This window comes from Myxocyprinus asiaticus, chromosome 11, assembly GCF_019703515.2.
Source record: "Myxocyprinus asiaticus isolate MX2 ecotype Aquarium Trade chromosome 11, UBuf_Myxa_2, whole genome shotgun sequence".
Lineage (NCBI taxonomy): Eukaryota > Metazoa > Chordata > Actinopteri > Cypriniformes > Catostomidae > Myxocyprinus > Myxocyprinus asiaticus.
The window spans coordinates 16,081,146-16,192,386 of NC_059354.1; the positions used below are offsets into that span (position 1 = coordinate 16,081,146).

General features: G+C 39.1%; 5 protein-coding genes across 11 annotated transcripts; 2 read left to right on the forward strand and 3 right to left on the reverse strand.

Annotated features, from left to right (window-relative positions):
- Positions 1–17,578: 17,578 nt before the first annotated feature.
- On the forward strand, positions 17,579–28,137 carry LOC127448465 (indian hedgehog B protein-like). Its single transcript, XM_051711000.1, has 3 exons — positions 17,579–18,423; positions 20,249–20,510; positions 24,735–28,137. Exons 1-3 carry the CDS (start codon positions 18,124–18,126, stop codon positions 25,412–25,414), a joined length of 1,242 nt encoding a protein of 413 aa, XP_051566960.1. The 5' UTR covers positions 17,579–18,123; the 3' UTR covers positions 25,415–28,137.
- A 142-nt stretch (positions 28,138–28,279) lies between these two features.
- On the reverse strand, positions 28,280–35,171 carry LOC127448457 (solute carrier family 23 member 3-like). The gene is made up of 12 exons (XM_051710985.1): positions 34,705–35,171; positions 34,330–34,466; positions 34,166–34,236; positions 33,396–33,469; positions 32,942–33,123; positions 32,130–32,214; positions 31,282–31,465; positions 30,734–30,984; positions 30,472–30,577; positions 28,909–29,076; positions 28,702–28,797; positions 28,280–28,621 (listed from the first exon to the last, which is right to left on the reverse strand). The coding sequence occupies exons 1-12, from the start codon at positions 34,840–34,842 to the stop codon at positions 28,362–28,364; spliced, it is 1,752 nt and encodes a 583-aa protein (XP_051566945.1). The 5' UTR covers positions 34,843–35,171; the 3' UTR covers positions 28,280–28,361.
- A 1,398-nt stretch (positions 35,172–36,569) lies between these two features.
- On the reverse strand, positions 36,570–71,329 carry LOC127448458 (myc box-dependent-interacting protein 1-like). Of its 6 annotated transcripts, none has more exons than XM_051710988.1 (20): positions 70,663–71,329; positions 50,709–50,789; positions 50,538–50,592; positions 49,578–49,672; positions 48,669–48,764; positions 48,474–48,581; positions 48,215–48,307; positions 47,961–48,046; positions 44,229–44,304; positions 43,997–44,052; positions 43,746–43,790; positions 43,144–43,216; positions 42,241–42,363; positions 40,742–40,816; positions 40,539–40,556; positions 39,750–39,983; positions 39,406–39,459; positions 38,612–38,674; positions 38,394–38,495; positions 36,570–37,823 (listed from the first exon to the last, which is right to left on the reverse strand). In XM_051710988.1, exons 1-20 carry the CDS (start codon positions 70,747–70,749, stop codon positions 37,722–37,724), a joined length of 1,722 nt encoding a protein of 573 aa, XP_051566948.1. In that variant the 5' UTR covers positions 70,750–71,329; the 3' UTR covers positions 36,570–37,721. The 6 variants fall into 6 exon arrangements, with proteins under 6 accessions (XP_051566948.1, XP_051566947.1, XP_051566950.1 ...); XM_051710987.1 differs by lacking the exon at positions 70,663–71,329 and adding an exon at positions 55,990–56,274; XM_051710990.1 differs by lacking the exons at positions 43,746–43,790; positions 70,663–71,329 and adding an exon at positions 55,990–56,274.
- Positions 63,597–93,373, forward strand: LOC127448466 (transmembrane protein 198-B-like). Of its 2 annotated transcripts, XM_051711001.1 has the most exons (6): positions 63,597–63,893; positions 80,895–81,179; positions 82,720–83,295; positions 90,807–90,836; positions 91,057–91,301; positions 91,520–93,373. In XM_051711001.1, the coding sequence occupies exons 2-6, from the start codon at positions 81,011–81,013 to the stop codon at positions 91,670–91,672; spliced, it is 1,173 nt and encodes a 390-aa protein (XP_051566961.1). In that variant the 5' UTR covers positions 63,597–63,893; positions 80,895–81,010; the 3' UTR covers positions 91,673–93,373. The 2 variants fall into 2 exon arrangements, with proteins under 2 accessions (XP_051566961.1, XP_051566962.1); XM_051711002.1 differs by lacking the exons at positions 63,597–63,893; positions 90,807–90,836 and adding an exon at positions 76,529–80,165.
- A 272-nt stretch (positions 93,374–93,645) lies between these two features.
- Positions 93,646–102,318, reverse strand: LOC127448462 (desmin-like). Its single transcript, XM_051710996.1, has 9 exons — positions 101,696–102,318; positions 99,725–99,785; positions 99,366–99,461; positions 98,489–98,650; positions 98,212–98,337; positions 97,638–97,858; positions 97,469–97,512; positions 97,167–97,267; positions 93,646–95,302 (listed from the first exon to the last, which is right to left on the reverse strand). The coding sequence occupies exons 1-9, from the start codon at positions 102,247–102,249 to the stop codon at positions 95,261–95,263; spliced, it is 1,407 nt and encodes a 468-aa protein (XP_051566956.1). The 5' UTR covers positions 102,250–102,318; the 3' UTR covers positions 93,646–95,260.
- Between the last annotated feature and the right edge of the window lie 8,923 nt (positions 102,319–111,241).

A 111,241-nucleotide genomic window follows, 5' to 3' on the forward strand; every position in this document is an offset into this window, starting at 1 on the left:
ATTAATTCACTATGTATGTAATGTTTATTTAAATATTTATAGTACGTTTTATATTTATTTACGTTTATAGTCATTTAGTCATTTAGCAGATGCTTTTTTCCAAAGCATCTTACAAATGAGAAACACAAGCAATTTGTCATAAAAAAGTCTGAAGTATTAAAGATGCTAGAGCAGAAGAGACAGACATGGATTTTATTTTTTTAATTGTTAAATAGTAAGCAGCTACTGGCAGCCAGTCGCGTGAAATCAAGAGTGGTGTGATGTGAGCCCTCTTTTGCTGATTGAAGACCAGCGTTCTGGACAATCTGCAATTGCTTTATCGTACTAGAGACTGGCAAATAGGGCATTACAGTAGTCCAGTCTTGAAATGACCAGGGCTTGGATCAGGAGCTGTGTAGCATATTCAGACAGGAAAGGTCAGATTTTCTTGATGTTGTAAAATGCAAACCTGCAAGAACGGGCAGTTGATGAGGTGTTGGCAGTGAAATTAAGCTGGTCATCCACCAGGGCTCGAGTAATTTGGCTATCCCTAGGCCCTATTCTTTATATATGACAGTATATCGCTGTCTTTTTATATTTTTTGGAAGGGGGTCTGTCGCAAGGTCATCATATTCATCATATTTGGGGGTGTTTGGCATAAAAAACCAGACCACATCCCTGTCTACACTTTTAAAAAAAAGGAAAGGGGCCGAGAGCAATACAGTCATCACAGAATTCCTTGCTACGGCCCTAGGTGGGCAGTAACATCTACTGTTCTAACAGTTTGCTACCAGGAATGGGCCGTTGGCTGTACCCAGAGAGAGGGAGAGACTACTGTGGGATACATGAGAGTAGGATGCTATCCCTCCCTTCATCCATGTCAGCTTGCTGCTACTGAAGCTTAGTGTGTGCACTTGCACACACTTTCCGCTAGCTTGTCCCCGGCTCTAAGCAAGAACCCTCTAATTAGGGCTGCGGGCAGGCCTGCAGTCTTTGAAGCTTGCAGCAGCACCACAGCAGCTCACCACAGCCAGGGTGACAGTGGCATCCCACAGAAGATCACGAGACAAACCTGTACAACATGGACACGCAGGATCCCTTTCATTGTAATTGTGCAATCCTCTCCCTTCCACACCTTTCATTTCCCCTGTCATTGCACTAGCTCAGTCTATCTTTCACTCCTCTATGCTCTTCCTCTGTTCTCCCTCCCTCACCTTCCTCCTTTCTTTTTTCTTCTAATGTCCCTCTTGTATTTTCAAACACTCTTGGAATGGTAGCTCCACATTTCAAAACAAAGTAAAAGATGAGTCTTGTATGTATTTTCAACTAATTCGAAAGTTATAATCTTTCCTCTAATTGACATAAACAAGGTATGTGGCTCTCAAATATAAATCCTGACCAATCCTGCTGAAAAGAGCAGCCTAGACCAGCATGAATTTCTAGCGCAGTCCAGGCAGGTTTATACTGGTTATTGCTGGTCTCACTTATAGCCATGCTGTTCACCAACATAACGACTAGTTGACCAGCATGGTCTTTCTGGTGAAGCTGGTTGACCAAGCTGGCCTCACTGGCTGGGCTTGTTAAGAGACTTTGTGGGTGCACCAGGACACTAGTATCCTATATTGGGGACTGTGACGAGGAGGAGGGTGAGGCCAGCCCATGATGACACACGGCAGGCTCTGAATCGGGCTAATCAGCCAGGAGGGGGATAAAGACTAGCCGGAGGCACCAGTTCAAGAGAGAGAGACGCACGCGGCCGAGCTGCATGTGTGTCTGTGTTTGTTTATGTTTGTTTTATAATGAGTTTTATCATTAAACTTTATGTTTGCTGTTCAGCCAGTTCCCACCTCCTCCTTGCCCACCTTACTTCGTTACAGTTGTGCCGAAACCCAGGAGGGAGTCTCGGAGTCCTCGCCACTGCCATCTGCCAGGGGAGCATCCGTGGCCATCTTCCTGGATACGGAGGGGTCGCTGCTGGCCGCCGAGAGCCAGAGGAACCACGGCCGTCTGCCAAGAAGGGAAGGAGCAGTTTCGTCCGCCAGGGGCTGGAAGACTCGCTGCCATCCGCCAGGTGAGGAGCGAGCTGCCGTCCGCCAGAGGGCGGAGGAGCGGTTGAGAACTGGGCGACAGCGCGTCAGGGAGCTGGCGAGCAAGTTCTTCTCTCTCTCTCCTCTCTCTCTGTGTGTCTCCGCTTGCCCTTTCCCTCTCCCCACGCCTCCCCCATCTCTCCCCCAGGTTCGCAGGAAGCGGGGTGGACCACCGACTGACAGAACAGCTGGAGGGGCAGCGTCTCCTCTCCAGAGATGGGGGGCGGGGGAGGACTGTGACAATGAGGAAGGCGTGGCCAGGCCGTGATGGAGCACGGCCGGCGCTGAATCAGCTGATCAGCGGGAGAGCGAGAAAAAGGGCAGTCGGAGACACCGGTTCGAGAGAGAGTGAGAGAGAGAGATGCATGCGGCCGCACTGCATGTTTATTTATGTTGGTTTTAAGTTGAGTTTGACAATTAAAACTTTATCAGACAGAGCCTCCTCCTTGCCCATCCTTATACTGTTACAGGGACCAGCATCCAAAACATAATATCTCACCCACTCCTTTGTACTCTTTCTGCTCCCCTGTCTTGCCTCTCAGCAAGAATTCAGGCCCAAAAATGCAGCATTGTTTGCTTGTGGGCCTTATGTCAATACTGAGGCAATGCATGTTGATGTTTACCTTAGTTTTAGCTGTTTAATCATATTGTCACAGCCTATTTAAGGGAAACAGGCTGTTAGCCAGTACGCAGCTGGCAGGGGCAGCAGCGGTATAGTAAAATATAAATATAATAAGATCGTTTTTGAGCTGGTGAATCCATTCTGAGCAGTGAAACATCACCACAGTGACCACAGCTGTGGCATGCATGCAGGAAAAAAGCAGCCCAGGCCTGTGAAGCCTGAGAGAAGAACCCAGTAGGACCAATAAACAGGCAGAAATGTGCAGCATGTGCCCTACTTCATCTTAAATGCTGCCATTAGCATGAATCTCTCAACAGCCAACACTAGACAAACAACGCTGAACACCTTCATCATCGTAATTGTCATCATCCTTATAATTAGCATTATCCCCATGAACATAAAACAGCTTTGACGTCTTTTAAGTTCTTTAAATATGGGCCACAATGTGTGACATCTTCACTCGAATTCAACTGGTGTATGAGCAAGCCATGAAGAAAATATTGTTTTCTTCTAATCCCCCAATGTCTTACTTTCTTAAGTGGAACACAAGAGGAGATTTTTTTTTCCATACAGTGAAAGTGAATGGTGACTGAAGCTGCCAGTCCATGACATTCTGCCTAACATCTCCTTTTGTGTTCCACGGAACAAAGAAAGAACATGAGGGTGAGTAAATGATGGCTGACATTTCATTTTTGGGTGAACTAACCCTAGCGAAAAAAAAAAAATATTCTAGAGCTAACGCTAGAAGCAGAAACACTGAGATCCACCTTTCATCTCACCTCAGAACTGTTACAATACTGTATATTTAGCTGAAAGTAAAGGTCAACTCAGCCAGTGGAGGTGAGTGAGGTTTAAGGTTGTCAGAGGGAAAAAAGGTGGTTGGTTATAGGTAAAACGAGAAACATAGAGGGGGGAGGTCCCACAGGCTGCTATTGATGCATTGAGTTATTCAGGGCTCTTGACTTTAGGCCTCAATTACAGCCATTTGGCAGGAGCACTAACGTATGGAGACGTAGCTGTGGCAAGTCCGATCCACACTGCCCGACCCTGAGCTTGTCCCCTGGGCAGTACTTTGTTTTTTTAGCAGGCGGCTAGCTCATGCTGCTTTTAGCCTCTGCTTTTATACATCTCTGGTATTATTTTTTCCCTGCTCGCTCCAACTGTGACTGCCCCAACCACTCCTCGTGCTCAGCTGCATGTGAACGAACGGAGCAATCATTTATCGACACTGTGCAGCAACTCCTTGCATGCATGAATGAATTCAATGACATCTCTTGTCTCTGGTCCAATCAAAACAGGGAAACTCTGTGGCCTCTAGAGACTTCAGAATGGCTCTAAACTTCTGGGAGTGAGTGGTAACGAGGTTGGGATTTAGGTGCCCTGCAAGAAAAGAACCCTGTTGAAAAGACCAGCTTACAATGTCATGATGGTCTAAGCTTGTTTATGCTGGTTTGGTGCTGGTCTAGCTGGTGGACTAGAATAGCTATTGTTCATAAAGTGCTAAATAACCAGCATGGCCAAAGGAGTCTAGATGGCTAGGCTAGTTAAAAAGCCTGATTGGGGCACCAACAAACCACCATGGTGACCAGCAATGTTGGTCTTTTCAAAAAAGAAGTAGGAAAGTGTAAGAGCTTTTAGATCTTAGTGCTGCCTTCGACACCATAGATCACAACATTCTCTTGGATAGGCTTTGAGAATTATGTTGGAATTATGTTGGAATTTGTGGACAGGCATTAGCTTGGTTTAGGTCTTATTTATCCGACTGCAACCACTTTGTTGGTGTAAACAGGGAATTGTCATTTGAAGCTAAAGTTAAGTCCAGTTAAGGCACTCCATATGGATCAGTTTTAGGGCCTCTGCTTTTCTCCGTGTATATGCTTCCCCCGGGAGACATTATCAAGAAATGTGGAATTTGTTTTCAATGTTACGCCAATTATACCAAACTTTATATTTCTTTGAAACCCAATGAAATTACCCAATTCTCCAAGTTAGCAGAGTGTATCAATGTCAAAGATTATATCAAAGATTGGATGGCTAGAAATTTTCTTCTACTCATTTCTGACAAAACAGAGTACTAATTGTTGGACCAAAAACCAAAAAAATATAAGCTGCTAAAATATGATTAGACTCTCGATGGATGTACTGTTACATTGTCTTCTACAGCAAAGAACTTGGGAGTTATATTTGATAGCAATCTGTCCTTTGAAAAACACATTTTGAATGTTTGTAGAACAGCATCCACAGTATTTTGCCTAAGTGACCTTCTATTTGGCTATAATCCATCACGTTCACTATGATCCCAAAATAATACGGCCTGTTAATAATACCTAAAATATCAAAATCCACACAAGGAAGTAGATCCTTTACTTATTTGGCTCCTAAACTACGGAATAGTCTTCCTGGCATTGTTCGGGACACATACACACTCTCTCACTTTAAGTCTAAACTAAAGACTAATCTTTTCAGCTTGGCATACACCTAATTTATCCCTATACTCATAGTTTTGCTACATTAGTCAGGTCTGCTGGAACCGGAAACACTTCTCATATTCTATAACTCTGCATTAAAGTGAGTAGCAACTATGCTAATATTATTCTATTTGTTCCCCTGTATCAACCTCTGGATACATATCCTGAGGTTACCAGAGCCTGCTAGATCAAGCCCCAGTCCTGCTGGATGTCCTACTCCCACTACTACGTGTCGCTGAGTGATGACTACATACTGCAATGCCAGTCAGACATCACTTCTGTCTACTATGATGGACTTCACAGAGGCTGAACTACTGCCAACTCCAACTGTAAAACATGGGATACTTCACTGGCCACTGCCTGAACCTTGGACTTAGGATGGACTTCACTGAAAATTAACTGCCATAAGCTTCCAGCTGGACTGTGATGCCCCTCGCCGAGTTCTGCCTGCATCAACTGTCAAAGGATGGACTACACTCTCCTAAAATGGAATACATATACAATAAATTGCCAACTAAAGCCTTCATATATATGTACAGTTGAAGTCAGAAGTTTACGTATACTTACAGTATGTTGGGCCTCATGTACACATATAGGAGACAAAGGCAGGCCTACACACAGTCATAAAGCCTGACTGCGGCCTGTAGGAACACTAGAAGCCTCACAGCCACAACAATGGTGCCAAAATCAAACAATGGGAGTCCAAAACAGACTACAGATCCCATGAAACCTTGCTCACTTTACACCTATTTGTGAAATTCTGAAGGATCTAACTATCAACTCCTATTGGATGAAACGCACAACAGAACACGTCCCCCAACCATGACATCATTGAGACTATAAAACCCGGAAATTCCTTCAAAGCTTTGCTTCCAGCGACAATATGTGCCTCATATAGTTGCAGCCCTGCTGCTACCAGGTGTAGCCTCATTGCCCAAGGAAGTAATGTATGTACCTGAACTTTGGCCATACAATCTCATCTCGCTGGACGAGCCGAGATTTCTCCGTGTTCCACCGAGCATATTAACGGATCCGAAGGAGACCACTGAGCAATCAGCATCTTGCCCATTTGCATGTAGAAGTGAAGAAAGAAGATTTCTCTTCCCTCTTCAACTGAGTCGACTTTACTGTTTTCTCCACCGACCTGCTGAGAATCAGCCACCGTACCACCCGCCGACAGAGCGAGGAAACGGCTTCCTTTCATCACCTGAGCTTCGATGAACTGAGTCAGAGTCAAATGGACGAACACACATTCTACCCGCATCCTTACATGACTCAAGTAAGAGGTTTACGTCTGGGCAGAGATTATTATATTGTGTTATTCTTGTGTATCAAGGCTATTGCTTGTGCAGTTTACGGACCGCCGAGTCTGCTCATTGCTGCTAATAATACTCAAAGGTATTACTGTAACTTTTTGTTACCACAAATGAGATTTGCTGTGTTGTCGTCCAACCACGTTGGACTTTTTGTGTATTTCCGCCATCGCGGGTGAGACCGACACACTGAGTTTTTCCATTAAAGAACGAACGACCGTGGTGGACGGATTACGAGCCGCTCACTGCATCTCTGAGTGATAAAACTAACGGTTGCCTTCTCTCCCACGATCGCTATAACTGGCTTCGGTGCCGTCACTCTGTCCTCTCTCTCTCTCATACTAACCGCACACACACACACACACACACACACACACACACACACACAAAACCCCTCACAAACATACCCACACATACATTTGGTGAACAGATAACTTGGCGACAGAGCCCAGCTTTGTCTCTAAGTTATTGTACCAGCGGAGCGTTAAACGGGCAGATGCCATAAACCAGTCTCTCTGCCCGCATTCTTGGCCACATTCTCTGGCCAGAAACCTCGCATGATGTACTCTCTATGAGAGCCACGTCCATCATTTTGTGCACTCCACTCCTTACACACACACACACACACACACACACACACACACACATACCTTCCTCTCATGTATTATAGGCTTATTTATTACCATATCATGTTACTGTTTAGTTTGTATTTGGAAGTCGGAAGTTTATTGACTGCATTGTACTGATTATTAATTGATATTACTGCATTAATAAACTTTGTTATACTTTAAAGAGAATTGTTTTGGTATTGTTCTGCATGCACCTGTGTCATGGGCTGGCAGGGGATGTCAGTGCTCGGATTCAAGCCTTCATTGTTTTCCTTTGAATGTCGATGTTATCTGGAAGTTGACTTTCCTAAGAGAACAATCCTATAGTGAGACTGCTATACTGTCTGGTTATTAGTCCCTGATTCCAGGGTGGTGCCCCAGCAATATTAATCCTTATTAATATTCTATTGATTTTGATAATTGGTAATTATCTTTGATGATTGTTGATTTGCAGGATCAATAAGCTAATGTTAATTTTAATCAATGTTCTATTGATTTTAATAATTAATAATTATATTTGATAATTAATATTCTATTGAATTTGATAATTGATGGTTATCTTTGATGATTGTTGATTTGAAGGATTAAAGAGCTATTGTTGATTCTAATCGATGTCCTATTGATTTTAATAATTATCTTTCATAATTATTAATTATTGCTAATAACCAAACCCACTCCTGAACTAAGCGCCCAACTCTTAGGTTGAAATTATTAAAACTCATTTTTTTAACCACTCCACAGATTTAATATTAGCATACTATAGTTTTGGCAAGTCCTTTAGGACATCTAAAATGACAAGTAATTTTTCCAACAACTGTTTACAGATTGTTTCACTTTTAATTGACTATGTCACAAATCCAGTGGTTCAGCAGTTTACATATACTAAGTTAACTGTGCCTTTAAGCAGCTTGGAAAATTCCAGAAAACGATGTCAAGCCTTTAGACAATTAGCTTCTGATAGGAGATGTACTGAATTGGAGGTGTACCTGTGGATGTATTTTAAGGCCTACCTTCAAACTCAGTGCCTCTTTGCTTGACATCATGGGAAAATCAAAAGAAATCAGCCAAGACCTCAGAAAAAAAAATTGTGGACCTCCACAAGTCTGGTTCATCCTTGGGAGCAATTTCCAAATGCCTGAAGGTACCACGCTCATCTGTACAAAAAATAGTATGCAAGTATAAACACCATGGGACCACGCAGCCATCATACCACTCAGGAAGGAGATGCATTCTGCCTCCTAGAGATGAACGTAGTTTGGTGCGAAAAGTGCAAATCAATCCCAGAACAACAGCAAAGGACTTTGTGAAGATGCTGGAGGAAACAGGTAGACAAGTATCTATATCTACAGTAAAATGAGTCCTATATCTACATAGCCTGAAAGGCTGCTCAGCAAGGAAGAATCCAATGCTCCAAAACTGCCATAAAAAAAGCCAGACTACAGTTTGCAAGTGCACATCTTACTTTTTGGAGAAATTTCCTCTGGTCTGATGAAACGAAAATTGAACTTTTTGGCCATAATGACAATCATTATGTTTGGAGGAAAAAGGGTAAGGCTTGAAAGCCAAAGAACATCATCCCAACTGTGAAGCATGGGAGTGGCAGCATCATGTTGTGGGGGTGCTTTGCTGCAGGAGGACTGGTGCACTTCACAAAATAGATGGCATCATGAGGAAGGAAAATTATGTGGATATATTGAAGCAACATCTCAAGACATCAGCCATGAAGTTAAAGCTCAGTCGCAAATGGGCCTTCCAAATGGACAATGACCCCAAGCATACCTCCAAAGTTGTGGCAAAATGGCTTAAGGGCGACAAAGTCAAGGTACTGGAGTGGCCATCACAAAGCCCAGACCTCAATATGATAGAAAATTTGTGGGCAGAACTGAAAAAGTGTGTGCGAACAAGGAGGCCTACAAACCTGACTCAGTTACACCAGTTCTGTCTGGAGGAATGGGCCAAACTTCCAGCAACTTATTGTGAGAAGCTTATGGAAGGCTACCCAAAATGTTTGACCCAAGTTAAACAATAAAAAGGCAATGCTAGCAAATACTAACAAATTGTATGTAAACTTATGACACACTGGGAATGTGATGAAAGAAATAAACGCTGAAATACATCATTCTCTCTTCTATTATTCTGACATTTCACATTCTTAAAATAAAGTAGTGATCCTAACTGACCTAAGACAGGGAATGTTTTCTACGATTAAATGTCAGGAATTGTGAAAAACCGAGTTTAAAGAGCACATATTATGGCTTTTCAAATATTACCTTTCATGTAGTGTGTTATATAGCTGTTTGTGAATGTAAAAAATTCTGCAAAGTTTCAAAAATCAAAGTGCACAACAAATGGAGTTGACTCCCAAAAGAAAGAACTGATTCTGAACACCTGAAACGAGTCGTTAGTAATTCCAGACTTACTTCCTGTACTAACCTACGTAATTTGGTAACAAAAAACCCACCTCTGGTCTTCATTGGCTGCTTGCAAACAGCTTTGACCTGCCTTCAAACACTACACTAAGTGGTAGACCAATCACAACAGACTGGGACATCTGACCAATTAGAGCAGAGCAGGCTCTCTGAAAGGAGGAGTTTAGAATGAATCCTTTAGAACGGATAATTGAACGAGTCATTTTTTGACACTGGGAGTAAAAGGTAATACTGCAATTTAAATTATGAGCGAATTTAAGTGTTTTTTGACCATGGATGCATGTAAATTTATTGTATGAGACCTTTAAAACAAAATTAGGCACGTTTAAAAACCATAATAGGTGCTCTTTAAATGTATTTGGCTAAGGTGTATGTAAACTTCTGACTTCAACTGTATACATATATTTGAAGGCATAATCTACAATCACGTTTTCATTACACAATGATGACTCCGAGACACTACAGACATTACAGCTTCATTTTCTGTTATAGCATAATTTTTTGTAAAGATGCTTTGAAATGATGTGTGTTGTCAAAAGCACTATATAAATAAAAATTACTTGACCTTAGAGAGAAAGAAACTTTAATATGGGCTTCCACGGAAAGGGGAATGAGTGGAGAATGGAGGCCGTTTAGGCCCTTTGAGGTTTATAATGCATTTTGAGGGCGCTGCCCCTATTTCCCCTGAGTCTGTTAGGGACAGCAGGAAGTGGCGAGGGGAAAAAGCTGCTATTACCTTGAAGGGAGTCAATGAGTGGCACACAGAACACGCATCTCACCGCAATCCACAAGAACAGCATTCCAAAGAATGAAAACAACTAAAAACAGAGTTGTTTACCAGTTAATAGTGAAGAAAAAACATTTTGCCCATGTTCTTTCTCTCTCTCCTCCTCCTCCCTGTCTGTGCTCTGTCTCCCTCTGCCCTCCTGCACACCCTTTGTTGGTTAGTTCCGTGGGTAGCCCTTGTGCCCATGTGAGAACCCAATAGACCCAGTCGCTCACCCCACTGACAGCAGATGAAAGGCTCCCTGGTTGGCATTATTTGAAAGGCACCCATCTCCCTCTGTTTTGGGCCTGGTGTCCTCTTATTTCACAGGGCAAATTAATAACTCTGCTACATCAATGGACTCATGCTAAAAGGGCCTGGGCTGGCGTCTGAACCACTGCCATCGCCTGGTTGACGGGGAACAGCCGCTGCTGAGCTGCCTTTAAGGACGTGGGCTCTTTTCTTGAAGGCATAAGGGATTTCTGAGCAGATCTGACCACTTCTGAAGCATTGTCAACAGCCAATTTCAATAGGCAGGCCTGCTAGGAGCCATGTCTTTATTTACATCCATCAAAGGGAAGAGGACACACTCCGTGGGATCCACAAACTCTGTAATTGTGTCTCTGTGATCTTCAGAGTCAAGATGCAAAAACTTCAAAACAAGATCATACTAACATTCCAATCACGCATGCTGATGTTGCTTTTGAGTACCTGATTCCTAGAGGGCTCATGAACCTCAAGAGAAATCCATCCCTTCTCTGTGTGTGATATGGGGAAAGTGAGCAAGTGCAAGTATGTCAGCTGTCAAATAAGTTTAGAGAAGTGTTTGGGATTTTAATAGGCATCAAATTTGTGGAAGACTCAAATTACTGTTTCTTATGATTGACTTTTTTCATATGAATATCAATATACAGTTTATTTAGATTAAATAAAAAATAACTAAATAAAAAATAATGCAAAATACAGTTGCATGGTCGATACATTTTCTCAAAGCATCATTGGCAAAAAGTTAATTTTGGACCCTGTAAGTAACAATTTAAAAGTTGAAAGGCCTTTAATATATAGGGTGACCAGATCCTGCTTGTGGAAAACGGGACAGCCCCCTCCCAGCAAAAATGAAATTGACGTATCCTTGGCTAGGCGCAGATCAATGCGAAGTAGAGGGTGCTTCCGCATCTGTGACTGTTGTCACCTTATACTTTTCATTGACAGCTATTTTTCTCAGTGTGCGCTTGTCTTTCAAGAGTTTGTCATAAAATGCAGAGCAGTCCAGTCCAAAATTAAGACGTACAAAAAGCATTGCCTTCATGACTGTTACACTGAGTCGAGATTTATCTGGTGTCCATGCTGCATTCATTAATGAGAACACACTCCACAGATGCAAATGTCCCAGGCAGGCATAAAACAAACTCCACAACCTTGGCTAAGACTCCGAAGTTGATGGTCTTGCACTTGTGCATATCACTCTGAACTTCTTCATCTGACAAAGGAGCAAGTACATTGCATATGACAGCTTCAGATTTGGGGCAGGCAGAAGAAAATTTCGGATCATACAATCTCTTGATCAATTTTGCAGTGCAGCCGACTGAAAACTATGGCTGTGCACAACTGAATGATAAGCAAAAAGTCCTTCACTTGTGTGCACCTTGTCTGATTCTGAACTTTGCTTCACACAAAAAAAAAACAAAAAAAACAATGCTAACACTTGGTGTGGCACAATTACTTTTAGCAGCATCCACATGCTTTTTTGTATGAACATGCTGCACTATGTCGGTGCAGCCTCCATGGGCGATGGCAAAGCGAGCTCCACAAATCTCACACCTCACTTTACTAGGCTCTGTCTGTGACTCCTTTTTAAGAATCCTCATTAAATGTACATGCACGCTTCCTTGACATTTTTCCAGCTGCAATTTCATCTGTGTGCTCTTTCAAACTGACTCTTCAATCAGTTCACTGACTGGACATCTATTGATAGGGGATTGTGATTGGATAGTTTAATCCAATCATGTACTTCAAATAACAGTGTGATTTTACTGGTTTTACAAGCCGTATCCTTGGCTACCTTTGATTAGAATACTCACGTGTCTGAGAAAGCCACATAGGCGATAGAGAAATTTTAGGAGAGGGGAAATACGGGTCAAAACACAATCTTTTCAGAATAAGTCGGGACACTAGAAAAAGTGCTTAAATATGGGACTGTCCTGGGAAAATCAGGACATCTGGCCACCCTATTAATATATGCACCAGGTTAACAGAGACAACCACCAGGGAAGGAATGAAAAAGGCAAAGATGATTTATGGAACAGATTAGAGATACAGATAGAGCATTGTGAGCCATGAGTGAGTGAACAAAGGATGGATAAGACAGGCATACCTTTTCAAATCAACCTGTAGGACAGGATAAGGGACCGTACTGAAAAGTTGTCAAGGTGAGAGAGAGTGAAAGTGAGAGCAAAAGAGTGACAGTAGTGTTTTGCTCACTCGCTCAATTACAATCTTTAACTACCTGTTCCAAATGAGGACCCCCGTCCCCTGAACTAAAATACTTTGATATTTACAGATGTAAATAATAAAAAAGTAAATCAACACCAAACCCCATGTCTGTTAAATTTGTTTTTGAAATGGGCACAAAACCACTAGCCTCTTTCCGGCAAATATTTGCATAGCTAATTTGGAAGATTTGGGTCTGTTTCCTTTACCTCATTTAAAGAGAAAGTGAACAGAGTTTGAGTGTCATGGATTTAACAGTTCTTAAGGTCCTCACCACTGGCTACATACACACAGTCTTCACTTGTGTAAGTGGAGCGTCTTCTCTCAGTGCGGCAGAATAGAGCTGCTCCTGTGTAACCTTCTTTCAAGCTATATGCTCCCCTCTTCACTGTTCTAAATGCAGATGAAGCTGGTAAACAGGGCCCTCTTTACTGGCTTCATCTGCAATTAGAACAGTGAACCCCTCATGCAGGTCCCACCACTGCCCATCACCTCAGCACCGGCTAGTATACACTGAAGCTTTCTTAATATCTGATAAAAATGAGAGCTCTTGAGCAACTGATATGCAGATACTGATACTATATATAGATACTGTAATCTCTCAAATACCAAGCAAATACTTATGCATTAAAATAAAAGGTTGTCATGGGCAGTATTTTATGTTTTCACAAGTCTTTTGTGTTTGTTTTCAGTTCCACTACATTTTAAAAACAATTGTTTTGGCCATATTTTATAAGGTATTATACAACAGTTAGTTCTCATCTTCAAAGCTGATTGGACGAGCGGTGTTCCAAGAGTGCTGACAAACTGTACAGTCCGACAGCACTGAGAAGCTTCACTACTTGTATCACTCTGTTCCTCCATGTAAATGGAGCTCTGCTGCGACCGCTCACTCCTATGAAGCACTATGAATGACGCAGATGAGTTGGTGTCCCTACATTCTCAAACTACTTATGAATTTGTACATGTATGAATATTTTGCAATAAACTTTAAATATATTGTTTCTATCCTTATAATAAACAACTTAAAAGGTGCACTCAGTAACTTTTTGCTTGTGTCATCTTGGACAGTGACACCTAGTGGTGTGGATGCAGCATCATTCAAAATCATTCAATAGTTTTTAGTTACAGATGCTTGTAGAAATTCACCATTCACAATCAGGCATGATTAATTTAATCCAAGAGCGAAACTGTCCAATAACAAGACGGTTTCTAAGATTAAGCAAGTAGTATTCAGCTGGTCATGTGATGCTAATAGGGCTGCCCCCATGAGGGTGCTCCTGCCCCATGTAGAATAAAACAGCTTAAGGTTACTGATATGACTACAGTCGTCATCTCATGTGAGTGGTCATGATTTTATACATATGTTTCAAAATTACAGCTAAATTTCTTTAGAAGTAAAACTTTTTTAATGGGCAAAAAAAATACTGAGTGCACCTTTAAGGCAATGTTTTACTCATTAAAAAAGTTATTTTTAAACGTGTGAAATAATGAGCTCTTTAAAGGAAGAAGACTCCAGTCAAATAAGTTACCTTATAAAAGCTGTTGTATTCTACATGGGGGAGGGGCACCTTCATGGGGGCATCCATGTTAGCATCACATGACCAGCTGAATACTACTAGCTTAACTCTCAGTAATCACCCTGTTTTTGGACACTTTCACACATGAATTAAATTAGTCATGGCTAACTGTAAATAGTGAATTTCTCCAATGGCATCTGTACCTGAAAACTGTTGTGTTTAAATGATGCTACATCCATGTCCCTAGGTTTCAGTGAAAGTCCACGACAACATATTCAAAAAATTACAAAGCGCACCGAAATCATTTTCTATATTTTTAGTTCGACCACTATGCCATTCGCAATGCATCATCAAATCAAATCAAAATGTATTTGTAGAGCACTTTACCAAAGTGCTGTACGATTACAATAAAACAATACAATGATATAAAAAGACTTAAAAATTAAATTGAATTAAATTAAAATGAAGAAAAATAACAAGAACCTTCAATGTTCCAAATGCTTCACTAAACAAATACGTCTTGAGACAGGTTTTAAACATATTGACAGATGTTGAGGCTCTGACAGACAAAGGTAAACCATTCCACAACTTTGGTGCGGCAACAGAGAATGCACGATCTCCTTTACCCTTGAACCGTGATCGGGGAACATCAAGAAGCAGCTGGTTATTCGATCGAAGAAATCTATGGGAGTTACGAATGACAATAAGTTCAGAGATATAATCAGGAGCCAGATTGTGTAAGGCATTAAAAACATACAACAACACCTTATATTGCACTTTAAATTGGACAGCTAGCCAGTGCAGCGATGCCAGAATAGGGGATATATGATCCCTCTTTCTTGTGTTTGTCAGCAGTCTTGCTGCAGCGTTCTGTACCCTTTGAAGTCTTGATAATGATTGTTGATTAATACCCAGATATAGTGCATTACAATAATCGAGACATGATGAAATAAAAGCATGAACCACTTTCTCCAAATCATTAAATAATAAGACAGATTTAAGTTTGGCAATATTTCTCAATTGAAAGAAGCTTTTCTTTACCACAGAATTTATCTGCTTATCAAATTTGAACTCCGAGTCAAAAATTAAACCCAGATTTTTGACATAGGCACACAGATTAGATGACAATGGGCCTAGACCTTCTGTATAATTATTCACACAGCTACTAGTGCCAAAAATATATAAATTTAAATATCTTATTATCATTTAATTGGAGGAAGTTGTTATCCATCAATCTTTTTACATCTTTCATACATTCACAGAGAGTTTTAACAGATACATCATCACCTGGCTTCAAAGGGAAGAACATTTGCGTGTTGTCCGCATAAAAATTATACGAAATACCATATTTCTTAAAAATAGCAACAAGAGGAAGCATATATAATGAGAATAAAACTGGTCCTAAAATAGATCCTTGTGGAACCCCACAGGTTATCGGAGCTGATGATGACACAAAATTGCCCATTTTTACAGAAAAAGACCTAATATTCAAGTATGAGGGAAACCAGCTTAAAGCATTACCCTGTATTCCAACATGCAACCTTAACCATTCAATAAAGATGTTATGATCTATTGCTGCACTGAGAACCAACAGCACTAAAACAACACAGCTACTAGTATCCAACTTCAATAAAATGTAATTTGTTACCCTAAGAAGAGCTGATTCAGTGCTATGTCCAGACACAAAACCTCATTTTCTATTAAGTAAGAGGAAAGCTGTGTATAAATAATCTTTTCTAATAATTTGGATATAAACGGCAACTTGGAGATAGGCCGAACATTTTTTGGATCTGAAGGATCTAGATTTGTTTTCTTGATAAGTGGCTGGACAACCACATGTTTAAGGCTGGATGGAATAAAACCACTGGTTAAACTGCTATTTATAATTGAGAGAATGCTAGGACCAAATATGTCAAGAAGCTGAACAAATAATTTAGGAGGGACAACATCACAGGGTGAGGAGGTTCATTTTAAGTGTGAAGCAATGTCCTTAATATGTGAAAGTGAAACTGCCTCAAACTGACCGAACTTACTAGTGCAAGGGATTATATCAAATAAACCAGATGGATCAGGTGTAATAGAAGTTCTTATATTCTCAATCTTTTCAATAAAAAAAACTTGAAAAACATTTCACAGGTATTTGTTGATAGATCGGAGTAAAAATTGTCTTCTGGTTTTAAAATGGTATTTATAGTCTTGAATAATACTTGAGGGCTATGAACATTCTGTGCAATTATATCATCATGAGATTGTAGTTTATTCCCTCAATAAAGACGTTAGATACACTAAAAGTCTCATACCTTCATCTTTGTGTCCAATTTTCAAGTACAATTTATTTATTTATTTTTTTTCAAAATCAAAACTTGTAATTTTCTGATGCACCTACAGTAGGAACTCATTGTTTGGTACTGTATATGGCTTAGAAAGACTTCTGTGAGATCCCTATGGAAATAATGAATGGGAAAACACTTCAAGAACCAAGATGGCTGAAAAAGTGGGCTCTGTTGCACTCTATAATATTGTTGATTTTCTTTCAGAATTTATTTTAAGAGATTTTTCACCATTGGTCTGACTGGTTCTGAGCACGTTGAGTAACCGTTCGATTACAAACCGTAAACCAGAGTTAGCAAATCATGCTTAGGACAGAGAACGGTGCTGGTGGAACGCCTGTTGTGACGTGGAGACTCATGATTGGCCATGAGAGGTCCGAGTCCCGAGAACCCTTTGCAAGATGGTTGAAAAGCGGCTAATAACTTTCATAAATTCTTTCAGTAGCCATTTCTGGAGATTACATATATATATATATATATATATATATATATATATATATATATATATATATACACACACACACATATAAAAACACTTTTTTAAAATAGAAGATTCATAAACGTTACTAGTTCAAAACTCACAACTTCACTAGTAGGCCTGCATAACAACAGCACTTTGAATATGTGATACTGCTTAATTCACATATGCGATATGGTTACACCTGTTACTGATCCTGAACAAAGGGGTGTCTGCTGATCAATATAATTCAATCATTCCAATGAGTGCGCCCAGGTTCTAGACCAGTATGCTTCCTTAGTGTATTCATGTTATGAACAGGTAGGCGGGGAGGGCAATATTCACTCACGTTTGTTTGAGGAGCAGCTAGGCTCGTTCTCTTGCGCTCTATTTGTGGATCTATGAATGGGAGCGTCTGAGTCCACAGTTCGTCCCTGGGACTTGTGTTTGCCCAGTCATGCGCTGTGAGGCGTTAAAGAGAGCCGGTGGGTATACGACGCACACGATGTAACCCGTGGGGAGGAGTGGCAGGCAGGGAAAGAGAGGGGCCAAAAACTGCCAGGGTGCGGTCTTAGTGCGCCGGTGGCAACTCAGATCACTTTAATTCCCGATTCAAGTGGAAGACGTGCGCCAAAGGAGCTCGTTCAAAGACAGCAGCAGCCCCTCTGACAATCCTGGTCTGCGACGGAGTTACACCGTATCACTCTCTCGCCTAGAGTCTGTTAGATAAATAAATGGACTTGCCTGCTCATTCTCATTTCTGTGTTTTTCTCGAGAGACCAACGTTGCGCATTCTATGGGCACTGAACACTTGGTATCACTGGATCTTTTCTCCAGCGTCTCTCCATGACAGCCTCTGCGTAAACCGACTTAACTTTTACGCACTGACGATGACGAGGATAAGGGTGATCAAGAAGTAGAGATTTTGTCCTCCACCCCCCATCTTTTACCCCGTGGGGGGTAATAAGGATCTGCTGGGGGGGTAGTGTCTAATTCAGCGGCAAGCTGTGCCACCGTACCGATCGTGTTGGAGTGCCCGGCGGGTTGGGGTGGAATGCGTCTCCCTGTGGTGTTTGGGCTCCTCGTCGGCTGCGCCCTGATTTTCGCACCTGTTAACGAGGGCTGTGGGCCGGGGAGGGGATATGGAAAAAGGCGGCCTCCGAAGAAACTGACACCCCTTAATTACAAACAGTTCAGTCCAAATGTAGCCGAAAAGACACTGGGAGCTAGCGGGAGACACGAAGGCAAGATAACCAGGATCTCTGAGCGCTTTAAAGAGCTGACGCCGAACTACAACCCAGATATCATCTTCAAAGATGAGGAGAACACAGGTGCGGATCGACTCATGACGCAGGTGAGCAACACTTGGATAATGCAACGGGAATGAATGCAATTATCTGCCCATTAGAAAGACACTCAGTGGCTTTGATTCGATTGCAAGCACATTAAACCTGTTGCTCACCAGTGTGCCCTTTGCTCAGTCCCACCGACGCGCTCTTATCGATCCTCGCAGCTTTCAGAGGAATTGATTGCTGACAGCGGTTTGTGTTGTGAGTTATAATTGGGCGCCATTCAAACGGGCTAACATTTTCACAAGTTGTCATAGTCCAAAGACAAATCTAGAACCTGTCAAATGTTTACCCATGTGCTCGTCTTTGTCAAAGTTTTCCTTTTACGCATTGGCTCTAAATATCGATGGTTAGTGCGCACGCAAAACAATACAGAAAGAACTTGAAATCTTCCATTTTATCATCATCATTTTAATCATCGAGAGAACTTTTATCTTTGCTAATTAGGAACCATTCGTATATTCTTCAAATGATCGTGTGGGAAGGGGAGCAGGTGTTTCCAAGACAGGTGTGGAAGGTAATATACAAACTGGGACAAAATCAAGTTTTTTTAATGTAACCCATTCTAAACTTAACATTAAACATAATATTTGTTCTCTTATTAGACAGCCTTGAGAATAAAAAGATGGTCTCAAATAAGAGGCAGAAATTAATAGAAGTATAATCAATTTCCATTCAGTGTGTGCTTTACATTAACATTGTATAAATAAATCATAAATGAGTCATGGATTTGAACTTATTTACTACTATTTTGTTTCCAAATCATGGAACAGATTTTGTCTTGAAATAGTAGTTATGTACTGTATGTACTGTTCTTTGGCAATGTGCTCTTGTTTCCATGCTAAAAATATGAATTTGCTTTTAAAAGCAAAAAATTTTGTCCTGTGTTTAAAGGCTGGTGACTGTGGTTAGGCTAAATGAGTAAAAGTGAATCACTCTCAGAACTGTGGGCATGTTTGTACCTTGGTCATTGAGAAATACCTGTGGGAAGATAAAAATAACTTGGTCTGTATTTGTGGGTTGTAGCATCAGACAGTTCTTCTCATGATTCAATAATTTGTTGGATGATGTAATGTTTTACGTGGGCGCTCTTGAAAACAAACTCTTTGTGGATTAAACACTAGAGTAGTGGTAACACAATCACAATGGCATTTGGTATAAAACATTAAAGTAAAAAGGAGGAATACAGTAAAACCTCAGTTAGTTAATATAGGTATATCAAAACTCATTTATTTTGGAAAGGAAATTTATTAACCTAACTTGTGTTATTCAGTTTACAGTGCAAGGACTGGGAACACAAAACAGGGTAAATGTAGGGGAATATCTAAACATGTAACATGTATGATCCACCTTATTCATCTTTTACATAATTAAAATGTAGATATAAACCTGTTTAAGAAAACATTTATTTGGCACAATGTCTGCATTACTATTGTCATACACGTTAACCCACATTAGAGGTGATCCTTGGCATTTCGAGTATTATTTGTTTGCACAGCTCCAGATAATGTGCTATATCGAATATAAAAATAACATAATTTACTGTCATTTGTATCAGTTTTATCACTCTATTTCCTTGTTCCATAATAAGTGTTTTTTTTTTTTTGTTTTTTTTAACTTTGTACTTTCTGACATTCACCATAGTGTTCTTTACTTTTAATAGCTGTATAGTTAAATCCTGGCCTCACATTGTCAGCAAGAAACCTATAGCTCTTTAGGGTTCTAAGTGAAAATATTTTGTTTGGCTATTCCTTTTAAAACTATATAATAAAGGCAAACCATCATCTTCCACATGTGTAACCCAAGTCTCTTTCCGTGTTGCATTCACAGCGCTGTAAAGATAAGCTGAACTCTCTGGCTATCTCAGTGAGGAACATGTGGCCCGGGCTGAAGCTCCGGGTGACTGAGGGCTGGGATGAAGACGGCCATCATTTTGAAGATTCACTGCACTATGAGGGCAGAGCTGTTGATATCACCACCTCTGATCGCGACCGCAATAAATATGGCATGTTGGCACGTCTAGCAGTGGAGGCCGGTTTTGATTGGGTCTACTATGAGTCCAAAGCTCACGTCCACTGCAGTGTGAAGTCAGGTAGGGCTAAGACTTAATAAATGACTCTCATTCTATTTACAATATTGCTCTATACCACACAACTCTATTTAGATGGGTACATACACATCATTAAATACTTTTGGGGAAGTTGACATGACCTGTGGTGTGACATGCTATACTCCTTATAAAACTATTTTAAACAGCATTTGTAAATTCTTTTATAATTATTATGCATGCAGCTTTTATGGCCTAATTAATCGAGATACTAAATGTATATTTGCACTTTTAATAATTCATTTGTCACACCGTAGAACCATTTACAACGAATTAAGGCAAAGCATGGTTACAAATGACGACAAACTTTCCCTTATACATTATATGTACACTTATCATTAATATTGCAAAATTATCCAATATTCAGCCATGGACTTCATTGATTTAATTGAGCATTATTACACTAATGCTTCCCAACCATCAAAACTGTGATCTAATGTTATAAACAAACTGGAATAAACTATCTGGCTCTCTAGACATTTTGTTTAAACACGTTTATGACTGTGGTAAAAAAAAAATTCAGTCCACAGAGCTTGTGGGCCCCATTTGATCTATGGTGTTTGAACTGAAAAGAGTTCAGGTTGAAAGGTTCTTTTGCATTCAGACTGCAATTAGATGAGGTGTGTCCTATAATGGTGAAGGTGGTCAGTTTTCATTAGCTTAGGGTGAGATAAGTGGTAGACCGCGGATGAAGGTAACAAACACGTAACAAACCACATCATTAAACCTTAAACACCTACCTCTACCTGAGTCACCAGAGACCAAATTATTGGCCAGACAAGCTGGAACGTAAAAGTGCACTCTCTTATTGTCTCTGATGGCAGTGTTTGACCTGGATTATCATTTGGTGCACACTACGTTTCCAGTTTAGAATTTCAAGGAAGTTAAAGGGATAGTTCACCCTTTTACTTTGATTGCATTTTCCCTACTATGAAAGTGAATAGTGACTAAGGTGTACATTCTGCTTAACATTTTGTGTTTCATGGAAGAAACACATTCTGTACAGTATATGAACAAATACAAAATGCACATAAAATTGTCGTGGCAGTGAGGATTTAGCTTTAACCCGTTGTTTTATAGTCTAAATGTTAGTTTTTTGTCTGTATTTCACAATTGTCATTGAGGAATGAGACTTCAATGTGGACATTTGTGAGGCACTTCTGTTATCTCTCTGATAGAGCGTGCAAACACAAGAAAGACCTGTTGTCTGCTTCTGCTTTATCAAAGTCCTCTATAGGTGTGTTCCTCAGCTGGCTGAACTGTTATTCCCAGATTTCAGGTATTTAGAATCAGAATAAATGTAAGAAATATGCAGTTTGTCAGTTCATAGTGAGATGATCTAAGGATCCTCAGTGTCTCTTTGGTTGAAAACAAGAAACATGTACTGTCCACCATAACATTTTTCAGCACTTACTAATAACTTATAATTTCATATGAGATATTTTCAGTCATGATGTTAGTGAATACTATTGGTGGAGAACTGGACAATGGAATATTAGAACAAGAAATATAATTTGCATACATGAAAAGATTTCAGAGTGCTTGTTTCTTGTGTACTCGTGGGTGTGTATATGAGAGACAGAGAATTTGCTTTAAGATGTTGGACTGACTGCTAAAGTGTTCTGAGATGATTAACCAGCTCCTTTGTTTTCCAGACGGCAATTCTGTTGTTCCCTTTCTCAGATCTCTTATCTCAGCCTGTCTTATCACCTGGCCTTGGTACTTACCTTTCCCAAATATTTGTGTAGGTCTCAACGGAGACTTGAGACTCATTCCAGTTTCTATAGTGCATTCACGGCTCTTGACCCCAGTCACTTCTGTTGGACAGGAGAGATTGAGAGCTGAGATTAAATCAAGTGGTTATTTATTAGCTTTTATTGCATTTTTACCTACTGACTGGAGTTGTGTGAAAAGAATAAACTAATTAGCTTGAAGGATGGCATTTGAAATGTTTACCTGCACACGGTGGGTTATTTTGCCACCTCGTCTTTCAGTTTGATTGGATTTTTACGTGTTTGCAATGAGAGCAGGAGTGTGTTTGTGTTCCTGGCTGTTTGCATGGGGAGGTTTTGCCTACAGTTTCAGGAGCAATTGTCCCCACAAGGTAATACAACCAGAAATGGCGTACATTGAGTGTGCCAATTCAATGGTCCCAATGAAGAAAGCACCTTAATAAACATACTAAATAATGTCTTAATGTATAGTGGAAGTTACCCTATTAAGCCCACGTACCATATAAGCCAGCTTGCAGATTTATTTTGAAATATAAAAAAGACAGAAAGCAAGAGAAACAGTTTGTTGCAGAGGAAATGTACATATTTGTTGGTATCATTTTACTTTGTTTTACTTATTTGGAGTAAAACAAATGTTTTGTTCTTGAGTCATTTGGGACCATGTGCTACTACTGTTCGGTGGCCATTTTTTGAAGACCTAAAAAAAAAGAAAAGAAAAAAAAAAAAATCTGGATGAGGAGTGATTACAAAAAAATAAATAAAAATTAAGAGATTAATAAATCAAAAACTTTATTTATTTTCTTTGTATTTAACAGCAATAATTTGTATTTGAAAAAATGGGTTTCATGAGTATCTGGAGTTGGTGCAGGACACTGCCTAAATGATGGTCACAAAGATGGATGCAGTAAAAGAACAAAAATTGAATTAAAACGGCTGATAACCACATTAAATGAAAATATTTAAGAAGCTTTTTGAGCTCAAACAAGATTTAGTGCTCTGCCTTTAATCCAGAAAAATAACTTTCTTTTCATGCGGGCTTATAAGAAACAGTGCCTTTTGAAAAGCCTGTTTGCTCATAGCTTAAAAGCAGAATAATTATTGTATTTGTTTAAACATCAATAACAAACATGTGTATGGTGTTTTTGTTCACGAAAAAAATAGGATGTGGTTACCCTGACTCTAATTTAATGAGGTTAATTTTCCATTGACCTCTATTGTCCCTAATAAGCCCACTGAGCAAATAACCCATTGAACCTCATATTTAAAAATTGAATTAATTGTCAACTCTACATACTGTATTTTCATTGCAGAGAGAAAATTAATAGGCAGAGCAAAAATGATAAGCACTGTCCAAATATGATTAAAGATTGCTGGATTTAGGAATTAAATATTTCATTTACTGGTTAGAATGTTTGTGGTCTAAATCTCAAATGTAATCAAAACTGAGGTGTTTTGAATGGTGGTGGTGTAGTGGACTAAAGCACTGAACTGGTAAGTGGAAGGTTGTTGGTTCAATCCCCACAGCCACCACCATTGTGTCCTTGAGCAAGGCACTTAACTCCAGGTTGCTCCAGGGGGATTGTCCCTGTAATCAGGGCACTGTAAGTCGCTTTGGATAAAAGCGTCAGCCAAATGCATAAAATGTAAATGTACTTAAATGTGAAGCATTCACATTTTAAAAGCATAGTGGGCTTATTAAGAGCACAGGTGTGCGTAAAAGGTACACATGTTCCTTTATAAGCCCACTCCAGACTTTTCACGTTTGCAATTAAAGAAACTTAATTTAGTCAGTTTATGACAAAACATAACATCAGTTTTTAGATGAGAGATTAATCTTTGATTTAAGACTCACTTTATTGTAAAGCTGTTTACATTTCTGTTAGAAAACATGTAAAACTTGGGTTGGCTTAATTGGATCACTTCCCCTACTGTATCTAAAACAGTTGAACAGCTGAGACGTCCACACAGAAAAAACACTGAAAAACGTTTATATTTACTTTATTTAGGTGCGTAGGCTCAAAAAGTCAATGCAAGGAAAGAAAAGCTTTCACACTCTGTCCATAGAAGAAAATGGACACAGTATGTGAGGTTTTTCCTTGCATTTAATATAAATTTGAAAAATGCAAAAAGGTTTCTCTTAGAGTTAGGTTTAAGTAGGGGAATGAAAATATCACTAGCTCAGTACAAAATAACAGAAGCCAATGGAAAGCCCCTCTGTGATAGAAAAACAAACGTGAATGTGTGTGTGTTGAGTCATGCACATATTCTTCCTTAGATCGAAAGAAGAAGATTAATCTGAGGAAGGCATTGCGCTATGCATATATCTGAACAATCCAAAGCTTTAATGGACAACCCGCCATGACATGCTTTGAAATTGTTCTAGGTTATTGTGCACATTTGACTTGTGCTTTCTTAATTTTTGTCATTGTACAAAACATCCTATAATGTTCTCTTTCTTCCTCTCCCATTCTCTCAGAGCACTCTGTGGCTGCTAAGACTGGGGGCTGTTTTCCTGCATCGGCTCTCGTCACTGTTGAGAATGGTAGCATGAAGAACATGGAGAGCTTACAGCCTGGTGAGAGAGTACTTGCATCTTCAAAAAGCGACGGCAGCGGACCGTTCATCTACAGTGAAGTTATCGCCTTCCTGGACCGAGATCTTACTGTCCAGAAGCAGTTCTACACCATCGAAACAGACTCTGGTGCTAAACTGACCCTGACGGCAGCTCATCTCCTGTTTGTATCTCAGGGGAACTGCTCCGGGCCTGTAGTGAGGGAAGAGCTGCAATCTATATTTGCTAGTGACGTGCTGCCAGGTCAGTGTGTGGTGTCCACACAAGGAGCAGGACAGCAGGGGCATCTGTCCCGGGTCACTACGATCCAAATTCAGGTGGACAAGGGTGTTTTTGCTCCACTCACCCGCCATGGCACAGTGGTGGTCAATGGCATAGTTTCCTCCTGCTATGCAGCCGTGGACCAGCACTGGCTGGCTCACTGGGCTTTTGGCCCACTCAGGGTACTCTATAGCTGGGGAGGGCCAGTTGGACATCAGGATGTGGGGATACACTGGTATTCCTCACTGCTGCACTGGGTTGGGACTCATGTGCTAGACCCAGCACATTTCCACCCCTGGAGCATGATGGACAATGACAGATGAAAGGAAGGGGGGGGGGGGGCTGAGAATGTCTCTAGAAAAAGAAGTGTTCAGTCGTTAGGGGGAAGGAACACAATGGATGGGATCAAAGGATCTAAAAGAAGGGAACAGGCAAAGAAAGGATCCTACTTGAGAGAAAGAAGTGAGGAACAAATTCTGAAATGAAGAACAGAATCATTTATGACTCTGAATAGACACTTCTATTAAAAGACTAAAAGGATACAGCAATTCTGTGGGTCGACTCTCATTTGAGGAAATAAGTGGACATGGACATGACCAAACTGATTCTTTAAAACCCATTTGTAAAAAATATTTAACAACTTTTTCAAATGGGTTTTCTATACTGCCAACACTGGAACATTCTCACATATATACAAAGACGCACACGTTTTTACATAGTTCTTTATTGTTCTACACACACACATTAAATATACATATCATTATAGTCACTGAAGTAATTAAACAGGTAAACTACACAAGAATTTGCTTGTACTCAGGTATGCAATGACTCAACAACAGGAAATCAGCCCAACCTTACCTGATAAGGTTGGGGTTGATTGAAAAGAAATGAGACTGGAAGGCACACACAAATACACCCTCAGCAACTTACACTTAAAGACAGCTTGGGGAAAACATGCAATGCCTTTACAACATCAGAACAATGTCTTATCAAACTACAAAGAAACCTGCTGTACTTTCAGGTCCATTAGGGTTCATAACTGTTTTGTGTTCATTCATATGCTCACAGTACATGTTTCTCACTGTAAAAGTGGTGGTGTCTTTCCCAGCTTAATCAAGTATTTAATGGTCACATTGTACACTGTATTTCTAAATCTAGCACACATAAGGGTTTGAGTACATAACGTTTATGAAGGCTTCATACAAAAATACAATTACAGAAAGAGTTTACTCAGTGCAATGTGTAGCAATGTTATAAGCAGCAGCATTTATGCCAGTTTATGTAGTACATATGTGTGCTTTATGCCGTAATACTCATATTTCCATTACAATTTACTGTATTTATCTGTTCTGTGGCATTATTTACATTTTTACTTAAATATGTCAGAAATTATATAATATTTGTACAACTATTTAAAGATCTATTTTTCAGAATTAAAGATTATGGAAATATGTGCCTTTGTCATTATTTAGAGATTACTTCAGTTTGTTATGAGTAGTCTCACTCCGAGTACTCCAAGCTAAAAGTATAAGCTAGGTTAACCTCCTGAGACCCGAGAGTGAATGCTGTGTGCATTTTCCATTTTCCTTTTTGATTTGTAACTAGTAGCACCTGATAAACAAGCAAAAAAAAAAAAAAAAAATTCTAGGACAAATAGTTTCCTAAAAATTCATGTCCACATATGTGGACAGCGGGACTACGTTGTGAAATTTTTCAATAATACCAAGCTATAGAAAGTCCAGAGTGTTGGTTATTCATGTTTTTGAGATGTTGCAGACATTACAGCTGATTTTCTGTAAAGCCAGTATCATCCAATCACTGCAAACCATTTTAAAATAAAATTTAGCATTATAAATTCTGAATCTATGTACTTATTGCCATTGTACCATGTCTGCCAAACATGTTGAGTGGTGCAAACATCATTTGCAGCCTGAAACTGAACTTTTGGGCAGATTTTAGGAGTGAATGCACTTAAATGCATTTAGCTGCCTCCCTTGCTCCCTATTTAGTGAATGACTTAACCTCCATTGTGCTGTCTGTCTGCACTGGTCTCAGAAAAGTTTGAAATGCACCTTATATTCAACTCCATACAAAGCCTCTGAGAGCAAAATTTTTCAGATTTTGGATGAACCCATTGATTCTCATTGTTAAAATGCACAGTAAATATAGGAATGCATTTACTAATGTTAATGAATAGAACCATATTGTATAGTGATAAAATAAAATATTACAAAATTTATATTCAAACTAAGTGAAATGACCCCACAAATGTGTTCATGTTGAAAGTTATTCAAAATAACTCTCATGTTGTTTTCAACTTTTGGAGAATAATGTCCCAAAATCCATGTTTGTGGACATGTTTACCAGCACGCTGGCATTTTTAAAAGCGGCATATCTAACTAAACTTGAGATGTCTTTACACCAAAACGGGTTTCAATGAAAAACTTAGAGGTTTCTTACCAGAGGCACTTTTGTTGGCTCTGCACCCATACAGTAGATGTGCTTCATGGATGTTTCATGTGACTTGGTGTATAAGAAGTTTAACTCTTTTTTCCTCTTTTTTTACCCAATTTGGAATGCCCAATTCCCAATGCGCTCTAAGTCCTCGTGGTCGTGTAGTGATTTGCCTCAGTCCGGGTGGCAGAGGACGAATCTCAGTTGCCTCCGCGTCTGAGACTGTCAACCCGTGCATCTTATCACATGGCTTGTTGAGCGCGTTGCCACGGAGACATAGCGCATGTGGAGGCCATCCACCGCGGTATCCACGCTCAACTTACCATGCACCCCACCGAGAACGAACCACATTATAGTGACCATGAGGAGGTTACCCCATGTGACTCTACCCTCCCTAGCAACGGGGCCAATTTGGTTGCTTAGGAGACCTGGCTGGAGTCACTCAGCACACCCTGGGATTTGAACTAGAGAACTAGCGAACTCCAGGGGTGGTAGGCAGCGTCTTTTAACACTGAGCTACCCAGGCCCCCAGAAGTTTAACTCTTAAATGACATTCTACAGTGTTGTGAACAGTATTCAGTCAGTTTAAATTAATTAAAATTATGCGTTGCGTATAGTGATGCCAAAATACAACGTCCACGCATGTGGACGTGGGATCGCATGAGGTAAATACAGTAAAATGTATTAATAATAAACATTATATAATACAATATATACAGTAAAAACACACAAACCAGTTTTTGGCCATTTAAAAAAAGCATTTGACCATTTAAATACAATTTGAAAACTTGAATACAAGACGGATTGAGCTGCAATTCAGCCGCTGCCAACACCAGCATCCTTGTCAGGTAACAAGCTAGACATCTCTGCTACTGTTACTACCACCTCTTCAACAGGTGGGATTCTGCAGGCACAGAAGGGGATAGTTCTTAAACCAGGCAGGTTCAGGACTTTTATCACAGAGGAAGGTGGGTCATATATGCCGTCTGGGCTGTGGCTGTATCCTTGCTGCTGATCAGCGAGAGAGAGAATCTTTGTGCTTTCATGTCGCACAAGACCCCTCTCAGACAAAGTTCCTAAATGCAAAAAATCATATACATAAATTCAGTGCTTTATTGATAGTGTTGACTGAGTTTGTAGTCCTCCGTTGCTTTACCTGACACAGTGTGCTCTAGAAGAAAAGCCAAAACCCCCACAAAGAAAACGGGTAAGGTTAAAAGAGACTGGAGAAGAACATCAACACTGGGTGCACCTAAGAGGATGAAAATGCATGCAATCAAATACACGTCCAAATGATTAAGAGTAACGTAAACATGAACCTCTGAGGAAAATTTACTCTTACACATTGTGCGTTATAACATACCTGTGTGGATAAAATTTGAGTGAAGACTGAACCAGCGTGGCAGTGCTACTGACATGAACACAGTGAAGCCGATATTGAAAATGTTGCGTCCTGAGTCCACATCGGCATGTTGGAAATAAGTTATGCCTGTTCCTATGGCAAGTGCGTAGGTCACGCAAAGCATAGCACCTGAGAGAAAACAAACCCAAGTAAGCAAATAATTTTATATATACTATCATCTATGATTATCACTGAAAAAAGGGAAAGCAGCTCTATTGAAAATACTAAACCAGTACACTTAATAAATCAACGTAATATATTTATGCTTGGGATGAGAACATAATTATATTGTGTAGATGTCACCAGTCCACCTTAAAGGGATAGTTCTCCCAAAAATGAAAATTCTGATCTGAATGATTTACTCACCCTCCGGGCATCCCAGACGTGTATGACTTTCTTTCTTCTGCTGTACACAAATTAAGATTTTTAGAAGAATATTTCAGCTCTGTAGGTCCATACAATGCAAGTAACACAATCCTCATAAAGGGAGCATAAAAGTAATCCATTGGTTAAATCCTTATCTTCAGACACAATATGATAGGTGTGGGTGAGAATCAGATACATTTTTAAGTCATATTTTTAATCATAAATTCTCCCCTTGCCCAGTAGGGGGCGATATGCCCAAAGAATGTGAATCACCTAAAAAGGAGTAAGTCAATACTGATCTGTTTTCACCCACAGCTATCATATCGCTTCTGAAGATGTGGATTTAACCACCAGAGTAGTCTGGAGTACTTTTCTGTTGCTCTTATGTGGATTTTGGAGCTTCACATTTGGCACCCATTCACTTACATTGAATGGACCAAAAGAGCAGAGAAATTCTTCTAAAAATCTTACACATCTGGGATGCAAGGAGGGTGAGTAAATCGTGAGAGAATTTTCATTTTTGAGTGAACTAATGCTTTAATCCAATTGTGTTGGGACTATGTGAATAATATTTGTTGCATCAATGTGTTGCTGAAACCAGGCAGGGGATTTCTAGTTCCCAGCATGCTTTGCATGGGACTGGATTGGGAGAGTCAATTTTAAAATTGTGTTTTAATGTATTTACACACAAAATGAAGCAAGTAGGAGACTTGTTAGTGTTTATTGTTCTGTTATGGGATTTAGAGGACTTTCTGTCATGTTGTTGTTGCTTTTTTAGAGCTTACCACTGTGGAAAAGAGTGGAGCTATGGTTAGCTCAAAGTTGGGTACATTACAACTGAAAAATATGTGTGAATTGCTTATGTCTTGAAGCAAATACTGAGTGATCATTGGTATACAGTAATGACTGATCAGGGATCTGTAAACTCTCAGCAGCACCATACAAGACATCCAGTACAAAAAGCGTTTATGTATTTTGCAGAGAACCAACACATGGTTATTAGTTAAGAAAGACAGAGAGACATAGAGGCAAAGTATCAGGGATGGGAGAGTTACAAAGATGGAAAGTATCATGAAATCAAAAAAGAGACAAAGATATTGTAAGGAGAATGAGATCAATGTTGCATCGCACAGCAGTAAAATATAAAAGGTTGATCACCATGGATGGCCAGAGGGACTGAGAAGAGTATTTGAGCAAGCTGTGGAGACACACCCAGAATTAACAAGAACACCCCAGCAAGCTGCACTGTTCTCCGGGACCCAGACTGAGAAAGAGAGAGAAAAAGAAACAGTGTGCATTAGCACCACAAAACGACAACATAAGGCTGATGATGAAACTAAAGAATAGATGTTACAACAAACAGTAACAGAGTTCATAATTTCTGACAAACTCACACTGCTGGTTTCATGGAGTGTCTCACCTGGCTGAGTCCGATAACACATGCATTAGGCACACTGCTGCACAGTCCTACTGGCGCCCCCATTAGGCCAGCGAGCAGACTTCCTAGTCCATCCACACACAGGCCCCTGTTACAGGCATGTGCTGGGGGCACTGGAGCCTTCAGGAGCCGAGCTGCTACCACATACACAGCTGGAGAGCTAATACTAGCAGACAGGCCTCCAGCCACTCCTGCTGCAATGCTTTTTCCAGACAGCAGGGGGAGTGCTGAAGCTGAAAGTACACAAGAAATACTTGATGTAATTCAAACATACTCTTTGAAGAAACAGTGAAATGAGTACATGACAAAAAGTCAGACATGAAGATGTATATGTTTTATATTGCAGGACCACTGCTAATACCTAAAAACTACAATAAATGTAGGGACAGATTGAAATAAACAAAGACTACATGCTTGAAATTTGATCCAGTAGGACTACAGTAGATGTGACAGAATGTATTGATGAATGCCAAAACTGGATAGTATTCAATTGCAGATAAAGTGAAAAAATGTTGACTTTTCACACATACCAGGAAGGGGGAAGTCCAGCCAGGGTGCAGAGTCATCAGGAAAGGTGATGTCAGATGAATGAATGACGGTGGCATTTAGAATTCTCTTTGTTGAGAGCATCTGGGTCACAGATATAAGATGGACATGTCCCCACTGCACCAGAGCAGCACAAACACCCCACGTCACCATCACAGACAGAAGTACCTACACCGGATGGATACAAAGAGCAGGAACAATATTTGCATTATTGCATTTTTTATGTATTTCTTTTTTATTATGGGGGAAATCTATGGGGTTATTTGGAATGGACACAGACATACACAAACAGGGAGACATAAATACATATACTCAAACTCAAATGGACAGAAGCAATAACTAGACAGTCAGGCACTGTCCAGTTCCACACCAGTAAGGATTTCCCAAAAGCAATATTCAAATGCAAGCTTACGATCACTCATAAAAAGCCTCAAGTTGTTTCCCATCACCACTGACAACATTCAACCTCATATTAAATTAAGAACATTTTAGCCAAAGATCACTGTAACACAAGGCACGTCTTCATTGGGAAACTTTGCCCAGATCAATGGTCTAATCTTCTTACAGGCAAAACATCAATCTAATGTACTGCAGGTTAAAAGCTGTAAAAGAGCTCTACTACCAGTGCAACACAGGATGTCCCATAAATCATGACTGAGGTTATGTGTGTTAGACTGGTTTAGCGAGAACAAGTAAAGTAAACTTCTCTTTTGTGGAAGATCTAACACAAAATTAGAAAAGACTGTTGCATCAATGGCTCCCAAAGTCATTGTAAGTCATCCTAAATTTGAGCAACATCCCTTGATGTTGATCAAATTTCAGCTCTACTCACAGAGAGTCTCCTGCATACTGAAAACACAGACAGCCGCAGAAAAGAGTGTAGGTGCTGAGACAGGATCACTGTAAGAACAACTGCTCTGAAATGAAAAACAAGCAAACAAAACACATAATTTGTATTTATTGGTGTATATGTATCTGTGTGATTGCACACTGAGTTCACAAAAAAAACCTATTCAGTAACTTTTACAAATGAATCTTAAATTATTGAGTAAGCACACAGTAACGTTTGATTGTTACGCTGATTCAGTGACAATAACATTGATTCTTTTGTTGCTGAAATGTCAATGTTGATTCAGCAAAAGTGATGCAGTGAACAGTGATTCAATGACTTAACATTGAATTTTTGTTGAAATTATAATGTTGCTTCAACATTAACTGAGGATGTAAAAGTCATGAAGAACCAACATCAGATTGTAACACTGATTCAATGAAATGTACATACATTTTTGTAGAAATTTCAATGTTGATTCAGCAAAAGTGATGCAGAACCAATATCAAATTGTGGCGTGGATTCAATGACATTAATGTTGACACATCAACGTTAACTAAACATTGTTTCAGTGCTTGTTTGCTGTCTGTATATGTTCCTATAGCTCAATTAGTAGAGCATTCCATTAGCAATGTCAAGGTCATGGGTTCGATTCCAAGGGAACACACCATGCTCTGATAAATTATAGCTTGAATTAAGTCACCAAATTCATAAATAACTAATCTAACAAATTTCTACCATTGAACAGAAAGTTTAAGATAAAAAAGGAAAGTGAAGCAAAATATGAACACGTAGACCCCTGGAGAAGTTCTTACAGTGCAGCCATGCCCCAGTGATCGGAACAAAGCAGAGCTGCCTCCCTGTAGATGGAGAAACCCAGCATGCAGAGGAGTGGGGCCAGGACTAATGGTCCACAGTGTCCTAGTGCAAACCCACTCAGATGAGTCAAACCCACTGCCAACTGTACCATACCTGTAACTACAGTCATGCCTCTCAACTGCATACATGTGTACACACCAACCCACACACACATACAAAGAGTATAGCAAATGTATAAATATGCTTCAATGGAAGAGCGTACACAAACAAGATGACCAAGAAATATTTGTCTCCAAATAAAAAAAATAATAATAAAAAAAAACTTTTAGAAGATCTTAAATGTGCCTAATAATTGGGAGGTGGTGTTATTGTGTGCTACTGTGGAAAATTCTGAGAGATAGTGGAGGGGTGGTCTGAATGTTCAGCACCACGGACAGCACTGTGCTCTACCTCTCTTATTGGGTGTGCTGGGGCCACAGTCTCCTCTGGCTCAGTACACTGTCCCCTGCAGGCTTCAGGAGTCCCTACAAAACAATACAACAATGAGCGTGAATTGGAAAAAATGGAGACCATTTCATTCAGTACATTTTTTTAGTTGTATACTGTAAGGTGTAAAAGTTTTAGGTAGTTGTGAAGAATGATGTATAGTGAGGATGTTTTCAAAAATAATGCCATAAATCATTTTTATTTATCAATTAACTTACAAACTGCAGTAAACAATAAAATATCAAAATTTAGTGTAACCACCCTATGTCTTTAAAACAGCACCAGTTCTACTACAGTAGGTACACTTGTGCACAGTTTTTCTTGGTTGTTGACAGAGTTGTTTTAAGCTTCTTGGAAAACTTCCCACAGTTCTTCTATCTATTTAGTCTGTATCAATTGCTTTTGTCTCTTCATGTGATCCCAGACTGACTCAATGATGTTGAGATCCAGGCTCCGTGCAGGCCATACCATCTGTTGTAGGACTCCATGTTCTTCTTCTATTCAATTATATTTGCAAAAGGAATGATTGGAAATCTAAAATTGATATTTCCTATTGTCACTCTAAGCAGAGGATCTAAAATAACTATCTTAAGACAAATGTTTTTTGTGAAACATCTAATGTGCCTAAGACTTTTGCACAGTACTGTATATATAATGCGCATAATCATTATGTAATACATTTTACATTCTTTATTTATTTTTTTCATCTTAATTCTGGAAAGGAAAATTCTCACCTGACTGTGTGGTAAGCAGGGCTATGGCAGGGATGAGAAAGTCCAGGGATGGAGCCTGGATCAGTGGCAACCTGTGGACAGGGGTGACTTTCGATTTAACACTATAGATACAACTACATAATCTTGTATGGTAGGGAACAGAATGTGAGTCATGGTAATCTTACCGTGATCCAATGTAGCTCTGCAGTAGTGTAGATATGCCTGAGTAAAAGAGCACAAAGGCCACTATTCTTTCCTTGCCTTCTTCCTGAATTAGTGTACCCACAACCAAGGCACACAAGGAGGACAGTACCAGCACATGCTACATGGAGAAAAATAACAAAATAGATTTGTTTTCTGTTTTATTTTCAATACAGTTGCTCTGGGTTCTACTGTATATATACAGGTACTGTATGCAGTTCATTATGACTTTATAAGTGCTAATTTGTGAACCATGCAAGCTCTAAAGTGCATGTTTTTATTTTATTTTTTTATATATCATCCTGACTAGACAGATAATTGTATTACTATGTATGAAATAATAATGAAAAAATACTTACTTGCAGTGCAAGAGCAAAATTCAGCAATAATGGGGGACTGCAATCCACTTCTAGGCTCTGTATCCTTCCAGCCTTTTTTGGGTCCAAAGGTTCCTCCTTGCATGTCATCAGGTTTTTACATCCACCAGTCCTCATCATGGTTTTCCCCTTCTCTTTCTTTATTAATATGCTACTGTAAGTGGCCTACAAGGGCTATGTCTTTGTTTACAATGTGAGCTAAATTCTTTCTTTCTCTCCCTGTTCCCAACTCACATGATGACCTTTGACTCGAGTTATACAACATGCAGTTTTTATCAGCATTACTGCTTTTAATCATTACCTTCCCATTGGCTTAAAATAACAATGGATGATTGCAACAGAAGCTGATATGACTTCAGGAAAAATCTAAGGCTTCACTGCAGCATTCCACAGGTCTTTTCTAGTGTCCAGAAGCTGTAAATACACTTAAAAAAAAAAAGTCATATGATTCATAGTTCACATTCCTGTGCTTGACCACACGGTCAACTGTAATAATCAACAGTAATATTTTAAATTGTAAATTTGTATACATAGACACCAATATATAGTGGATTAACAGAGAAACAACATTTAATGTATGGTACACACACAAGATTAAATAATGCATAATTAAATCCATGTTTATTAGCATTGTTTTGTCAGCAGGATACAGGACTGCAGAATGACTGCACTCATGGCTTATAATGGCATAAAGTGGCCCTGGTCTCCCAATACACCTCAGCAAGAAAACATCAAGTTAATACACAATGACACACTGCTCATGGATTTTAGCATTACCCCTTTCATATTCACACTAACCACAAATATAGATATGTTCAGAAAATCATTAGTGACTGAACTCAACAAAACTACACAACGTTCACAGCTACAAATGCAACAACACTAGCAAACCTTGTAATTGCGCTTAAGCATAGGTGGAGGACATATCTTCTCATTTTAATCAAGAGATTGCACGAGAGCTTAATAAAGATGCATTGGCAGTTTAGGTAACTCAGTGCTCAGTCTCTATACAGATCACACTGATTTCCCAGTAAAGAATACAAAAACCAGGCGTGCAGACAAACACACACTTGCGTGCTTCAAAACTGGTGAAGCGTGGCAAGTTCTCATTCAGAGAAACAGTTGACTGGTAAAACAATATTGCTGTAACATTTTCCTTATAGTCCTTATAAATAGGCTCTGCTCTTGTTGCTGTGATGTTGATGATAAGTTCTGACTGCAACATGAAAAGACCAAGGTAAGACCCCAATTGTGAGCCAGAATTCATGGCACATAGACTCTCATTTGTCTCACAATATACAAAAATAAAACTATAAATACAGGGTAAGAGGACGGAATACATATCATGCATTTTCTGAATCACTTTTGAGTGTTGCACCATAATAAAACTAACATTTGTGAGCATTAATATCCACCCCTTTTTTCAAATCACAAAATGCCAATATCTCTGACACACGTTTGTGGATACATTTGATAAAGAAATAAAGATTTGTGCAGACATTATTGCATTACATGTTAAAAACAAAGAGCATTTGACAGTAGTTCTCCTTCACAGAATATAAACCCTATTTCACTGAATGACAGGCAGACACATTATTTGTACATGACTTGAGTTGCACAGTGAAGTACAATAATAATCACAGAGAAAAAATGGCTGTGGCAATATTGTGTATACAGTAAAGCTGAGGTTCAGACACAGCACGCAGGTTCATTAAAATTTAACCTGAGCAAGAGTCCGGGGTTAAATATGTCATCCATACAATGTGGACATTGACTGCATACTGTGTGTTAAGGAACGAGTGCATAATAAGAAGTACAATATACTCTAACAATATTAGTCAGTTTACTTTTTACTTTTTTTTTGTTTTTTTTTGTTACTGATTTAAACATGCAGGAAAAATGGTGCTGGTAGATCTTTGACACTGAGTAGTGAAATTCCATTTCCACGGAAGAGAGCTCAGCAGATTAAGATTTCTAGGAAAATATCTCAGCTCTCCACCTTTTACCAGCTGCAAACAGTAGGTGGCAATATGCACGAAGAATGTAAATCGCCAAAAAAAAAAAAAAAAAAAAAAAAAAAAAAAAAAAAGATCAATAATGTGGAAGTGAAAGTTAAAGTAGAGATTTATGGTAAAAAAAAATTACTTACATTTTGACCTGTTTCTCACCCACACCAATTATATTGCTTCTGAAGACATGGATTTAACCCCTGGAGTCATGTGAATTACTTTGATGTTGCCTTTATGTGCTTTTTGGAGCTTCAAAGTTTTGGCAACCATTCACTTGCATTGTATGGACCTACAGAGCTGAGATATTCTTCAAAAAATCTTCATGTGTTCTGAAGAAGAAAGAAAGTCATACACATTTGGGATGACATGAGAGTGAGTAAATGATGCGAGAGTTTTCATTTCTGGGTGAACTATCCCTTTAAGCAATATATATACAGCTTAAACAGTGCTCAGTATTAGACCACATGGATTAGCAGTTTCCTCAACATTTTGAGAGCTCATCTTTTAGGTTTTGGATATGTGATTTAGGGATATGACTTCAAAACATTTCTACACAAAATGGGACATGGTTAATAGCATCTAGTCTAAAAATATTTTAAGCAAATAACTGGACTATTTCCTAACTTTGGGTATGGAACTCACTGGAAGGTGAAACAGCTTTACCTCTATTAAAAAATGCAAAACAATGTAACAGAATGCCACATTTCTTTTGTCAAAGAAGAGGTTTATCCAATTTCATACAGTCCTTACACTATGACAAATTCGAGCCATGGTGAGGACACCCAAAACAATACAAATACTAACCTATCAACAATATAAACAACTTCCACAGACTTAACCAACAGATTGCCTGTGGGTGTATGTCTGCATTTGTTGGTGTAAGTTTTTCCATATTTGCAATTTCAAGGAAAGTTCAGAATGTGAGTAACAGAGATTAATAAAGAATGGCCAGGGGTTGAAGTGTCACAGATCAGGCTGATGTCCAGGCTCTCACATCCTCTGGGTGAAATTTTCCGGAAAGACTCCTTTCTTCCCATGACCTTTAGACTCAATCCAGTCAGATTCTTTGACTCCTATCAACCACCCATCATCCTGCAAACACACAATGCTGCCTTCATTTATTTGATACAGCACAATAACTTTCATTTACTAACTTCTATGAATTCTGCCATAAAAAGCATCTAATTTAATTAAATCTGCTGTGTGTAACTTATTTTATTTTAGAATACTTTTTCCAATTGCAGCCAAATGTTCAGAGAAAATTATATGTAAATTATTTGTAGGTTGATTTCTAAAAAAAAAGTGATTTTTTTCTCTGTTTGTTCAAGCAGGCCAATGTAGTAATATTGGCTCAACCAATGGTTTGGTTTTGGGGGCGGGACGACAAGGGGAGTGTTTGGGAAACCTGTTTGGAAACATACCTTTTTGCAAATCTGTTCGGTGCCACTAGTGGCACAGAAATTAAAACTGCAACTTTAACAAAAGATATGGCAATCAATTAACAAAAGGAACCAGTTGGGACTTTTAGAAGAATAATTAACATTATAGTATTGTACATTAGTTTATAGAACTTCAGCTTGATTTAGAGTCTCTGTAAAATGGTATATAACACTTCTGTGATCCTTTGGGTTAGTAATGGTCAAAACTAAAATTTCTACTAACCTGCTCATCTGGATTATCGAAGTTCACCACCAACACCACATCTCCTGCCTTCAATTCCAACTCATCAGAGTCATTGGCAGCATAGTCGTGCATTGCTTTCACCTATATTGACACAAATACATCTCTGGCTCACTTCTTTTGCTTAAAATTGTGATTAACAGACAAAGTAAAAAAAAAAAAAAAGTCTCAGTTAAATTAAAGCATATTTTTGCACTCACTTTGAACAGGAAGGCTTCCGGCATCTCTACACTCTCTGGGCTCTCAATGGTTGACTCTGCTGTCTGGATTTTAAATATAAATGCAAATACCACAACAGAAACACATATTTGGTATGTACTATGTACTGTACATATGTATTACGTAATATATGAGGTACTAGCATCAGAACAAGAAAATGCAAGTGTGGCCAAGTGTATGTCAGGCTGAAGAGACCCTAACTATACCTTACGATCTGTATGTCTGATCACCTACACCCACCATGAATCTTCCTCCAATTTGCAGTTCCAAGTTTGTAGCTACTCCTCCAGTCATAGGGAGGGAGCCCTAGCCTAAATACATATTCTGAGCAACTTTTTTTAATAGTTTCAGGGTGCATTCCATTCAAAAGTGATCATCTCTATGCCATATCCCCTTCTAAGAATTTGTCGAACATTTTCAGAGGGTTGAAAGGTGTGGGGCCCCAAGATATCGGTCATTCTGAACTCACTTTTTAAGTCATTCTCAATGGAAATTCTTTTTTTGGAATGACCTTAAAGTATCATAATTGTTTTCCCTTTAAAGTGCCCTGCTATATATATATATATATCTATATATATATACATCTATATATCTATCTATATATATATATATATATATATATTTTTTTTTTTGTCTCTTGCCTGGATTTTCCCTGCTTTGTCCTTTGTCCCCTCTTGCTTTAGATTTGGTGGCTGACTGTTTTGGATTCTAACTGTTCCTGTATTTAAAATTACAATTGTAGCATTTCATATCTGAACATATGGAAGACACTTACAGTTTCAGCTCCTGTTGCAGCATCTACTTCTGTAGCAGTTGCACCTTCTGTGGCCTATAAAAGGTAAAGATTGGGAGATAAATAGGAGAGCCAATATAGATTGAGGAATAAGAGAGTGAAATATAATGAGAGAGCCAAGAATTGAAAGAGAGAACAAAAAAGTGCTAATTATGCCCAGCTATATCTATTACTACAACTACAACTAATGCTACTACCACTGTCATCAGCATTCTCCCAACAGCCATGCTAAGCATCTTCGTGCACCTATTTAGTAGTGTCCATAGGAGTGTGCCCTCAGTCAAGCGCACGTTTGCTCCTCTTATCTAGCTCTATGAAAATTGTACCTGAGCCCCATCATCGTCCCACCCCTGGGCCTGCTGGGCAGAATCATTGTCATTCACTTGCACAGGATGAGAGCCATCATCATCCCAGGAGGGGTATGCAGCCGGAGCATGCACAGGTTGGCTACCATCATCATCCCAGGTAGCCTGAGTACCTTCATCACCCCAGCTAGAGCCCACAGGCTGGGTACCATCATCGTCCCATGTCTGGGGCACCTCAGCTTCCTTTTCTGCTTGCTACATGTGGCAGGGGAATGAGGTAAGTAGGGCAGTGAGGGTGTGGGGGGCATGTGGGAGCCAGGGAAAAGCATGACCAAGGATCATTCGAAGTGGAGGAAAAATGAGGAGCCAGAAAGAGTGTAAAAGACAGATGAGCATTTCTACGCTGAACACAGTGTTGTCCTGTGCTATAGTGGAGGAAGTGGAACATCATGCAACATAAATATCATGGGCAGTTAGTGCTAAAGCAAGACAGACAGACATTTACCAACTTTACAGCTTACGCAGGACAGCTTTGAAGTGAGAGGACATTTTATGGAATAGCTTTTTTTTCTTTTTTTTTTTTTTTTTGCAAAAGCATGACAAAGGGAGATTGATTTCTCTAACCATTTGAACTTGTTTTCTCTGCCCTTCAATAAGTTGGAATAACATGGCTATTATTCACCGAAGACATAAAAGTATTTCAGAATTAGCGAAATAATTTAAAACAGCTTGAGAATCCACTTGAATTACAAAGGAAAGGTGATTTCCGTCAGTGCAGACCAGAGTGAACATATTTAAAAGCACACTCACCCCCCATGAATCCCATGTCTGCCAAAAAGCAGATTAAGAATAATTAATGACTGGGCAAACTAGATTTGTCCATTTGACTAAGAGGTGTTCTACAATGATATTCCATTTCTACGAATATAAATACACTGTAATTTTTACTGTACTGTACAGTAATTATTTGTAAATTCTTAAATTGCTTTAATTATGCTTTAGTTGTGACAGACCTGTGTTGGGGTGGTGGCAGCCTGAAGTGAATCCAGGTCCATGTCCAGCAGATTAGCAGTGGCGGGAGCATCATACTGACACAAAAAGAGGAGAACAATAATGTTTTTTTTTTTTTTTTTTTTTATTCAGTAAGTGCTTCATGGGCAGCAAGTTCATGGGCACCAGAAATGTATTAGCATCTGGCAATGTTTAGATAAAGGAACAGTTCACCCAAAAATGCAAATTTGCTGATAATTTACTCACCCTCAGGCCATCCAAGATGTATATAACCTACTTTCTTCATCAGAACAGGATTTAAGAGTTTTAGGAAAGTATCCCAGGTTTTCAGCTTCATCCAATGCAAGTGAATGGACACCAGTTTTTGACAGTCCAAAAAGCACATTAAGGCAGCATTAAGTAATGTCTTCTGAAGTGAATCGATATGTTTGTGTAAAAAACAAATCACTAGTTAAAAACGTTAAATTGGCACTTCCGGCAGCTCTCTGTAGTTGTTTAAATTTAAAACTCTCGCATGAAGTACGTTCCTCTGTGGTAAACAGAGCAGAACTTCTGAATTCTCGCATGAACGCGCCAACGTGATGACATCACACGACAGCGATGTGAGGCATTCAGTGTTTACAGGAAGTGATTTGTTAAAGTTAATAAAGTTTTAATTAGCGATTAGTTTTACACACAAACATACCGATTACAAACGAAGATTTTTAGAAGAATATCTCAGCTCTGTAGGTCCATAAAATGTAAGTGAATGGTGACCAAAATTGTGAAGCTCCAAAAGCTCATAAAGGCAGCATAATAGTAATCTATAAGACTTCAGCGGTTAAATCTATATCTTCAGAAGCTATATGATTAGTGTGGGTGAGAAAGGTCAATATTGAAACCGTTTTTACTATAAATCTCCACTTTCACTTTCACTTCCACATTCTTCTTTTGTTTTTGGCAATTCACATTCTAAATGCATTGCATTCTTTGTAAAAAAAAAAAAAAAAAAGAAAAAAAAAGACTGAAATATTGATCTGTTTCTCACTCACACCTATCATATCGCTTCTGATTACATGGATTTAACCACTGGAGTCTTAAGAATTACTTTTATGCTGGCTTAATGTGATTTTTGGAGCTTTAAAGTTCTGGCCACCATTCACTTGCATGGTATGGACCTACAGAGCTGAAATATTCTTCTAAAAATCTTCATTTGTGTTCTGCAGAAGAAAGAAAGTCATACACATCTGGGATGGCATGAGGGTGAGTAAATGATTCATTTTTGGGTGAACTATCCCTATAACCGGCTGCTGTTTAACAGCACGCACGCTTTCTTTGGACTGTGGTGTACAGGTTACCCTAAGACCACATCTGAGAAAAATGTGTGACTATCAGGCAAAACAATTTGAGAGGAAGCCATTATAATGTACTAAGACAGTCAAAGTCATGAACTCATGGTATCTTCATATTTAGCAGCACTGGCCTGGAAATGAGGGGGAAAAGAGAAGAAAATCCTGCTTACCTGTGTTGGCGAGGTGACACTGAATTTTGGAGTGGCAGCCTCATTGAAGAGATTGATAATGCTCTCCTGCTTCAGGTCCTTTGATGGAGTAACTTTAGGAGGTGGAGGAACAGCGGGCCGTAGCTGGAAACACACATAAAATAGAAATATGTTTTAGAGTTTGCTAACACAGTTTGCACTGATGTTCACACAGACAGTGATGAGAAATCGCTGTCATTTTGTTTAGTGGTGCCAGCACAGTTACTGTATCCTGCAACCAATGCTCCCACTAAGCTGCATGCACACCTTGCACTGCTGATGTAGCTCCTGTTCAGACCAAAATGAAATCTGCAGACTAAAAATGCATGGAGATAAGACTAAAAAAGGTAGCAATTTCTTGAATTAGTGTAGCAGTGAAGCAGTTTCAACTGGAGCCATTCCGCATGTCCTTTGATTTTTATTATGGAACTGAAGCTGTTTGAAAGCTTGGGTGGAATTATGCAATGCTGATTGTTCACAGTAGGGAAATTTCAAATTCATAGCGGCACCAAACGTACTGTAAATAATGAATTTTTCCAAACATATGGATTATAACAGAGGATTACTGTTTTCCTGTGATCTCGACAATCAAGTGAGTTTTTCTCAAGTTGTGTTGAAAAACAAATAAATCAGTAAAAAATAACAATATGGCCTATATCTAGGCCTCTAAATAACTTACCAATATTCAATCGGTCCTGGCATAGTTCGCCTAAATATGCGCAATAAAAATAAATATTTTTATTTGTGTTTTTAGTTACTGTCTAAAACGAAACACCCTCAAATAGGGGGTCTATTTTGCTCAGCAAGAACAAAAATGAGAGGAAACACTGACTGTTACTATAAGGTGTTACTATAACACCAGTGATTTCTAAACACATACATTACCTTAGATGGTGATTTTGGAATGTCCGGCTGTGCTCCTGGACTCAAAGTGTGATTGGCATCTTGCGGTCTGTCACTGAAGCATAAAGTATAGATCCTGATCTCAGTACAGTAACATGGCCATAAAATGGGCTCAATCCAAGCACCAACGCTTCGCACTGCAAGCCTTAGTCTAAAATGACCGGTGTGTACCAGAAGCCTAACTGTTATACATCCAAGCAAAAATTGTATCATGACTACACTGAGGATAGTACAAACAACAAATAACAATTATTCATGCAGACCCAGACACAGTTGCTTCCTGGGGAAACTCATTTCTTACTCATGCAGTGAACTCAAACAGACTGTGAATGAATCATCTAAAACACACAATGGCAGAATGCAAAACTATTGCTGGTTAGTTACTATTGTGTAGCACCTACAGGCTCAGGGCTGTAGACGGCACTGACAAAGATTCCATATTGCACAAGACAAAACCTTGTCTAAGTGGGCAGCACTTGAAGGTGCGCAGAAGCTTCAGGAGGGAATGCAGAGACACACACAAGCACATGCACTCACACACAAACCCTCAAACACACAGAGCACTGCAGGGCTACCGCTGTTACCTCTTCTGGGCTTCTGACATCCTCACCCTTTGGCTACCTGTATTTCTGTGAGAGTGGTGTTGGGGTTTGTTCATTTATTTATTTATTTTTATGTGTAGTGAAATTACACTATACTAATAGCCATGTGCACATCTAGTTTAGACATCTTTCAAATCAGGATTGTTTAAAATGTACAGAAAACGCAGTTTAGGATTAGACTAAATATTACTGAAAATGTGTGCATGTACATTGTTCATATAAATGTTACTGACCTGGACATATCTTGATTTTCGAACTTCTCCAGCGTATCATTCAGATTCTGATTAATCTGTTAGAAAAATATGAAAATGGACCATATGACTACTTTCATTTAGTTAGTTCCTTCATATTTTACTATCAGCAATATATTTTCATACTTTCAGCTAGGAGAATATTTAATCTTTATACAAAACATCTATCAACAAGCTATCATTTACTGTAATAGTGTTGCATTGGACTACTTACTTTGCTCATTTCTCTGTGAAACTTCTCTTCTAGACCAGCCACACTCTGGAATGTGTTCACATAAAAGCCAACACGACTGGAAGAGAGCAGAGACTATTTCAGCATTCCAGAAAGCGACAGAAGATACAGTTCCAGTCTAATGGCCCATCTGATGCATACTGCACACAAAAACTACAAAACATCTGACTGCAAAGGTTTTTAACTCATTTTCACAAGGTAAATGCTTACATGGAAGAACTAATCACTGAATTTGCCAAAGTTTGTGAGATTCATGGCACTGAATCTTTGAAAAGTATTCAGAATCTTATTTGAGGCACTTCGTAGCAAGTAAACAGTATATTCTGCTTTGTTTTTAGAGGAATGTCTGTGAAATTATCAGTACTTATAACTGTTGGATGGACAGAGATTCTGACCATAACGGATACACACATTTTCACTAATTTCTTAAGTGTTGCAGACTGATCTCACAGTGAAATCGGAAACAGTTGGTGGAATTTTCTTTGGCTAAAATTGGTCTGTGCTTACTGAAATTCGAAACACTGCCCCAAGTGGCCAAAGCAGTACGTTTTGTTGGGCATATGGGCAAGTGTAAGCTCCATTTTATGGGTTTAATGTCCACGGAGGTGCGCCAAAAGTGAGTTGTGAAGCGAGTTGATTTCAGCTGTACAGGCAGTAATACAGCGAAGATAAAAGCATATTTTATCAACTTTACCCCCCAACCCAAACCTAACTATCAGTGGAGTAAAATGCAACCTCAGAATCGTGCTCATCACTGATTATGCAAATTACTTGCAGGTTTCAATGTGGTATCCGAACCAAGTTCTTCCACGCTGCTCTTCTGGTTGTGTCGCACGTGCATCAGTTCTTGCGTGCCTCACATGCCAACGCAATTATGTCACACACGGCTACCACTGCTGACCGGAAGCATGATTTAGAGTTAAAAAAGTACTTAGATATTGATCTTTTTTGCGCCAAAAGCGATCATGTCACTTTAGAAGACATTAATTTAACCGCTGGAGTCGTATGGATGACGTTTATGCTGACTGTCTGTTCTTTTTGCTGCTTCAAAAGTCTGATCACCATCCACTTGCATTTTAAGGACCTACTGAGATAAGGTATTTTTCTATTTTTCTTCAAATGCGTTCTGGTAAAGAAAGAAAGTCATACACACCTGGTATATCATGGGGTTGAGTAAACGATGAGAGAATTGTAATTTTTGGGTGAACTTACCCTTTAACATGGTTAAACTCCAATATTCATCACGACTAAACATGACTAAACAGCTGGACAGTAATTAAATAGTTCAGTCCAACCTTTACTGAAAGCTTTTCAATTGTCAGACGCTTTCCAGCCACACTGAATACATGTCCAGAATGCGTTGTTAATCTCGTCAACAAAATTACAGACAAAAATGTTTCAAGTGTTGTTTGATTCCATTAACAAACACTGGGTCATGAGGATAATTTAAACATTTTTAATTCAAACATTGTTGACGAAAATATGACGAGATATAAACAACACTTCAGGATATTACCAATGCACTGACAATGTTTTAGAAGAACAAAAACCTTGTCCAATAAAACCTTGTTTATTCAAATGATCCAGTCATAGCATTATGAGGAATTTTCCAGTCTAAACCGCATGTCGTGAGATGAAAGTGTTGATCCCCAGTAAAGAGTTGATCCCCGTTAAAAAGATGATCCCCGTTAAAAAGATGATCCCCGGTTGATCCCAGCGCATTTTTAATCACTTATTTTAGAATTTTCATGTACTGTATATATGAGATTAACAAGCTATCAACAGTATAAATATAATATTACAACTAAGATCTGCAAACGATGTGTATGCACAATGGAAATTGAACAGCTGAACTTGAACTGAGGATCGAGCTGCATGTTGAGAGATGAGAGGGCTGATCCCCGGTAAAATGAAGCGCTTTTTAATCACCTATTTTCAAACAGTTATACAGTATATACACCGATCAGCCACAACATTAAAATCACCTGCCTAATATTGTGTAGGTCCCCCTCGTGCCGCCAAATCAGCGCCAACCCGCATCTCAGAACAGCATTCTGAGATACTATACTTCTCACCACAATTGTACAGAGCGGTTATCTGAGTTACCGTAGACTTTGTCAGTTTGAACCAGTCTGGCCATTCTCTGTTGACCTCTCTTATCAACAATGCGTCTCTCTGGATGTTGTTTGTTTTTGGCACCATTCTGAGTAAATTCTAGAGACTGTTGTGTGTGAAAATCCCAGGAGATCAGCAGTTACAGAAATACTCAAACCAGCCCATCTGGCACCAACAATCGTCCATGCGATTATCTAATCAGCCAATCGTGTGGAAGCAGTGCAGTGTATAAAATCAGGCAGATACGGGTCAGGAGCTTCAGTTAATGTTCACATTAACCATCAGAATGGGGAAAAAATGTGATCTCAATGATTTGGAGCATGGCTTGTTTGTTGGTGCCAGATGGGCTGGTTTGATTATTTCTGTAACTGCTGATCTCCTGGGATTTTCACACATAACAGTCTTTAGAATTTACTCAGAATGGTGCCAAAAACAAAAAACATCCAGTGAGCGGTGTTCTGCGGACGGAAATGCCATGTTGATGACAGAGGTCCACAGAGAATGGCCAGACTGTTTCAAACTGACAAAGTCTACGGTAAGTCAGATAACCACTCTGTACAATTGTGGTGAGAAGAATGCTATTCTGAGATGCGGGTTGGCACAGTTTTGGCGGCACGAGGGGGACCTACACAATATTAGGCAGGTGGTTTTAATGTTGTGGCTGATTGGTGTATATATGAGCTTAATCAGCAATATCAACAGCATAAATATAATATTATTACCTGAATCTGCAATGAAGATAGAGCGCATAAACAGGTGCGAGCCCTTTCTTTTATGTTTTTTGTTGACATGCACCAATAAACTCTCCTGTGCATGAATTTGTGAAGGAATTTCGGGACTGTAACGAATGGATGAGTAGTTGATACACCTATTTTCGATCAGTCGTGGTGTATGTTTGGCCTGAGTTGCACGCTAAATGTGTATCTTGTGAATACGCCATTACCATAACAATGCGCAATGCTGCGCAAAATCAAGAAGTCTCTAAAAAAAACGTAAAATGAATACGTCCCTAGGATGAACCATCCACAACACAGTCACTAAGGATCTAATACTTTAATATACTCATTAAATTACATTATTTGAGGAATTTATTTCAAGTTTTCACAAGGTCTTTTATGTAAGCTGATATATTTACGTCACGTGCAAAACCGCCGGTGGACCACCGTGGCGGGACAGTTGTCATGGTGATGCTAGCAGCCCAAGCCACAAGGGAAGGTTAACACGCTGGAGCCGATGCAAAAATGTCTGAAGGAGATGCCGCATGTCAGAGTCAGCATAATGTGGCCAATCCTAGGTGATCCTAGGGTACCTGAAGTATCTGATAAAATATGTCGACCTCCCATGTAATCATGTTGGGTGTTGTCTACCATTCAAGGAGACTGTTGCACAATTATTTGATTGTGGTATCATCAATTTCAGATTTAAAAATCTAAAGTGTAAATTAATTGAACACTTGTGTCTTCTGAGCTAGAACAAGCTATGTGGACAATGTGGACCAGACTATATGCCACTTGTCAAAAGTCTGACTCAGTGGAATTGCAGATATGGGTTATTTCAGTCTCCATATTGTAAAATCAACAGTATTATATAAAACTACACCTGTTCCACAGTGATGGCAGTTCCTCCTGCAAATCTATATTGATTTCTTCAAACACCTTCTGTGCCCTTTCCAACTCTTCCTCTGCCTATAAACACAAAACCAATTGACCTAAATAGCACTACAAAAACATGATGAATGTTTCATGTCATAATTTTGGCCCAAAAAGTGCAAGGACTTCAATTTCATTTTTACCTTTATTTATTTTTTAATCAAAATACTGGCCTGTTAGAACTCAGTTAACAGAGTTTGTCACCTGACTCCTGGAGAGGCTGGTCTGTGCCACGTTATGGGCTGACAGGATCCCCTGAGCCCAGCCTGGAGCAGCCCTCTCCAGCAGAGAAGCAGGCTACATACAGAACAAGGGAGACCATGAAAAATAAACATCACTCACACATGCACACATATGCACTGACTACAGAGTCAAACAAAAAACAACATGAAAAGACAACATGACTGGAAGAAATCACATGGCATTAGACAATTCTTGAAAAGGAAACTTTTCTGTCCTTTACCTTGGTGATCTTGATCCCCTCCTTTTTCTTGCCTTTGTTTACCGCGGCAAAATTGTGTCGGGCACTGTCGTAGTCCACCAGCTTCCTGTCACGCTTTGCAATACGGGCCTGCAAACATTTATACAGATATTAAAAAAGAGGATCATAGCATGTAATATTGTCAACGCTTTCATTCTGATCATGTGATCTCTGTACCTTGATGTCAGGGAACTGGCCCAGGTAAGTGTCCATGGATATAAGCGCATGATCCACCAGTTTTTGATGGAAGTCTGTCCAGAGGAGATCCGAGTCCTGTTATAAAACATACAGCGTTAGAGACTACAGATCAGGATGGTACAAAACTGTTATAAAGAAATTCAATTGCAAACCTACACATGTACAAACAAACATCTAACTATAAAGCAGCTGAATCTATAATGTTGTACAGCTATGAAGGATGGAAGCTAATTCTAGATCAAGTGTCACTACTACTGGTATTGTACTTTGTTGTAATTACTGTGCTGTAAAACTATATTGCATTCACATGAACATAAACTAAATATAAGACTAAACAATGCAGATAAACATGAGTCTAAATACTTTAAATGAAAACCCCTTGAATTACCTCCCATCTGTTTCCCCACTCCTATAATGCAATACTAAAATTCCTTTCAAAGAAAAAAGAAATCAAAAGAAAATTATGGACATGTACTGTATATATATTTTTTCAGTTATGAAAGCATAGTAACATGACAGATGGGGTTGAATTAAAACAATGAGATAATGTAATTGACACCTCATATTTGCACTTAATCATTGAGTAATGGGATTCAATATCATTCTTCAAGACACTAAAAAGAGCCTCATTGGAAAAGAAAGAAAGAAAGAAAGAATGTAAGAACATTCTTTTTTTTTTTTCTTTTTTTTTTTTACAAAGCTTTTATCTTTTTTTTTTTCTTTTTTTTTCGCTTCAGGGGAACCAAATTTTCTGGTATGCAATATTCTTTTTCTTTCTTTTAAGTGCAGATTTGGACAATGGTGGCTTCCATTTAGTCCTTAAGTATTCTGAGACTGTAAAGCACATTATTCTCTGATAATGACATACTGTATGAATCAAACAATAACCTCACAGATGGAGTCCACATCTTTTCTGCCATACCAATCAGTCTCATACATGTCATCCAGGCACTCGTAGACACGTCTAGACGACTCATGCATTGCTGAGGGAAATCAAGAGAAAGGTATCAGCAAGTGAAGAGGAAAACAATAAAGCATGTAAATAATGACATTTCTTTAAAGGGATAGTTCATCCAAAAATGAAAATTCTCTCATCCTTTACTCACCCTCATGCCACCCCAGATGTGTATGACTTTCTTTCTTCTGAGGAGCACAAATGAAGATTTTTAGAAGAATATCTCAGCTCTGTTGGTCCATACAATGCAAGTGAATGATGATCAGAACTCAGAAGGTCCAAATATCACATAAAGGAAACATAAAAGTAATGCATATGACTCCAGTGTTTCTGAAGCAATCCAATTTGTTTTGGGTGAAAACAGACCACAATGAAATTCCTTTTTCACTATGAATCTTGACAGCAATTATGATTTCAAGCTTGATTACACTTCCTATTGCGCCATCTAGCGCTCAGCGCATGCGTCAAGCACTAGGAAGTGTAATTGAGCTTGAAATCATGATCATGCCTACAGACTCTAATGGCAAGATGTACAGTGGAAAAAGAGTTACATTCTGGTTTGTTCTCACCCAAAATCGATTGAATTGCTTCAGAAGACTATATGGATTAAACCACTGGAGTCGTTTTGATTACTTTTATGCTGACTTTATGTGATATTTGGACCTTCTGATTTCTGGTCACCATTCACTCGCATTGTATGGACCTGCAGAGCTGAAATATTATTCTAAACATCTTAATTTGTGTTCTGCAGAAGAAAGAAAGTCATACACATCTGGGATGGCATGAGGGTGAGTAAATAATGAAAGAATTTTGAATTTTTGGGCGAACTATTGCTTTAAGTGCAATTCATATATACTGTATTTATGTGCATATTTTAGCCAATTAATAATCACCTTTCACAGCAGCCAAATAGGCTCGAAGGTCTCTCTGCAGTTTGGTACCCTCAACCTACATGAGCACACGAGGAAGAGATTAAATTGACACCAATGGCATGAAACAGGAAAGTGTCTTCAATGCTTATATTGCTTCAAAAAAAAAAAAAAAAAGAAAAGAAAATTACTCACCAGCTGTTTGTTAAAGTTGATTACACCCTCTTCAAATGCCAGATCTTTAGTCTCATCGGCTTTGCCAAGCTTTTGGAGAACCTAACGGAAGACATTCATATTATTGCATATATTCGTCCAGTATTGTGACAACACATGGCTTGTTATTTCTCCAGTCTGTTTGTTTAGCAGTGCACACAGGCTGTTTTTGAAAGGTTGACTTGAAGGACAGAAGAGGAAAACATGTTGTTTGGGAATGTATAGTGATAAACCACAAACAAATTGCACTTACACAGAGAGAGTTTTCTTTCCACAATAAAACCTATATAGGTTAAACCAGGATATCTGTATATTCTTTGATATAAATCAATGATCCACCACGGTTTAAGACTAGAAGCAGCACATCTGCACAGACCATATAGTGAAGAATCAAAGTGCTATTACAACCCTCTACGATCATGTTGGAGAAAGAATCGTCATTGGCAAGTACATTTTTGTTTTTACTCACCAGACTTTTGACAACATGTCAGCATAACGTAACTAAAAAAATATATTAAGCAAACTGAGAGAGGGGGCCTCTTCATATATATTCACGCAATATAGTATATTATAATTTTTTATTTTTTTTTATTTTTTTTATTTTAGCTTTTTAAAAATGTACAAATTTTACGTTCTATCAATTTATATGATGTCATGAAATCAAATTTTTAATAATGATACAAGCTGTTGTCACTGTTTGAAATTTAATTGTCAAACAAATAACTGCAATTATGACGATTAATTGTCTGTTTTAGGTGTTTCACGAATATGACAATTAATTACCATACAAACTCACTATGTGTGCTTCATGCACACAAAAAAGTCATTTATACAAATTTGGCTTGGGTCATATACCCTTATTTTATTATATGATTTCCTTTTCAGGCTTCAAAAATGTATGAATGACAGTCAAATATAAAAGTATAAAATTTAAAATAATATTTTTATTATCAAAATATGTCTAAATAGCTAAAATATATCTCTCTTATTTGTCCGATTTACTTTTGATCCATTGGACTTTTTCAATGTTTTGTTTTCTTTTGCTTCTTTTGTAACCCAGCTAACCTGTATAGAATATTATATTATATTATATTATATTACATTATGCAATAGTAAAATATTTCTGCCTTAAATTCTTCACTTTCACACATTATTTTAAGGCTCTGATTAACTCACAAGCCCTTATTTCTCGTGAAGGAAGACTTTGAGATTCTGTTTCTTGCATTTTATCATCTCCACAGAAATAGAGCAGGGCATCTCCTCTGTCTCACGGCATGTTATTAACACTGCTTGAATAAACCCACAATGACCACGGACATTTGACATTACATGGCCGTTACGTGAAACTGGAGCGCTTTGCGTTCACAAAATTAATACGTTTATACCTTGTTTATATTTTCACGGGAGTTTGGCGCAAGCTTCTGTAGACGGCGTGCACATCAGAGCACTCGAGAAGTGGTTCATCTTCACAAGCTCTCAAGAGAGCTGCTCTTGTGACGTCCGCGGTTCGGTTCCCTGAGATGCTCGGAGTTCAACAGAATGAGACACAAGTGCTTTTTCCAGCACGCTCATGAGACAGCATGCAGGGAAAGATGAGGTTGAATCCAGCTTCTTAATCAACTGCTTTTTATTCAGTAAAAGGGCCTCGGTGCTCCGACACAACTCTATCAGAGCCTGTCTCCCTCTTATTTTTCAAGGACTCTTATTTTGAAGTTTTCCCCCAGACTACATCTCCCAGAATCCACTGCCCTCATCACTTCCATCTGTTCCCTATCATCCTCACCTGTCCTCCATTTCATCATCGGCCTTTGTTTGTATAAATACCCTCCTGTTTTATTCATTCCCTGTCAGTCCTTGAAGTGTTATGTTGTGTTGTTAGTTTGTGATGTATAATTTGTTCCACTCCAGTGTTTGTTCCACTCCAGCGATTACTATTGTTGAGCTTTATTGTTTGTTCCACTCCAGCATTTATTATTAAAAGACTTAAAAGTATGTACTCCTGTGTCTCCTCTCCTCTCTTCCACTCCAACAACCCAACGTTACAGAAGGACTGACCTAACTAAATGGATCTACCGCCTGCAGTAGCCATCCTCCTCCTCGAACAAGAAGATCGTCCAGTTGAGGATCACATGCGTGAGTTTCTCCATCTCGTGAATTTGGTGCACTATGATGACCATGCTCTGGTGAGTTTCTTCAGGGCTGGCCTGAATAGTGCACTGAAGGAGCTGATGCCTCCGTCGGGTCCTCACTGTACGATCGCCGACTACGTGGAGGTGGCTCTGCAGCTCTGCGGCACTCCTTTCACTGTGGGTATGGAGGATGAGGACTTTGAATCTCCTCCCACAGTGGACGCCCTCCAAGCCTTCCACGGCTCCTCCCTCCAAGCCTTCCACGGCTCCTCCCTCCAAGCCTGCCACGGTTAACGAGCCAGCGCCCACGCCTGCCACGGTTAATGTCCCCGAGCCAGTGCCTGTAGCCTCGACCGTCCCCGAGCCAGTGCATGTAGCCTCGAACGTCCCAGTGCCTGTAGCCTCGACCGCCCCTGAGCCAGCATTCGCCAAGTTGGTAGACCTGGACTTTATTCCCACCCTGATTCCCAACCTGAATACCCTTCACCCTCCGCTGGTTCCAGCCAGTATAATGGACACTCTGGTTCCGTCCAGTACCCTGGCCCTTCCTCCGCCTTCGGCTTCACCAGGGTCCTTCGAGCCTTCGGCTATGCTCCGGGCACTAAGATCCCCAGTTCCACCCCTCGAGCCTCTCACGGCTCCACCTTCCGTGGCTCTGTCCCTCGAGCCTCCCACGGCTCCGCCTTTCCTGGTTCTGCCCCTCAAGCTTTCCACGGCTCTGCTTTCCATGGCTCCGCCTCTCAAGCCTCCTGACCCTGTCCCTGCTCTGTGGCAGCCTCTCAGTCCTCCTGTACCTGCTCTGTGCCCATCTCCCAGGCCCCCGGATCCTTTCCTTGCTCTGAGGCCACCCCCCAGACCTCTGGATCCCTTCCCAGCCCTGAGGCCACCCCCCGGACCTCCTAACTCTACCCCGGTCTATGGTCCCCTGTTTCCTCCTGCCCATCTCCATCCTTAGGTGCCAGGATTCACCTTGTAAAGGGGGGGAGGGTTAATGTCACAGTCTGTCTCTAAAAAAGTTTTAGGCACTTGTGAAAAATGTAGCATAGTAAGGATGTCTTCAAAACTAATGCCATAAATAGTTTTCATTTATCAATTAACATCATACAAAGACCAGTAAACATAAAAAAAGCTAAAATAATATTTGGTGTGGCCAACTTTGCCTTCAAAACAGCCTTCAAAAAAAGGATTGCTGTGAAATAAATAAGCCACATTCTTATCTCACATACATCCTTAAAGGGATAGTTCACCCAAAAATGAATAATTTCTCATTTCTCTCATCATTTACTCACCCTCATGCCATCCCAGATGTGTATGACTTCCTTTCTTCTGTAGAAAACAAATATAATAATAAGCTATGTAGGACTCCATACAATGCAAGTAAATGGTGGCAAGAACTTTGAATCTCCAAAAATCACATAAAGTATAAAAGTAATCCATATGACTCAAGTGGTTTAATCCATGTCTTCAGAAGTAATATGATAGGTGCGGGTGAGAAACAGACCAATATTTAAGTCCTTTTTTACTGTAAATAAATAATGTAAACAAATCGCCAAAAAAAAAAAAAAAAAAGAGGAATATGGAAGTAAAATTGGAGAATTTTACAGTAAAAAATGATTTTAGTTGTGATCAGTTTCTCACCCAAACCCATCATATCGCTTCTGAAGATATGGATTTAACCACTGGAGTCTTACGGATTACTTTTATGCTGCTTTATGTGCTTTTGGGGGTCAAAAGTTCTGGTCACTATTTACTTGCATTATATGGAGTAAAGCTGAAATATTTTTCTAAACATCTTCATTTGTCTTCTGCAGAAGAAAGAAAGTCATACACATCTGGGATGGCATGAGGTTGAGTAAATGATGAGAGAATTAGCTATAATAATTCTTCTTAGCTTTTATTATTTATTTATTTTATCATAAACTGATGAACCAAATATTGTTAGTTAGTTAGTTAGGTAGGCAGAATGTTGGACAACACTTTCATTGTATGGGGGAGGGGGGATGCAATGAAAGTGAATGGTGACTATGGCTAACATTCTGCCAATAACACTTTTCAACAAGGTTCCATTTGTTAACAGCATTAGTTAACATGAGCTAACAATGAATAATACATGTACATTATCTTAGTTAATGCTATTTCAACATATATGCCTACTAATATTTTTACAAATCAAAAGCTGTATATGTTAACATTAGTAACAATTAACAATGAACAGTTGTAACTTTATTAACTAACCTTAACAAAGATTAATAAATGCTGTAAAAACAAATTGTTCATTGTTTGTTCCTAATACTTACTGCAATAACTAATGGAACCTTCTAGTAAAGTGTTACTGTACCATAATCATACCATAAACTCCTTTCTTGTTCAAATTAATAAAGAAAGCCCTACGGGTTTAAAACAACACGAGTGAGTAATGAATAATTACAACATAATTTTCATTATTGGCTGAACAATCCCTCTTAATAAGAGTCCTCTTAATATGATTTTGTTATTCAGTCGAGAGCTTTAAAGGACACTTCTGACAAAGTGCGTGATGGAAATAAGGGCAGCTGAGCCAAAGTATTCTCAAGAAACATCTTGTAGTATTTGCTAATGTGACAGACGCTTATTGCTGTCAGGCCGCAGCATCATTTGAAAATGTAATAAAGGATCAGGGCCAGCAGCTGCGATCATCTCATTCTAGCTCAGTGCAAAAGTTCAGAGGCAAAAATAGATTCATTTAAGCCTAAAATACATCTAGACTTGACAATTGTGGTATTCACGCGTCAAGCGAACGCACAAATGCAAAACGCGCGGCTTTTCTGCTTGTTTCTGTAGCTCCACCATTTCGCTGCAATCAAATAAGCAGCGAGCTCGCGCATCTTTTCAAATCTGTTAATGCATCAGATCAATTGCTTATCAATAACAGGCGAATCAATGCATTCTAGTGAACTGGGTTGTTTGCTATTCAAAATGTGAATGAGCCACTGACATATCTAACTCTTTGCACAACTGTATACAATAAGACGACAGACCGACGTCCCTTAATGTCTGATCGTGCTGTAATAACACTGATATCACTGCTGACAGAAATGTTGACAGCACTGAAAACCATGATGATGTATTTGAATACAATGACTAAAATGTCTTACCTTTTCCTGAGCCCTGATAATCTTTTTCTGTACATTGCTTGCTATTTTTCCTGCGGAAACCCCTTTCCCCATCGGTAATTCAGCCATCTTTATTCTTTATTTATTTTGTTGTTTGTAAGTGACGCGTCAAATAAGCATTTATTTATAATAATAATAATAATAATAATAATAATAATTTCAACACATTGCTGCTTGCCTCAATGTGGGTGCATTAAATTCTAGGCCTTATAATATTAACCCGTGGAATAGATGAACCTGCACAAACGCACACAGTATCCGGATGATCATTGACCAATGACAATAGCGCAGTATTAAAGAGACAGTACACGATTTTTCATGTCACGACACCGAGGCGAAACCGTAACCCAATGCAAATTTACTAATCCGTCCTTACCTACCGTTATAGTGGTTTTACAGTGAAATATATAATGATAATCGAAATATTTGCACTGCCCCCCCTTGATTTTTCTCGAGTTCCCCCAGAAACTTCTGATGTCAGACTGACATCGAAACAATTAAGGGGCACTCCGCCCCTCCGACAGACAGCAAAACATTGAAAACGGGTTCTTAGCACAATCAAAACTAGGGCCTGCTATTTCAGTCTGTGCTGTAAACAATTAGCCTATTAAAAATTGCCTCAATGATTTGCTTTAGTAGTCTATTTAAACCAGTAACGTGCTTTAAATGCATAAAAAAAAAATTAAAAAAAAAATTAATAAAAAGGGACAATAAATGTTTATGAGTTGTTCATGGGTCAGCCTCATTTGAGGATTGGCATGAACAGAACTCCATAAACTCTCCATCAAATTTCAGCAGATGGTTATGATTTTTTTTTTTTTTTTGTGGTCTGCTAGACTCACATAGCCAGCCTCTTAGTGGTTCATGGATCAAACATTTTTTGGAGCACCAGGATTGGGCAGTCCATGGCATTTGGTAGTTTGTGGTGAGACCTCAAAGCACAGCCTCTAGGGAAGCTACAAGTGATGTAATTACTATTTCAAAACCAATAGCCATAAGTTGTAGGCACAACAATGGCAACATAAGTCAAATTTCCCAGCTTAGTGATGTACTGGACATAGGCCAAAGATGAAACCAAATACAATTTTAGGTGGAAGACATTTACATTTAGTCATTAAGCAGAAGCTTTTATCCAAATGAGGACTTACAAATGAGGAACATAGCAAGCAATTTGTCATACAAAGTTCAACAACATCTGCAGTGTTGTACTGCCAAGCTCTCAAGGTTGCTGGAGTAGTATAGGTGCTAGCACAGAAGAAAGAGACAGAAAGATACAGAAGAATTTTTTTTAGTGTGTGTGCAGTAAGTGCAAGTTAAGTTCAATAGTAAGTGCAGTTAGTGTGGATTGGTTCTTGCTCATGGAACAGATGTGTTTTCAGCTCGTTCTTGAATGTTGAGATGGTACCAGCAGATCGTGTGGATGTTGGAAACTCATTCCACCACAGTGGAACAGAGAAAGTGAAATATCGTGAAATTAACCTCTTTATGATGGGACCACCAGGCACCGCTTGTTCATAGATCGCAGAGAGCGAGTTGGAGCATAGACCTGGAGAAGTGAATTGAAGTAAGAGGGTGCGGTTCCATTGGCTGTCCTGAAGGCCAGGGTCAAAGTGTTTTGAGTGATGTTGTGTATATTGAGAAGAGGAGGGGTCCAAGCACTGATCCTTGAGGAACACCAGTGGTCAGCTGGTGTGACTTGGACACCTCTCCTCTCCAGGAGACCTTGAAAGATCTACCAGTGAGGTGTGATTTAACCCATCCAAGCACAGTTCCTGTGATGCCCAGGTCAGAGAGGGTGGACAGGAGAATCTTGTGGTTCACTGTGTCACTGTGAAAGCAGCAGACATGTCAAGGAGGATGAGGACGAATGATTTGGAGTTAGCTCTGCCAGTCGCGTGGTTTTAGCTACTGACAAGAGAGCAGTCTCTGTTGAGTGTCCTTTTTTGAAGTCAGACTGATATCTGTCAAGTAGGTTGATCTGTGTGAGAAAAGCAGACAACTGGTTCAATACGACCCTCTCAATAGTTTTAGACAGGAAAGGTAGGAGAGAGACTGGTTTGTAGTTGTTGACTACTTTTGGGTTATGTGTTGGTTTTTTTGAGCAGTGGGGTTCCTCGAGCCTGCTTTAATGGATTGGGAAAGTTTCCTGTTGTGAGAGATGTGTTGATAATGTGTGTGAGTGTGGGTAAGATTGATGGAGAGGCAGCTTGCATAAGATGTGAGGGGATAGGGTCAAGTGGACAGGAGGTAAGATGGTTAGAAAGAAGTACTTTGGAGACCTCAGTCTCTGAGAGAAAGGAGAAAGTGGAGAACAGAGGATGGGATGTTGGAAGAGAGTGGGTGTGAGTGTTAGGTGTAGAGAACTGGCTGCTGATGCTCACTAATTTGTCAGTAAAAAATGTGGCAAAGTCATCAGCTCTCAGAGAAGTAGTAGGATGTGGTGGAGGAGGATGGAGAAGAGATGAGAAAGTTGAAAATTGTTTACGTGAATCTGAAGTGTTACTGATCTTATTCTGGTAATAATCCATTTTAGCACTAGAAATGCTGGCGGAAAAAGAGGAGAGAAGGGACTGATACTTGCTCAAGTCCACAGGGTCATTTGACTTGCGCCACTTTCTCTCCAATCCCTCAGCTTGGTGCAGTGTTCACAAAGTGTCTCTGACACTAGGAGCTGGAGAGTGTGGCACATGCTGGCCTGGAGGTAAGAGGGCAGACACTATCAAGACAAGAAGTTAATGTTAAGCAAAGAGCATTTGTAGCTCTTTGCTACAAATGGGTCTGACCCACCCAGTCTTGATCAGTTGCATAATCATATAATTTATGTTTCTATGCATCTCTGAAATCAAGCTTAATGCTAATGTGACTGACACGTGACAGCCTATCCTGCAAAGTATTCGCCTGGCATCTGAATTATATGTGTCTACAGAAATCTAATATTTCACAGAATAGTTTATTAATTTCATCTTCTTTTAGAGAGAATAAACTGTCAGTTTTCTGGAGGTGTATAGGATTGTGGTATAGTCTTCATTTGTGTGGATTTTTCAAAGAGGCTGCTAATTATACTTTCTTTAGTAAGATGTATGTTAACTATTCTTCTCTTTAGAACAAATAAACATATATATCTATGTGTGTGTGTGTGTGTGTGTACTATGTTTATACTACATTATGGGGACCAAATGTCCCCACAAGGATAGTAAAACCTGAGGTCACCTACTGTACCTTGTGGGGCCCAGCCAGCAATCCCCACGAGGGAAATGACTTATTAAACCTACTAAACTATGTTTTTTTTTTTTTTTTTAGGTTTAGGGGTAGGGTTAGAGGACATAAATTATCATTAGATCTGTATAAAATCCATAAAATGCATGGAAGTCTATGGAGAGTCCCCACAATGATATAAAAACAAGTTTGTGTGTGTGTGCTCTATTCTAAATTTAATGTACATGGGTGTTGGGGTTTTATTAGCCTTCTAGTAGATACCATGCTTAAACCATGAACTACCATTACATTTAAGACATATATTTGAACAATGCATTATGTCAAATGGACAACCTTCATATTGCAGTTTCAATGTAAAACCAGCAGGGAGAGCACTTGGCATGCGTATCTGTTCAGACTCAGAGGATCATGATCTGCATCTACAGTATATTTGCATATATATATACAGATGCATCTCAATAAATTAGAATGTCGTGGAAAAGTTCATTTATTTCAGTAATTCAACTCAAATTGTGAAACTTGTGTATTAAATAAATTCAGTGCACACAGACTGAAGTAGTTTAAGTCTTTGGTTCTTTTAATTGTGATGATTTTGGCTCACATTTAACAAAAACCCACCAATTCACTATCTCAAAAAATTAGAATACATCATAAGACCAATAAAAAAAAATATTTTTAGTGAATTGTTGGCCTTCTGGAAAGTATGTTCATTTACTGTATATGTACTCAATACTTGGTAGGGGCTCCTTTTGCTTTAATTACTGCCTCAATTCGGCGTGGCATGGAGGTGATCAGTTTGTGGCACTGCTGAGGTGGTCTGGAAGCCCAGGTTTCTTTGGCAGTGGCCTTCAGCTCATCTGCATTTTTTGGTCTCTTGTTTCTCATTTTCCTCTTGACAATACCCCATAGATTCTCTATGGGGTTCAGGTCTGGTGAGTTTGCTGGCCAGTCAAGCACACCAACACCATGGTCATTTAACCAACTTTTGGTGCTTTTGGCAGTGTGGGCAGGTGCCAAATCCTGCTGGAAAATGAAATCAGCATCTTTAAAAAGCTGGTCAGCAGAAGGAAGCATGAAGTGCTCCAAAATGTCTTGGTAAACGGGTGCAGTGACTTTGGTTTTCAAAAAACACAATGGACCAACACCAGCAGATGACATTGCACCCCAAATCATCACAGACTGTGGAAACTTAACACTGGACTTCAAGCAACTTGGGCTATGAGCTTCTCCACCCTTCCTCCAGACTCTAGGACCTTGGTTTCCAAATGAAATACAAAACTTGCTCTCATCTGAAAAGAGGACTTTGGACCACTGGGCAACAGTCCAGTTCTTCTTCTCCTTAGTCCAGGTAAGATGCCTCTGATGTTGTCTGTGGTTCAGGAGTGGCTTAACAAGAGGAATACGACAACTGTAGCCAAATTCCTTGACACGTCTGTGTGTGGTGGCTCTTGATGCCTTGACCCCAGCCTCAGTCCATTCCTTGTGAAGTTCACCCAAATTCTTGAATCGATTTTGCTTGACAATCATAAGGCTGCGGTTCTCTCGGTTGGTTGTGCATCTTTTTATTCCACACTTTTTCCTTCCATTCAACTTTCTGTTAACATGCTTGGATACAGCACTCTGTGAACAGCCAGCTTCTTTGGCAATGAATGTTTGTGGCTTACCCTCCTTGTGAAGGGTGTCAATGATTGTCTTCTGGACAACTGTCAGATCAGCAGTCTTCCCCATGATTGTGTAGCCTAGTGAACCAAACTGAGAGACCATTTTTAAGGCTCAGGAAACCTTTGCAGGTGTTTTGAGTTGATTAGCTGATTGGCATGTCACCATATTCTAATTTTTTGAGATAGTGAATTGGTGGGTTTTTGTTAAATGTGAGCCAAAATCATCACAGTTAAAAGAACCAAAGACTTAAACTACTTCAGTCTGTGTGCATTGAATGTATTTAATACACGAGTTTCACAATTTGAGTTGAATTACTGAAATAAATGAACTTTTCCACGACATTCTAATTTATTGAGATGCACCTGTATATATATATATATATATATATATATATATATATATATATATATATATATATATATATATCTGCATAAGTCTGCAATTAAATAAAATATAGCAATTAAACTCCAACCCATTCAACTATTTTTATTATACATACATATATATACAGGGTTGGGGAGTAACCAAATACATGTAACAGGTTTTATGTATTTAAAATACAAAATATAAGTAACTGTATTCCACTACAGTTACAATTTAAATCATTGGTAATCAGAATACAGTTACATTCAAAAAGTATTTTGATTACTGAAGAGATTACTTTGCATTTTATTGTCATTTGTTTCATTTAATATTTAGTCCTTTCAGATGGAAAACATTTATACATATAAATGATGAGATCCAAAGTGCATTTGAACAGCTGTGAAACACTTTCTTATGATGTGTTACATTCATATGAGCAGACAGAGAAGTACGTTTGAAGTAAGTTTGGAGCAGAAGAAATAGAAATAAACCTTGTGTAAATTTCTAGCCATTTTACACGCACATGTTAACAGGCACAATCATATTTTTTATATCAAGAAAATTCACGTTGGATCATAATTTCTTTTTTCTAGTAAGATCTTTGATATTAGGGCAAAAATCATATTCTTGATAATAATTTTTGTATTGTTTTCTTGTAAAAATATCTAAAAATCCTTAAAACAAGATCAATTTGATTGATCTTTTAGAAACAACACTGCATAAGATATTTAGGTTTTTCAGAGAATGTATTTTTAACATGTGTATTTTGTCTAACTGTACTGGCAGAGTTTTTATAGTCAAAACAAGTGAAAAAAAAAAAAAAAAATCTACCAGTGATGAAGAAGTAATTCAAAGTATTTAGAATACTGTAACGTAGTCGAAGAGATGATGACGTGTGATGAACCCAAGTGCAGTTTTATTTACAAACATGATATCCAAAAAAACATAACTCCAAACGTGAACAAAACAAAAACATGAACTTGGCATAAACAATAACACAATGTTACACAAACAATACCTGGACAATGGCAAACATGAGGCTTAAATACATGGATAACCAATGACAAGACAGAACTAATAACAAGGTACCTAGACAATAAACCAATGAAAACAAGACACATGAACATGGAGGGAAACATGAAATCACATGACCAGGGGACCACATGTCAAGATCACATGATCACATGACAAGGAAACAGAAACAAACATGGCATGGAACAAAACAAAACACATACAACCCTGACAAATACGTTACTGACCTTGAGTAATCTAACAGAATATGTTACAAATTACATTTTACAGCATGTATTCTGTAATCTGTAGTGGAATACATTTCAAAAGTAACCCTCCCAACCCTGTATGTATATATATAATTACAATCATATTTATAAAGGTAACTGTTCAGGTAAACACACACACACATACACATACGTCATATAAGAAGAAGAAAGAAAGTCATGCAGATCTGGGATGGCTTGATGTGGGTGAGTAAATGATGAGAGAATTTTCATTTTTGGGTGAACTATCCCTTTAACCGATTAGTTTGTTCTGTAGTATTGTATTGATGCAGCTGTCACGCAAGAGGGCGATAGTGCTTTAGAAGTTATCAGCCTGTAGAAACAATCCTTGCAGATTCAGCCTATTGAAGCCAGATGAAGACAACTAAACTCTGTGTGTTACAGTAAAGGCGTACATCACACAAGCAGTACCCCCGGTGGATTTAAAGCACACGCTATTTTTGGTACACTGTACGTTCTTTGGTCTGTTACATCGATACTCCCCAGATAGCCTAGATGTGTGACATGTGTCCTGTTTCAGCACTAGACAGCGCCAGGGATGAAAACAGTTGAGCAAAACCTCTCATGTGACTCAACTTTTGGAAGAATTCCTGATTTCATAAAATATAGATAAAAAAAAATGCTCTCATATCAAAATCGAGTTGTTGTAAATCCGTCACTTTTTTATTTGCTTAACTTTTTTCTTTTGCCCTAAATTTCTCGCATATGCTCGACACGGATGCTCTGTCAAATATTGGACCACTCCCTGTGTCCTCTCATTAAACTATGAATTAGATCATTAACATTATAGAAACCATTTGTGAACATTTGCATTGCCCACTACTTACAGTAATATTGTTGACAATTACATTTCACACATGTAATTTAAGTATTCCCATATATGCATCCATAACTTTATAAACGCTCATCTTGAATGGGGTGCACTTCGGCTTCATTCACTGTAAGGGCCTCTTTGTGCGCCTTTCCCCGCGACACCCCCGCTGTCTAAGCGAATGGTACACTCCAAAGACATGTGAATCAAAATGAAAACAGTATGTGCCATCAGAGAGTATCAGATAGTACACTAGAAAGAAAGGAAAACCAGAGGGAGACCAAAAAGCAAGCTTATCATGAAAGGAGATCAGTTTGAAAGGATCTGGACTTGTTTTAACAAATGTGAACCCGTTTCATAATGTCTTAACATTAGATCACAGTACAGCGTAATGAAACACTGGATTCTGAAGCATTGCTTCGGAATGGGAAAAGCTTCCGTCACAAAGGATGTTAACTATGTTCACCGCGTTCAAGCTTGAGTTATCAGCGCTTCAAATAAGAAAGTAAGACTATAGATCTCGAACTGACACAACGGTAAGTTATGGGCTCCCCCTCCCCCACCAATACCGGAGCCTATATATTATCCACGGTGCGCTTTTATTGTAATCGCAAAGAAGTTTATAAAGCTAATTTATCCGAAAAATATTTTCAGGATGTATATATAGCTGGGGATATGTAATGGTGAAATGTAGGTATAGCCTAGCCTATAGGTTATATAGGTTAGTATCAGACCTTTGTTCAAAATGTGTGCTGTTTTAAAATGCTAAAGTATTGCAACAGAAAAGTTTACTACTTTGGTTAAAGAGTGATGTCACAGATATTTTTCCGTAGTTTATTTTCAGTTTCTGGCAGCGCAGCTTAGTGCATGTGCTATTGTGCCATCCCATTGTGTGTGTTCTTTTGTTTAATCGCACTATACATACGCGCTGCCGTACTGGATTGTGTGTTTTTCTGTAATATTGTAAATAATAGCCGAGTACTCGTGTCGTGGGAACAGCAGCGAGCAACAATCACTATACATGTCCTGCATTCCTTAATGGTTGTGCAGAAAGTTTTTTATTTTTATTTTTTATGAATACTTGAAAACAAGCGGAATTGATCCCGTGCTCTATAGCTGTGGACTAGTCACGTGTTCAACTCGACAGAATTCGCTTATTGTTTTGTTATTGCGTCACTGTAGTAATCCTGTGCCCACACTGTACCAAGAACATTTTATTATTTTATTTCAATTTCATTTCAATAGCGTTGTATGTTGCACCGTTTTCACTGTATTTATTGTTTATTTGTGTTTTGTTTACTTCCTCTGTTAGGTATGATTCTGTAAGGATATCCACAGATAATGACAAGCTTGCAAAGTGTTTAGTTGAAGATCTGGCTGATGTGATATTGATAGACTGGGGCAATGATTTGAATAATTGGTAACACTTTACAATCAAGGTTTCATTTTTCAGCATTTATTAATCTTTGTTAATGTTACTTAATCAAAATAGGCAATTGTTCATTGTTAGTTCATAGTGCATTTACTAATGTTAACATAGAGTATACAACTTTTAATTTAAAAAATGTATTAGTATATATACAACAGTTAGTTCCAGTCCTTGAATCTGATTGGACGAGAGACGTTCCATGAGCACTGATGGTTTGACACCATCAGCACTCGGACGCTTCACTGTTTGTATCACTCCGCTTGTGTTCGTGCAGTTCTAAACTAAAGTGTAAGAGCAGTGCAGATGTGTTAAGAGCCATCTGTATCTTTACATTTAATTTTGTGACATTACATATTTTAGCCAGCAGGTGGAGGCAAAAGATCATTTTTGTGTGTAATATGAGACGGTTGGTGATGTGAAGTGAGTCAGCGTCACTCAGTGTTTATATTCAACAGCACTTTGGTGATAGCTCGTATAACTACTACACTACTAAAGCTAGGAAATAGCTTTAAACAGCTTTAAACTAACACCATTAGCATTACGGCTCATCACAGCTGAGAGACACAACAGACTGATTGATTACAGAACTCAAGGCGCTTACCTCTTACTGGACTTTCCACATTGGAGATTACAAAATGGCGGAGGAGATTGCGGTTTCTGTAGTGAAAGACTCTTGTGCAACAGTTACCGCAAAATAGGGAGGAATACCCCCCCTTGAATGACTGTTTTTCCACTGAGAAAATAGGATACATTTCACCAAAATGACATTATCTTCAGAAAGCTGACAACACACTACAGCATCATCAACAGGTGATCGCACACGCTCCATCTTTCTCTCTCTCTCTCTCTCTCTCTCTCTCTCTCTCTCTGTCTCTCTCTCTCACTCACACACACACACACACACACACACATCCTTGTTTCTCCAATAACTTGTTAGAAACAGCCCAAGCTGTGATTTTAGTTCTAAAGTGAAATTTTTGAATTACTAATGAAGGCTTGGACGCATCATTTGGTTTGAACGAGCAATGACAGATTCTGATCCGTCGCGTAAGAAAGTAGTTCCATGCACAAATGCATTTTATGACTTTACTCAGTTTTTCCAAAAAATTTTACATTTACTTGTTCATTGAACTGTTGTATATAAGCAATATCACACACACAATCACACTATATGCCCTAAATCAGCACTACCTACGGCAGAATCACAGCACAGATTACCTGCGGCAGAATCACAGCAATGCTGAAATAGGGCCATATTGCACTCTTGCTCGTGTGATATTGCTTAAATACAACATATATATTATATATGTTGAAATTAGCATTAACCAAGATTAATAAATGCTGTAAAAGTATTGTTCATTGTTAGTTCATGTAAGTAATGCTGTTAACTAATTTTAACAAATGGAACCATATTGTGAAGTGTTACCGAATAATTTGAAGAATGAGAAAATAACTGGTCAGAATTCTGCAATACTAGTAATGCATTACAGTACAATTTTGAACAGTGGGTATCACCTCATAAACCTTACAGCACAGCCCACTTGTATATGAGCAGTATTGGCAAAAAATAAAATTCAGTCCATGTGGTTAGCAGCTGTCTCACTCCTGCTCCAGAAAAGGCTTTTGGTTCAGACACTGCAGCATTTCCTAGTTGAAAACATAGGAGTACTGCTTACCTCTTTTACATTTTAGGCCTACTCCATTTCTGCTAATTCCAATAAATTTTTGAGGAAGAAATCTTTGCTTTAGAGTGTATGTATTAAAATGTTTTGCATCATTTTTGTACTATTTTGATTGCTCGCGTTCTCAGTGTAAATTGATGTTAGGTTAAATGATTTTTAGTTTAGCTCTGAAACCTGAACATTACAAGTGTCTGCCATTTTTGGACATGTCCAGGACAGTTTGGCGGAATTGCCATGGGTAGAGGGCTTCTCTTGGCAGTCTTCTGATTGGGAGTGCAGAAAGAAATTTAGTTACAGAGATCGATTCCGAGAATCTTGCCACATTTGAGCAGAATGAGATATGACATCACTAGTTAAAGGGTATAAGCATTATCTGCAAATATTTTGTGACAGAAGCTTTTATTGAAGAAAAAAAAAACATTAAAACTCTCTGAAATCTTTTATGCTGACCTGGTTTTCTGATCACCTCTTATGTGCCATATAAAATGTATGTATTCTAAGACTGGCCATTGTCTAACCACCTATCCATTATGAAATATTAGTGAACTAGACAAACAAAGCTTGCACAGATTTTTCACAAGTAAGAAAGCACACATGCACAACATGATTACATAAGGAACATTTTGTTTTCCTCAAGTTATGAGTCATACCAAGAAATCTCCTCGTCTGGGGTTCCCAATACATATGTACAGTTGTATAAAGGTTCGGTCATGATGAGACACAGATGTGTGGAACAATGCACTAACACACGGAGGTAGGTTAAAATAATGGGTGTGGTGGGAAAAAAGAAAAGAGAGTAAAGTTGTTTGAAAGCCAAGCACTGTGTTCTGTAATGAAGGTGGTTATGTAATAATAGAGGGATAAAGGGAGCAGCAATGCCCCTTAGAGATCCATGTCTAATTGAGTCAGGTGGCAGCAGACCAAACATTTTGTATTTAATTTGAGGGAAAGTGGAAGATGTAGATGGAAAGAGAGATAATGAAGATGAACAAGAAGTTGTAATAAAAAGAATAAATGGAGGAGGAAGAAAGAAAAATAGTATTAAAGATAGAGAAAGAGATGTGTGACAAGACCTAGTGATGATGGGCCACAGGGGGTGAGATGGAGACAACAAAGACACGTGTAGAGAAGCACGTGAGAGAGGAGGAGAAAGTCAATGATAAATCCATTTCACTGCTGTTCTGCCCAACAGCCACAGTTAATCCATGCTGCTACACTTGATACTTTACAAAACTGGGCATTTTAAATCAATCAATAAGCACACAAGTATTAGTTTCAAATTCTAAAACAAAAATGTTCTATTCTTCTTCAGTGTAGATCAATGCATATGAAATTAAGGCTATAAAATCAGGAAACTGAATTTCTAGAAAAATGCTTTGCAGGTGTCCGTTGCAGAAATTTCTTGATGCAGACTATTAATTCTGCCCATGCCTTGCACAAGAGGCAAGAAATTGTCATGCAGTCTGTCTGTTGCAATCCTTTTTGTGACAATATATCAGTGGTCTCTTTTGTTAAAGCTGTTTTTTTTGCACTGATCTAGAATCAGCTTTCCATCCCTATGTTGTATTTGTCTCAGGTCAGTTGTCTTACCTCTTGAAACAGCCTTTGTGCGTGGAAAGGAATATTGGCATTTTAGAATTGTCTCATAGGCACATCACTCATACGTCCTTGTCTTTCAAAAGACTTTGAATGTTTCTATCAAAGCTTGTCCTCTATTCAATAATATGATACAGAAGAGCAGATGTTCGGTGGGTCATGTAAAGATATACGAGCCAGGCAAAATATTCCCCAGTCTATATTGCACAGCTCTCTACTGATCCTCTACCATGCCATTGAAATTTATGGTTTAAATGAGTGCACCACCCTGTGTTCTTTGCTGTGAGAGATGAGTGTGAATCTTTGTTTCAAAATTCACTACGTTCTCTCAGTTGAAAAAAGAAAAAAAAAGGATTTTTGTTTGAGCCCAAACTGAATTAGTTTCGTCATCTTGTCCTGCCTTTCACTAATTCCCTCCAGCTACATTTAAGATTTATGATTTTTTAAAAAAAAATTTTTACTTAAACTTTATTCGTTTGAGTCAAATTCAAAGCTTCTTAATAGGTCAGTGACTGCTTCAGCAACAGATGACAGTTATAGTAGGTTTCTAGTTATTTTGTTAGACTTGGCTGAGGAGGGAAGCTTTAATCTGAGAAAAGCCTGTTTGGATCTTCATCTCTTGCTAAAATGGCAAGAGAACTCCAAGGCATCAGTTTAAAGAAGAGAAACTGGCATTTATACTGTATCTTGAAGATTGCCAGCATGATCACATGGGAAGTCTTTATGTTTCCCAGAGATCTGGTACCCTACGATCGGACACATAATGCCGACTCACTGAAAAGCGCCATCTCCTATCAGACATTTTTGCAATAGATCCAGCATGGTTACCTTTGCATGTGGCACGACCGAAGCATGTTGCGTCAGCTGCATAGGAGACTCGGGTTCGGATCTTGATTTGAAACCAGGAACTAATCGCGTTCGCATAATCATTGATGTGCCCGATTCGGAGGTTGCATTTTTCCCTCTAACAGTACATTTTTACTCCACTGATGGTTAGGTTTGGGGTTTGGGGGTTCAGTTTATAAAATATGCATTCCTCTTCACTGTTTCACAGCCTGTACCACTGAAAACAACCCACTTCTCAATTGCTTTTGGTGCCCCTCAGTGGACATTACACCTGAAAATTTGAGCTTACATGTGCCCATACGCCCAACAGCACATACCGCTTTGGCCAGTGGGGGCAGTGTTTAAATCTTGGTAAACACAGACCAATTTTAGCTAAAGAAATGTCAAGCTACTATTTTCGATTTCACTGTGAGAATAGTCTGAGATTGCTGCTACTGTGTTTGGCTTTGGTGACAGTTATAACAGGGGTTAGAATGGAATTCAATTAGACTGATGTCACTGGAAAATCGGTGACTGGAGGTTGATTGTTTTGTCAGCTAAAATCGGACTTGTCTTTCTGAATTTCCAAACTGAAATATCCAAAGCTGGAACTACAGTCGTACACATGCAACAGTACTGAGACCAAAATTGCATTTGTTTACTTAGCCTACTTATTTGAAAGGATGTGAGGTGAAAGGCACAGCTGGCACATCTGGTTTTCGGAAATATTTGAGTAATAATTACATTAATAATCCTCCTTACACAAACCCTAAATCTAACCCTAACAGTACTCAGGTAAAAAAAGCAATCTTTCCATTTCCAATGTCCCATTTCCATTTCAAATGGAAATTTCTCAATTTCCATGTGATGTCAAAGGCACAGAAAGTGCAGTTTTTGGGGGCATGAACATTCGCTGCATAGTGGCGCTAGTTCTGAATTTGGCACCAAGGATATGAAAATCAGAACTAACATGCTGATTTCCCATGTGAATCATGTTTATTGAATAAAGAGAGATTCATAATAATTCACCCAACTGGCACATTAGATGCTAGATTAGCTTTTTCAGATCTTTTTGACTACTTTTCATTTCCCCATTGATTTCTTTTAATCATTAAGCCCATCTGTCACATTGCCTTGAATTTCTTCCTCAAAAGCTCAGAGGTCTCCAAAATTTAAAGTGGGAAAGGATTCTTTGATACATGATAATTACTCCGCAGTGAGAGCACAAGATCTTTACTTAACACACAAACAGGGCTCCTCTTATGCTTTTGTTGTTGTTGTTGTTGTTGTTTTGTTTTTGCACTTAGTAAGAATTTTGTGTTTTTGATGATGTTTTTTTTGTTTTGTTTTTTGACTGACTGACTATAGGGGAGATTGATGCACTTATGAACATATATTAAAAGTATCTTTTTTTTCCTTCATATACAGTTGAAGTCAGAAGTTTACATACACATAGGTTGAAGTCACCTCATTTTTTTAACCACTCCACAGATTTAATATTAGCAAACTATAGTTTTGGCAAGTCATTTAGGACATCTATTTGACACAAGTAATTTTTCCAACAATTGTTGACAGATTGTTTCACTTTTAATTGACTATATCACAATTCCAGTAGGTCAGAAGTTTACATACACTAAGTTAACTGTGCCTTTAAGCAGAAATTCCAGAAAATGATGTCAAGCCTTTAGGCAATTAGCCAATTAGCTTCTGATAGGCTAATTGGCTAATTGGAGTCAATTGGAGATGTACCTGTGGATGTATTTTAAGGCCTACCTTCAAACTCAGTGCCTCTTTGCTTGACATCATGGGAAAATCAAATGAAATCGGCAAAGAAAATTTTGGTTCATCCTTGGGAGCCATTTACAAATGCCTGAAGGTACCACGTTCATCTGTACAAACAATAGTACGCAAGTGTAAACACCATGGGACCACGCGGCCATAATACCGCTCAGGAAGAAGATGCATTCTGTCTCTTAGAGATGAACGTAGTTTGGTGCAAAAAGTGCAAATCAATCCCAGAACAACAGCAAAGGACCTTGTGAAGATGCTGGAGGAAACAGGTAGACAAGTATCAATATCCACAGAAAAACGAGTCCTATATCGACATAACCTGAAAGGCTGCCCAGTAAGGAAGAAGCCACTGCCCCAAAACCGCCATAAAAAAGCCAGACTACAGTTTGCAAATGCACATGGGGACAAAGATCTTACTTTTTGGAGAAACGTCCTCTGGTCTGATGAAACAAAAACTGAACTGTTTGGCCATAATGTCCATCGTTATGTTTGGAGGAAAAAGGGTGAGGCTTGCAAGACGAAGAACACCATCTCAACTGTGAAGCATGGGGGTGGCAGCATCATGTTGTGGGGGTGCTTTGCTGCAGGAGGGGCTGGTGCACTTCACAAAATAGATGGCATCACGAGGAAGGAAAATTGTGTGTATATATTGAAGCAACATCTCAAGACATCAGCCAGGAAGTTAAAGCTCGGTCGCAAATGGGTCATCCAAATGGACAATGACCCTATGCATGCCTCCAAAGTTGTGGCAAAATGGCTTAAGGACAACAAAGTCAAGGGATTGGAGTGGCCATCACAAAGCCCTGCCCTCAATCCAATAGAAAATTTATGGGCAGAACTGAAAAAGCATGTGCGAGCAAGGAGGCCTACAAACCTGACTCGGTTACACCAGTTCTGTCTGGAGGAATGGGCCAAAATTACTGCATCTTATTGTGAGAAGCTTGTCAAAGGCTACCCAAAATGTTTGAACCAAGTTAAAAAATTTAAAGGCAATGCTACCAAATACTAACAAAGTGTATGTAAACTTCTGACCCACTGAGAATATGATGAAAGAAATAAAAGCTGAAATAAATCATTCTCTCTACTATTATTCTGATATTTCAAATTCTTAAAATAAAGTAGTGATCTTAACTGACCTCAGACACGGAATTTTTTTCTACAATTAAATGTCAGGAATTGTGAAAAACTGAGTTTAACTGTATTGGCTAAAGTGTATGTAAACTTCTGACTTCAACTGTATATCTCAGTATAAAGTTCTTTATATCTTTACCCTCACTTTCTTTTCTCTCTATTATACATTTCTGTTATTCCTGTCAATGGATGGCACCACTTCTTCCCTCAGGCCTGTCCTTACTCTATCCACTTCTGCTTCAGTGGACTGTCAGAGACTCTGTTCAGAGTCCCTGCCAAGAATAGCTCAATAGATGCTCTGTATCATCCCCAAGAACAGCCTGGGAAAATCACCAAAGCATTTGATTTGGACACAAAGTCGGTGGCAGAGGTCACCCAGCCCTTTGTAAGAGGGTTGTGTATTTATGTGTGTGTGTGTGTGTGTGTGTGTGTGCATATGCATATGTTTGCCCGCACATGCATATTAGGACAAATTGAATGTGAACCTAGGCTTGGCAGTAATTGCATTATGTGCTCACTTCATTTTGTTTGCTCAGGTTTACATGCAAAAACTGATTGTGATTGAGGCTCAGTGATTACAGATCCACTCACAGCACAATCAAGAGCAATCAGAGGGAGACTGGCCCCTCATGAAACAATCAACAACAGATGATGATGAATTGTCAGATCAGAAGTGTGAAATACCTCTGCTCTTGTTTTGTTTTGTTATAGATCTTTCCATGGTGTGTATCCTTTGAAGTCACTAGCTTTTATCACAAACCTCAAAGACTCCTCTCCTCTCTTCCTCTCTCCTTTGTCTCGATTGTAAAAAGTGGAAATGAGTTTAGAGGGGTTCACTCAGGGGCCTCTCAGCTGGATTTTGTGCCAAGAGCGTCATAGAGTGCTCTGTTAGTCCTCATGCAATGCAATGCACTTTTTTATTTTATTTTTATGTGAGATCTGTGTTTTCAGCTCAATAGTAGGCCATTGCATTTAGAATAATACAGGGCTGAGATGCACTTGTGCAATTGAGTTGGCCAGTTATGCGCTGAAGTCAGCTGTTTTGGCTCTAAGGTGGTGATTATGTTACAAATGATGATTGCACTTATAATCACGCACTCACATGTTTCACACACATGTTTGTTTTTCTATCATGGTGGGGACTTTCCATTGACTTCTATTGTTTTTATACTGAGGTAATGATATTTTCTATCCCTTATAATATTACCCTATCCCTAAACCTACTGCTCACACAAACCTTAATGCATTTTTATATTTTCATTGTTGTATTGTTAATTTCTTGTGGGGACATTTGGTCCCCACAACGCGAGCAAAACTCTGTTGCACACACACATGTTGGGTTGACTATATTAGTAAGGACATCTCATAGACACAATTGTTTTTATATGGAGCTGATGATGTTTGCTATTCCCAACCCCTACTGAAAACAGTTTATATCAGTAGATTTAAAGCAAAACATGATTTGGCCTATTTATCAGCCTTTCAAATGGCGAGGACCATGAAAAATGTCCTCAAAAGTCAGTTTTCAACATGTCTCACTATATTAGTAAAGGAGTCATTTTTTCCAGATCTGTTAAGTTATTCAAAAATACATTAAAAATGCAAATCACAAAACAGTTACTTGAATACACCTCTTCTATGATGAACATGTTTTCAAATACTGAGTTCGAAGTCATTTTTATTTTTTTTTCTGGGGCTTGAAGTAAAAAATGTCATGTGGTGTAACCGTCCAAAGACATTAAAATGAAATCAAAGTCTCATTAAGAGGTGAAATTCTTGAAGAAGAAAAAATTTTGGCAGATTAAAAAAGAAATGGGTAGTGCAGATTTTTATATTATTTCTAAAAAATAAAACATTTGTAAGTTAGGTGGTGTATACAGCATATAGGTTGCAAATTTGTTGTTTAAAAAAAAAAAACTTTAGACCCTCAAGTGTGAAGTTTTAAAAAATACCACATATTTTGACATTTTCATGAAAAGGCATATTTTGTCTTGGTCATATGAAGTAATCATAAAAACTTAATTTTCTTGACTCAGAAATTCATGATCTTTGTCAAAAAAATGTGTTTTACCTTGAACATTTTTTTTAAATTAATGATGAAGTTAAGTGCGCATTATGTTATGCTGTGTGTACGTGTATGACTTGAATTAAGTCATTATGTTTTAAAGGTCTGACCGTCTACTGTGTTGGACAGCAGATGACCACTCCACTGTTGTTCTGTCTCACCTCTGACTCAGAATGGTATCATACAGTGGGGCCGTTGTGAGGTTAGTCATTATTTAGAGCAGACAGCCAGTGGATAAAACTGAAGAATGCTGGGCAAACACAGATACAAATGCACACATTGGTTTGCACATGACCATACACATTACAAACAAACACCCATCACACTGCGGATCTCATTCAGGTCAGCAGAAGGAGAAAACCAGTCCAGTGCTAATGGAATTTAGAGCAGAAGTCCTCAAAAAGATTAACGAGGTTTAGCAGTGCCATCGCCTTGTCCGTTAAACCACACAGCACAACACACACACACACACACACACACACACACACACACACACACACACACACACACACACACACACACACACACACACACACACACACACACACACACGGACGGTCATTCACCCAACCCCTCCATTCAGCGCTCATGCCTCTCATCCTCTTCCACATCCTTCTATCTGTTCCTTTAACCTGGCAACTATCGCCAGGGAAACCTCCACAATGGTGACTGTAGCGAAATAAGAAATGGGCAGTTTAGTAGGATGCCTCTTTATCTCCATTGCCCACAGCTCTCGGCTAGCATCTGCTCTCTTGCTCTCATTTGAGGTGTAAGTGGTTGTTCAGGGAGCAAGAGCAGTACATTTTAACTGTCAGTTGCTGCCTGCCTATACTTGCAAGTGGTCTCCAGGGAGCTAATGCATGTGGTGTTGTGATTCAGCATTTAGTATGCAGAAGGATTATTGAGGCTTCGTTATGTCGTTCTCTGACCTATTCATGTAGCTCATAGTGGGAAAAAAAATATTGTGTATGTGAGTGATAGCCTGCTGTAGCACAGTAGAATGACTTTAAAGTCACAAGTCATGTAATAAAAAAAGTTTAGGTAGTTTTACTTTAACTACAATTTTTTGTTGTTTTGCACACAAGGAACTATAGATCCTCTTAGCCATTTAGATGGACTTTTTTTAGCCCCTACTCCGTGGTAATTACTTTTTGGGAGAAGAGGGATGGTGGGATGTGCTGCAACCTGTGATTGGTCAAACATGTATGATGCACAAAGCAATGAGAAATGCGAAGAGTTGGCATCCACCATGAGTAAACAAACTTGTAGCTGCTAGCCTGTTCTCAGAAGATTGCGCTAATTTTCCAATTCACGTATTAGAAATGAAAACCAACAAAGTATCCAAAGAGTATCACCTGATTCACATATGTGTGTGTGAGTTGTGAGCAGAGCTGCTGTGTGACTTCAATAGGAGACACGGTTTGAGTTTTCATTGCATTTGTACTGTGTGATTATACAGAAAATAAAGTGATTTCTGGATTACTACATAGTTTTAGTTTTTTTGTTTCATTAAATAATACTTTGACTGTTCTGCCGGTTCCCGCCTCCCCCTTGCCCATTTTAAACCCTGTTACAACGATATATCGGTTTTACCAATTAATTGGTGCCGATAGTTACTTTTTTGGAACTACTGGTTATCATCAAAAATCTATGCCGATAATTGCCGATAGTTTTTTTTATTTTTATTATTCCTTTGTGTTCTTCTGTGGCCGGTGCTAAAGGGTTATTCAGTTAAAATGGCTTGGTTCTGCAGTATAAAAGCAGCCTTTAGAGGTACTAAACATGATGGGTTTTATATAAATATGATATATTCAAAACCCATCATGTGGTGAATATATAGTGTAGGTTATAAAAAGATTCATTTGGTAAATAGCCTATGCATGGAATCTTAATTTTTTCAGTTTTTATTGGGATTTATTTTGGAACATAAACTGCATCTGGGATTTATTCATTTTGGACTCTTGGGTCTGTGCCAGTCATAGTAAGGAAAGACTAAGAATTTTTTAACATTCTGTAAATAAATGTTAAAAACTCTGCCAATTAATCAGTTATCGGCCTTTCCACCACCTTAGTTATCGGAATCGGCAAAATCCACCATCAGTCGACCTCTAGTTAACTTGCATCGAGTCAATGGGTGAATAGTTCAGTGCAGTATTTGATGTCGAGTCATTAAAGCCTTTATTGTAAAAGACTGTTTTAATAAATAGGTTTATAGTGCATTTTTTTAGGCCGAGCGCCTCATCTCTCCTTTCACTGCGGCTTGAGGGACGCATCAGCGCATGCACGGCTCGCGCGCCCAGTGTGAAGTCTGTAGTTCCAATCCTGGCGTCCTCTGTCAGTGTTGTTGATTTTGTTGTTGCTATTAAATTGTGCATGCAAACAATGTCAGAAGAAAAATGGTGGACACTAGATTACATCACTACGGGGGTTTCTTTTGTGTGTGCGAACGCAAGAGGGAAAAGTCTCCTCAGGTGTGCCGTTCCATTTAAATTACTAGTTTAGTTCTAGAAAGTTACTAATGTAAAGTACTGGGACTGTTTGTGGGGAAAGGGGCTACAGTGTCCAGTGTAGGGGTGGGTAAAAATATTTTTTTCCGATGAATCGCAATCTTTATTTGAACGATCTCGATATAGATTCTTATATCCCAAGATTGATCTTTCACTCAATGCGCAACCCTCCACTACAATGAGAGGAAATCACTCGCATTTGCAACCAAATTTCACACTACACGACTAAAGTGAATATATTTGGTAACTGGCTGGTAAATGTTTACATTTCACTCACCAGTAATTGTGTAGTTTTAGTTGTGAAGTGTTCAGTAGCGAGATCCTTTAACAGCGTGTTAAAGTTGTTCCGTGTAGTGTGTGTCCAAAGAGGAGATCCACGCATCCCATTTGTCATTGAATACTGTCTCTTTTAATACTCTCTGTTCTTTACAGTCAGTTATTGATCAAAAACAACTACAAAAAAACAATTAATTCTAATCATGCATGGCACATATGAGGTAAAGCCATTCGAGTCCTCTCTAGTTAACATGCACTTATTTAAAGGCACTGTTTACATAAATGCCATTTTTTTGTTAAAGAGACAGTACTGGTTTTAGCACGTGTTCAACAAATCAATGTAAATACTTGTAAATAGTACAAATAATGCAGTTTAACAATAAATATGTAACAAAAATAATATATGAATATAATATCTTATTTATTGATTGAATACATTTATTTGTTCATTTAAAAAAAAGCCAAAATGTGAACAAAATGAAGAAAAAGTAATCAAATATAATTAGTAAAATTAATACTTTCCTTATGAACCTTGTTAAAAGTCCCCTGTATAATTAACCGCATTAGCTGGGAGAGAATGTTTTTTATATGTAAGCAAAAGGGACATTATAACTGAAATAAATCAATATTAAATCAAATCTAAATCGAATATATTTCAGAGCTTGTGAATTGGAATCAAACTGAATTGGGAAATCTGTATCAATACCCAGCCCTAGTCCAGTGGTATCACTCTTATTTAGCATGTAAGGGGACCAGGGTTCAAATCCAGGGTTCAGATTTCTAGGCTGCGATTTGCAGAGACAATCCCCTGGGGCTGTATTCGAGCCCAGCTGTTTACACTGATCTGTTATTTTCCATCTAATGAGTAGCACACATCCATATACACGTGCATAATATATACACGTGCATACACAGGTCGAAACTCATTCTGCTGACATCCTCTCTGTGGGCCTTTCAGCAGACTGTGCAAAATATTCATGTGAAGTCTCAAACTCAATATAGGCGTTTGTTCTACATCATGACTGACATCTACACCAGAGGCAGATTAGGACTGTTGCCCATGATCTGGGATGAACAGGAACATACTGAATGTACCATTAGGAGATGCAACAGAGATTTGAGGTTTCTTAGTGACAAGAAAGAAATAGAAAGACAGCTTCTTAGCCTTGAGAGAGTTGGTTGGTTTTAAATAATGCTCTTTGTTGGGGCCTGGATAGCTCAGCGATTAAAGATGCTGACTATCACCCCTGGAGTTGCAAGTACGAATCTGGGGCATGCTGAGTGACTCCAGCCAGGTCTCCTAAGCAACCAAATTGGCCCGGTTGCTAGGGAGGGTAGAGTCACATGGGGTAACCTCCTTGTGGTCGCAATAATGTGGTTCTCGCTCTCGGTGGGGCGCGTGGTGAGTTGTGCTTGAATGCCTTGGAGAATGGTGTGAAGCCTCCATACGTGCTACGTCTCCGCGGTAACGTACTCAATAAGCCATGTGATAAGATGCATGGATTGACGGTCTCAGACTTGGAGGCAACTGAGATTCGTCCTCCGCCACCCGGATTGAGGCGAGTCACTACGCCATCACGAGGACTTAGAGCGCATTGGGAATTGGGCATTCCAAATTGGTGAGAAAAGGGGAGAAAATAATAAAATAAATAAATAATGCTCTATGCATAGAGCTATACATGAAAGCTTTGTTCCCAAGCCAATTCCAGTGGTGAAATTTCATGTTGTGATATCTCTTTCTAGCTATCCATCCAAGTGATGTATTTTTCACTTGAGTGCTGAGTTGTTGTAGAGTGTTGGCATTGATCGATTACTTTTTGCTTGTTGTAACATGAGCCTGTTTGAACTGTATGCTAGATGTTTACCCATGCGTAGATGAAGGCAAACATGGCTTAATAAAAAGATCTCTCTCTCTCTCTCTCTCTCCCACACACACTCTCTCTCTCTCTCTCTCTCTCTCAAGGTATTTCAGTCTTATAACTGTAAATTTATTTCAGGGAATAATCTCACCAGTCTCGCAATGAGCACAGACTCTTTCTTCTTTTTGAAGTCATGTTTGTCTGTGTCTGCCTTGTTCTGTTGCTAGACTAGAGGTCAGTGAGCCTGTATTTGGTAAGGATCCTTCTCTACTTCGGATCTCTGACGATGGATGGATATTCTGCCAGATCTCTCTCTCTCTCTCTCTCCCTGTCTATGCCTCTGTCTTTCTAATTACTCTATTGGCTTCTTGGTCTCTTTTTCTTTCCCTCTTTCTGTTTCTCTGTCTCTTCTTTCCCAGGCTCTCCCAAGTGGGCCAAGTTGTTATTTGCACGTCTTGGGTGCAGAAGGGGAGGGGCTTGCTTGAAGGGGAGAGAGAACTCTCTAGCACTGAAAGACTAGGCTGAAACATTGATTGGTTCTCATACTGTTGCCATGGTGGCAGGTCGCTCTCCTCATTGCAACCAAATGGTGTATAACTTTTCATTAGCATCCCAGAATCCCACTGTTTTGATGACAACAGATAGGAAGTGAGGTATTGTTATGTCAGTTATACTGTTTAAATGCTTTATTTTCTAAAACAGTTCTTGGCCCAGAACACATTCTTCTGCACTGGAGAATGTCTCATCATACAAGAGCTGTCTTGGACATCGATTGTGTACTCATTGCCAGTTTGTGGCTACCTATAGCCATCTGTGACAGAGCTGAGGAGCTAAATCACTCTGAACCTTGTGTCACAATGTCTGAACTATTCTGAATAGTCTACTGATGAAAATAATTTGTCTGTTTCATTAATTAAACTTATCTGTTTCTGTCAGATCCACAGTTAACCAAGTAGGTGGAGTTGCAGGCCGGAAATCTCCAAATGGGGGTGGAATCTCCCAAATAGAGTGTGGCTTCTCCATAAGGGGGTGGTTCAACTTCAAAAGGGGGCTACACCTCCACAGACAGTTAGGTTTAGGGAAAGGGTTAGGTAAGGGGCTCCCTCCCTATATCTTTGCTGGCAGTTTGGAGCTCTCGCCCCTTTTTGGAGCTGTTTTTTGGTCTGATGAGTCCACATTTCAAATAGTTTTTGAAAAACCCAGCCGTCGTGTTCTCCGGGCCAAAGAGGAAAAAGACCATCCAAGCTGTTATTAGTGTCTGGCCCAAAAGCCAGTGTCTGAATGGGCCAGGGGTGTGTCAGTGTCCATGGCATGGGTAATTTGCACATCTGTGAGAACACCATGAATGCAGACAGATATGTACAAATTTTGGAGCCATTTTGGTTACTGCCATCCAGTACCGTCTTTTCCCTTTTCCCTGCATTTTCCAGCAGGACAACTTCAAGCCACATACTGCCCGGATTACAAGTGCATGGCTGTGTAAGCAGAGAGTGTGGGTGCTAGATTGGCCTGCCTGCAGTCCTGACTTGTCTCCAACTGAGAATGTGTGGTGCATTATGAAGCACACCATACAGCAACGAAGACCCCGTACAATTGTGAATGGGGGAAAATTCCACTTTCTAAACTTAACAAGCTTGTGTCTGCTTAGTAAGTGTTATTAGAAGAAATGGTGATGTTTCACAGTGGTAAACACTTGACTGTTTGAAATGACTGTACATTTTCAAAAAAAAAAAAAATTCACAAGGTAAAACATAATATAATGTGTAGTTGTAGAGCTTTCAGTGTAGCAAAGGGTGATTATAATTTACAAATCACTCTAATGTCAATGTGTTGATGTTAGAGATTATTTATTTCATGTCAGCTGGTGCCGACATATATCTCACTGCAGTAATAAAAAATTAAAAAAAGCTTTTTTCCAATAGGGTGAAAAAAATAAACTTTTGAATAGTTTCTTTTTCTCACCTCATTGGCAAATTTTTTTTTCTTGTTTTTAACGTAAACCTTGCTAAATTTTGTAAGACTTCTCTGAAAACAAGACTTAATGTCTTATGTAATTTTGTTTCTCAAGTAAATGGATCTTGTTTTAAGAATGTTTTGCCATTTTTATAGGAAAATAATATGCAAAAGAATATTTTGGTAGTTTTTATAAGGGAAAAGAGCTTAAAAGGTTAAAGTGAAAACATTCCTTTCTGTGAGTGGAGACATGACTTAAAGAGTTAGACAGCAGGCAGCAGGAAAACTGGTATTACACTGTCTGATATTGTCACAAAAAGAATGTTTAAATGTAATCTGGGTATTCCATGTTTATTTTGAGAGGAGGCAAACTGTCTTCTACTGTCAATGTCTGCACACTCTACTTCTGATCTCTTTGAACAGGGAAATTCCTGTGGATGGGAACCTCTCTGCATCCTCTGTCTTCCACATGACCCCACTCTCCCGCTGCTCTCAGCTCCTTTGAAAACACATAACATTCTCCAACCTACACTGTCAGAATGACATCCACTCCACAGATTCTGGCCTTTAAGCTCTCCCCACTCTCTCAGGATGGGAGTCCAGAGCGTCTGTTCAGCTGTGATGAGGACTTTGAACGACAGTATGAGGTGGTTCCGTCAGTCGTCTGCTCCATGTGTTGTCTCTTTGGCATCATCTACTGCTTCTTCGGTAGGTTGCAACACATGCAGGACGTGAAAAGGTTAAGGAATGAACTGATTATACTTAGTTGATGAATACAGATGGCAGATGACTGGTTTGGAGAAGCATAGATTTGCGTAAGAAGTATTACTTACTCCAAACCAGGTCAGATTCTGACCTAAATGCATGGGTATGTTTTTGCCTCATTATGACAAACATCATTTCAGTTGTGGTTGTTTATAGCCAAATGTAATTCACATAATAACAATCTAAATGTGACAACCAGACAAGGGTGACAAATCCCTGTCACTCTCTATTAGATGAGCTTTATCAGTTTCACTTGACTGTGAAATTAGCTTTCACTGCCCATTACTTGCTCGGGGAGCAAGAGAGAGAGAATGAGGATTTAGGCCATTTTAGCTGTGACAAATGACAGCATATCCTTTCTTTTCTTTCTTCGGCATTCAGGCCCCAATATGACTAAACTGTTAAAAAACATGTTATTTATTCCCCTCTGCTTCTCTCAAAACTTTAAAGTGGGCCATTATTGACAATCCTAAATTGCAACAGTTAAAGGAGAAAATCTCTGTGTGAAAAGAACAATGCATTAGGAATCCTGTCGATTTAAAAGCTTCCTTTTTGTAACTGTTGCAACAGAATGGACATTAATGGCACAGAGCACCAAGCACCTTTAGTAATGGTGCATATCAATGCAACTCTGGTGACCCCACTTTTATGTTTCCAAACACAATATTTATCCCTTAGATTTCTTTATTGAATTGAAGCTTAATATGCAGAGAAGATAATAAGTAAATCTTTTGAAGGTTTATTTCATCTGAAAGTGTAACACTGCCATATGTGGCTTTGTTGTTTTATCTAGGGATGTGCACAGTCGACATTCGGTTAACCGTTCGACGCGCCACTATTCACATACCAAAATCACTATTTGGTTATTCTACACGCACAATAGAGGTCTTCAACCCGACACGAACAAAACCGTCAAATTTTCCATCTGGGTTTGGGTCAGTTTTTCAAGTATAGGGGGAGTTAGGGGCAGTTTAAACATGCTTTTTTGTGCATCAGCACTGTTTTTCTATATATTGTTAACATGCGCTGGACAGATGTTATTGACTGTTGTGCTAAATGTCAGTGCAACAGTCTTGTGCAAGACTGTCGCATTTTAGATACCAAGTAAAGTTAAAAAGAACTTTAATTTTCATAAACACATCTCGAAACACCTGCGTTGTGTTTCATTCGTTGTGTTGCATTCTGAAGAAGTTCAGGTTGCAAAGATGACTTCATATGAATGTTACACCATTTAATATGATTCCAGGTTGTTTTTTGCCGACCAAAGATTCAGCGCTTGATTTTGCAGTTCAGTTTAGTGACACTAGCAGTGCAGAAATTATACATTTATGTATTCCAGTACTTGCATCTATTTTTTGGTAGATTATATATACTATTCATCATATCTCTTAATGTTAAAATAATCTCAATTATTCTGTGTCTCTATTACAATTCTCTTTTCTATCCCCTTCTGCCCTTTCTACCTCTCTTCTTTCTCTCACAGGGTACCGCTGCTTCAAGGCCGTAATGTTCCTCACAGGTCTATTGTTTGGCTCCATCATCATTTTCATGCTCTGCTATAAGGAGAGGGTCATGGATACTCAGCTAAGTGTGGAGGCCAGTGTGGGCATTGGCCTGGGCATTGGCACCCTGTGTGGCTTGGTCACTATGCTGGTCCGCAGTGTGGGGCTTTTTATGGTCGGACTTCTCCTGGGTTTGCTGGTGGCCCTTGCCTCTCTGGTGGTTCTGGAAGAGTTTTACCACCCACGGACAGTGTGGCTTCCCCTGGGTGTGCTGCTAGGATCGGGCATGCTGTTTGCCATACTCACGTTGCAATGGCAGCGCTGTTTCACTACCCTCTCCACTGCCGTCTTTGGATCAGCTGTGGTTACTGTGACTGTGGATTATTTTGTCGAGCTGTTCGCTTTGACATTATACATCTACGAGAGGGTGAAGGTGGATCCACCTCGCCCTGTGTGCTGGTTCACGTGGGTGGTCATGGGAGTTTGGCCCGTGCTGGCACTGCTTGGTGTTCTGATTCAGTGGAAGGTCACGGCTGAAGGATATTCACACACAGAAGGTATGTTTCAAAAACCTTGCATGCCACATTTTAAATGTTTCCATTTTCTGACACCCATTTCAGGTCATGTAGTCTCTACAAATTAACTAAATACTAAGATGTATTAGATAAATGTGTAGTACTGGGGTCCTCCAAGGCCAGGATTGAGAAACACTGATTTATGGTGTCTAGGACAATATTATGTATTGGAAATAAACTTAGATTTACAGAACAATTATATAATTAGCAAGACTTCATTATGGGGATGTCCCTCTAATTTGTTTCTCTGGGTATCCAGTGCATTTTGGGGTGATGAGCAGGGGTTTATGGATGAGTTCTATATATGGGTATCCAAGTTAATTACTTGCTGTGGTGGTGATCCTATGGAGACCAGCCTCAGCTGTGCCCTGCAAACATCCTCACTCTGAGACCCTTTGGGAAAGCCTGACCTGAAATCTGTGAATGGGAATTTTCAAATTGCTTCATCGCTTTCTTGCAGAAAGTAACCAACAACATGTAAAGCAAGGGAGTGTGCATTGATATTTGCATGGGTTTGATGTCATGAAGATCCCTTTAAGACAAATTACTTTACTCTGTGGCCATATTGGTAATTTGGACAGCTATTGCCAGTCATACGAGTAGCTTATATCGACTTGATTGGGGAAAGACCAAAATCTCCAGAACTGTTAGTTAAGATTACGTTCTAGTAATATATTTCCAATCAGTAATAAAATTTGACAACAGTGTGTCAGAAATTGTGCTTCTGTGACTCAAATCTTGCACAATTTTGTACTGGCTGGTCTAGCTAATTACTTTTAAAAGTAACTCGTAAGAATATTGCATTACTAAAAAAATTCACAAAATTAAAAAGTAACTTTTTATGGAAAGTAATGCGGTACATTACTTTGCGTTACTTTGTCTCACTGTCTGCCATTCTCTCTTTTTTCAGAGCAAAATCGCTATGCATTCCATACAAATGAGCAATTAATTGCATTCAAGAGACATTAGGGGTCAAGCCACCTACTGCACAACATTCATGTAAAAAAAACTGCTGTGCGTTGAAAATGCACTACATGGACGCCTTTAATGGTTGCGCACCATCTCCTTGTCATCAACTGCGTCTCCCGCTGAAAGTGTTTAGTCATGATTCTTCCGCGAACATGGATAGGGGAAAATGGGGTGGCGGACGCCGTGCGCTGGGCCCCATGGGAGTTGTGGGACCCTGGGCTTCAGCCCATGTAAGACTGTGCGTTGATGCACCCCTAATGATTGCATACTACTGGATACTACTACTGATGATGCATATGGATATAATTTGAATGAAATCATTTTCAGTGCTACCAAAATGTAATATAAACGGTTTGTTCCATGAATCACACTACTTGTTTATTATAAAATAAAAATGGAGAATCATTTTAGAAGTGACAACATTTTCTCTGCACACACAGACCTTGTAGGATGTTGCTCGTAGCTGCTATTCCAGAGTCAGCTTTTGTCATCCTACTCTCCCAGTGATGTGCAGCCATAACACAGAGCAGTTTGACAGCATAAGTCAGTGAACTGAGCAACCATTTCATCCCTCATATCATGCTGTGGCCTCTGCCTAAGTGCATTCACAGATTTTTTTAATGCAGCATGTATTTACACATGAATTAATCATGTTCACTCACCTGGATGTTGAATGTTAAATGCTTTAACATGGAGCATTTCGGCCGCAAACTGATTCTAGACCAGTGGTTACAGGCAGCATTAAAACAAAGCAATTCGGTTGCAAAAGCAGTCAGTGATCCTTCCACATTGTATGTAACTATATGCATAATCATGCCATGGCTACAGGAAGACTTCTCCGAACTTACGCCTAGAGCTGGGTAGAGTAGCCAAAAACTGTACTCAAGTAAAAGTACAATTACTTTACAAAAAATTACTCAAGTAGAAGTGAAAGTGCTAACATAAATAATTACTTGAGTAAAAGTAAGAAAGTATCCAATTAAAAGAGTACTCAAGTAATGAGTAACTCGTTTGACATAATAGATGTTAACTCTCATATATTCCATTACATAATACACATTTAACATGTATTACAGAATTATTATTTTTATTATTATTATTATTAATGGCAATTCTGTCATCATTCACCATCATGTTGTTCCAAACCCGTATTGACTTTCTTTCTTCCATGCAACACAATAAGGAGATTTTATACAGAATGATAGCCTTGGTCACCATTTACTTTCGGTGAATGTGTTTTTTTTTTTTTTTTTTCTATATTTTGAAAGTGAATGGTGACTAAGACTCCATTTAACCACTGGAGTCTTTTTGCACTTTAAAATGTTGCCACCCATTCACTTGCACTGTATGGAACAAAAGAGCTGAGAAATCCTTCTAAAAATCTTAATTTGAAGAAAGAAAGTCATACACATCTGGGGTGGCATGAGGGTGAGTAAATAATGAGAGAATTTGAATTTATGGGAAGCCTTGTGTAGTGGACTAAGCATTGAACTGGTAAACGGAAGGTTGTTGGTTCAATCCCCACAGCTACCACCATTGTGTCCTTGAGCAAGGCACTTAACTCCAGGTTGCTCCAGGGGGATTGCCCCTGTAATCAGGGCACTGTAAGTCGCTTTGGATAAAAGCATCTGCCAAATGCATAAATGTAAATGTAATGCTGAAGTATAAACCAAAGCAAGATCATGATTTATTAATGCCTACTTTCGGTATTTCATAGCTTTTAGTTCTTAGATCAGTGTAGTTACAGTTTTCAGTGTCGAAAGACTTTAGATAATTAGTTCTGTACACAGTACTGGTGCTCCCTAAATGTAGAGTACGCAGCCTGAGAAGGGCACCACACGCAGAAATGCTGTCTGTTCGCTCTCCAGTTGTCAATCACACGTTCGGTAGAGCAAAAGGCATTTACACTTAACGTGGATGTTTACATGGATTTCTACAGTTAATGTAGCTGCGATAGTTTCCAGTACCCCCGCGAGGGTGCAGGGTAAATGTGTAAATGCGCATTTACCCCGTGACAGTCTGTGACTGCACGCGCAGCTGTGTGAACTTCCGCTGTCGTAAAAGTCCCATTCAATAATCTCTCAATAATAATTAAATAATTAAAATGTATCCCAGTAATGTATCGACAGGAACGCCGCCCATTGTAACTATTAAAATGTTAAAAAAAAAAATCATTAGAAATTTACTTGAGTGAGAGTAAAAAGTACCCACTTTTAAACCTACTCTAAAAGTTAATTTTTTCCCAAAAAGTTACAAAAGTAAATGTAACGGAGTAAATGTAGTGCATTACTACCCACCTCTGCCTATGCTATGTAGTAGGGATGTCCCGATACCAATACTTGTATCGAAATCAGGTCTGAGACCTTGCTTATGTACTGGTACTTGTGCTCATTAAAATAATCCGATACCAAAAAGCATCTGAAGTACGAATGTCATTCCGTAAACATTCAGTGCACAAATTAAAATCATGTTATGTCGTAGTGTGATTATTAAACCTCAAAGGCTGTGATTTAATAACTTAAATGTATGGTTTGCACCGAATAACTTTTATAGCTCCTTGGGTCATACACGGAAAAAACAATCATGAGCATCACGGAAAGGGCTTCAAAATAAAAGCTTCCGTCAAAATAAAACATAAAATAAAAATTAGACAGAAATACAGTAAATCACTACCAGGAGCAGCGCCAGAGAATTTTGATTGCTGGTGCTATAGAAGTGCTAGATCATTGACAGGGGGAGCTGAGCTTTGATCACTAAATATGTGCATGGCCAATCGATTTTATGAATATCAGTTTGCATGTGGTAACAACAGAAGTGAAATCGCAATGCTGCAGCCTTCCTGCCACTCAATAAAACAGGTAACACACTTTTATGGTTTTTTTTTCAGCTTTTTACAGCACTGTCTTGGGGCACAGGTCCAGTAAAACAGTGTACCCTTATTGGGTGTCTGGGGGTATGCTCCCCTGGGAGAAACTTTTTGCAAAAACAGCACTAAAGCATTTAATTCTGGTGACTTTAGGAACAGCATTTTTACATTTTAACCAGTATATATCTTGGCATTATAGCATTAATGTAACTACGGGCTACAAAGCATTGCTAAAAGACTTATTCACACAGCACAAACACCACTAGTTAAAGATTCTCAAAATCAGCTTCCTTTCAAAAAAATAGCCTGCTGTGGCAGGACCATGGTATAGTGAAGGTCTCAGATGGTAGATTAGCGGTACATAGATATACACCATGGTATTTACATAGTTATCCAATGTACATGTAAAAAAACAAGCAATTGTCCTTTTTGATACTTGTTTGGTTGGAAAATGACTTTACCTTGGGTCGTTCAAAAGCTGCACATGCAGGTGTTGAACTTAATAAAGACATTATTCATCAATGTCAAACAAAGGGTGCACTTGCAGGTTTTGATTCAAAACATAACCGTCTGTAAACTGACACATACCTGTCGCAAAATTTTCAGTGACTTCTCTTAAAAACATCAATTTTAATGTGGTAAACTCCACTCATTGTTCACTCCAAAAGGACAGTTTAGTGTAAAACATGAAGGTTAGCAGATGGTGGTCAGTTTATTAAGTGATGTGCTGTTTCCTAACAAAAGCAGTTTATTCAGCGTACTGAAGCATATCCTCCATAGACATCAATTAAAAAAAGAACAGCCCCTTGTCTCCTTGCAGTTGTACTGCCAGATAAATGTCTATGGGACTGCTGCGTTATGCTTTTTTTGCTAACTTTGTAGGCTCCCCTGGTAGAAGGGCTTTGGTTGTTATGAAGCAGGGTCCAGGTTGATAGGTTATGGGGGCTGCTCCGCCATTACTGAGAGTTGTATTGAGACATGCAGTTGGAGTGCGCTTAATAAAGTTTCAACTGTTAAGTTTACCCCCTTGTCTGACAGTAAATATTCCAATTCATCCGGCACTCTTTTGTGTTCTGTTCTAGTTATTCCATTTTTGTTTTGCGGAGTGAGAGAGGCTTCAAACGATACAGTGCGTGAGCTGTCTGAACAACCATTTTGCTTAACCGTTTGACTTATTCTTAGAAGGAATCAACTCAAATGAGGAATTCATTCATAAATCGGGCATCACTAATTCTGATTTTAAACAGGCGACAGAAATACAGGACACACAACATGAATGCTAAAATATTGTCAGGGAGAATGTGTCTAATCTTCTTACTAGTGGTGGACCGGTATGGGTTTTTTTAATGGCCGATGCCAATATCCAGAGAGCAGGGTGGCCAATGCACTCACACGCTCATGTGGATCCAGCCAAAGTCTTTCTAGCAAGTCAGTCCACTGGCGGCCATCTTTGGAACACTCCCAGGGGACTATTTCCAGTCATGCCAGTGCAGCTCCTTTCTACATCCATTGACCATTGGGCGCTAGAGCCTCTTGGTTGGGCGTTCCAATTTCTCCCATTCATTTTAATAGAAGTGGCCCTTCTCTGCAAAATAGTCTCTGATCCAGTGCAAGCAGCAATCTCCTGGATCGCCTGCATATCATGAGGGTGAATAAATAATGAGATATTTTTCATTTTTGGGTGAACTATCCCTAACTCTCGCTGTGATTGTCATGACAACAGCAATGTTTATGGCGGCCACACATGCCAGTTTTAGTGCACAACAAATCCACCACGACAAATAATGAGTACAGCTGATTCAACTAAAGTGTTCAGATTTATATTCTTTTTTTTTTTTTTTTTTTTGCTGTTTTTAAAACAGAAATCCAAGGGTGGGCTAACAGAAGTCTTATTGCGCTAATCTAATTATGTAACATTTGTTACTTGTAACACATAACCCCCAACACTGACCAGTTTTGAAATCAATTGCAAGTCAGGTTTCCCTTGCTCTGCATGCTGTAGAAGGCAGCTACCTATGTAGGCAGGAAGAAGCGAGGCAGCTCATTAAGTTTTGGAACAGACCCTTAGTGTGACAGTTTCTCCCATTTATATGCGGTAAAAACGAGTGGTCATTCTCCTCCCCTTATAACGTCTCAAATAGAAAATATAGTCTTTGACTGATAAGCAACACAACACTAAATATTTGGTAGTCAAAAATAGATCCCACAAAAGAAGGCCTTAAGCAGTTCTCTTTAAAAGCACACATCCATTCTCTGCTTTTCCTTGTCATGTGCAAGGCTAAACAAAATGATAAACAGAGATTCCAAATTAAAGTGTGCATTGGGAGAACAGACAGCCACAACTGTGCTGGGAGTGGTTACCATGGCTACAAGCTGGGCCTTTGTTTGGCAGGCTGGGGGAGGGGGCTGCCATGAGGAAGGGGCAGAGGAATGGAAGCCAGGGTGGGAAGAGAGTTTGTGAGGGGGAGAGAGAGAGAGCGATCATTACATGAATTCCCTGACAGATGGGCCGCGAAGCTGTTTAGGCACAACAGAGTGACTGAATTGGCAGAAATAATCCATCTGTTTTTAAAATTGACAGAGAACAGAATGTTGATTTAGCCATGTGGCAGAGCAGAATGTATCAAAATACTCAATGGTTTGTTAGCATCTTGGCTTGGGACTATTGTGTGAGAGATCCAGCCAATACTCACAGCAGACAGTAGTTTCCTTACATTAGAAAGAATATACAGGTAGGAGCAGAGAGAAGGGAGGAGGGGGTAGCTTTAAAGGAATAGTTCACCTAAAAATAAAAATTGTATCATAATTTACTCCCCCACGCCATCCCAGATGTGTATGACTTTCTTTCTTCTGCTGAACACAAATTAAGATTTTTAGAAGAATATTTCAGCTCTGTTGGTCCATACAGTGCAAGTGCATGGTGACCAGAAATCAGAAGGTCCAAAAAGGACATAAAGGCAACATAAAAGTAATCCATAGGACTCCAGTGGTCTAATCCATATAGTCTGAAATGTCATGATAGGTGTGGGTGAGAAAAAAATCTTCATTTGTGGTCTACAGAAGAAAGAAAGTCATACACATCTTGGATGGCATGAGGGTGAGTAAATGATGAGAAATTTTTATTTTTGGGTGAACTATCCTTAATCGCATTGGCATTTGAAACACGAGAACTGTGGCACGTGAGATACAACCAGAAGAGCAGCGCTGTTTATAAGTGAGGAGGAGGAACGCTGTACAGTAGCTTAGTTGATTTTGGTTTAGATCTGTATATATCTGTTTCTTTACTCACAGTGGTGCATTTGTGTGCTTATCCTGGATAACCAAGTGGAGAATGTGAGATTACATCGGTATCATGGCAACGTGAATATATCACATGAGAGACCGCTTGGACTCCACCCTCTCGTTAAGCCTAACAGAAGCGATGGTTTATAGTTTAAAAAGTACTTAAATATTGATCTTTTCGCACTAAAAGTGATTGTATCACTTTAGAAGACATAAATTTAACCGCTGGAGTCATATAGATGACTTTTATGCTGACTGTCTGTGATTTTTGGAGCTTAAAAGAGAAATCTTCATTCACTTGCATTTTAAGGGGCCTAAAGTGGCCTCAGCTAACATATTTTTCTATTTTTCTTTAAATGTGTTCTGGTGAAGAAAGAAAGTCATATACACCTGGGATATCATGAGGGTAAATAAATATAATTTAAAATAATTTTCATTTTTGGGTGAACTATCCCTTTAAGCCTCTAATTTGCGTTTATGACATATTGGGGCCATGAATACAGTGAAAATTTATCCATTTCCTGTCTCATTCCTTTCTGTCTTTCTAACAGTTTGGTTTTGTTTCTGGTTGTGAATTACTCTACTGAAAGTTCTCTTTGCATTCCTTCCTTGTCTTGTTCATAAAGTCTTCATCAGTCACCAGCAGAGACGAGTGCAGTTAATGCGAATTCGTCAGAAGGAAGAAAGGAAAGAATGTAAAAAGAAGAAAAAAAAGCCACAGACACTGCCACCACAGCAACAAAAGTACCACCACCCCCCTCAGTCCAACCCTCTCCCCCCCAACCCTCCACCCAAACTCCAGCACCCAGAGCCCACCCACCGCCGGAAACCCAACACCATTCGCCGCTTCGATGGAGATGTACTATCTCCAGTAAGTGAATATGAATGTCCATCTCACTACATTCATCTCCATCTGTGGATTTGAACCTCTGCTAATTCTCCTGTATGTCTGTTCTTCGACAAATCCATCTGCCAGTTTACATTGTCTTCGTTTGTATTTTCAAAAATCAACAAAACTTTGCTGAAAAATGCTTATCTATTCAGTTTGTCTGAAATTGTGTTACATATTCACCCTTCTCTCTTTTTTAGAGTTACATCCAGAACTTTCGTGACAGGCGTGTGGACATGAGGGGCTACTCTCATGACAGGTTGATTGGCGGCTCACACGTTGTAGATTTGGACTATGACTATGGCTCCCAAGTGCCCCTAACAGCCCATACAGGCCCTGCACTGAGAAGTTGATCCCATTCCCCTACTGAACAGGAGATGCACAGCAGCAACCAATCTGAGAACCAAGAACATTCTGGCCGGATCAAATCAAATGACTCAAGGGACCATCATAGCCGAATCGTTTTGCCATGATCCCATGCATTTTTGCTAAGTTAGTGTGATGCTGGAAAGGTTGCATCAAATGGATCGTTTACCTATAATGAGTGTAATTATTTGCACACCACTGCCTAGAAGTGCTCTGTTCTTCTGCATTTAACCATTTTATACTGCTAAAGGTAGATGTGGAACAGAATGTGTGTCTGCCCCTCTGAGGCTGTACTTCTATCCATAATTAGACTGTCTCCCTCTGTCCAGGAAGAACAGCCTCATTACCACAGCAGCCATTTTTAAGAAGGTACATTATGTTCAATCCAAACATTGGACCAGATGCGGCCTTGACTTTCAAGCAACTAAGCTGCCATAAAGCATGCATGGGTTCTGCAGGAGAGACTATTCATACTATATCTAGTTTAAAGATTCAAACTTCTGTCTGCTCTGTTCATTTATAACCTGTTGGACATGTTTAAGATAACGTGATGTTTACAGCACAGGCAGGGAAGTGCGTACCATTTTATAACGGTTTCAAATGGCTTTATCTGCTCTGTGTCAGGACCTACGCAATTTCTCTCGAACCATGTAAGGTGAAAACATTCTCTAATCAGCCTGAGCCTATTGCTGAAACCACAAATAATGAAATGTCCTGTGTGTTTATCTTTGTCAGCTAATGCATGTGGGAAAAAGTGCCACCATTAATTATTTGTGAAGTAGCGATGCATTGCTTTTTTTTTTTAAACTCTTGTTAGATTTCCCATTTATATCCATTTAAGGCATAGTTAAAAGTATTTAGGGACTGTTTGCGTGGCTCCCAGTTAAATCTCAGGGGCTGTGACAGCAGGGGGGAGGCCTAACAATGTAACTGTGAACACTAAGATTTTGTATGGATGACTAAAAAAGTGTCCTTGTCTACAGTGAGAGTTTTGAAAGTGACTGAGGGACTAAAGAAAGATGCCTAGGAAGGATGGAAGAGATTTAGAATGGTGGGATATTGTGTATTCCTGTGTGTCTGTATGTGTATTTGAGTTTGTATGCAGAGAGAGAGGATATTTTGTGCGTGGTGTGTGTATGTGTAAGTGTGTTGAAAGCATTTGCGCATACTGTGAGTCTGTGGAAGATTGGCAGCAGGGTTAAGTCTTAATTTCTGATTTACCTTTATATTTGGATGCAGAGTGATTTCACACCCAGTTTCTCCTCTCTGTTTATCTGGGCTGTAAGAGCAGTGAAGTCACAGTCTAATCTCTTGCTCACTCTGGAGTAGTGAAAGTGCTCAAAGGCTTAAATTCCTTTCTGTTTACCATGTCTTTTAAAGGGACAGCTTGGATCTCTTGTAAATTTGTGTACATTTTATATATATATATATATATATATATATATATATATATATATATATATATATATATATATATATATGCTAACAATTCTGTATTATTGCTAGTGCTTTGATTAATATTTTTCTTGTTTTTTTCTTTTTCTTTCTAATCAGTGGTTACATCTGTGTACTGAAGAACTGTCATTTTGACCAATGTGTCATATTGATAGTCATTTGTAATTATAATTTATTTCTAATTTATTAGATAAGGACGTCAAGTGGAACTCTGTGTGTAATTAAATGGATGTTGACCATTATTATTATTATTGAGCATGAATTTGTACAGAATTTATGACAATAAATGTCATATTTGTCTATGTGTCTATTTCTCTCTTAACACGCTGCTGTTTAAAGCAGAAGGCGGTAGATGTCAGAGTCACGGTAGAGTCACAGGGTGAAACATATTTGTGTGAACTAGTCACTGGCGGGCATGCACCAGCAATGAAGACAAAACATGCTCAAATAATTTTTAATTTAAAAAATAATTGTGCACACTGGAAAATGAAAAATCACATTAAAATGGATTACTGTTGTCATTTTATTTTTCATTGTAAATTGATGGAAAAAGCTATGAATATACAGTAGTTTCAGCGATTTGATCATTTCAATGAAATCATAGATCTATCAAAGTGCACTCTTGTAAGCTGTAAAAATCTCCTCGCTTTTCTGCAATGCTCTCATTCATCTTCAAGAAACAGAGACACGTCTGTTTATTTCTTTCGAGTCGTCTCAGACAGTGGGGCTGAGCTGCTAACGCTTCTCTTTCATTTATAAGTGCATGCTCAGCATGTATGTTTTGTGGTGGTATGGACTCTTGATTAGAAGATGCAATCTGTAGCTAGTTTTAGCATGATTAAATGCTCCCAATTATAGTTTTGTACTCTGATATTATAGGTCTGAGATCTCTGAGTGGCATGTTTCTTGTCATATCATTTAGAGGAAGAACCCCAGTTTTAATTCAATGGCAATTAACACTGACAACCAGAAATGGGTTTTATCTAGTGAGAAGAAAAGTGTATGCATCCTTCAGAATTACACAGATGAAGTTGATTTAATTAAAAATTAATTCAATTCATTTCTATAAATTGCAAAAATGGAAATTTTTGCATTCTTATATCTCCATATAAATGTTAGGAAGATATATTAGAGTTCACAAATCAACATGGAAATTAATATTGCAGGACTGTTCCTTAAATATAGATCAGTCTATGTATAAAATAATACAAAATAAAAAAATAGATTTTCCCAGATTTTTAGCCTCTTTCCTTGCATTTGTTATTTTCAAGCATACCTTGCACGGAGACAGAGACAAACACAAAAAAGTGTTGGAGGCTTTCTAAAAGTCAGTGTTAACTCTTATAAAGGAGTCTAATTAAGATCATGATGATGTATTCATAGCCGGTGTGTGCACAGTGAGGTAACTATAAGGTGAGAGAGGGAAGATTGCAGTGGTGTTTTTCTGCACATATGCTGCTGCCTTTGCTATAGGAACAAAGAGCTGGAAGCTGAATTAGGACAGAAGGTGGAGCTTTACTGAGAAATGCATCTACCAACATCATTCACACAACATGTCTGTTTCTGCATATATGTGTTTAATACTGTATGTGTAGTATATGCATTTTGACTTATTTTTTTTCAAAGGCATTACTTTTAGTCATTCTGACTTCTGAAAAAATATATCACTAATTATTGTTGGCAAATGTACGATGAGTCTGATCCCTAAAGCACAGAAACCTTAAATTCAGTTTTTAGGAGGAAAAAACAGTGAATCTTTATTAATAAATTTTTGTAGAGGTGGAACACAATTTGTCAAATCAGACCCAACCAGATGTGCACACGTACATGTATACAAACTGAAACTTGGAGATCAACTGATTACTTAAGGCCACTCCTCACAGCATGTGTATTACAGGTCTGATTCCACTCTCTCTCTCTCTCTCTCTCTCTCTCTCTCTCTCTCTCACCGTCTCTCTCTCTTGTTCTTTTGCTCACTTGCCTTTCATCATTGTGTTCATCCACAAATACTGTAGTAATGGGTCATGACAATGCTTGGTGTGCAAAGAAAACCTAAGGCCATCAGTAAAAATGTAAGCTAGGGTTAGAGATTTGATGAAATTCAATCTGCTTCAAGGACTTTACATGATGTCCTGCTGGTGCTGTGTGGACTCACTGACGACCTGAAGAGAGTGAAAAAGGGGAATGGTTAGAGACATGGTGACTCGCATGCACAGATATGGAAAGTTGGCCGCACATAAATGTGATGAAACCTTTGGGAAATGTGCTACACAAAGTGAATAGTTGATATAATGTGTATAATCAGTAATAAGGACAATTGGGAGGGGCTATACTACAAGTTACATTAGCTTTTTTTCTGCTGCAAATGAATAGTGGGCTAGAACAAGGACACATTCTTTAACAAATGAGGTTCTCCTTTTGTGTTGTCCTGTGAGGAATAATGTGCAGTGATAATAGTCTGCGAGATCGAGCAGAACACTAGCAGAAAACAGATATTTAGAGTGAAACATGAGGATTGGAGGATTCTGATAGTCTGCAGTGCATTAGTGAAACCCACTGCTGGTTAATAGAGATCAGGTTTGGCTTTTGATAGTGTTTGGGAAAAAGACTGTAGAAACAGATGAAACAAATGAACCATGGCTCAGTTTACACATTCAACACTAAGGGTACTCATACCCTCAGCAGTTGTCTTAATCTAGAGTGAAATTGAAAATGACTTTGATGATAATGATTTTACGTATGTACACATTAGGCCTATACAAATATGGGTAACACTTTACAATAAGGTTCAATTTCTTAACATTAGTAAACAACATTAAGTTAACATGAACTAACAATGAACAATACTTTTATAGCATTGGTTCATTTTAATTTCATCAATGAACCATTTATTTATTTATTTATTGTCAAAGGAATATTCCGGGTTCAATACAATTTAAGCTCAATCGACAGACTTTGTTGCGTAATGTTGATTACCACAAAAATGTATTGCAACTTGTCCCTCCTTTTCTTAAAAAAAAGCAAAAATCTGTGTAACGATCAGGCTGGTGTAACAGTGAGGTCCTTAGAATGGAAGTGAATGGGGCCAATCTGTAAACGTTAAAATACTCACTGTTTCAAAAGTATAGCCACAAGACATAAACAGTATGTGTGTTAACATAATTTTAGTGTGATAAAATCGCTTACTAACCTTTTCTGTGTAAATTTATATCCAATTTAACGACTTCATTGGCATGACGACATTACCCTGTAAACTGTATTCCCGCAAAAATTACATTTTAAACAAATTTACACCTAAAATAACACACAAGGTTTAACAGAAGAATTAATGTAAGTGCTTTTATAAAACAATAAGCTTCACATTTCTGCCCTTAACCCCCCCAAAAATTGGCCCCATTCACTTTCATTGTAAGTGCCTCACTGTACCCTAGATTATTGCTTTTTTTAAAGAAAAGTAGGGACGAGCTGAATTATTATTTTTTTGGTTATGAACATTATGCCACAAATTCTGTCAGTTGAGCTTAACTTGTATTGAACCCGGAATATTCCTTTAACTAACATTAACATTTTAATAAATGCTGTAAAAATATATATATTGTTCATTATTAGTTCCTGATACCTAATGCATTAGCTAATGCTAACGAGTGGAACCTTATTGTAAAGTGTTACCAAAATATGAATGTGTTTGTGTGTATAACACACATGTATATGTGGTTATAGAGTCTGACATGTAAAATCCAAAGGTTTAATTTACAGTCACCATTCATTTTCATGGTATGAAAAAAAGACACAATGAAGGTGAATGGTGACTGAGGCTGTCCTAACATTTCCCCTAACATCTCCTTTATTGTTTCACAGAAGAAGTCATAGTGGTTTGGAACAACATGATGGTGAGTAAATTACAGATTTTTTTTTTTGTGAATGATCCCTTTAATGGTGCTGTTATCACAACAATTCCATCAAGAGATGACAAGCCTATTTGCAAATGATTGTTTATTTATTTGTGTGTGTGTGTGTGCATGTTACCTCGCCATCACGGGTCTCAATGGTCTTGATCAAAACTGTTTTCTTAGAGTGGACCTCAGATGAGCGCTGTTGTTGGTGGTGCTGCTGCTCTGGGCTGGTCTCTATGGCAACGCAATTCACAATCTCTGCATCATTAAACTCACCCTCACATAGTAAATATATAAATACTGCATTACTGATATCATCTTAAGTTGAGATACACTGAGAACCAGAGGAGTTTTGGTCAAAGACTTGAGAAGAGATTAACAGGTTAAAAGGTTGTAAGGTGAAAAGGTTTCTCTTGTGAAAATATGAGAACTCACCTCTGAAACTCTTGCTTGAAAATGATGGCACAGGTAGAGAAATCCTGAATAAGAAAGAATATTTTAAGAAAGAAACAATAATATTAATTCATTATTGAAATATTCTAACAATAAAATTGAAACAAAATCTTCCCAAGCACCTTTTTTCTTGATCTCCTAAGTCTCTTACCTGCTCTCTTCTCCTTCCAGAAGCTTCCTGTAGGTGGCGATCTCCACATCAAGTGCCATCTTTACATTCAGCAGGTCCTGGTACTCACGCAGATGGCGAGCCATCTCATCCTTCATTTTAGCGATCTCACCCTCCAGGCGGGCAATGGTGTCCTGGAAACCACCAGCCTCATTACCCATCCTTTCTTCCATCTCCCTCATCTGCCTCATCAGAGACTCGTTCTGAAGGTAGAATGACAGGGAAAAAAAGAAAGAGAAAGAGGGAGCCATAAAGGACACCAGGTGAGCATGGGTGAAATTGAGATGCAAAAGGAAAACAGATAGAGAAGCTGAGAAGTACTGAGTGCAGTATTTTAAAAACGTATAAATTAATTTAGCTAGATATTTATAGAGACAGTGGTTCACAGAGTGGTGCTTGGGGCTGTTTACGGAATCAGATTTACTTATGGAGGATCTGGGGAAATAGGCTTCATAATTCGTTTTAAGCTGGAATCAGTTGTGCTGAAGCTCAGCTTATATTTGTTTTGGCTGCAATATATAATAACTTAGAGCCTGCAGGTCCTTTAAAGACTCACGGTGCCCTTGAGAGAGTCGATCTCGCAAGTGTAGGACTGGATCTGGTGACGGAACTCCATGGACTCCTGCTTGGCCTGTCTCAGAGCATCATTATTCTTGTTTACTGCCTGGCTCAGATCTGAAACCTTGGGGGGTGGGGGGGAGTAAAGGTTAGCTCAGATACCTCTAGCCCACAGTGATACACACCTGAATATATAACCCTTCTAGTTACTGAATACAGACAATGATTTAAATATACTATATTTCTGTCTATAGCTAAAACATTCTAATACAGACCTTGGATTTATACCATTCCTCCGCCTCTTGGATATTCTTGGCAGCAATCGCCTCGTACTGCATACGGATGTCCCTCAGGGCAGCAGTCAGGTCTGGCTTGGACATGTCCATTTGGACCTGCACCTGAGTCTCCTGCATCTGGTTTTGCAGCTCACGGATTTCCTGAAGGAAAAGTAAAATATGGAGACAAGGCTTAAGAGTGCACTTATTTATTGACATTTCACTTGATAACTTGAGGCTTGCTTGGTGTATAAAGTAAGCTACTGTCATTGTGAGAGTGAAGTACAATAAGAATCAACCCATAATGTGGTTTATTTGCAAGGGAGAAACATTAAAAAAAGCAAAATCTGTGGAAGCTAGCATGTTAATGAATGAGTCTATAAACATAGCTGTAATTATTTTTTTCTCTGATAGCTGTTTCTTGTAGTTAGTGTAGGAATGTGATGCCTTTTAAGGCTTATTATGTCCACCGCCCTCCTCACAGCTGTCTCTGTCTCTGTTTAATTATAGGGATGAATCTGTTCCACAGCTTTACACTGCCCCCTCACTGTCAGTATGCAGCTGACATGAACCACAGGTTGCACATGTGAACATTTTGTTCTTAGATGTCAAATAAAAAGCAGAGCATTTAAAGAATTCGACATCAGAGCCCTGTCAGTAAAAGGTCACGGTAGGCTATGTGTTGTATGTTGAGAATGGGGATAAGGGTTTGCAGGCAGAGACAAAGAGTGAGCAGACAGCTATCTCTCGAAAAGCTCAATATATGATTATAATCAGATTTTTTTTGGTGTCTAATGGAGCTGAGCGATCAGTCGCTCATAGTCTTGGAAAATGTTGAGTGTATAAATGTGACTTTAGCTGTATATAGTGTGCAGACCTCCTCATGGATCTTCTTGAGGAATGCAATCTCCTCCTGGAGGCTCTCAATGCGTCTTTCCAGGTCCAGCCTGGCCAGAGTGGCAGCATCTACATCCTGCAGAAAGCACAAAAAAGAATTGTCAAGTAATAAAATCCTTTTCATTCCTTCTTTAAATTCTATTGTTTTTTTGTTTTTTAATTTGTATCTTTCATTCTAGATTTTTCAAAACAGTGTTTAAAAAATGTCAGGTTTTGGAAGCTTAAATTTAGATCTTGACAATTAAGTCTTATGTGTCTCCCAATGTAAATTTATTGGAAATAAACACAATTTTGCTGTAACTAAAGGTTTTCAAGGAACGTGTGATAGAAAGAACGTACAGCTCTAAAAGCAGAGAGGTTGTTCTCAGCGTTCTCTTTCTGGTGGATCTCCTCCTGAAGTCTGTGGAAGACAGAGGTATTAAGTTTGTCACAACTGTTTAACAATCTTAAAGTAAGCATGTCTCAACTTCCAGGGACCCACTTGATATTAGGTGTCTTTAACTACTATGTACTTAAGCATTTTAAACAATGTACTTATTATGTATATGCATGTTGTTCCATTGTACTTACATGTATTGTACCTGTATTTAATTACATCTGTAGTTACACTGTTAACCTTAATCTTACCCCAACCCTAAACCAACCCTAACCCCTAACCTCTAACCCTAAACCAACCCTGACCCTAACCCCTAACCCCTAACCCTAAGACTACCCCTACCTCTACTCCTAAACCTACCAGTACCTCAAACTCAGTTGCAGAAAATGTGACTCTTGTGAGAATTTTGCAGAACAAGATGTAGTTACAGAATAAATACACTGTATTGTATTTGTTTTAATGTAATTTCAAAGTAGTTAAAGACACCTAATATAAAGTAGGACCACTTCCAGTTCTGTCATGACATATTTTGAGAACATTTTAAGAAAATAACTAGCCTGTTGTGTCCTTGAAATTTTAAGTAAGATGATTATTATGATGTATATTGTCATTTGTTATACAGGATTCCTCCATTGCCTGAAATAGAGTCTGTAACAGCCCACAAGTCCTGGGTGTCCTCAGTCTTTGAAATATGCTGAGGAGAACTTGTGATGTTGGCATTCCTTCATTCCCAGAGATTAAGATGGAACATTATACTCTCACATACCGCTTGGAATCATACATTGCTTAGGTTTAATGTAAATGTCCATGACCCCTTTGAAAGAGATATGATGTTAATGTGTCACATCTGCGGTTTCATGAATGTAATTGTTGGCAGTCAGTTGGTATCTGATATTTTCATCAGAGAGATGAAAGGAGTCATGACATAAATAGTACCATGCCAGAGTTGGTGGCCCTGTGGTTTCTAGGAAGCTGTGGAGATCTTCAATGATCAGAATGAAGTTTAGAAACTGTTTTAGTTGGTATAAACAAGGTTAACTTTGAGCAGTGTCTATGAATAGCAATTGCTTTTAGTAGAATTTGGACAGTTATCATTAATCAGTGTTGATAATGTTGGGCATTGTCCATGAATCCCTTAAGTGTAATGCACTCAGACAAACAGACGCTGTGAGAGACCATGAGTGAGATAAGGGTTATTTTAAGGCAAATGCATTCTCTGCAGTGCTGGGTGGTATATTGAAGAGGATAATAATAGCAGTCTAATCTGGGCAATGTGTAATGTGACTCTGGGTCCTTGCAAATGGCAATTACACTCATATGCTTTTTCCAACAACATACACAGATATGAGTTACACCTCTGGTCACTACTTGGGGTTACCATACACCCTGACATAGGTATCCTTGCATTCTGTCTTTCTGTCTGAGGTGGTCCTGACCCCTTTCTTCTCCAAATTCCTGGAGGTAAAGTATCTGGTGTCTATGTTTCAGGCCTTGATGTCACTGTTATATTTAAATAACTCCTTTTCAGTGCACAACAGTCTTTCATTACCAAACATCATGCTGTGTTTTCATGTTTTTGAGAGAGGTTCAGTAATGAGGCAGTAGTAAGTAAATGTCTAATAACGTCATTTCCCAAGCTCACAGCTCAATGACATATGCATATGTTATGAGTGCTATCGTAACTTGTTCCAGTTTTGTGCTTTATGAATTCTTCAAGGCCATACACATTACATAATAAATGTCACATCTTTTTTACTGTGTGGATACTGAAGTTCAGAACTAGTGTTAGCCCTCATCATCAGTGGCACTATCCCACCACATCAAACTTCTGTATTAACAAACACATGCTGTAAAACTGCTTTTTTTATTAATATAATATAAAAAAATGCAACTTAATTCTCAATAAAATCAATAAATCTGAACGCTGATCTCACCTCAGTTTTAGTTTTTGGAGGTCATCGGCCAGGTTGTCCCTCTCTATCTCAACACGAGATCTCTGATTGGTCAGTGCATCCACCTGTCTGCGTAGCTCTCTCATCTCCTCCTCATATATCTCTGCGATACGTGTAGGCTCCCGGCCCCGCACACGTTCAATCTCCACCATCAATGCTTGGTTCTGCTGCTCTAGGAAGCGCACCTTCTCAATGTAGCTGGCGAAGCGGTCGTTCAGATGTTGAAGCTCTGCCTTCTCATTTGTGCGTGTATTGAGGAAATCCTGGTTCATGGCATCGGCTAGATTGAAGTCCAGCTTCTCACCAAGGCCGGCATAGGAACGGACCATTGAGCCTCCACCGAAGGAGGAGCTGGAAGCGCGGTGGCTGGAGTAAATGGGAGCCGAAGAGGTCTTGGACACCTCATAAACTCTGGATGACAAACGAGAAGACCCAGAGGAACCACGGCCAGAGAAAATGGAGGAGCCCAAACCAGAGCCAAAGGTACGGCGGTAGGAGGAAGCCGTCTCGGCAGAAGCTGAATAGGACTTACTCATGACTGGGCCTCTGAGGTTTGGATGATGCACGAAAGTTGGGTCGTTGAGGGCTGTGTGGTAGAATGAGGGTCAAGTGGCTAAGATAGTTTATATATAGTGCTGCTCCCACCCTATCTGCCCCAACCCACTCCTTCACATTAATTCTTTCACTGGTCTCACCCCACACATTGGCCCCCATGTCTCTCTCTCTCTCTCTCTCTCTCTTTTTTTTTTTTCCTGAGCCTTGCTTCCTCAGCTGTCATGAGGTAAGTTTCTAGCAGCTGGGTGGAGCAGATGGATGGGGGTTAGTGCTGATGGGGCATGAGGTGGCGCAGTAGTTCTAAACTTTGTGTCTCACTCTTGTGCGAGTTACAGGGGACTTACCTTCTTATGCCATTTCTACTTGATTCAGGTTTACTAATCATGACATAGTCTCCACACTAATGGCAGAACTTTTGTATTATGATTTGCCATATTTCCTTTACTAAGAAAACCAGGTTTCTCAGTGGCTGAAAGGCTGTCTGGGCCAGGCAAAAAGGAAGCAGAAGCTGTTAATGTCTGGCTCTGAACCCTGACCTCTCCTCAATGATAAGACAGAGGGAGTTTGTCAGAGACTTCAGTAGCAGTAGGGGTGATAACCAATTATAATGGACCAGCCTGATCTCCAGCATGGACAATATATTGTATTTATATTATATATAAGTGAGTATAATACTGTTAACAGAGTATGTTCCACCCATGGTTTCATAAATCTCTAATCTCTTACACATCCTTGTTTTAACAGTTCATTTCATGTTTTTGCCTATGAAGTTTAAATCCTTTTCAGAACAACACCTTGTAAATTTGATCTTAAACATGGAATCATGTGAGGATGACTTAATATTTTAAATATACCACACCATTTTTAGACTCATAGTGCCAGAACATTATTCTGGGTGATTTTGATTTTACAGGTCATTCGCCTGCTCTCCTATCCTGTGGAATGCTCCTCATTTGTTTTACTTGTGTCAAATTGCACCTGGGAAATCAGAGCGATTTAAAAGTGTATTGGTGTCATCAAATACATATGATACCAAATAAGAGCTCTGACACACCAACCCCACAGCTCTGCCCTGTTCCTCAGGCAAACCATAGTGACTGAGAAGCCAGTGTTACTCCACAGCTGCTGCTGTCATGGCTATGAATAGATTTCCAGTCTGAATCCCATCACCAGAGTGCTTTCCTCAGGGCCTCTTGGAGAAAGACTGGATTTGATGGGTCAAAGACGCCACCAAAACTACAGTATATAAAGAGTTGTTTAATACAGAATGAAAAACATGAATCAAGGTATATGTTTTAAAAGATAAAAACATTAATACTTAAATTAGATCAATCTAGACTGTGTGAATGGAACTGTGTGTGATTTGTGTCCCTCATGTTAAAAAAGTGCCTCGAACAATGTACAACCAGATAAAGTCTAATCTGGGTTATACAGTTCTTTGAATGCATGTAAATGTAATTATTATTCAGTAACTGGATTGTGTTGGCCATGAAAAAGTGCAATGTGATGGTGTTGATTCATTTTAAGGTATGGATATAAGAGGGATGTATTATATTTAAAGTTATGGATAAATTCCATGAGTATAAGTGGATAAGTATTTATTCTGTACATGGTTGCCGTTTTCATTGTGCTGTTACCTGTGCATTTTAAGTAGCTTTTAAATCTTTTTTTAATTGTTTCTATATCACTGTGCCAGTGCAAACTGTCAGCATTATTGTTAATGCACACCTCAGACGAGTTGTGCAGCTAATTTAACCTCAAAAAAAATGAAAAAGGCATGGATAACTCCAGGCATACAGAGAGGAGGCTCTTAATATGGACACAATCCAAAGAAGATGTATAATATGGAAGATGGAGGCTGTAGTGTTCTGTCTGGAACAATATGTCATTATCCATTTAATCAGAAATGTTTTGATGAAAAGTGACAAAAGTTTGAATTTAGTCAAACTAGGTATATATCCATGCTGAAAAAAGTTATTTTTGGAACACGGAAACTTTGTTACAGGTGCAAGGTGGTCCACCAGCCCTAACCAACTTGATCAAAGTGTACAAGGATGGCCGCGGCTCCACAAATAACTAGCTTTGTCTAGCACGAAACATTAAATCAACAACCATCAAATGGGTAATACATAGCCAACCACCATGCCTGTGCTATGGCACAGATACAATTGGGCTGTCAGGAAATATCCAGGCTCAAGCTGATAAATGACATGGTTTATGTTATACTCCTAATAGCATTTACCATTGGGCCTCTGGACTCACCATTCCGTGAGGCTCCCCTCTTCTCCATGTGATGGAGGGTTGTGTGTGTGGACTGTAAATCTAGTAAATACGTTCTGGGCGGACATTTCGTGGTTATTTCAGTGTCTCTCACTCAACGTGTTTACATGTGCTCCTCCTGTGACTTTTGACCGGGTTGGGGTTGCCACTGGATACTGTAAATTTGGCCATCCTGGGAGTTGAGAGCCTTGGAATTAAGCCAAGGTAAGCCAGTGTGTGCATTAATGCATGCAGCCCTGCATAATAGTATGATAATAAATTATCATAATCCATTAAAACAGTATTAAAAACTCACTTAACCAAAAAGCTATGGTCCCACTTTGTCTAACATGTTAAGTTAAAGTGGGACGGTACCTAAAACATACCCTCACAAATAATGAAATGTAATTTGCCACAATACAGTTTTTGATTGATGCATCGAAATCATGCTCTGTTACGAAACATTCCCAAGCACTAGACTTCCAAATCTCAGGCTTAAACCAAGTGTTTCTTCATCCTGGATTTAGAGCAATGGCTCAATCCTTTGAAATGTTTTCAAATTAAATCCTTTATTCAGATGACTGTGTGTGCTAGCCTTGATCAGGTGTATAATGCACAGCAGAACAGCAGGCCTGTGGATGAAATTAATTTCATTAATCACAGCGCATGCTGTGCACAGACAGCTCCAGTGGTTTAATGGATGAGGCACTGGCCTGCTAAGCCAGAGTTTGTGGGTTCAAGTCCCATTTGGGGTGAGTTTCCACAGAGAGGTGCAACGCAAGCGTGCAGAGCATACCCACAGGATGATGGATTGAAACTATCCTCTGCTAAGTGTCCTAAGCATGGAAAAGCTATATCAGTGATAGACTAAAGCCCAGGTTATTTTCAACAGACCTTAAGTATGGAAAAGCAGTGTTAAATGTGTCTAATTGCAAGTTGCTTTGAAGACACTTAAAGGGATAGTTTGCCCAAAAATTTTAATTCTCTCATGATTTACTCACCCTCATGCCATTCCAGATGTGTATGACTTTCTTTCTTCTGCAGAACACAAATGAAGATTTTTAGAAGAATATTTCAGCTCTGTAGGTTCATACAATGCAAGTGAATGGGTGCCAAAATATTGAAGCTCCAAAATCCACATAAAGGCATCATAAAAGTAATCCATATGACTCCAGTGGTTAAATCCATGTGTTCAGGCATGATATTATAGGCCTGGGTGGGATTTTGTGTCATAAATTTTCCCCCCTGCCCAGTATGGGGTGATATGCACAAAGAATGAGAATCACCAAAAACAGCAGGAGAAAGTGAATATGAAGGGAAAAGGACTTATATTGATCTGTTTCTCACTCTCACATATTAGTGAACTTTCACCACACTCTTCACTATGTAACAATACTAGTTTTGAATTCCATGCTATTACTACAATGCAATCCACAAAAATGCCCCAGGCCACTGAACTGAATACTCTCCTGGCCTCATTTGACTTGGAAAGACTACACACCACAGCAACTCACAGATCGGGCAACCAGCTGGACCTCATTTTTACACGTAACTGTACCAACTCAAATATTCTTGTTACTCCTTTACATGTCTCTGATCACTACTTTGTTCAATTCAACATGACTCTCCCAGCTACATTAAAGCAGTCTCCACCTTTGGTTTCCTTTCGCCGTAACCTCCGTTCTCTTTCACCCTCATGCCTTTCCACTGCTGTCTCTACCTCTCTTCCCAAACTAAATGTATTTACCAAGCTTAATGTAAACACTGCCACAGACACACTAAGCTCTAGTTTAACAACCTGTCTAGACAACATCTGTCCTATCTCCCCTGGCTGTCTGACGTCCTTCGTGAACATCGGACTGACCTCAGGGCAGCTGAGAGGAGATGGTGGAAATCTAAAGATCCAGCAATTCTAGGTAAATATCAGTCTCTGCTTGCAACTTTTTCAGATAACGTTAAATCTGCAAAAACCTCCTATTACCAGAACAAGATCAACAGCACCACAGACACTCGCAGCTTGTTTAGAACATTCAACACACTTCTCTGCCCTCCCCCTCCGCCACCTGACACATCACTGACAGTAGATGTCTTCACCACATTTTTTACCATCAGTAGTACATTCTCAGCACCACACCCTGTCAAACACCTGTCTCCTGTATGCAACTCTTCTGTCTCTATGTTCTCTACTCTGACTGACACTGAGGTCTCTAAACTCCTCCTTTCCAACCACTCCACCACCTGTTCCCTTGACCCCATTCCTTCTCACCTTCTCCAGGCCATTTCTCTGTCCATCCTACCTGCACTCACAGACATAATTAACACATCTCTACTTACAGGCACTTTTCCCACTACATTCAAGCAGGCTCGAGTAACCCCGCTGCTGAAGAAACCTGCACTTAACCCCACACAAATAGAACACTACAGACCAGTCTCTCTCAACCCATTCATGGCAAAAACACTTGAAAGGGCAGTTTTCAATCAAACCTCTGCCTATCTCTCACAGAACAAACTGCTGGATGACAGTCAGTCAGGTTTCAAAAGTGGGCACTCCACCGAGACTGCCCTGCTGTCTGTCACTGAGTCACTGAGACAGGCGAAAGCTGAATCCAGATCATCCGTCCTGATTCTGCTGGACCTTTCTGCAGCCTTTGACACAGTTAACCATCAGATCTTACTCTCTACCCTCTCCTCGCTGGGCATCACAGGAACTGTGCTTGACTGGTTTAACTCCTATCTCTCAGGTAGGTCCTTCAAGTTAGCCTGGAGATGTGAGGTATCCAAGCCACATCAGCTACTTACTGGGGTACCTCAGGGAACAATGTTTGGGCCACTTCTCTTCTCTATATACACAACATCACTGGGACCCATCATTCAGACACATGGTTTCTCTTACCACTGCTACGCTGATGACACGCAACTCTACTTGTCTTTCCAGCCCAATGACACCACAGTGACTGCTCGAATTTCTTCCTGCCTGGCAGATATCTCGGCCTGGATGAAGGAGCACCACCTGCAACTCAACCCAGCCAAGACTGAACTCCTTGTCTTTTTAGCCAACCCTGCTGTTGAACTCAACATCACCATGCAGCTGGGTGCAACTACAGTAACGCCTTCCAAATCGGTCAGAAATCTAGGGGTAACCATTGATAACAGACTAAATTTCACAGACCACATCTCAAAGACCGCAAGATCATGTAGATTTACACTCTACAATATCAGGAAGATAAGACTCTTCCTCTCTGGACATGCCACACAACTGCTTGTCCAGTCACTTGTCATAACTAGACTGGACTACTGTAATGCTCTCATTGCAGGGCTCCCTGCATGTGCAATTAGACCCCTGCAAATGATCCAGAATGCAGCAGCACATCTGGTCTTTAATGAACCAAAGAGAGCACATGTTACACCACTCCTTGTCTCTCTCCACTGGCTGCCGGTTGATGCAAGTATCAAATTCAAGGCTCTGATGCTGGCATACAGAACAGTCACTGGGTCTGCTCCATCATACCTAAAATGATTTATGCAGAGCTAAGCGCCCACTAGAAGCCTGCGGTTGGCTAAGGAATGTCGCCTTGTTGTACCAACACAAAGAGTCACCAAAACACTTTTCCGGACTTTCGGCTTCATCATACCACGTTGGTGGAACGACCTTCCCAACTCCATCCGTGAAGCTGACTCACTCTCTGTCTTCAAAAAACGGCTAAAAACACATCTTTTCCATGAGCACTTAACCAGTCATTAAAAAAATAAATAAAATAAAATAAACAAATCCTGTTGCACTTTATTCTGTTTTGAATACTATTCTGATGCTAGTGAAACTTTGTAATACAGCACTTTTTGTACCACTGTCTCCTTAAGATGATTCGCTTATGTTTTCCTCTTTTGTAAGTCGCTTTGGATAAAAGCGTCTGACAAATGAATAAATGTAAATGTAAATAATGTAAATTTAACCACCAAAATCATCTGGAGTACTTTTATGTTGCCCTTTTTCTGGAGCTTCAAAAGTTTGGCACCCATTCACTTGCATTGAAATGACCTACAGAGCTGAGATATTCTTCTAAAAATCTTTGTTTGTGTTCAGCAGAAGAAAGAAAGTCATGCACATCTGGAATGGCACGAGGGTGAGTAAATGATGAGAGAATTTTCATTTTTGGGTGAACTATCCCTTTAAATCCATAGAATGCATGCTCAGTAGGTGAGCAGAATGGCTTGTACGTGTAAGGCGTGATTTCCTTTTCTACATCTGCCATATTGGGTGCTCCAATTTCTCCCATTCATTTTAAGTGCTCAGTAGTCTCAGTTAATGCACAGCAGAACATGAGGCCTGTGGATAAATTGGGCCAACTGAGCAAGACAAAGAATAAAAATGTGGCAAGCGATGTGTTTGATGTAGGCTGGGCTCACACCTAAAAATTTAAATCTGGTTGTTATTTAAGGAAATACTTAATATAGTAACCTTATAATCACTTTATTTTCTGCATAGATCCGCAGCTCTGTTATGCAGCATAATCGCTTACAGTGTGAAATGAGCAAATTATATATTGCACCATAAAAGTTCATTTACAATTAGAAGAAGGAGCCCATAAGTAATTTCCATGTTATTAACCAAGATAAACTTTTCTTATAAATGTAAAAAATGCTATGTAAGGTTTCATGCCAAGTAAGAGTCCTTTATTATCAATATATTTCTGCTTCTGGATCTTGTGTAGTGTATGTGTGTAAGAGAGAGTGTAGTATATTTCTAATTGAAGAAATAATGATGTACAGTGGTGAACAGTGATGTAATTATTTAAGATTAATTTCAACAGTCCCAAAAATAACCTATAAACAAAAGTGTTCCGATATACACATTGCTTAATCATGAATCACATAAAAAAATCACATTTAAAAATCACATTTATTTATGGCACATTATGATATCAGGTTCAGAAAATTCCCAGAGGCACAGAGGAATTGTGGGACAGGAGGGGTGACAGTTTAAAAATGAACTTTGACAAGGTCAGATCACACAGTTTTATGTTGCCAGGTAACTACAAACAGAAACTAAATTAGCTATGTCTATACATATGGCAATTCATATAATGTTTGTTTGTTGTTTATTTTTAATCATTTACTTCCATTTAAATTCTGAGATGAAATTAATGGAATAATTGTTTTATTTATTCTTTTATTTATCTAGCAATTTCAGATAAAGTCAGTCTCAAAAGAAAATACTTTAAATGTAGTGTTATTGTCACTGAATAAGAAATGGAACTAAGATAAAACTGATCCAAATCACTTCATTTCAGAACTTTGAAACTTAGAAATAGAAACAATAACATCTGCCCCTGTCCTGTGGTATTAACAGTTTCTCCTGTGTAACATCAGTTTATCTGAACTGATCCTGCATCTGTATGAGCTCTACAGATGGTGTGCCAATATGGGAGGTGGTAGTATAGATGCCAGGGGATTGTTGTCTAAATGCCAAGACATGTGACACCAAGCATTGGCGGGAGTTATGGGAAATGATGGGAGGTGCCCAGTGGGTCGTCTTTCAAAAACACCCTACGGCTGCCTCAGCAACCCACCAAACAGACATACACAGATTCCAACAAGGTGAAATTCCACAGGGAAAGGGTAAACGAGAGCAAGTCAAGGGAAACTGGGACCCTTGTTTCAAAGATTAAAAATATTTAAGGGTCCCTCAAACATTGACAATAATTCAGTAACAACTGAATTTCCCCCAGGGGATGAATCCTATCCTTTCCTATCCTATCCTATCCTATCCTATCTGGGCTTGCGGCCAAATTTCATTAGATCTTCTCATTTCAAATAACTCAGAAAATAGTATACTAGACAAATGATGAGAAATGTAATTCAACATATTATAAAAGTGGTTGTTAAAAATGTAATGTAATGTAAATGTAAAAACTAATATGTGGTCAAAATAACAGTTATTTAATTCTTTATTTATTTATTGGTGTATTTTTCTTATTTAATTTTTTTTTTTTATTACACATGAAAACATGAATCAAAATATTTTATATATATATAAAAAAAAATAAATAAAAAAAGTTAGCAGCCTAAAGGCAAATCTATAAAGTTTATGAGATTAAGATTAACATATAATCTATCATTTGTACTACTTTGTGCCTCATAGGCTAGATGAGAATATTACACTGTCAATATCTGGACAGTTGGTGGCACCACTGCACTGCAAAGTTAAAAGACATTAAATTCCTTCAATCATGACTTCAGCTAGAGTAATGACACTCAGAAAATGCTCAGCAGAGTTCTTTCTCTGGGGACAAGGAGCGGGACAACAACAACAACAAAAATGATTTTAAGATATAGAAAATATTTTACCAGCTTACACAAAATAGAATGGTGCAGCGGAAGTGTGCTGGGCCCATGTACCAAAGGTCAATGGATTGAAATCTTCATCTGCAATTAAACATTCCTAAACCCTAGATAAGGGGTGATATAAATATAAAGATATTATCTTTACATAAAAAGGTAAAAAAAATATCTTACCGCTTGTAGCTACCGTAAAGGATTTCATCATGGCAGTATAAGATTATAGGCGTTTGAAATTGTAATTTAAGTAAATTGACTTAATTTTGTTTATTTCAATAAACTATAATGTAGGTGTATTTTGCCATTATAATGTAGGTAGACTTTTGCTTAAAACACATGACAACTGACAGGTAAGCTACATCAGTAGCAAATCTTAAA

What these genes read in the sequence shown, in the direction of transcription:
- LOC127448465 (XM_051711000.1), top strand. Translation starts at nt 18,124, where the DNA reads ATGCGTCTCCCTGTGGTGTTTGGGCTCCTCGTCGGCTGCGCCCTGATT. An exon ending in CGGATCGACTCATGACGCAG is followed by an intron (nt 18,424 to 20,248) that starts GTGAGCAACACT and finishes TTGCATTCACAG; the next exon opens with CGCTGTAAAGATAAGCTGAA. An exon ending in CCACTGCAGTGTGAAGTCAG is followed by an intron (nt 20,511 to 24,734) that starts GTAGGGCTAAGA and finishes CCATTCTCTCAG; the next exon opens with AGCACTCTGTGGCTGCTAAG.
- LOC127448457 (XM_051710985.1), bottom strand. Translation starts at nt 34,842, where the DNA reads ATGATGAGGACTGGTGGATGTAAAAACCTGATGACATGCAAGGAGGAA. An exon ending in GCTGGACTTCCCCCTTCCTG is followed by an intron (nt 30,985 to 31,281) that starts GTATGTGTGAAA and finishes GTGTACTTTCAG; the next exon opens with CTTCAGCACTCCCCCTGCTG. An exon ending in CTCAAATTTTATCCACACAG is followed by an intron (nt 28,798 to 28,908) that starts GTATGTTATAAC and finishes TCATCCTCTTAG; the next exon opens with GTGCACCCAGTGTTGATGTT.
- LOC127448458 (XM_051710988.1), bottom strand. Translation starts at nt 70,749, where the DNA reads ATGGCTCCCAAGGATGAACCAAAATTTTCTTTGCCGATTTCATTTGAT. An exon ending in AAGAGGCACTGAGTTTGAAG is followed by an intron (nt 50,790 to 70,662) that starts GTAGGCCTTAAA and finishes GTCTTCCGTTAG; the next exon opens with GTTCTCCAAAAGCTTGGCAA. An exon ending in CTGCCATCACTGTGGAACAG is followed by an intron (nt 44,305 to 47,960) that starts GTGTAGTTTTAT and finishes GCTCTCTTCCAG; the next exon opens with TCGTGTTGGCTTTTATGTGA.
- LOC127448466 (XM_051711001.1), top strand. Translation starts at nt 81,011, where the DNA reads ATGACATCCACTCCACAGATTCTGGCCTTTAAGCTCTCCCCACTCTCT. An exon ending in ACACCTGGGATATCATGAGG is followed by an intron (nt 90,837 to 91,056) that starts GTAAATAAATAT and finishes TTGTTCATAAAG; the next exon opens with TCTTCATCAGTCACCAGCAG. An exon ending in ATGGAGATGTACTATCTCCA is followed by an intron (nt 91,302 to 91,519) that starts GTAAGTGAATAT and finishes TCTCTTTTTTAG; the next exon opens with AGTTACATCCAGAACTTTCG.
- LOC127448462 (XM_051710996.1), bottom strand. Translation starts at nt 102,249, where the DNA reads ATGAGTAAGTCCTATTCAGCTTCTGCCGAGACGGCTTCCTCCTACCGC. An exon ending in AGGAATGGTATAAATCCAAG is followed by an intron (nt 98,338 to 98,488) that starts GTCTGTATTAGA and finishes CCACCCCCCAAG; the next exon opens with GTTTCAGATCTGAGCCAGGC. An exon ending in TCGACTCTCTCAAGGGCACC is followed by an intron (nt 97,859 to 98,211) that starts GTGAGTCTTTAA and finishes TTCTACCTTCAG; the next exon opens with AACGAGTCTCTGATGAGGCA.